This window comes from Amblyomma mixtum, chromosome 2 (assembly GCF_055824585.1).
Source record: "Amblyomma mixtum isolate Tamu chromosome 2, ASM5582458v1, whole genome shotgun sequence".
In the NCBI taxonomy this organism is placed as follows: domain Eukaryota; kingdom Metazoa; phylum Arthropoda; class Arachnida; order Ixodida; family Ixodidae; genus Amblyomma; species Amblyomma mixtum.
Window position 1 is genome coordinate 7,873,933 of NC_143013.1, and position 120,343 is coordinate 7,994,275.

General features: G+C 46.9%; 3 protein-coding genes and 1 pseudogene across 9 annotated transcripts; 2 read left to right on the plus strand and 2 right to left on the minus strand.

Annotated features, from left to right (window-relative positions):
- Positions 1–3,334: 3,334 nt before the first annotated feature.
- Positions 3,335–17,680, minus strand: LOC149358325 (uncharacterized; annotated as a pseudogene).
- A 5,965-nt stretch (positions 17,681–23,645) lies between these two features.
- Positions 23,646–35,526, plus strand: LOC149358326 (uncharacterized). Its single transcript, XM_089568816.1, has 5 exons — positions 23,646–24,700; positions 27,627–27,751; positions 29,435–29,542; positions 32,457–32,564; positions 35,330–35,526. The coding sequence occupies exons 1-5, from the start codon at positions 24,627–24,629 to the stop codon at positions 35,440–35,442; spliced, it is 528 nt and encodes a 175-aa protein (XP_089424942.1). The 5' UTR covers positions 23,646–24,626; the 3' UTR covers positions 35,443–35,526.
- Positions 35,527–53,570: 18,044 nt separating this feature from the next.
- On the minus strand, positions 53,571–98,832 carry LOC149358327 (SEC14-like protein 2). Of its 2 annotated transcripts, XM_089570379.1 has the most exons (13): positions 98,634–98,832; positions 80,375–80,444; positions 75,859–75,902; positions 74,214–74,276; positions 73,241–73,334; positions 70,968–71,062; positions 69,578–69,656; positions 65,250–65,330; positions 64,535–64,621; positions 63,617–63,723; positions 61,598–61,702; positions 55,166–55,367; positions 53,571–54,132 (listed from the first exon to the last, which is right to left on the minus strand). In XM_089570379.1, exons 1-13 carry the CDS (start codon positions 98,700–98,702, stop codon positions 53,987–53,989), a joined length of 1,242 nt encoding a protein of 413 aa, XP_089426505.1. In that variant the 5' UTR covers positions 98,703–98,832; the 3' UTR covers positions 53,571–53,986. The 2 variants fall into 2 exon arrangements, with proteins under 2 accessions (XP_089426505.1, XP_089426507.1); XM_089570381.1 differs by lacking the exon at positions 80,375–80,444 and having other exon boundaries at positions 98,634–98,770.
- On the plus strand, positions 56,443–119,697 carry LOC149358328 (uncharacterized). Of its 6 annotated transcripts, XR_016288660.1 has the most exons (5): positions 56,443–56,493; positions 56,608–56,773; positions 71,377–71,482; positions 116,532–116,671; positions 119,286–119,689. XR_016288660.1 is itself a non-coding variant. In XM_089570382.1 (3 exons), exons 1-2 carry the CDS (start codon positions 105,717–105,719, stop codon positions 116,535–116,537), a joined length of 1,116 nt encoding a protein of 371 aa, XP_089426508.1. In that variant the 5' UTR covers positions 104,972–105,716; the 3' UTR covers positions 116,538–116,671; positions 119,286–119,697. The 6 variants fall into 6 exon arrangements, 1 of the variants encoding a protein (XP_089426508.1); XR_016288659.1 differs by lacking the exon at positions 56,443–56,493 and having other exon boundaries at positions 56,582–56,773; XR_016288658.1 differs by lacking the exons at positions 56,443–56,493; positions 56,608–56,773 and adding an exon at positions 56,823–57,013.
- The last annotated feature ends 646 nt before the right edge of the window (positions 119,698–120,343 follow it).

Sequence of the window (120,343 nt, forward strand, 5' to 3'; positions counted from 1 at the left end):
ACACATTATAGTTTCTACTTTTTAAATAAAATCTTAATAGCTGTGTCAAAACAGTTCGTGTTGTTCACCGCTGCCATCATCGCACACAATGCGTATTCGAGATAGGTTATAATATACAGGGCATACAAGATAACCAGAGCCGAGGGTATAAAAACTTCGTGCAGGATTCGGCAACACCACTAAAGCGTGCGTCACTTATCGAGAAAAGCTCAGGGTACTATGCCAAATATTTTATTTCTAGACAAATCGCCTGATTTCCAGGACAGGCAGTAGGAAGGAGAATGCGCATCGAAGTGCGTTACGAAGCCTACTCAGGCAATGAGGACGAGTGTGCCCCAGATGTTTTTTTTCTGCAATGTGTCATGCATATATGGAAGTGGGCCCGGCAACGCAGCTGATAAAAAACAAAAGGAACTGTTGAATTGTATACAGGCCATTGGAATCGTAGCTATACGTGGACGCTTATCAAGTCACAAAATCTTAATAAAAATTCTTTCGCGAGTCTGTTCTTGTGTATTAGTTCTGTGTACGTATGTCGTACTGTAGCTATGTTTCTTTATTAGGAACGTATGCTAACGCATACTGAGTTTTCCCTTCTTATTGGCTGGAAAGAAAGAAATGTACATAAGATGCTTCGCTTTTTAACCCCCGATGCTGACCCACAACGCTTCTCAGACATTGTTTAACACCTCCTGCCGTAATACCTGATTTCAGCGACTATGGTGTTTTACATAAAAATCTGCGTTACAAGGGCTCTTAACGGAAGCGTGGAAAAGAGCGCAAAATATTTTTATGAGCGCCTAAGCCGATCTCGTGTTCTCCATATTCTTCCTTGAGCACCGTGTACGATTTACTGAAAGGTGCCTTAGTACTTCGAAGCTTTACAAGATCTTGACTGAAACCGGCTGAACTCTGTCCATGAGAATTCATGCCTGAAAACAAGCTCTGTGCAATTCGGCCGGCCACAGCTCCTGCTAAATCTTTCCATTTTTGTCTGTGTGGAGAGCGCAGTTTCAAAGGCGTAATGCGTCAGCGTTGTGCGGTATTGATGATTTGTAAATCCTTTTTTTAATGCATTGGTAATTTTACTGAAGCAGAAAATTATGCGTGCTAATGCTGTGCTGGAACCAGGAACGTTAGTCACGCAGCTTCAAACCGTGCCTTGCAGAAGACATCTAGTTGGCGTCTGACTACTGTAGTTTTTGTATTTACTGGTAAAAGCAGAAGCGAAGGACACCAACGAAGCCAGATCATGCACAAGCAGTTTACCAGGAACTCTTACAAGAAACTACATGAAAAAACTGTCATTACTCAAAACTACGACGCTGATAATTTCAAATCTTCTTGCAGCCCGCACAGTGAGACATTGGTGGCTGAAATTTACCCCGCACGATACACATCTGAGAAGGCATTTATAGAGGTCCGCAGAGAGGGCGATCTACGTAAGTATACTGCTGCTCACACCCTTTTTTCACAGTGCCGTCATAAATGTTACAAGGTATCAGGGAATAGCTACAACAACAGAGATATTGAAAAGAAGCTGGGAGACAAAAGTTGGCTCCTTCAAGCAAACAAGCGATTTGAATCTGTGAATGTACGTGATGCCTACAAGGATCCCATAAATAACTTAAAAGTTGGTATCATGGCGCACCAGCTAGACAGCCAACTGCATTTCGCGCTGCACGGTGGTTCCAAATAGCGTAATTGAAATTATATACCTGACATGTGAGCGTTCCGAGTTTCAAATGTTTAAACAATAAAACTGCTTGTGCATGCCAGCAAAAAATGTTTGCAACATTCCTTTCGAAATTCCCAAGTTCCTGTCCAAGAGAGGTTAACAATGGTAGCATTTTACTCTTTCTTTTATTTTGCACCAAAGTAATCCTGTTAGGTTGAACCCGAGTATATGGAACCCGGATATACCTAATTATTGTTTGTATCGTACAGCCAGAACATTCCAATGAAAATCTCATGCAGAAGTATAGCACTATTGTTCACATTTATCGAAGCCGCGTGCAGCGGAATATTCGATATACAAGACGTTGCACCTAAGACTTTACAGGATAAAAAAAAAAAAAAAATGGCTGAGGCTTAGCTAAGGTTAAGTCTAGGCAGATGCGAAGCCTTCTAGGCGGCATCCCAACACCTGGCCGCCTCGTAAGTGCCCGGAGAGCGAGGCAAGCTCAGCTTTATACCGCTGCTGTAGCGTCACGTGGTCAGCTGCAGCGCCTCTGATGTGGAGCCTCCACCGCCGCGGCCGACCGCGCGAGCCGGCAGCCCATCTCTCCTCTGCTGTGACGTCATGTTGTCACGTGGTGTCACGTGGTCACGTTAAAGGTCAATGGTAGCTCCACCGCCGCGCTCGACGGGCTGTGTGTAGCTCTAGTAATATGCTTCGCATAAAAAAAGGCTTTTTAGTTAGAAGAGCGTTTTTTTGTTCGGCATACCATTGTCAGCGGTGTAGTACATCGGAACACAGTTAAGACATGCTAACAGCGGGCTGGTCAGCTAATATGGAATAGTTAACCTTTTAACTATTACTGTTAGGCCCCTTAATTATTGAGAGGTGTGTAGCCCACCGTAAGTAATATCGATATCAGTTTTTAGAAATTCGAAAACACGGTTACCCTAGCCGCTGTGGCTCGACAAATTTTGGCTATTTCGACGAATTACGTGCGCTTGAGAATTGCTTTGCCTGCAAGCTTCTCGAAAGCGCATGTAGTATTTTGGCGCGATGTCACACAGAATTTGTTGAGCCACAGCGCCGAGGGTAACCGTGCCTTCGAAATTTAAAAAAACTGATATTAATATTAATTACGGTAGGCTATACGACTCAATAATTAAGGGGCTTACCAGTAATAAGTTAAAAGGTTAACTATTTTATATGAGTTGACCAGCCTGCTGTTTGCGCGTCTTAGCTGTATTCCGATATACCACAGACAACCTTGTATAGAATGATGTGCTGAGCCCCTGCAAGTGGCGCTTTTGATCACTTTTAATGCGTGCAGATGGGCCGGCTGCGCAGTCTCGGGCACCCACAAGCAGCGCTTGCGCTGTGAAATCCCGTGCAGGGGTGAAGAACGTGGGGTGTGCTTGAGGGTGGCCTGCGGTCTCTTCTACTCATTTTCCACACCATATCGCTGTTATGCGGAGAACCAAGCCTATAGTGAACTAGATAGTTCACTATAACCCATGCCTAACTGAAAACCTAGCGGCGGCCCTCGCCTGGCATGCTTCGCTGCGGAAAGCGTTTAGGAGAGAATTGTGCCTGAATTTTAATGAGGTAGTGTACCAGCAACATGATTAGAGATTTAATGATAGGCCGTGACTTGTTTCAAAGCACCGTTTCGAGCAGATTCGGTGCGAAGGAGGTTATGCCTAGCACTGCGCTGCCAGCACGCAGGCGGTCGCCGCGTCGCTGCAAGAAGCGCATCACTAGCGCGGGTGAAATTTATCGTTGCTTCTAGGACAGTTTTTATATATAGAATTATCGATATATCGAACTGTTCCGTGATTCCTCCGAGTTCGATACATCTGGGTTCAGCTGTACATCTTTCTGATGAAACTGTGCAAACTACAGTTTCCGAAAATAATGTCGGTGATGTAGGTTCCAAAATATGTCATGTACCTTCGCCATTAGAAAAAAAAAGGTGTAAAACATAACAACCGCTTATTACAGCCTACATCATCGCAGTCATGGCATGGTCATTAACGCAAGTTGAGCTTTGTGCTGCTCGTGTTGCTTGCAGGCTAGCAAGCTTCTCAGAGCAGCCGTGCTGGAAGGGAATGATTCCTGTTTACACCAAGAAGTCTGGGTTATGTTTTACGAAATCACTCTAGGTTCGCGTCTGCGCAATATTTACGAACCGCACAAACTCAAACTGTTGGCCCAAGATTTTTTATTTCCGATTCTCAGTGCTGAGTAGCTCCAGACCCTACGAAAAAAATTCTTGTTTCGCTCGGGAAACTGGTTTCCTTCTGTTTGAACCCCTGTGACCGACGACCAGAATCATCCAGTGCCATTTAAAAGAAAGTAAGGACAGCGAAAGGACGCGGACGAAGAAAAAGACTAACACGAGTTGGTGGTGATGATGGATTCTTACGGCACAAGGGCACCTGTGGCCAAAGAGCGCCATGGCACAAGGTATTTTTTTCTCCTCCTCAAGGCGGGGTCAAAGACCCATTTCCCAAGCATTTCACCCTGAATAAGCCGAGCACCCGACCAGGGGAAAGCTTGTACCCGGCGGCCCTGGGGATCGAACCCCGCACCTCCCGCATTTGAGGTGGATGCTGAAATGACTAGGCCACCGCTGCGGTCGACTAACACGAGTCCTCGTATTTCAAGTGTTTTTAACTTTATTCTGCGCCATTTTATTTCCACAATACCGCTAATTTAAATAATCAACCTTATGCCTTAGTGCTCTTCTACGTGTCAGTTTCCTACTACAATTGAACCTTGTTATAATGAAGTCGGAGAGGCGCCCCCTTTTCTTCGTTATAGGCATTGCTTCGGACGGGTGGCCTGCGTTATCGCTGCTTGTTTCGCTTCGCTCCGCGGCCTCACGGAATGCCGCGTTGGAACAAAAACACACTGACACAAAGCGCAGGGCGGAGCGAGTACGTCACAGGCGCTCACAGACTCTGTGTCACAGTGTGAAGCTGCCTACCAGGGTGACTTTTTCTCGCTTCGTAACGGACGCAAAAAAAAATTTTCATGAAAATTTTTTTTCTTGGCTGGACTGTTTGGAAGACGATCTCCAATTCTGCTAGTACAACATATCTCCTAAAATACAAATTATAAAAGTTAATTAACGTATTCAGTTAATCAGCGAACTAATTAAAGTAGTTTGCCTCTTACCTGGCGTCCGCCGTAGCCCTCAGTATAGCCCCAGAGTTAAAATAAATCTAAAGGAATGTATCTTTCTTTAAAAAATTTGGACCTTCTAAAAAAAAAAAAACACCGGTATAGGCGGATTAATCGTACAGAGGACAAGAAAAGATATCAGCCAAAGTTTAGCCCCATCTGCTATATGCTGAAACCACTACGAGCTGCTTTAAAAGAGGAAGCGGCAGCGATTCCATAACGAGCATAAATTATGGAGTATCAGTTTTGCACTTGCAAGAACGCTGGCAACAGTGGTGCTGGGCACAGTTTTGCGGGAAACTATAAACGCCATCTGTGCAATGTTTGGTCTGCACGATGGTAGGTAAGCCCGGCTCATGCGACAGTTGCGACCAAGGTCACCTACGGGTACTTAAGGTGATATCAGCCGTGAGACGCAAAGCGCAGGGCGGAGCGGACTACGTCAGAGGCGCTCACCGCCGCTGAGTTACGGTGTGAAGACGCCTACCAGGGTGACTTTTTCGCGCCTCGTAACGTGCGTGAAAAATTTTTAATTAAAGTTGTTTTTTTCTCGGTTCGACTGTTTGGAGGACGATCTCCAATTCTGCGAATGCAACATAACCCCTAAAATAAAAATGAGAAAAGTTCATTAACATACTTAGTTAATCAGCGAACTAATTAAAGCAGCTTTCCTCTTGCCTGGCGCCCGCTGTAGCCTCCAGTATAGCCCCAGTGCTAAAATAAATCTAAAGCAATTTACCTTTTTTTGAAAATTTGGGACCTTCTAAAAAAAAACACCCGGTATATGGTGCCTTAGACACGCTCACCGAACGCCCCCGACGCGGCTAAAAATATGCGCGTCAACCACCCGAATACGTGAGCCTCGCCAATGTGCATCCGTTTCTACCACTGACCGCACATGCTTCAGCGCCTAGAAAACAAGTCTTAGGGGAATAATGGCGCAGATGACATAAAGACATGTTCCAAATATTTAGCTCCGTTTTCTTAGCGCTAAAGCCGATACGGGCGCGCTAAAAGCGGCCGCGTGGCGGCAATTTAGCCACGATTACCCGTTTCGACTGTCTTCGGCACATGACGCGCGAGCACGCGGGTCACAAAAGCGCCATTATAAGAAGGTCCAAAATTTTTAAAGAAAGATAAATTTCTTTAGATTTATTTTAACCCTGGGGCTATACTGAGGGCTACGGCGGACGCTAGGTAAGATGCAAACTACTATAGTTAGTTCGCTGATTAACTGAATACGTTAATTAACTTTTATAATTTTTATTTTAGGGGATATGTTGTATTAGCAGAATTGGAGATCGTCTTCCAAACAGTCCAGCCAAGAAAAAAAAATTTTATGAAAAAATTTTTTGCGCGCGTTACGAAGCGAGAAAAAGTCACCCAGGTAGGCAGCTTCACACTGTAACACAGCGTCTGTGAGCGCCTGTGACGTAGCTCGCTCCGCCCTGCGCTTTGTGTTAGTGCATTTTTGTTCCAACGCGGCATTCCGTGAGGCCGCGGAGCGAAGCGAAGCAAGCAGCGATAGCGCAGGCCGCCCGTCCGGGCTTCAGGTGATATCAGCCGTGTGACGCAAAGCGCAGGGCGGAGCGAACTACGTCAGAGGCGCTCACCGCCGCTGAATTACGGTGTGAAGATGCCTACCAGGGTGACTTTTTCGCGCCTCGTAACGTGCGTGAAAAATGTTTAATTAAAATTGTTTTTTCTCGGTTGGACTGTTTAGAGGACGATCTCCAATTCTGCGAATACAACATAACCCCTCAAATAAAAATGAAAAAAGTTCATTAACATGTTTAGTTAATCAGCGAACTAATTAAAGCAGTTTTCCTCTTGCCTGGCGCCCGCCGTAGCCTCCAGTATAGCCCCAGTGCTAAAATAAATCTAAAGCAATTTACCTTTCTTTAAAAATTTTGGACCTTCTAAAAAAAAAAACACCCGGTATACTTGGACTGCAAGACAGCATTGCCGTATGGTTTGAAATGGGAACTCCACACCGAAGGGTATCACTACTTTGATTCTACCGCCGTTTGTCCAGCGGAAATCGCGTTGCGCTTTCGTTCTTCATCGTTGTCACCCAGTTTGACCTTAGGAAACTGCGGTACAACGATCTCACAAAGCACACCGAACGCACTGCCAAAGGCCAAGCCACGTGACCACGCTGGACACGCCGCGAAAACGGAACTGCAGCACACGGCCCTGCGAAGCACGCTCACAGGCGGTCGTACGCCACGAGCAGGTTGAAGAATGCGGTGTCTCGTAAGATCTCGTGAATTCTTTCGGGGTGCAAGCGGGCCACGGGACCAGGGTTTCGGTGAACGGCGCGTCGGCGTCAAAATTGTGTCGCGCCGAAGCCGAGGCCAGTGTATCATGCGGGGAAGCTTTCCACGTGGACCCTGCCTAAAGGTGTACAGACACGGCCGCTAGATACAAAGCGCAAAGCGGCCGTGGTACAGACATCGATTTTAAGCCGCCGCGGTGGCTCAGTGGTTATGGTGCTCGGCTGCTGGCCCGCAAGACGCGGGTTCCATCCCGGCCCCGGCGATCGAATTTCGATGGAAGCGAAATTCTCGAGGCCCGTGCGCTGTGCGATGTCAGTGCATGTTAAAGAACCCCAGGTGGTCGAAATTTCCGGAGCCCTCCGCTACGGCGTCCCTCATAGCCTGAGTCACTTTGGGACGTTATACCCCCATAAACCATAAACATAAGATATTTCTTAGATTTCTCCTTTAGAATGATGCTAATGTATTAATTAATACATTAGTAAACAATGATCGCCATACAGAATTAGCCTACACTCAGTAAATAATTTATATTTCAATTTCTGCTCCCACCCAGTTTCGGCTTCGGTTGTGACGCGACATGCAAGTATCAGTTCGCGTGAGGCACATAAAAGCTACAATATAACAGCTCTTTGTCCAGTCGCTGTCATTCCGGCATATGGGGTAGTTTAGCTTAAGTTGGCGTAAATATAACGACAAAGCATCGATTTTATTTCAGCTTTTGTATGCCTTAGATGATCTAATACTCACTTGTGACATCACAATAATCATTCTGCTAATGAAACCGAAACAGTAGGAGAGAAGAAATTCACTTGTAAATTTTTTGCTGGGCGCAGGTGAATTTCAGGTGGTGACCAATATACACTAATGTCACACTCATCATTTCAAAGCAAGAGCATACTAGGAGAGATTTAGTCTCTTCACACATTTGAGCGGTGCTTAAGAGTGCAGTTGATACGGGGTAGTTTCAGTTTTCTTCACAGAACGGCTATGGAATTGTTGCCACCGTTATACATCCATATGCTCAGTGTGAAACGGGCGGTGGGATATTTTTGAGTTCGTTTTGTTCATTTTTAACGAAATTTTGTTCCGAAAGACCGAGATACGTGATCTTCTATGAGAATTTTCGAAAGGAACAGCTGTTCCTTTGTTATGCCCATTCTTTCTTTTTCAAACCGTTTCTTTGTAACGAAGTTCGAATGTATTGAGATATAAATTTACTCACGATTATCTTTATTATTCTTCAAGACGGAGTGTTGATCCTTGAGACACTATTACTCTGGAGGCCATAGTCATAGTTGCTCATGAGCGAACAGTTTCCGAACAAATATTTTCCCATTAGTTAAAATTTTGACTTTTTACTCTATCTTTTGCATTTTCAGCTTTCGTTTCTTACTCAGTGAAGCACTCGGACGAGCCCGGCGATTGTGTTTTGCTAACTTTCACTGGCGAAGATGGTAAGCTATAGGAGTTGTACTTCATTCGTATTTATTTAGAGGTTCGTGTTTGTTTATCTTCAAGAACTATCGTATTCCGCAAAATTCGGTGCCTGTAGAGAGTGACACTCTGCAGCACAACCGCTAGCGCTGGCATCGCAAAGACGCGACGTGACGGGCACGTGCTAAGCAGAACTTCCAAAGGCACTCGGGCCTTGCCGACGGTTGTCCACTGGCCGCCGCCGCTCATCACGTCTCAGTGCCGTATTCAGAAAATGTGAGAACGCAATTCCCCACATTTTCTTGGTGTGACGGGTCTTCTGATCTTGAGGAGTACATGATTCTTTTCGCACATGTTTTTTGGAGGTGTCTGTGGCCGAATAAAATGACTAGTTGAAAGGGTTAAGGAGTGAGGAAAACATTGACTCATTTATGACTAACATTATGGCCTGTCTATGTGTCGCTCGACCACACATAGGCTAGGCCAGCTGTATGTCGCAGGACCCTGGCTAAAGGTGGGCTTGAGTATGCAATGGTCTGATCGGACACCATTAGGGCCGGCTTACAGTAAGCATTCTCACCTTGCGCTGGCTGTTGCGACTCGGGTAGCATGAAGGGACCAGTGATGGGACGAGGATGATCGGAGAATGGGTTACGAGGAAGGCAAGGAAAACTTTATACGTTACGTTATGTACACGTACATCAACTGAGAGTGCTTCTCAGTCGAAGAGTCTCGATGAGAGGAAGCTATGCGCGTCCAAGTTCACTGTGGCAGATCATCCCGCACTCTCTCCCCAGGGAACACGCCCCCATCATGTTTTGAGCTTGAGAAGAGGGTGCCATCTACGTCGTGCAGACACAGGAGTCTACACGAGTGACGTCCCCACGGTTTGCAGGTGGTCGTACGTGTTTGTCATCAATGCACGGGCAAGGCTACGCAGAAGGGTACGCGGTGTCAGCTTCCCCTTTGGAGTCTATTGCCGATGTCAAAACGTGATGACTGGACCCCGCTGACCCCTGGATCTTCTCCAGATGGTCAGTTACGCTGGCAGAGCTCCGGCGGCTTTCAGGGAAGGCCAACTGGCGCCGTTGTCGAGGATGAGCCGTGCATTGATCACGCAGCGCTTGCCGGTACTCCTTGGTAGCCCGTGGGAGAGTCCGCTGCAGTCGCGTCGAAGTGGCCAGCAGGTGCGATAGAGGAACCCCCCCCCCCCCCCTTTTTTTTTTCCCCTGGGACAAAGGGCATCCAGTCTGCATCCGTCGCGAGGTTGTCGGCTTTGTTTGCAGAGCCATCGCTCAACAATTTATTTGCAGAGCCATCGCTCATATCCAAACGCTCATTCAGTCGCAAGCAAACATTTTGATCATTTTTATTTTTAGAAATTTTTTACATGTAAATCAACTTCGCAAATTGAGCCAGGCGTCACAAGTCGGAACATTGAGGCGATCACTGACCTTGCCTCACACGCGTCTGCATAACGCCGCCAGCTGTTGTCAGTCTCCAAAATAAAAAATGGCAAAAAAAATGAGTTTCGTTATCGCGAGCTTTACTAAACACTGCATGCTTAGTGAATTACAGCAAAAACTGCCCAGAAATAATATTACGCGTGCAACGTACCAAATGCGTTTAGCAACAGAAAAAAGCTTACTTCACCCTGCCCACAGCAGTTATCGAGGCCTGCCGTTTCTCGTTCTCACCCATTTCATACCCAACAATTCCGGATAAAAGCATTTTTGCATAGGAAAGAGTGTATGAACGCATTTTTTTTTGTATACTGGAAGATTTCACTAAGCAATCTCCCATCGATAGGCTTGCATTTTTTTTTTTCGTATTAACGTTTTTCCTGTCGTCAACTGCTCGATACGAGCGATGAAAATTTTTAAAGATTTTGCTACATATAGAAAGGGTGGACCATTACCTTCAATATTTCCATTACTGTAAGTTACAATTTTCCAATATTAAATTTTTTTCCCCCCAAGAATGTAGGGCATCACCAGGAAATCTGTAGAATTCCACGGGCAGTCCTTGGCTGTTGATGTTGAGAGAACTATTGTGACAGCCCCTGACACAAGTTTCTCCACTCTTAAAACGTCGCTGAATTCCAGCCATGACTCACAGCGAGCGGCAACACTACTTTTGTGCGCCCGCGAGCAGGACGGCACGTGCTCACAATGAAAGAGAGAGTGCCAGCGGCGCGAGCAGCACGCGCGTACCAGTCGACAGGCTGCTGGCTCAATGCGCGCTCGGCCGGCGACGTGCCCGGACGGGAACGCCAAAATGACCGGCAGGGGAGAAGTGGCGCTGGTGCAGTGGGAGCAAACTTCAGGTGAGCGGTTCTCGAAATCCGGTCAAAATGGTCCATTGGGTTACGGCTACTGGGCCGCTTAGGGCGGAGCTGTAGCTGTAGCCTGGTTATAGTGATTAATCACCCGGCCACCGCTCCGTTTTCTGAGGCGGGAAAAAGGAAAAAGGAGAACGCCGCGGGAGAAATGAGGCGGCCCCGCACAGGCAACGGTGGTCCACCTAAATTCTCACAGATTAGACATGGTACTTAAACACTGATGTAAATAATTCCCCCGTCCTCCTGAGAGGTTGGTTACGTCGTCAAAGGCAAGACGTAAGGCTCGCATGATAATATTGTCACGTTGTAGTGACGGCAGTACAGCAGTCAGGAAAACAGCAACAAGCCTTGCAAACGAAGCTCTTTATTTGGGCTGACTTGCGCCCGCAAAAGAACTGAATCACTCGGCGGCGGCGTAAGCAACAAACGTGCTCGTCAGTCGTCGAACTACGAATTCCCGCTGCTCGCGGCATCGTTCAATTTAAAGCCGGCAAGGAAACTTCGAGATAACAGGTCGAGATCATCTAGAGTAATCTAGAAACACGTAGATGCAGCTGTTCATGGCTGTGATCAATCGAGATTAGTCCGGTCGCTTCTCGCGTCACGAACAAAAATGATAACACCCCTTTTCTGCGGCCTTGCGCGAACGAACGGACGCTACAATGATACGTGGCATTACCCCCCTCCCAAAGAAGCATCGTCTCGATGCTTTAAAATGAAAATAAACACGGAGAATGCAAACTTAGAGTTATTTAGCGTTCATAATATGGCTTCAGGCGTACATGTACGACTTCCGGGCGTGTACGGCGTCGCTGAGATGCTGTCGTGCCGTCGGGGATGACTTCATAGTCGAGGTCACCGATGCGACGGAGAACCCTGTATGGGCCAAAGTAGCGTCGCAGCAACTTTTCACTCAATCCACGGCGGCGAACTGGCGTCCATATCCAAACACGATCACCTGGCTTGTAATGCGTGTCTCGTCGGCGCAGATTGTAGCGTCGGGCGTCGGTGTGCTGCTGGTCTTGAATGCGAAGCCGCGCAAGTCTTCGGGCTTCTTCGGCGCGATGAAGGTAGGCGGCGACGTCGAGGTTGTCTTCGTCGGAAACGTGCGGGAGCATTGCGTCGAGTGTTGTCGTGGGCTTCCTGCCGTATACCAGCTGGAATGGGGTAAACCTGGTTGTCTCCTGGACGGCAGTATTATAGGCGAAGATCACGTAGGGCAGAATGGAGTCCCACGTCTTGTGTTCGGCGTCGATGTGCATGGAGAGCATGTCTCCGATGGTCTTGTTCACACGCTCTGTGAGTCCGTCGGTTTGTGGCTTGTCTGGCTGTAATTTAAAATGGCTTGCGTCAGCTCCGCTGTAAGTGCCGTTACTCTGTCTGTGATGAGCACTTCGGGGGCGCCGTGTCGCAAGAGAATTTGTTCGACAAAAAAATTTTGCAACTTCTGTTGCGGTACCACTAGGCAACGCTTTTGCTTCGCCGTAGCGGGTCATGTAGTCCGTGGCCACGATGATCCACTTGTTTCCTGATGAGGAAGTCGGAAATGGGCCGAGGAGGTCCATCCCCATTTGCTGAAAGGGCTTAGTTGGCGGTGGTATGGGGTTCAGGAGTCCGGCTGGTTTAGTCGGAGGCGTTTTGCGTCTCTGACACTCACGGCACGTTTTCACGCAATGGGAAACGTCGGTAGCTAGCCGCGGCCAATAGTACTTCTCCTGTATACGGTGCAACGTGCGAGCAATCCCGAGATGCCCTGCAGTCGGCTCATTATGATATGCCTGCATAATTTCTTGCCTGAGATTTTTGGGCACGACAAGAAAATGCACTGTCCTGTTGGGCGCGAAGTTCTTCTTCAGGAGGACATCATTGTGAAAGACGAAGGACGACAGTTGGCGCTTGAACCCTCGGGGAGGCGATACGGTCTTGCCTTTCAGATAATCAACTAGGCTTTGCAACTCAGGATCCGAGCGCTGCTGCTGCGCGAAACTGCTGGCGCTTACCGGTCCTAAGAAAGCGTCGCCGTCTTCCTCTTCCGGTGCTGCGTCGACGGGGGCTCGCGACAAGCAATCTGCGTCGGAATGCTTGCGGCCAGATTTGTAGACCACAGTTATGTCAAATTCTTGAAGGCGCAGGCTCCAACGAGCAAGGCGGCCGGAGGGATCTTTCAAATTGGCTAGCCAGCACAGAGCATGGTGATCGCTCACAACCTTGAATGGTCGTCCGTACAGGTAGGGGCGAAATTTCGACGTGGCCCAAATAATGGCGAGACATTCTTTCTCCGTGCTCGAATAGTTGGCCTCGCCTTTCGACAGTGAACGGCTAGCGTACGCGATAACTTTCTCCTGTCTTCCATTTTTCTGAACGAGGACCGCTCCTAAGCCCACACTGCTTGCGTCGGTATGGATTTCGGTTTCGGCGTTTTCATCAAAGTGCCCGAGCACAGGAGGGGACTGTAAGCGGCGCTTTAGCTCTTTGAAAGCTTCCGCTTGCGGCATTTCCCATTTAAAAGGCACGTCAGCCTTGGTAAGTTGGGTCAAAGGTTCAGCGATGCGCGAAAAGTTCTTCACGAATCGCCGGTAATAAGCGCACAATCCAAGGAATCTGCGTATAGCTTTCTTGTCATTAGGCTGTGGAAACTCTGCGATCGCAGCCGTCTTCTGAGGGTCTCGGCGAACTCCATCCTTGCTTACGACGTGACCAAGGAACAGCAGCTCCTCGTATACGCGAAGTGGCACTTCTCTGGTTTCAGTGTTAGTCCTGAAGACTTGATTGTTTCCAGCACTATCTGAAGCCTTCTGAGATGGTCTTCAAAGCATGAGAAGAAGACAACAACGTCATCTAAGTAGACTAGACAAATTTGCCACTTCAAGCCTGCGAGCACTGTATCCATTACTCGCTGGAACGTCGCTGGGGCAGAGCAGAGGCCGAATGGCACCACCTTGAACTCGAAGAGTCCGTCTGGTGTGATGAACGCAGTCTTCTCGCGATCTCTTTCGTCGACTTCAATTTGCCAGTAGCCGCTCTTCAGGTCCATCGATGAGAAGTACTTAGCGTTGCACAGCCGGTCCAATGTATCGCCGACGGGGGGAGGGGGTAGACATCCTTCTTCGTAATGCTGCATGTTCAGGCGGCGGTAATCGACGCAAAAGCGAAGGGTGCCGTCTTTCTTTTTCACTAGGACGACTGGTGCTGCCCAGGGGCTCCTCGATGGCTGGATGACGTCGTCACGAAACATTTCCTCAACTTGCTTGCGGATAGCTTGGCGTTCTAGCGGCGATACGCGGTAGGGGCTCTGTCGCAGTGGTCGGGCGTGTTCGTCTGTGACAATGCGGTGCTTAGCAAGCCGGGTTCGTCGCACATTCGATGCTGATGAGAGGCAATCGCTGTACTTTTGAAGAAGACTGCGTATTTGGTCTTGTCTGCTCCGTGGTAATGCTCGGTTGGTTCAAACGTTGGTTCATGGCCTTGGTCAGATGGTTCTACGGGTTGGTCGGGTAGGGAAAATATGTCTCTGATGTCTGCCAGCTCGTCGAGGAAAGCGACCGTCGTACCTTTGTTGAGATGCCGGTATTCTTCGGTGAAGTTGGTTAGCAACACCAAGGCTTGGCCATGTCGGATTTCGGCGACTCCCCTTGCGACGCCCAATCCTCGATCCAGGAGTAACTGAGTGTTCCCCTCGATGACGCCTTCGGCATTTTCGATGTCTCCAGTACCTATGGAGGCGAGGACACTTGATCGGGGCGGCACGCTCAATGCTTCGTCGAGGACGTTTAAGGCAACGTGATGAGTCGCGCTCGTCGCAACAGGTATGGCTTTGTCCGTGGATTAAGCTTGCTCGACTTAGATCGATGATCGCTCGATGTTTATTCAGGAAGTCCATTCCCAAAATCACGTCTCGCGAGCACTGCTGTAGGATCAGAAAGGTTGTCGCATAGGTTCTCACGTTTACAGTAACTCTCGCGGTGCAGCGTCCTGACGGCGTAATCAGGTTGCCACCTGCGGTGCGGATCAGCGAGCCATCCCAAGTTGTTACCTTCCTGAGTCGGACAGCGAGTGGCCCACTCATGACGGAGTAGTCAGCTCCGGTGTCCACCAACGCAATAACCGCGTGAACGTCGACCATAACTTCAAGGTCACTTGTTCTCGTTTTCGTATTGCACGTTGTCTTCGGTGTACGATCTCGGCTTCGTCGGGCAGTGAGACTGCGGTGGGCGTATTCCGACGTTACTTCTCTGGGCGGTGGTATAAGGTTCAAGTCTGGCCGCGTCGTTGTCGTCGTCGTCCGTGCTGTCGTCGTAGTTGAGGCATGGTCTTGCGTTTTCGTTGATGGAGGATCTTTGTTCTTGCGCTCAGAAGCAACCTCACCTCCAGAGGCTGCTTTATTCAGTTTAACCTTCGGGGGCTGGGGGAGCGTCCACGCATCGCGTAACCTCGGCTAGGAGATACAAAGCGCAGTGAAGATGGCGACGAGGAACGTGATAGGCGGCTCGGCGATGAGCATCCTTCCCGACGCAAAAACTCCTCGATTTAGGCTGGTCGCTGGCCGGGTCCGGGTCCTGGAACGTCGTAAGAGAACCCTCGGATGCCCAGTCTTCTGTATGGGCAGTGCCGGAGGACGTGACCGGCTTCGCCGCAGTGGAAGCATAGAGGGCGGCGCTGGTCGGGTGTTCTCCACTCGTCGCATTTCCTCGGCTCTGTGCGACGCTCGTAGGACGGTCGGGTTGGAGCGATAGGGCGGCGGTCCAGCGCAGCTGGCTGAGGGCGATAGGGGCTTGGGTCCCGTCGTCGAGGTGCGGGACGGCGCACTGCTGCGGCATAAGTCATAGCTGGAGGCTCCGGAGGCTGCGTGGTGGTCGGTGTCACACCCAAGGCCTGTTCCACCTCGTCCCGGATGACGTCGGTGAGCGAAGTGAGCTGCGGCTGCGTTCCTGTTGGCAGCAATCGTCGAACTCTTCTCGCACAATTTCACGTATAACCTCCCGCAGGTTATCGATGTTAGCGGTGTCCATGCAGCTTGCTGACAAAAAGCGCTGCTGGCGGTCATACTGGCGGGCTCTGGCATCAAGTGTTTTTTCCATGGTGGATGCCTCTTCGACGAATTCCGCGACGGTTTTGGGTGGGTTCCGTAAGAGGCCCGCAAAGATTTGCTCTTTGACTCCTCGCATAAGAAGCTTTACTTTTTCTTCTTCTTTCATGTCTGCGTCGGCACGCCGGAAGAGACGCTTCATCTCCTCAGTGTAGACTACAACGGTCTCGTTTGGGTTTTGTATGCGAGACTGAAGCAGCTGCTGGGCTCTCTCCTTTCGCACGACGTTTGTGAAGGTCTTGAGGAGCTTCTCCTTGAAGGTTTCCCAGTTCGTCAGGCTAGCTTCCTTATTCTCAAACCAGATTCTTGCTGGTCCCTCCAAGGCGAAGAAGACGTACCTAAGTTTAGTGGCATCGTCCCAGTTGTTGAAGATAGCCACATGGTCGAACTCTTCCAGCCATTCTTCCGGGTCAGTACCAGGCGTAGCGTCGAAGGTTGGTGGCACCCTGGGCTGGTGAAAAATGATTGGAGTCGTCGTCTGGGGCAAGCTCATGGTGGACGTTGCTACTGGCTTTCGCTTCCGGGTAGGGTCCGGGAGAGTCCCGAACTCAGGTGCGTCACCTAGCAGACGTCGGCTTGCGCGGTGGACTGGACTCAGGTCCTGCGGTGAATGACTCAGAGGGCTGGCGTCACGACTTTTAGGGGGTGTCCGGAACATGGAAGGTTACTCAGCACCTCCACCAGATGTCACGTTGTAGTGACGGCAGTCCAGCAGTCAGGAAAACAGCAACAAGCCTTGCAAACGAAGCTCTATTTGGGCTGACTTGCGCCCGCAAAAGAACTGAATCACTCGGCGGCGGCGTAAGCAACAAACGTGCTCGTCAGTCGTCGAACTACGAATTCCCGCTGCTCGCGGCATCGTTCAATTTAAAGCCGGCAAGGAAACTTCGAGATAACAGGTCGAGATCATCTAGAGTAATCTAGAAACACGTAGATGCAGCTGTTCATGGCTGTGATCAATCGAGATTAGTCCGGTCGCTTCTCGCGTCACGAACAAAAATGATAACACCCCTTTTCTGCGGCCTTGCGCGAACGAACGGACGCTAAAATGATACGTGGCAATATAGTGTCAGTGGTTGAAGGCGAGTACGAAGTAATGCGTTCATTCCTCCGTTTTGTCGCCCAGCTTTCTTTTTATGTTATATACATTGTTATTATGTGCCTACTGACTTGTAAGGTGCTATTTAAGATTTGTTGTTCCCAACCCTGCACTTTTTTTTTTTCAGAAAAGGTGCAGTGTGAGGTGTACTTGTGGGAAAGGAGCTCTCCGGACGAAACGAAACTAAAACAGTGTGAAGACAAGTACCGCGAGCTTTGCAGCGTAAAAAATGAGGTGGAGCGATGCGAGTGCTAATGGGCTCTGAAAATAAAATAGTGGAGAGCTAGCGCATGCAGAGCAATAGTTAATGATCTTAGTGATGAGTAGCAATCATCACCTCTGACTTATCGATGTTGCGTTCTTTGGGATATGTAGTAAAGATACAGTTGCTACAACTTTTCGCTATCGTTGATCCCTTCGGACATACTTGAGTGCCGGTATTTAGAGTACGTAATAAAGGTAGGGCTGCTGCAAACCTTTTCGTTGTCGTTTCCAGTATGTGCTGTTCTGCCAGAACTTTTTTGGCACAAGTTTGTTCCACTGTCAGCATGTCGGAGCCAGACGCCGATCTCATTGGCCCAGCGCAAGCTTGCCTCGCTGCCTAGGGTCAGGTGGTGGCTTGTCCAAACGTGCTTGCCCGGGCCAGTTCAGTCTGCCGCCGATGACTCACCCTCCCGGCGGAGCGGGTGATGCAACCGTCGTCAACCACTGAGGGTATGAAAGGTGAATCCGGACGTCGAAGAGAGAGCATAAAGCGAGACGCAGCTTTCGGGTCTCCGCCTTTCGAGCGAGACCATCTCGAGAAGCCGTTAAGCTGTCGGCCCTATTGCCGCACCTTTGTGCTGCCATGTAAATAGTGCACATAAAGTCATTTTCGTTTGCTTCGACGTCGACTTTCTACGGTTGGGCTGCCCTTGCGTGTACGCCACGCCGACTGTCAAGGAACTCGGCCGCTCTAGCGTGACGACCACACTCTCATAACAGTACTGAGCTCTCAACTGTGCTAATGCACATGCATAATTTCTAAGTGAGGAATTTTCAGCATCTCAAGTATTAACTTGAACCTACGGGTGGGGCTCCTCTCTTGAGATTTACAGTGTGGGTACAGAGAAACGCTCCATATTATACAAAGATCGAAGTATCCCGGCATTTCCTTTCTCGAAAGAGAACACCAACTAATTATCTTTTCATTAGATGGCAGTGACGCACATAATTTGTTTTGCTTGTCGCATAAGGCTTTATTTTTCCGACATTTGTTTCTGAACTATTCTCACCAAGTGCTCAGTAAAATGAAAGTATCGCGTGTGAAAAATTACTGCTTCGGCCGTTCACAAAGCACCAACTTCGCTTCGCGCCACCCGTACTAGGCGACCTGGCACGCTGTGGCAAACCCGAAAGCGTAAGAACTATCAGACGGTAATATCATTAAAAAAATGGAGAAGGAAACCGGGAAGTGGTACCGAGCACATCATTAACCCTGATTGAACTTCTCTTGAATATAAACAGGGAATCGTCAGTAAATAAGGCATGACAGTCTCTCGAACCTTCTGCGTACTCTCGTTCACAGCCTTCTATTCTCCCAGCGGATAAACTGCCCTCCGGCCGCAATGGGCGAAACCTATGCATAACGACTTCGGTAGACCTATGCATGTTTCGAGGGAAACAAAGAATTGTTACGAAACGTGTACCCTGAAAATCTGCTTCTCTCTCACCTTATTAACAGAAGTACCTTTATGCTGGACTGCGCTCGTTTCACTAAAAAGTGCAATTCGGGTATTCTGTGTACGCAGTAGCTTTCATTTACGATTGTTCTTGACGCATGGTTGATAGCTGCGACGAGCAGGGAATGAAAGGCAATGCATCTGGTGCTGTAGTTGCTAGAAAGCGGAAAGCAGAGGGACAATATCAAGATTAAAGGAAGGAACACAAGAAAAATTTCTTATATACAAGCTTTCTGCAATGCTCCATTCACGTCCATTTTACAGAAGCAGGCAGACCATTCAGTGCCAATGGGATTCTCGACTGTGTAAGGCGCAGCGGCATAAGTTCTGCATGGTGCTGAAAAGAAGACAAAAGCACCTGAAGTAATATGCATAAACAAGATGATAACATGAACAAGATGATTAGCTAAGTATATAGAAACGCTCAGACATTTATTCCTTTTCCTATTCGATGGGGGACATGGAAAAAGAGCACACGATAGAACTGCACGCGTCAGAACAGCACAAAAAATGGCACAGCGACAAAAACAGTACAAGGAAAAACAACATATCTGCAGAACAGCACAGAGATGAAACAGCACGCTGGAAAAAATAGCACAGCGAGAAAACAGTTCACGCAAAGAAGAACTCAAGGAAAAAACAGCACGACGACTTAACAGCTCAGCTCAGTACGGTGCATGCAGCGCTGCGGGAGGAGTGAACTATCCTAGCTCAATCCAATCAGCAGCGAATGTGTTACGTTAGGTTAGGTTAGGTTGCGCTGTGTGGCACAATACTTAAGGAAACACCTTTTCTGTCTCTCATGAACACGCTTTTCTTTAAATGGCCTTTGCTTCTTCGAACGCTTTGTGAGCTGGTTGTCTAAAGAGCGACTGCGCAACCTGACATTTAGGTATGCCTATAGCGGTCGAGTCGTGCGCTCAATTCGCTACCATCAGACTTCACTACAATTTTATGTACTCGATGATAATTAAACGAGAAATAACGCGGTGGTCTCAATAAAAACTCATCAAGTTTTGCCTGACAAGGTGAGCGAGAGGGCGAAAGCAAAAGCGAAAAAAAATTAAAGCAGACGGAAGTCCGGCCAATTTCATTTTTCAGTTGCCCAGAATCTTTTTGTATAATACAGAAAAACTAGGTCATTGAAGCCAAGCAATCAGGGACTGCTTAACCATTAGTTCTGCCTTGCGCACATTTCAAGCAACGCTGCACCGTACTGGGGTGCGCTCTTTTGTTGTCGTGTTATTTTTCCCCCGTGCTGTTCGGTCGTCATGCTGTTTTTCGTTGTGCTGTTTTCTTTCTGTCCTGTTTTTCTCCGGTGTGCTGTTTTTTTTTTTTCCCTGTGCTGTGTTGTCGCCATGCTGTTATTTACCAACGCTGTTTTGTCGTGGGCTGTTATTTCATGGCGCCGATTCGATGATGTAAATGTAACACCTGTACAGCGCCTCTAAATCAGTCCCCACTGAATGCATTCGCTTCCATGCCCGCTTGAACCACAGGGTTACGGGTGGAACCGCAGCTTCTGAGAGCAAAAAAAAAAAAAAAACGATATATCGCGAAGGTAGTTACGATGGCTACGATGACGGAGACCCATAACTATCTGTTGGTAGCCGTCAGGGTTCGACAGGTTTATGCTATTAATGCCTGGGGCCATCTGACCGGTGCTGAGGAGCAGCGCTGACCATGTTCAGAGAATCTGCCGGTCGTAGGTCCTGGCTGACGTTGAATAGCGTTATGGGCTACGGGGCCAGCTCCAGGTTAACACACTGGTCAACTGTCGTCGGAGCCTGTTGTGGTGGTGTTTTCATTGGCCGGTTGGTCCGGTGTTGCGGCAGCGCAAAAGCATCTACCGTAGTCTGGTAATGACCGCTGGCGCTTGATTTAAAAAAGGAAAATCCAGTTCTGCCGAGTTTTACACCACATCTTTTCCGCCTTATCGTGCTCTAAAACTGTCGTGGACTGCGCTAGATTTATTTGCTTAATACTTGCCTGGTCATCGCATGACTCTGCCGCTGCCAGTGGACAAATGAAGAAGAATACGATATAGTAAGCGCGTGCACAGCCGCACATGTAAAGAGGAGGAAGTCAAAACCTCATCTTCCAGCGTTTCGCTTTGGAACCTCTCCATCCCCAGCGGATCACAGTAAGCTCTCGTCTACTTTTTGACAATCGCACGAACTTTGCATGTGCGCGCATGAGGCGAACGTCGTAGCCTCTGGGAATGAGGCGCATCGGTGTTAAACGCAGGAAGCAAAATATGTAAATATAGGAGACAGCCTGCCATTTGAAATGGCTGAGGCAAGCGACATGGTAAACACCTAAGGTTATCTAACTGTAATAGAAGATGCGAAACTCATTCGTGCCCCAACTCAGCGTGATGATTGTGAGAGAGCACAATAATTTTTGAAATTATGGTGCAGCAGCTCAAAGACAAACGCACGCATAAGAGAAAGGACGCAACACATAGGTGTGTTAATTCCTTTTACGAAAGAAAACCGCGCCAACTTCACAGAGCACACACAAAGAGAAAACAAGGCGCTGGCGCTTGAGACACTGGCGCAAGTGTACTCGTCTTTCCTTTCTGTGTCCTTTATGAATTTTGCGTTTCCTCGTGATGATCAACCAACTAGCTCGAGATGAGTGAAACGTCCTTTTTTTTTCGTGTGTGTGCGTATGCCTTTGCACTGTTTTACCATCATGCAAAACCACTTGCCCAACAGGTCGTGCTATCCTTTTGGGAATTTTCGCTTTGTTGTGTTTTGCTGGCAAGTGAGCTGCGATCATATCGCTGCCTGTATATGCTGTCGCTCGCCGGCATTTTCGTATTCTCACGATTGGGTCATGAGGTGTTGCTAGATTCAAAATATTACTGTTCAAAATGGAAAATTCCTTCCGCGTGTGCCTAAAAATAAGCTAACTGCAGCGCTCATCGCGCTATTCACGGCATTAAGGGTCTGAAAAATGCGCCAGATAAACCGAATTTTAGTAGCAGACTGCAGGAAGCCAAGTATGAATGCTTCTCTGAGTTAAACCGCATGTTCGTAGGGGCTGAAGTATCACACATTCAACAAGGGGAAGCTTTGGGCCAGTTGGTCTGACATGTTGGAGGGGAGGAATAACCGCTAGCTTGACAGGACTGAAGAACGAGAAGAGGACAGGACGAGCGGTAACTAGCAACTGAAGTTTATTGAAAAAAGACAAGTAGCAGCAAAGGTTGCATCTGCGCATAGCGTACGAGAACGGAGATAGTGACACGTGGAACACACGAGATAGCTAATGAAATACATCGAAAGGAACAAAAAACGAACAAAAAGCAATGAAATGCCCTTCACAGGTTTAACAGAAACCGGGTCTCTTTATCTAAAAGCGCCACGGAAGGCTCACTCACACACATATCAAGCCCAAGTTTGCGCATGTGTGCCGCTTCTAAAAGCTCTCTTTCAAGCCTCGACCTGCCCCTTCCGATGATGGTGGCTTTGTTGAACTGTGAGTAGCAGCCATCGCATTCCCTGCAGTGTCTCGGCAGATTAGCGCCATTATCAGAGACACTGCAAGGAATGCGATGGCTGCTACCCACAGTTCAACAAAGCCACCATCATCGGAAGGTGCAGGTCGAGGCTTGAAAGAGAGCTTTTAGAAGCGGCACACATGCGCAAACTTGGGCTTGATATATGTGTGAGTGAGCCTTCCGTGGCGCTTTTAGATAAAGAGACCCGGTTTCTGTTAAACCTGTGACGGGCATTTCATTGCTTTTTGTTCGTTTTTTGTTCCTTTAGATGTATTTCATTAACTATCTCGTGTGTTCCACGTGTCACTATCTCCGTTCTCGTACGCTATGCGCAGATGCAACCTTTGCTGCTACATGTCTTTTTTCAATAAACTTCAGTTGCTAGTTACCGCTCGTCCTGTCCTCTTCTCGTTCTTCAGTCCTGTCAAGCTAGCGGTTATATTCCTCCCCTCCACCATGTCACACATTGTTCGTGATTGGCTATATTGTTATACAAAGTAAAGAAATTAACACTCACTGTCATACACGATCCAGGACCAGAAAGAAATTTCAGGGTGAAGCAATGGTGACTATGCCCACCCCTATGCATCTTTTGATATCTGCCGTTCTTGGTTGTGGCCGAAGCGTTCCAATTCGCTGATTATGCCGATGCAGCTTACTGGGCACGCACGGCACAGTCAAAAATGCGCGTACGCTCATCCAAGCTGTAAACAGTGAGAACGTCTATTAAATGTAAACCGTGATGTTGATTGTTATTTTCTAAGGCGCAATGGCAGTATGGCCACAGAGCGCCACAGATACAAGGTATTTGGCTTTACGGAAGGTCGTGTCCCAGATACATTTTCTAAACATTTTCACCCCACAGAAGCCGAACACAAGGGAAAGCTTGTGCCCATTATCTGTGGGTTCTCTTTTTATTAGTCCTCTCAGAAGAAAAAAATACATAAATGAAAGGGAGAGGATAGTGCGTGCAACGCTGGCATCAAGCGAGCGGATTTCACCACCACACCGTATAGTACAGTGTATACTGAAATGATTCAATATCAGAGTGATTGCTATGTAGATGTGGGGCCTCGAAGTGCAATACGGAGCACACGCCTTTGTTCCAACTCTTCTCATGCGTTATGTGGTCTGCAAAGATTGGGAGCCCTGCTATATGTATTTAAGTCGTTGAAATTCACTTCAAGGCGCGAGGAATGCGAATATAATGACGGGTAAAAAGCTTAGCAGATGATCGTAGTTATCTTCCCGTTCATCCTAGTCTCTGATGCGATAGCTCGTCAGTGGAGGAAACACCCTAATATGAGCTAAGTAATGCTTTAGGAAAGCAGAAACGCCGCATCAACAGCGCCCATTAGTGTATCATAAGTGATGTCAGATTCGACGTCCGTATAGAAATCTCAACCATGAAATCCGCAACTTTTTGGAAATCGTTTTTCGGAAGTGGCAGTCGGTCGTTCTCACCTTTTGGTATTGGCGCATATTATAAGCAGAAATAGATATATGGCGAGAGAATAAATTTTTTGCATCCGGGCTGGTTTCTTCATGTCTTGATATTTAATGACTTCACTCAAAGTTTTTAGACAGACACCCTTAATAGCTTCAATGTAATAAATGTTGTTCACAAAAGCTCAGCACAACAATCACAGGCACCTTGCAAAGAGAGGAGCGTGATTACAGGCAAAGCAGCCAATCTCACGCACATTTTCTGGCTAAGACACCGTTTATTTATATCAACCTGAAGTAAACTGGTAATTAAACTGCACTTCTCCTAATCTCACTCTTTGGCTCAGAAGATATGCATTTTCAAGAAGGCACAATGAATCTTTGAAATGGTAGCGCTTTGATGGCCATGTCTCTTCGTACTATTCAGCCATTAAAAGTCATCTAAGATGTGCACTCTCTCCACCTAACGTTGTACTTTAGAGTGCACGCAAGGCTAGTTAGTACACTTGACTGTGGCAATGATTGAGTGTATTGTGTAAAGTTTGACAAAATATTTATCTTCCTCGACTGAGAACTTTGAGATCGGGCCCTTGGCGACAATTAAGAATGGTAACGAGTCCTGTTTCTCCGCATATACAACGTTGTTTATACAAGTTTTTGTCCACTGGGAAATTTTGATCAGTAATTAACGATCGCAGTTAGAGCTAAAGTGACGGTCGAAAGCCATCTCAAACGCTGACTGGTCACCGCTTCAAATGTGTCTCTGTGTTCAGGAGTTAATCTAGTGCGTTTTGTTTTGCAGTTGTCATTTCCTTGGGTAACGAGAAGCGCACGAACATACAGCCATGTTCCGCTTGTTGGTCACGTTAGCAGTTATGCTGCTGTACACGGCACACGTTCGAAGCTCTCCGACCGGAACGTAAGCATAGCAAAACATTCTTTTTCATCCTACTTTTGCTTACGGTAGCATGCGCACCCATTTAAGGTGCACTGAAGAGGAATCTGAACTCGTCTTTTTACCGCGGAAACTCGATCTACACGTTCCGAGCATTCTTAGAAACTCCGAATTACTGTCCTGTGGGGCCGATTTTCCTAATTTAAATCGGAATAAATGCCCCGCTCCCGCCTTTTTTTGAACTCACCACTGACGGTGAGAGGAGTCAACCAACGCGGGGAGTGCCTTTCAGCCAGTCGCGTGACGGCTTCGCCTTCGCTTTTATTTTGTTTTGTTTTTTAGGTTTCTGTTAATAAATAAAATAGATCCAGTGAGAGACTACATAGCTGTCGATTAGGCCCACGGAAATAAAAATACGCGTGGACTCTTTTCTTTCGCCGATCTCTACGTATCACTCTGACGATGGCAGAGCGGCAATCCGCCACGGGACTGGCTGAAAGGTTGGTTAACTGGCTGAAACGGGACTGGCTGAAACGACACCTCAGAGTTGGCATGGCGCGTTGTTGTGACTCCATGCCTGACGTCATGCTTGGCGTCACTTCATGCTGACCATTCATTATGGCACTATGTTACGCCATGCCAGTGATACATAATCTCGGAGCGTGCCCTCAACAGCTGCTGCTGCAAAAACCCCCCATTCTCTGTCCGGCCCCCGCCCAAGCTCTTCAAACGCGCACATGAGAACGCCTGCTACTAACTCCACACTGGGCATGCCCACAATGATCATGTGACATCACACGGGTGCGTTCTAGGGAGTGCCAACTTTCAGTCCCATTTGGATGGCGATTTGATGACATTGCGGGTGACACTCTGGATGACCAGCAGGTGAGCGTTGGAGTTGCGCGTTAAGAGATACTATGACGCCGCAGTTTACCCTTCAGCAAATCTCCTATACACAGTGTAGGATTTCCGTCGCGCACAAAAGAGGACACAACTCGCGGACTGCCTTCAGGAATGTCTTGAAGGGTTCCAGGCTCGCTCATGCCAATCCCCTATGACAGTGACACTTCCTCCCATGAGCACCCCCACCACCATGCATCAAATGCAGGAAATTTAAGAACATAACATTATTATCGAGCCATAAAAGCAAGCCAGAATAAAAGCGAAAATAGTTGGGGCAACTTTCAGACATTGGTATACTGCAAAATGAAAAATCATCAAAGGGAAAGATCATTCTAAATGCTCGTCTTCCTTACGCAATTCACCGCATGAGACCATCTGAGTGTCTGTAAGGTTTTTCTCTCCTTTCTCGCTTCCCATATCGTCACGATAAAGAACAAAATGAACGAGGTGAACGATAAACGAAGGGCAGAGTGGCACCCATACCATACAGAAACATAAATGGACCAGGGCAATAGACTAAAATGTCTGTTTTACTTGTCGTGCCCAAACCGACGGCTCAACGAAAAAAAGAGCGAGAGCAACTACAGACGACGGGACATCGTCCGTTTTTTGCTTGTGAACCATAATGATGGACCAATGAAATCCAGTCCGCTGTGTCGTCCGTTACCAATAATTTGGGACAGCGGTATAGTTAACTTGTTTGGCACCACATGGCGCGCGTGACATGGCACTAACGGTTGCATTTCTTTTTTGCAAAAAAAAAAAAAAAGAATTCACAGACAATCAGTTTGATTTATGCGGTAAGCTATGCGTTAACGCTAGTGTTTCCCCCCAGACGGAGCAACCGCTGCCGCTGACGGGTTCAGACCGTGCGAGCGAGTGGAGTGATCCAGTCCGCCAATCACAACGTGACACGCCGGATCCCCTCTCTACTCATCCCCGCTAGCCGCCTTTTGCCTCACATACTCTCTACCTCATCTCCCTGAAAATGAAGAAAGGGATTTCACTCTTTCCATTTTGCCTTCTGCCGAGCAAGGCTTCACACACCAACGCCAACATGAGACACTTTTTGCGATAATGGACGTTCCAATGCTAACGTCTTGCACGTCGATAGTGAAGGCTCCAACTGAGGACCTCTTTATCTGTGCGGTGTTGCGTTGAACATCGCATACGTGCACTTGGACGCACCGGTTTACAGCCGTGGAACGTGAGGTCGTGTAATCGTGTTATGATAGTGCCAATCTTGGACGATTTTCCTCTTTCCTTCGATTAACACGGTATTGAATAATGGAAAGCCCAGTCTTTACTCTATTTCTAGCCGCTTTAAAAAGCAATCGTAGCTGCAGATTGCTGAAAAGTCGTGCTTATGTCACCCAAAAGGGCTGTTGGCTTTTAGTCGCTTCCTTTGGCCCCCACTCTTTAAACTTTGCGTTGATTTGGAAGAAACGTTAGGGGAGGCGGCTACGCCGCTGCTTTTGACAAGTGTGAGAAATAAGTTACAGGCTCACCTTATTCCGTTATGTTTTGACAATGCTATAGCATTAACAGGTGCTGATGCCTTTGTCAGAAACGGTCACTTCCGGTCTGGTGTAGACACTTCCCTCCAGCCAATGTCGTCACTTCCGTACAGCAAATGGAAGAATTTTGTTACCTTCGAAGCATTTTGGCTCAATAGGGCTATTAAAGCTATCGCTTTCAGAACTTGCGCAACCTGTGAACATTAAAACCTGCGGAAAAACCGACTCCGTTATCCGTGCAATTATTATGCCACAAAACGCGACTTCTCCACTGAGGCGGCATAGGCTGCAAGACTTAGGGGTTCTAGCTATAGCACCCCTACTGTCCCGAATTCCTGATAATGACAACGAAGCCTTCGGTGCGCGAACGGGTTTTGATAACTTTCACCGCATTTCAACGTCCGCACGGCTGTAATGTTCTGCAGAGACGATCGTAACGGCACGATCTACGCATTGGGCTTGTTTATTTGATATGCATGTCCAAACCTAGTCAGCGGCCCTCCCCTGATGCTTTCTTTCAATATTTTCAGCGATTCCGAGCCTTGCGACACAGATGCGTGCAATAAAACCTGTAACAAGCAGTACGACGGGTGGAACGATAATGATGTCATCGGCAGGTGTGACAAGAACAAGTGCCGCTGCTATCATCGCGCACGTGAGTGCTACAAAACAAGTGCGGCTGTGCACTGGCTTTTAATGCTTTTTTTTCTTTTAAGGGGTGGGGGGGGGGGGGGGTATGTATGCAATATGTACTCGGTTAACTGAGCACAGCGATATTTCCGCCAGTCTATACGACATGTCTTCCAATCGGCCCAATATTGGAAACATGTAGGGAAAGGCTGGTGCTACAAAGGACCAGAGTGAGACCATCCATTTCCAATATTGGGCCGATTAGCTCTGCTGCTTGGTCAGGTGGTCTAAATCAATCCGCAGTATCAGGAGCCCTCCAGTCCAGCGTTTGTCATAGCCCATGAGTCAGTTCTCAACGTTAAACCTTGCATACCACCTCTAGATACATGTTTTGCCCCATTTTCGTTTCTAACTAAAAGTCATCACTACCAAGTGCAACATTATCGAAGCACTCAAAGTTAAGGGGAGTGCTTAACAGAGAGTCAGAGCTGCCCTTGTCTTGCACAGCTTGGCTCAGGATGTATTTGCCACGAAATAAGTAGTATAAGTGGAAGCACAAATATACAGATAGAGATTTGGGCTGGTTGGAAATATGTTGTCGTATGAGGTGAGGTGACTGCGAAATACAAGTACACTATGAACAAGCGCTGCCTCGCAACTAGTTCTTTATTGACAAAAGGAGCAATTTAAAAACATGAAAGGAACATTTGTGCAGTGCAAAGTAAAAAAAAAATCAAGAAAAAATATAAAAGATACACAATAATGGTCGTCAACGACTCGGGTGCATAAATTTTCCTGCGAATGTATAATTAACTTAAATGGCTGATTTATGTTAGTTCATGACATGCCTCATTGAAATCTCTTGCCGTTTCACTAGAATGTCGAGACATGACGCATGCTTCATTTCACACTCACTGTTGCTATTGCGACGCTAGCTTTCACACTGTAGATGTTCGCCGTTTTCGATTACAAGCTCTTTTTCCACGGCATGGTAGCCAGTGAGAAAGAAAAAAAAGAATATTTCTTATAATCAAGAACAGCACTACATTCATCACTTAGCCACCCATACCAATAAGAGAGGACTGATTTACGTACCTGAATACCACGGGTAAATGACTTCAGAATTTTCTGTCCTCTATGCTTTTTTATTCTTACATTACACGGATGAACCGTTCTTTTGTAGGCCATGCATTGTTCCTTTCCTCTATGTGCTTGTCCCATCACGCATCTGTCAAAGTCCATGCAGCTTCGGAACGTTTAACCCCACTTACCCTATACCTTTATGGCAGCGATGACGTAGAGGTAGAGCATCTGCCTCGCGTGCAAGAGGACCAGGGTTTGAATCCCGGGTCCGCGCAATTTTCAGTCGGGTCTTAAAAAAAAATTCCGCGTGTCGATGGCATCGCACAACAACCAGGCCTGGGGTGCGGCCTGGTCTCGGTGACCAGAACCGACAGCGCACTCCCTCATCAGAGCAGGATTTGGCCACCGTGGTTTATTACTTGGCCGCAACCTTCTATGAACAAACCGTACCTTTCGTGCTCTGCGGAGGACCTACGAATAGGCATTTCTAGAGACGTAAGCCGTGACACCTTTCTCTAAAGTTCGCCTCTTTTCTTTTTTTTTTCCAACGTAACAGCATTCGCGATAGTCGCTCATAGCAGTCAACAGCGATGAAGCATAACCACGCACTTTATTTTCCTTCCAGTCTGCGACAAAGAAGGATGCGCAAATAAATGTCGTGAGAATCACGGAAAAGAGCTCAACCTGCGATCTCACTGCAAAGACGGCGTTTGCATATGCGGCTGGGACAAAAGTAAGCAATTTCCAGTGTGCTCTACCTTTCGAAGTAATAGCGAAGAAAACCTGGAAGTACTGCCCCTTATATTGCGCGAGGAGAGACGTTTTTGCGATAGAGTCTAAGCTGGCGGCTTACAGCGGGTACATTTTCTTCTATAGAAAAAATTGAGCAAGAGAGGAACGCGGGGCAGCACTATCTTGTGACAACCGCCTCCGTTACGGTCGAGGTTACGCGCATGGCCAGTGTGGGTCACTCAGGCCATTGTGTCTTTATACAGATAGTGGAGAGATAGACAGTGGACCTCATCTTCGAGTGCGTCAATCTCTCCAGATAATCGGAGCGCGAAATGCTGTTGCGGGTGCCCCTGTTATACCGGTCACCCACATCCATGACGCGCCACCCGTGATTGTAAAGGATTTTGCTGCTGCCGTGCGCCGTCTTTCGTGCTCGGCTACGACTTCGCTCGCGCCACATTGCAGATCACGTTTTCTTGGTGCTGAAACTGCGTTAGGTGAAACGGTGGTTTCCATACTTTTCTTCTTAATGCACAGGGTACGCTAAAATGCGGGGAAAAAAAATCGATTGTTGGTTTCCTACCCTGTCTCATATTCCGAAACCTTTTTGATGATTGTTAAATTGAATTCAGCGCAAAAAAAAAAACAGACAAGGGACAAAGAGAGACACACTGAGACAACACGATCAGGTTGAACGATCAGGTTTCGCGACTTTCAGTAGCAGGCTTCCCTGGCCCGGTCATTTCAGCTGTTGCCGAAACCCTCCTGCAGAAGCATAAAGGCGCCCAGAAAAGACATGAAACCCCTCCTTCTAAGCCGGTGGTGGTCCCTTATGTACACCAACTCTCTCACAACCTCAAAAAAGTGGCTGGCAGGCACCACGTGCCCTTGGTATTCTCAGCTCCAAACAAGCTGTCCAAGCTATGCCCTCGCATTACTGGTTGTGCCGGCAGGGGCTGCAACAAAAAACATGGGTTCGCCTACGCCAAATGTGCAATAGGTGTGGTGTACTGCATCCCCCTCTCATGTGGGGCTTCATACGTTGGCCAAACTGGCCGCTGTATTAATGACCGGCTACGGGAGCATGCCAAAAACATAGAAAATAACGACACGAATGTGAATCTTGTGCGGCACCTTGCTTCGTGTAAATGTAGGGCGGGATTAGAGAAGACCACGATTCTTGGCAAGAGCGGTAATGATAAGGCAAGGCTCGTTTTAGAAGCTTATTATATCAGAAAGCTGTCCGAACGTTGTGTCAGTGACACGTCGGTACACATATACTCATCTGAATGTGCTTTTTTAGATTCGTTTTTTGATTAACTCGTTTGCTTGACGGATGTGCATTATCTGTACCTCGCTACGCGCATGCTCTTCATTCCCTTCCTATATATCGCCTGTACTTCAGCATGAATAAACAGTTGGTAGTAAAAAATAGCGCTCGTGTTGTCTCAGTGTGTCTCTCTTTGTCCCTTGTCTGTTTTTTTTGCGCTGAATTCAATTTAACATGCTTCACCAACTAGCCCGGCAGCTTGCTCTCCTGAACTGCATTTTTGATGATTATTCAGTTACTCGAACGCTTTTCCACCTTTTAGTTGCGACGGAACCGTCTGGTTTTGCGATAACAAGAGGAAAGCCGGCATTGCGTTTTTTTTTTTTTTTGCGGCGAAAGTTATTACACCTCTGGTTTAGTCAAACAAGCGTGAATTCTACCGTGATATCTACATAATTTAACTTGATGAATTTTATTTACGTTAAGTTAATTTAATTCATTTCAGTTCAGTTTAATTTCCACCTACCACGATTGGCAGGCGGCAAAATAGAGAGAAATTCTCACCCCCACGTTCAAGGAAAGAGAGGAGGGAAGAGAGAGAGGATGGGGGGCGATTAGTGACCAGATCAGATTGCGTTGATTCGCATGAACACAGCTAGGTTTTCTCTTACGCCTGACGATGTAGATTCCACGGCAAAATGCAGAGTTAAGTGGTCAGACCAACGTAGGCAGCTGCCACGAGGCGGTGTTGCTTGTGTAACTGACCAGGCACTTTCGTACTCCTGTAAACACTGAAAAGTTCGTTATACGTATAACGCTACCGAGTTCACAACCGCAGCCGCAAAAGATATTATATGGAAACGGGAGCGTCGCCTTACTTGAAGCAAGTGTTAAAAAAAGAGGGAAAACCCCAGACCTCTTCGTTGCTTGCGTTCAACAGGGCAATCAATTCGCTGCGACTATTGACGAGGTAGAGACCGAGCCGAAAGCACTGTTCTGTCCGGACTATCGCTGCTAGGTATACGAAGTGACCTGGCTTCCTCGCACCGTTATTGTGGCTAGAGAGCCTTATCCTCTGAATTTAAATTTATTTCTGCGCGCCCGTTACCGAAGTTGGCGCTCGTCGGAACCTGATTGTTATGAACACAAAACGAAGTACCAGAGCGGCTCAATAATCTTCGTTTTGTTTTTAGCATGCTCTTCGGGAACGACGAGACCCTCTTTACAAGTTTTGCAAGAACGAAGATAACAAAGAACTTCCTTTAAGCGAAAAGTAGGCGCAAAATACAAAAGTTCATCTCCACGCCTGTGCAGTACTGTGCACATTGTCTCCAAATACGAGTTTTTTTTCTTCTAGTGTTATTAAAAAAATTGAACTTGGTACCATTCTAATACAGAAAGACAACAGCGAATTTAGGGTGTTTTACTTTTTGTTAAAACATGTAATCATCAGTGCGACAGAAAATAAACTATGTCATTAAAAACGCAAAAACGAACCAGGCAGGTTACTGTTGTAGAAATTTGTTTGATCCGCTGAAAAGCGATTAGTGACTAATTGACTATTCATAGGTTGTACGTTTTCTTTGTCAGTATTGCAATGATAATATAATGCTGCTCTTTATTTCTACGAATCTTCCCCGTTTAGAATGTGCGGAAGAGGAATGCGAAGCAGCTTGCGCCAAGATCTACGCCGGAAAGCCCAACATTGAATTCGAGTGCAAGGACGAATCCTGCTACTGCAAATGGCACGGAGGTAACGGTTCTTTTCATGAAACAAAACTGCTAGTTGGCTATCGCGCTTAATATAAACAAGCTTCATTATGGCTTGAGGTAACGAGTCGGTAGAGGTATACAAGGGCTCCACTTACGGTTGTGAAAAGAGCTGCCTGTGGTGTACCATCTTGACGAGCTTTTGTTGGCGACAACCTCGCCCAGAATTTAATATAGGCGTCCACACACCCGTCTAGTCCACTCGAATGACGCACTCGTTTTTGAATTTATAACAATTCCGGCTCACTGGCGGGCCCGATGCAGTTTTAATGACATGATAAGTTAAGCACGGTCGATGGGAATATACATGCACGATATGGACCGGCTTCGTGCCCTAGGTCACTGGTAAATGACACAATAGTACTCCGCAGTGCGCCGTTCAAGCGCTCTAGACAGGTTTGTGGACAACTGTGCATTTGATCTATAAATTATAGAATGAATAGCCCAATAACTTTCTTCTAATTGTGCTCAGAAAGACTTCTTGGAAACGACGCGCCGTGATGGCTCAGTGCATTTGGTGTTCGGCTGCTGATCCCAATGTCGCTGGTTCGATTCCGGCAGTTGCATTTCTATGGGGCGCACGTTAATGAACCCCAGGCGGTGAAAATTAATACACTACGGCGCCTCCCGCAGCCCATGTGTCGCTTCGTGATGTTAAACCCCACAAGATGCAATTTTTTGTCCTTTAATGACTCCTAAAGTGGGAAGCATAAAATGTAAAGTTCTTCAACAAATCTTTATTGCTGTACGTCATTTATTTGCGGTAGTTTAACGTGGAAGATCTTTTTTTTCTGTGTAACAGGGACAATGCGTAAATTTTGCGATTCCCAGGATCATAGAAGCGATTCCTGGCGCTCGGAGCCTGGCAGAACTTAATGACTGGGCTGTAGCAGTCTCTCTCAGTACACGCGAAGTCAGCATTAATAATTGGCTGCATAGGTCTTTCAGTGCGCAGCTTACTATATAAAAGTAACCCTTTTCGAACATAGCTCATTGCGAGGTCTGCTCCTGCCATTTCAAAGGCAAGTATAATTTTGCACATATTGTAAGATTAAGGGCAAATTCTCTGGAAATAATCGAGTCAATTTAGAAATTGAATCACGTTACCAACTAAGAAACGAGGGAACCTGCTAAAAAACGAAGCAGTAAGCAATGCCATTATTAAGGAACCTGATAGCATGTAAGCTTCATAATTATCTCACGTTTTGATCGAGATAAATAATTGTTTCCCAAAGTGACGCCATCGAATCCTATCAAATGCGCCAGTAAAGATTCGTTCCTTTCTACAAACCTGACCCGCTGAAAACGCAGCTGAACTTTTGCACCAGTGGTGCTCCCGTCAACGTCAATGGCGAAAACTTTTGCGAAGGCAAGATACTTGATCACGGGTCTAAGATTCAATGCCATTCACCTTCTGCCCTGCCAACAGCAGGCGTCTCTTTCAGTTTGGACCAACCCAAACTCTTGCTGTTAGCATATTTTGCACCGTTTAATGCAAATAAGCTGCACGTAGACGTTATTTTCTTCATCATCGAGTTACTATGCCTATAGCAAGATACGTTACTGACGGGCAGACGTCTGGTGCAGAAGTTTATGCTCCTTGCTCAACAATCAGGTCAGCTTACCCAGTAATCAGGAGCCCAATATTCTGGGACCTAATCCGTACCGTCCCGACCGCATTTAGATTGCGGTGAGATTGCCAAAGCATCTATGTGCAGTGGGATATCAGTTTGCGTTAAAGAACCTCAGGTGTTCGAAATAAATCCAAAAACCTCCTCCACTAGGGCGTCTCCTATGGCCAATAAACAGCATCAAGACTTTAAACATCATATACCGGTGCCACATATTTCTTTCTGAAGAAATCTTAGTTACGCTACGGGCCTACGCAGGAACCGAAGCACAATAATAAACAACATTTGTTGGTGAATATCAGTTTACCGATATCCCTCACGAGAAAAGTCTACACCAGCTGTATCTCACCGGTACTCAACTATGGGGCAGGAACGTGGAGGCTAACAAAGAGGGTTCAGCTCAAGTTAAGGACAACGCAGCGAGCTATGGAAAGGAAAATGGTGGTTGTAACGTTAAGAGATCGGAACCGGGCCGAGTGGGTGGGGGAACAAGCGCGGGTTATTGACATCCTAGTTGAAATCAAAAGGAAGAAGGAAAGCAAAGGCAAGATAACAGCTGGTCCTTACTGAGAGTAAAGGAGCGGGTTCTAAGAGAAGGCAAGCGTAGCAGAGGGCGGCAGAAAGTTAGCTAGGTGGGCAGATGATATTAAGAAGTTTGCAGGAATACGGTGGGCGCAGCTGGTAAATGATAGGGTTAATTATAGAGACATAGCCTTTTCCTTGCACTGGGCATAGTCAGGCTGACGATAATGATGGTGATAGATGACAGCGCTCACTTGTCCAGGCCATTCACTACGTGGTACTCTAGCATCATTGTGAAACTGAAACCAGTATTTACGTCGCTTTTCATCGAAATATAAAGTTTGGGTTAGCGGTTTCAACTAGATGTCTTTTCTTGTATCATCTAGTAAGCTTGCAACTGCATGAATAATACAGCCCACCGAGTGCCACCGTTATTCTTGACCTAAGGCCGCTGCGGTGAAAAACAAATGGCTATGCGTGGTGCAAATGTGCACAGGCATTTAGAACACACAGGACAGTTCTTCGGGATAGCGTTGGCAGTGGGAAGTCGAACGCAGTGTTTTTAATACTTGCACCCTCCGCCTCTCGGTTTCAGCGGTGCCCGGTACCGGGTCAGCGCCCAACGCGACTGGCGGGAAGAGCGACGAAAACAAGAAAGATTTCCGCCTCCAAGGCACGGCCACATTTAACCTGTGGAAACCGGCATAAGGAGGCCGCTTTTGAAGAATTTTCCGCAGTGGCATGAGTGCTTGCTTCACTTGCTTTGTAAATGTACAGGGAATAAAAAGACCAGTGAAACGGAGCTGTACTTTATTCAAGATAAACAAAATGAACGTTCTGTGGTATGCAGCTATTTCGAGCGCACCCAAGATGAAGGTACTTGCTATTCCAGGTATTTGTAGGGAAGGGCGGGGGATTTCTTACTAGGCACAATGGTTCATTTCGTGCCTGAAGCAAGAAGACTGAATTGTATTCTGTTTTTTTTTGTTATTATTATTTCTTTTTCATCCACCGTTGAGTTTTAAGTTCTTCAAAAACAACCGATTTCCTAGAATACAGAAGTATAGAGCTAATGCGCTATCGGGCTGTAAAAACTACTGCTTGAATAATGATAATGAATTTTTATAGCAAAAGGGCATCTGTGGCCAAAGAGCGCCATTGCACAACATTTTTTTTTTCTTCTACTGAAGGCGGGGTCTAAGAGCCATTTCCCAAGCATTTCACCCTAAAGAAGCCGAGGTCCAGGCAGCGGAAAGCTTGTACCCATTGTACCACCAGTGGGTACCCGGCGGCACTGGGGATCCAACCCCGCACCTCCCGCACGAAGGGCGGATGCTCAAATGACTAGGCTACCTCTGCGGTCGCTACTTCACGGACTATTCTCACGTGTGACGCTATGGCGTCGTACAATTGATAAAGCACTTTTGCCTCCGGTTTCTATAACCTAACTTTGCTGAAACCTCTGTTATAACGATACTGGATAGATGGGGAGACGATTCTGGGCTAAGGTTTATCAAAAACAAGCTAGTAATGCGTACCAACCTAGTACCAAGCTAGTAATGCAAGCCACCGCGGCAGCCTATTTATTTACTTTGAAAATATACTTGGTAACTCGCAATTCCATCAGACGTCAAAACTATAACAGCTGGGTGATTCCACGAAAAATCAAAATGCTTAAATGCATATATAATTTTCTTCTTTATTTTATATATTATACATCCAAATTTCGATAAGCCAATATCGCGGTCATTTTGTAAGAAAGATAATATTTCATGAGAAAAAATTATGTCATGGCAGAGCCAGTGTTTTGCGCACGGCTCTATTTCGCAACTTTGTAACGACGTAAGAATCGGGACATTCAAGCCATGATGGATATATTCGGCGTGCTAAAAGTACACTTGAGAGAAAATATGTCAGGCTTATATCCGCCACTGTGAGGAAGATGCCGCTTCCTAGAAAAAATTCGAAAACGTCGCAAGTCTCAAACGAGGCTAAATTAAGCAACTGTTTTCTTCGCGACTTTAAAGCACATCTTCTAATTCGCAGGATAAATAAGCATCTAAGTTCTAAAAGCATGTACCGACTTTCATTGTTATGCAAGGTATGGAAACACAAGGAACATTGCCTCAAATCTGGCATTTTTTTAATATGGCACTCTTTTTCGAAAATCTTAGAAAAAAACGCATCCCCAATTTTCTTCAAACTTCTAAAACAAGTTTATAGAAGGAGGCAAAAAAGAATGAGAAAGAACGTGTTGCATTACACTGTTTCCAAAAGCGTTATCCAAGCTCGAACCTGTACATTCTCGAGCATCTTAAATGAACATGCGTAAGCTGCAAATTAGCTCTCCGCGGCTGTAAATTTTCTCCAAATGCCAAACTGAGACATTTTCCGTCTATAGAGAGCACAACTTATCATATTTTTATGGACAAACATCGATCTTTTAAGTAAGCAGGATTCAATAGCATCGCTATCGCCCGGTGCTGGTCTAGCAGCTGGGGGTGCGGCCGCTTGGAATGCGTGTAAGCTAGAGTTTTTATGTGATTTTCTGATTTCACCTCGGCAGCGGGAAATTCGAAGTTTTAAAGTCCGCGACGTGTTTCATGTCAGGGAGCATTAATTGGCCCAGTGCTATTTCTCAGAATTTTCGGAACTTTGTCTTGCGTTTATTACGCCCAGGGCCACCACCGAAGAGAGCATACGCAACAAGAAATTATGACTAAATAAATGCCTCGTTGAGTCAGATTTCCACTGTCCTGGTTAACAAACCTTTGCGCTCTACGGGCTATCGGGCATTGTAAGCAGTCGGGTAGCATCACAGACCGACCTTGTTAGCTCTACAGAGATCTCGCCCATTGAATCTTTGCAGAAGGCACTAAACGGTCACGTGCAGTTTCAGAAGTAAAACTGGCCCAGTTTTATTTCTCATAATTTTCGAAACGCCCAGTGTCGCTGCGAAAGAAGCCATAGGCAGCCCAGAGTGCACCTATGAAGCCCTACACGTGCCAGGCCCTCGCTTTGGTGTTGCGCTGCAGGCAGACCGTGTCTCGACTTCTGTTATAATTCCAGTTTCGTTTAAAAATAAATTTGTGCTTTCTTTGGCTTCTTTGCATTTATTTTGAGTGGTTTAATCATACCTGTGATAGTTATGCTGGTAGAGCAAGCTATCCCTCGACTTTTTGTTTACTATTTTTGATTCGCTTTTGCGTGCAAGAGAGACTCCAAAATGAATAAATGAGATCCTTATTCGTTAACAAAAGGTGATTAAGCCCTGGAATCAAATGCGGATTTATAAAACACCTCTGTCCAACATATATCGGCATGTTTTAAAAATGCATTATCTTTGAAATGACGTTTCACACTTTCACATTATTTTGTAGGATGTAGTCAGCTGTTTTTACGAAATACAACCTCATAGGCGCACTGTGAAGTCAGAAAGTGACTTAAAAACCCTTGTTTACATGCATGCCTACAGGCCGCACTTGCAGCTGTTATCTGCACCTTGTGATAGTGGCGCTATCGAATCCTGCTAACGTCTCTATGTTTGCCCATAAAGATGCGATCAGGTATGCTCGTTCTTAACGGGAAAAGTCTGTCTTAGCATATCGGGCAAATTTAGAGCAGTGGAGGGTGAACTGGCTGCTTCCGTACCTTCATTTAGGCGCTCCTGCCGGTGTTCAGGAAGCTGCAGGTTTGAGCTTGGATAACATTGTTGAAAACAATACAATGAAACTTGTCCTTTAGTTTTCTTTGTCGCCTCTTTCTATAAACTTGTTTCATAAGTTTTACAAAAAATTATGGATGCTTTTTTCTTTTATCTTTGAAAAAAATTGTTGAGTGGTTTAGCTCTGGTTAAACCAGGAGGATTGCGAAAGCAACGAGGAGAGAGAGAGAGGTGATGGAGAGCGCGCGGCAGCGGCGGCGGCCCCGGCACGCTAGCTATGCGTCGCTACTGCGCATGCGCAACTGGCGAGCGCGGCGGCGGCACCTCTGAATCACCCGCGCAGCGACGGCGGCGGCGCGCCAGCTGTGCGCCGTGTGACGTCACTTCTCCTCGCGCATGCGCAGTATGGCCTTTCGTCAGCTCCGCGAAATGGCTCGGCGACTCACGTATAGTGTTGCTTTCGCAACAAAAGACTACCATATTCAAAAATGTCAGAATTAGGGCTATGTTCCTTGCGTTTTCCTATTTTATATAACAATGAAAGTCGGCACACTTTTTTAACACTTAGAAGCTTATCAATTCTGATAATTTTAAGGAAGTATGCCTTATACTCACGGAGAGAAAAATTCTTGAATATAGCCTCATTTGAGACTTGTGGCGTTTTCGCGATTATTTCTCGGAAGCAGGAAATTCGTCACAATAGCGGAATTAATCTTGACGTATTCTTTACAATGTGCACTTTTAGCGCGCCAAATACATTCATCATGACTTGAATATCTGGATTCTTACGTCATTGCAAATTTTTGGTATATCGATGTGCGCGAAAACACTGCCTCTGCCATGACGACGTTCATTATTTTTTCGCCTGAAATATTAGCATTTTTACAAAATAAATTGCATATTTGGCCTACTGAATAATGTGTGCATAATATACCAAATATTCAAGAAAATTTCAGTTGAAGTATTCAGGCAGTTTTATCTCTCTTGGCATTACCCTGCTTGTGACCTTTTTTTAATTTTTAATGCATGAATGCATTTAACAGCTACATCTTCAGCATTCCTTGTTCGCGCACTTTCGTCCGTCCGTTCACACCTCTAGGAAACTCTCGGAAGTAAAATAAACGGGAGAAAATTGTAGTCAGCGGGGTTCGAACACATCCTGGTTGACATTCTGGCGCTTCGAACCACTCAGCTATTTCCACTTTCATTTCTTTCTTAAACTTGGTGTTTATTACAGTGAAATAATGTTCTGTGTACACGAAATATTGACAAAGTCCTTAGAAAGGACTATGAGACCCACTTCAAAACAAGACACGTTAAGGCAACAAAGCTCTAGATGGTTATTCTTTCTTTCTGAACCACTGATAACTCAGCGGGCGTTCAGCGAATGGGGACCTGCCATAATTCAAAAGAACAAAAAAGTAAACGGGGAAGGCGAGAGGCAACGGCAAAACAAGGAACGTAGAAAGTGTTGTGCAAAAGATAAAGGAATTACGCGAGACACTAGAAGACGAAGACGGTTTTAAAGCGCGTGCACTGGTCACTCGGCTGACATTGGGATGGATTTATTTACTTCCCTAATAAAAATACAAAAGCTTGACGCAGGTCGTGCAATAAACACAAAACTGCCCAAAGGAATTACTTAAGGAGGTCATGATTTGTGTCATGAAGCACCGATGTGTTGCATGCTATACGCAACCATGCTTTCCATTTCAGTCAAGACCTTCGTACGATGGATGTTCTCAGGCATGGTGGTGGTGGTAATAATGTTTGAATTACAGTTATCGAGAGGGATTCATGTGGTTGGGTGCCCATTTCGGGAATCCATTAACTGTCGCTGCTGCTCGTGCTCTCTCCGGGAGGTGCTCCTGGTCCCCGAGGATTTAGCTCCATAGGGCCACCTCTCACCCCTCAGCGAGAGGCGGCCCACATTTTATTTTCACATTTGACCACATTTTATTTTCATGTTTTCTCAAAAAATATTTCAGATTATTCTGCAATGAATACCCCCCATTACACCCCATGTTGCGTGTAGGTGATCAAGCACTTATTCGTTTTTCAAGCATTTTCAGGTTTCTTAAAGAAGCCAGTATTTCAAAAAGCTACAGGTGTCCCCTTTAACACATAATCATCATCATCAGCCTGACTAGTTCCACTGTAGGGCTAGGACCTCTTCCATGCATCTCCAATTCACCCTGTCCTTTGCCAGTTGCAGCCACCGTATGCCCGCAAACTTTTTGACACAACACATTTAACTCAAGACATTCTAACTCTGTGTTTGGCGCATCATAGCCTTTGTTGCTTTTGAGACATAAAACCCAATAACACAAAAAAAAAACGGATTTTGCTACGTCATATGATGTAATAGGTCCGCCTTCTCGCCACACATCTGGCGTTCTTTACTGCCAAATTCTGGGTTAATGCATTGCAATCTAGACGGGTGATTAAAGGTCTGCGTTAGTAGTCGCCTGAGGTGAACTTCCTCTTTTTTGGAGTGCCATCATTCTAGTCTAGTATGTAGCAGTATGTCTTCATAAGTAATGAGCATGTTTGAGTATTCTAGCTCATTGGCTGGAAAATGAGAAAGTCGGGGGGGGGGGGGGGGGGGATTCTCAACCTCAACCGCTACACAGACTCGTCTCGCGCTTATGAATCCTGCAGACTAGTGGGCAATAGCCCGCCCACGTACCCGAGCATACTCGGCGTTGTTCCCTATGTTTAAAGAATGGACACTCATACTCAATGTTAGCTCCGCGATTTCCCGGGTGCCTTCACATGGAGGCATCAAAGACTACGAGTGGGCCAACAGCGGCACGAGCAGCAGTATTCAAGATGGCAAACGCGCCGAACGCACGTACTACCTTAGCGGGTACACTCACTCTCCCGAAAGACCCTTCAGCGTTTAATATAATCATCAAGAACTCACGCCACAAAACCCTTCAGCTCCATTGCAGAAAACGAGAGCAAGGCTCTTCGTAGCAATCACTCCTGATTCCATCTATGGAGCTGTTGAGGAGCGCACAAACTTCGGCCTTACAGCACAACTTTTACTCCAAACGACATCGACAAAAGTATGTGCTGCCGCTGCCCACAGGCCTCTTCAGTGATACCTATTGGGGTGCGTATTCGAAAACTCAAGAGGACTGCCTATTGCAATCCGTCGGTCCACGTTCTCCAGCAACACCAGATGCCACATGCGTCGCTGGGGTCTGAGCAGAGCTCGCGGCTTTTCTTACAGAACGCCAGAATAGCATGCTTTATGGCAGTCGATTTAATGCTAAAGGGCAACTGGAGTTGTTTTTTTTTTTTAGAATTCGAGAGAATTTAAATCTATGAAGCTTCTAGGTAAAGCATGCAAAGTGTTCTTGCACTAGCAGTTAAAATGGTGACGCAATCATCGATTAAAACCGCGACGATCTTAGGGCTTCTCTTCACTGCTTTGAAGAATGCGGGAAAACTCGTATTAACGTCATTGGCGCCGAAATTTCGAATATCCGCTGTCTTCGCCTGCATGCTGCTGTGCGTTGTCTGATGTCGCCAAACAATGCTTCGTGAGCTTCACCTGCGATGGCGTTGATTTTCTTCCGTGAAAAAACCATTTATTCTCTAAAAATTTAGCACCGTCGTACGTGACGTCATTATCGGGGCCTCTGCCCGTCGTTGTGGACTGCAGAGAAGCCTGAACGCTGACGCCGCTTTATTCGGCGATTACGAAATCATTTCAAACGCTAGCGCAAAACGATTTCGCAGGCTTTACCAGCGTGTTTCACACATTTGGCCATTTTAAACGCTAAAACCACTTCGGTTGCCCTTTGAGGGGGAACCCGCCAAGGTGATGTATATTTTAAATAAGGGAGCCATTACTCACTCGCATCCACCTAAGCGCAGCCAACGGCTACAAAGGAAAGACCTTGTAGTTGAATAAAAATTCGCCCTGATCCAGGGTTCGAACCTGAGATCACCGCCTGTCTGAGACAGTCGCTCTACTACATGAGCTAACCAGGACGGCTAGCAAACAGATGGTACAAGTGAGCGGGAATTAGTCAGCAACTCTAAGTGGGAACGTTGCTGGTGCAATGTTTAGGCAGTTCAGGGGGACTCCCCAAAGTGGAGTAGGTTTGTAATAAGCAGTCGCTGGCGACCAAATCAACAGCCGCCAAGATAATGGTGGGGCCACACGCCCACACTAATGCTTCGAACAAAGTGCACTTAAAGAGAAGTTTAAAGAACGTATTTCGATCAATCAGTGACAGGTCCGCCATCGCGTCATTCTTGCTTTAAAAATGCACTCGTTGACGTTAATTGCTATTCTATCTTGCACTACGCATGTGGGTTTGTGGAGGCGCGTGAAAATTGAAAATAAATTATCAGCCGTATGCAATAAATTCCATGTCAAAAAGGCACCAGATATATTGTAAAGTAAAAGAGATTACATTATTCTGTGCTCAGTCATCTAAAATGCGCATTTTATCGTGCTTTTTGACAAGCCCCCCGCAACTATAAAGATTTTTTAACGTCATTATCACCGAAAATATCGAGGCTATACTCCGGCAATGACAATTTAGTGCTTCGCAAATTCCGTGAACTGAAGCTTTGCCTCGATTGAATTCCTGCTCGCATTTTATGCAGCGGAACACTGTCAATTTTCAAGCAGACAAATCTGCATTTGTTTATTAATAGACTTCTGTAGCTATGAATACGGACAACATATAGTAATTGCAGTACTTGCAATATAACAGTTGTAATGATATCTGGGCCTTAATTCAAGCTATATGCGTTTGCGACCCACACTCTACCATGATTGGATTGGCTGGATATCCAGTCTAGTTTTTATAGTTAGTTGTTGTTTCCGGTCTTAACATTTCCTGCCTGCTTGTGTCCAACGTCAGAAAACAAAATCGCGGGCTACGAAGCTATTTCGCGAAGCATGATGGTACAGAGGTGTGACCTCTCGGCATTGAAAAGTGCTGCACGAGTTGACAACTTGTGGTTCTCCGGCTTCACATAAGCGAAGGTGTACGGGCTGTCCCCGTATACGCCCCCCTTGGCCCTTCGTCCGTCAAGAGGTAGGCAGATAGATCTTTATTCCAAGCACGAGCACGTACTTGAGGGGGAGGGCAAAAAGCATACATAGCCTGACACGGCCCATCCCCCATAGTGCACTTGACATAGAAAAACAAGGATACACATAGTGTATAGAACACGTACAGTTTCGGACATAAAAACATTACCATTTTAAATTACCGGTACATGCTAAGATGATGAATAAGAAAAAAAGACTTATCCAGCAGCTACAAGGAACAATTTCAACAAAGTTTGTTTGCAACAAAGTTTGCAAGAGGCCCGCCGCGGTGGCTCAGTGGTTACGGCGCTCGGCTGCTGGCCCGAAAGACGCGGGTTCGATCCCGGCCGCGGCGGCTGAATTTCGATGAAGGCGAAATTCTAGAGGCCCGTGTACTGTGCGATGTCAGTGCACGTTAAAGAACCCCAGGTGGTCGAAATTTCCGGAGCCCTTCACTACGGCATCCCTCATAGCCTGAGTTGCTTCGGGACGTTAAACACCAATAAACCGATAAACCAAAGTTTGTTTATCAGGTTTCAAAAACAGCACCTCTAACAATATTTTCTTAAAAATAGCGCTCGCTTGTGTATTTACAGATGGGATTCTTTTTTTTCTGGGTGCTTGAATTTTATAAGAACGATTACCTTGTACAATATGGTCTGTGAACCATAACTGGTTGTTATTCTAGGTGCCCTGTTAAATGAATTTTTTAGCTGGTGTATTTGCTGTTGTTCAGTGTGCAGGATGTGTGGAGATTCCTAGTCTAAGATTCCACCTACATATTTTACATAAGTCCGCAAGACAGCATGGTCGCTACCAGGGAATATGTGTTCAGTGTGCCTTTAGTCCGGACAACTTTGATAATTCATTTGAGCAGGATTTATTCAACAGCGAGGTTCCTCCTGGGCACCTTCAATCGCAAAATCGGCCAGTAGTAAGTGATCAGATCGCCATGTGTGGTCCTTGTGCCACATCCTGGTCATAGGCTCTTTTACCTGGGAATGCTTTCAGCACATAAGTGCATCTTATGGGTTGCGCTTGGTGTCCCTTGTTTTTGCTATGTTTATCACACTTGTACTACCTTGTTAAAATATTTCGCCGCGAAAAAAATGCATTTTAGTTTGATAGCACAGCACGCGAATAAGTTCTGCTCAGCAATGGTTAAAAATGCATCGCATTGCTTTGTCAGTGAGCAAGATTCCTCTAGCTTCACTTGGTATCTCTTCTATTAACTTCAGTACCTCTGGTTCCGCGTTTAAAATCCTCCTCCCATTACTAATTGCATTAAGTTGCTATGCTTTGCTTTGGGAATACACCTCCGTTGCCAAAAGTGAGCATTCCGTAATGAGCTTACAAGAACGCTAGATTCATCTTAAGCCATAAGAAGGGGACGTCAAGGTCTCGAAAAATGACACACCAGAAAATTTACCGATCAGCCGTCCGTTGTCTACGAAGTGGTTACAAGGTAATCGCTAGTAGAGTCAGGACAACCATAGACTTCAATCAGCCAAATGATCACGCAGGCTTTCGTAGAGGCTACTCGACAATAGACCACATTCATACTATCAGTGATGTGATAGAGAAATGCGTAGAACATAACCAACCCCTACATATCGTGCCGTTTATGCCATCTGCTTCGCCACGCCATCGTGCCGTCTATGCTCACGCCAGAAATATCTTCGCACTCGTATGATTGCTTCAGAAGTGCTCAGTGCAAAAGACAGAGCCTTTAATGCAGCGAAGTGAAGGTAGGAAAAACACTAAACGTCCTTTGATGTTTAGTGGTGACATAAAACCAGTGATTTAAAACACCAGCATTTGCATGAACATGCTGATAAATGGAAATGAAACTCTCTTGGCACATGAAAGCGGAGGTCAAATACGTCATATACATACTAATCGAATTGGATAAAAATTCTAAAGAATGTAATGCGTCACCGCGAAGGTGCTTAATTTCATGTGTTTCTAGTTATTTCACTCCTGTGTATTTAGCTGTGTATTAAGGTCAATGTGACGTGTGTTTGGACAGTTTCGAAAGGCGCCTTAGCGTAATGCTATGTCAAAACCACATTTTGTCGGCAGTTAATTTGGATGGCACGGCCTACGGAGCATTAATGACGACAGCTCTACGCTCCATTTTATCATTAAGCCGAAGAAAATGCTAGGCAATAATTTTCAGATGAGCTCTCTATCTAGCATAAATACCCGTGTTGAAGTAGCTCTGAACAATCGTGGGCAATCAATTACTTGAGGCAGCGTGGAAGTGTTGCGATGGGCTCTGCATTCTTGTATTTCGTTGCTTTCAGCCTCTTTTTCATTTTTGCTGAGTAAGTGATATATTTCGGTGAACGAGTGTTTATTTCTGGAATGAAACAGCTCTGAGTTTTCTGATGCAAGTAGATTTTTAACCAAAACAATTTTTGTTGATGCTGTACAGGCAAACAATCAGGTCACATCAATTTTGTTTATTAGTCTTCGCGGTTGGCAAAATAGCACTGGTCTATATACTATAACTGCAAATAAGTCTGCTCCGAGCACCATATTACAAGACGGGCCTGATTTCTACGAGTGAACCAGAGCTGCAGTCGCATTTAGTATTACTTGCAGCACATGAAATGCGTTATGATATTCCTCCAATAAGCAGAGCGTATTTCGTTGTGGTGAAAGAGTACTGTGTTTACCTGATTCGAACTTCCACATTTTATTAATCGAAACTGGTCCTCAAACCAATCGGGAAGGCAAAACGCTTCTTGCAGAGTGCATCACGTCAGGTTCCGTTTCTGTAATGCGTAAGCCTCATTACAGAAGCTATACATTTCATCCCAGGTAATGTTCATATGCAAATCAAATTGTTCCGCTTGTAGCAAAATGTAACAGTTTTGTCGAGCTTTTTGAAGCTCGTTTACTTGTTGCCCACTGCAATGTCTCAGTGACTTGGGAATTTGGCTTCTGAGCCCAAAGCCGCGTGATTAAATATCGGCGGCGAAGGTCACATTTCGATAAAGGCGGAGTTCAAAAGTGCACTTGTGCTATGTGATTTGAACGTTGAAGAATTCCATCTGGACGAGCTTAACCTGGAGCCCTTCACTACCCTTCACCCTTCAAAACCCAAGTAGAGCTCGGCCCATTAAATCCCACGCATTATGCCATACCTCGCTTATTGTTTAAAAGCGTAAAATGCCGCTTGTAAATTTGACCGAAAGGTCAGATGAAGTCAGCAAATCGATAACATTACAAAGTACAGCGCTCTCCCTAGTGCTGCACTATCAAGAGCAGTGCCTCTAGATTTTTTTGTTCTTTGTTTTCAGAAGCGGTCTTCCTCCAGATAGTTGGCCCAGAGGCAATCTTGCCTGCCCCGCCAGGGTAAATGCAGTTTCAGTTCATTATCTTAAATGATTTGCAATGAAACCAGTAAGTCATTAGTTACCTGATGTGTTCGTGTAGACAGCGCATTACGTGTATCAAATACATCTAAGCCTTGTGGCGTCCATCGCGTCATCTAGCGGTTAAAGACGAAGTTAAAGACGGTTAAAGACGAAGCCGTTGTACCGTTGCTCTTGTCGCCTTACGCAAGGCGGGTGGACGACCGGGCCGCACAAGCCAGACAGTGGGCGTTCGGCCTGGACCGCCTTCGGCAGAAAGTTTGTTCAACTTCGCCATAAGCACAGGCGAGCTGGCTTTGCCTGACGGCCGGATTGTAGCTATTGGCTGCTTTCATTGTGTGATACCGGCGCGCACAGCAGCTGTCTCTTCGATAGCATCTTCTTTTTTTATTATTTTTCTGCTGGTATGTGGACGTATGAATACAATACATATTTGGGCGTTGAATTGGGTGACTGAACACAACTTCTTCTGCATGTGATGGGCTGATCCAAATGAGTAGAGTTCAGTTTGGATTGTGGCACCATGTCATCACTGTAGGCTGGCCGGTAGTCGACATAGGAAAAAAGTTTATTGATGGAAGGGAGTGATATAAGTACATTTGGAAATATGTGACGTAAACGTCACGTGTGATCGGTTGGATGGCTATCAGTATGACCAGATCAGAAACTCGATGTGCGAAGAAGAATTGGCCCAATTAAGTCATGGATGTTTCACAGTTTACAAATCACCGGTATGTGCCAACCGATGGGTCTCTTTTCATGGTAATTTCATACGATGTGATGAAAAAAAAGTAAGAGTTTGGCAGAAACTTGCGCTTTTCAAAGCAATCAATATATATATACAGTCAAGCCTCGTTAATATAGAAACTTTGGTTTCCAATTAAAACTATGAATACAGCAATCCGTCTACAATAACGAATCATGTCTAAAAACCCAGAAAAAGATTTCAGAAAACAGTTGTGATTAAAATCTTTTTTTTTTTTCTGCATAGCAGTTTGGCGTGAAGTTGATGTTAGAGAAATGCTTAGCAATATGACGTGCATTTTTTTTTGTCACCTCTGTCGCCAGAGAACTGTAGCAATCTTGAAGTACGTCGGGAGCCATGAAACATGTTGTGTACAGTTAACGCTGATATAAGGCTTAACTATGCAGCTGTACTCACTGTATCGGCGTCTAACCCCATATTTGTTGTTGCGTTTACAACGCTGTTTTCACCGAACTGCTTACCAACTCTGCTTTATTGGTGTCGAGCAGTTGTTCAGCTGCGTTTCCAGGATAAGCAGCAACAACTTGTTTGGGGCATTCTCGGCGCCGTCAATCCAACTGTGCATGTCCATCTGCTACCTTCATTCTCCTGTGACAGTCTGCGAGGAGCATGGTTACTTGCCTGCCGAGTGAAAGGGATGGCGGCCACACGACAACAGTGTATTTGTCAGCTATGTCGATATGTCGAATGCTTTTCAGGGTTCCTTAATCCTCCTTGAATTTGCCCCGGGCCTAAATTTGTTTGCTCGAACATAGAGTCGTATCTGCTCCTTCCACAGGGACCAGCTAGCAAGTACACCGACGTTGCGAAACGGACCTAAGGCCGGAGTTGATGATGATGATGATGTCCTCAGGCTGAATGGCACATCCCATTGCTGCACTGAAACTTCTTTTTTTACTTTTTACGCTAAACATGTTAAGCATCATTAAGACGTGAATTTGGTCCTGTTGGTTGGTTATCCATGAAAACAGCTAGCGCCAGAAAAAACAGCTAGAGCTCATGGTGTGTCCTTCTATCGTCCCGTTTCTTGCACTAGCTGTCATGTTATGCATGCCAATAATTTGCGATCTTCCCATGATGTTTGTTACCACTGGTTCGAAAATGAGATGCTTTTGAGCCAGAGTTATCATATAGAAAACTGAGACGAACTGAGAGGCGTGACCGGAAGTTGCAGTTTCTTGTCCTTGAGAGAACGGAAGTACGGAATGCTGGCTCAAACGGCAATTCCGCCTCAAAACCACTTAAGTACAGGTATATCCTGAATGGTAGCGCACCCTGGTGTCGTAGCAAATAATTTGCATGCTGTTGATCTTCAGCGTACGAAAGAAAAAGGAAGTTGTTGAGTTATTTTATTAGAACTGTTCTCTTATGCGTACTGTCTTATGCGTATTGCAGGGCTGCGCAAAATTACGCAAGTGCGCTCTCTCACATAACAGTGTTGCCCAAAACAAGATGGCCTACCATGCGCTTCCAGCTGAAACAAAGCAAGACGGACTAGTTTCTTGTTTGATTTTTTCCCAAATACGTTTCATACATTGCATCCACACCCTTAGCGCCTCTCCTGTAGCCCACACAGTTCTTTTATAGAGAACACCACCGTCTCGTCTTGGGCAACATTGTTATGTGGGAAAGCGCACTTGTGGAATTTGGCTTATCCCCTGGCTTCTCGCATCACGTATATTCTTTATTGGAATTGTACACTGTGCACTGTCTCTATACTTACTTTTTACTATATGCGAAAAAAAAAATTGTGCATGTTTATTTGTGCTATTGTTCTGCTTTGTTAATATTTGTATGCGCCTCCTGCTTAGGACTTTGGCTTGCAGTATATTGTAGATATGTAAAAATAAAATAAATTACGCACTAACATATACGCATCGTCAGTGCAAGCATGGGCTCGACCTAGGTCTAAAGATTAGCACCTGAAGAAGTTGCCATTATGCAAACGAGTAAACCATTGCCTTCGTTGAGCGCGCTGAATAAATTTTATACGAAGAAATCGGCTGCGCTAGGTCTGATGCGGCGATAAAAGCCCTTAAATTTATTAATATCGTGCTGATGTTAATCTCTGTTAGCCCTTAGCTCAGCCCTGCTTTTACTGATTTTTTCGCTTTCAGTAAGCGGATATGCTTAACAGAGTGTTCAAACCTCTTTAATTAGGTCGTTCATGCGCTGAATAAGTCATGTCATACAAAATATGTGTAGTACTTTACAGTTACTCTTTTGCCCATCCATCAGTGCCGTGGTGACCAATGGGGACGGCCATGCAATAAATGGTGCATATGCCGCCGATGGACTATCGGCTCCGAGTTCACCATGTACTGCATTTTCAACAATGCGAAATTGCCATTTGGATTCGTATAACCTCTACCACGTATCACATCGCCGCCCTAAAAGAATCTCCCCACTACTGACACCGTGTAAAATAAACTAATGTCGTTATAACTACAAAGTAGATTCACTTATTTAGTTGACAGAAGCACCTAATCGTCGAAGTTACGCTGATGGCAAGGTAAGGTCATTTGAGTATTTATAAAACTGCTGGAGGTTTAGCATTGCTAACCACGAAATGTTGACTGAAAGCAGGTTTTTGCAGGCTGACACCAACGCCACGCGTACCTGAAAGCGCGATGAAAGCGCGTGTCCTTTCCTTTCGTGACTTCCGCACAGACGGAAGATGATGAAGACGACGTGCAATTCACAGAACGAGTATTGCAGTTTAGCACGAAGTGTGATCGGCTGCAGCGAAATTATAGCGCTCTCGTGCACTGGCGTCGTCATAACCTGCTCACCGGCGATTGAGCAAACTGCCCACCGTGGCATGGTGCCAGTTAAATTAATGAACGGTCGCTCGGGAATAGCAACGTAGGCCGCATGAGGCCCACCGTTGGGAGCACCTGCCATCGCAGGGCAGTGGCTCATCGCTTAACCGCTGCACCACTGCGCCAGGATGGGTATGAGGACGTGCAGGGATATATGAATGTCGAGAATTACCTTCTGTATGCATGAGAATTAATTACGCTTGTGCACCATAGTCTTAAGGCGGAGATTAAGTATCCCCTCCACTTTGTTTTTCCGCAACGGCAACGTTGCAGTTTTGCCCCGATCCTTCTGAGCGTACTGGACGCCGAACCTATGGGCCCGTATTGGCAGCGGCAAATGCAGCCTCGGCGAAGCCACAGTCGCCGCTTCGACAACCGGACAGCAACTCTGTGTTAGCAGTGTGTGTGACGAGACTCCCAAAAAAGAAAAGGACGACCGCCACGTCTCAATTCTAACATGATGTAAATACTCTGTATGAAGTCCTTTCCTGCCCGTCTCTGACCTGCCCTTTCCTGGTCCGCGGTGGCTCATTGGTTACGGCGCTGGGCTCCTGGCCCGAAAGACACGGGTTCGATCCCGGCCGCGGAGGCTGAATTTCGACGAAGGCGAAATTCTAGAGGCCCGTGTGCTGTGCGATGTCAGTGCACGTCAAAGAACCCCAGGTGGTCGAAATTTCCGGAGCCCTTCACTATGGCGTCTCTCATAGCCTGAGTCGCTTTGGGATGTTAAACCCCAATAAATCAAACCAAACCAAACCTTTCCTGGTCCGACCCCGACCACGCTACCTGTGTGAAAGCCAACAATTCGCTCCTACCCGTCAAATACCTGCGGGCAGCGACCCGACAGCGGCGGTGGTCTCGGATGTACAGTCCTACGCAATTTTTGCCGCTCGTCGTTCCTGCCTGCCAGGCGCCCAACCGGACGCACGACCAATTGCTTTGCTGGCACACAGAGCAGCGGTGTATTTTAATGAAAATAATTTGGGGAAATAATTACTTTTTCTTCTAAATCACTGCCGCAAAGTAATTCATTACATTACTAAATTACAGAATCAGAAAAGTAATTCATTACATTGCAGATTACTGGGAAAATAATTAAATGACATTCATTTCATTATCGTAATTCAATCGCAGCCATGTCTACCCAGAATGCATGGACAATATCGAAGGTACATGTATCTTAGATACTATCTTTCGGTATATATTGTGTATCGGTATTAGGTATCGGTTGGTTTGGTTTATGGGGTTTAACGTCCCAAAGCGACTCAGGCTATGAGGGACGCCGTAGTGAAGGGTTCCGGAAATTTCGATCATCTGTGGTTCTTTAACCTGCGCTGACGTCGCACAGAACGCGGGCCTCTAGAATGTCGCCTCCATCGAAATTCGATCGCCTCGGCCGGGATCGAACCCGCGTCTATCGGGTCAGCAGCCGAGCACCAGATATTAGGTATATTAGGTATCGCTTGCCAATAACGAAAGTATCAGAGTATATATGTGTCGAAAATGCATTTTTAGTGCATCGTGCATTTTAGTGATACTCAATACTTCAAAAAAAAAAAACTACAGAGGGCACTACTTGCGGCTATTATTGCAAAAACACTGTGCATTACTGCTGTTTCCTTTGGTGCCTTTGTGGTTTGCGCACTTACGTAAATTAGACCGTGTTGGTCAGCAAACTTCAAGGGAAGAAGGGTAAGCAACAGCGCCAACAGCAAAAGCACTAGGCTCGCCGTCATGAATTAAGACATGTCAATACATAGGACAATGATATCGAAGGTTTGCTTGCACATGAAGCCCTTTTGCGCGCAATGACAAGGACTTCATAGATTTCCCTGGTGCGTTGCTCGGAGTAGCATTTGAGGATTGCGCATTGTTCAAAAACTGGAACGCAATTTTCGCACGACTTATAGTGGAGCGCTAGGTTGCTTTTGGGAAAAAATATCTTCTTGGGACCATGCATGTGCCCATAGGCGATCATTGATGCATCGTCCCGTCTGACCAACATACGAGGCCCCACAGGAAAAAAGCACCTCGTTAACTATGTGGTTGCGACAAGGGACAAAACGCTTTTCATGCCTCTTGCAGCACACTGCCTCCCTAGGTCCCGAGAAGTTCACTCTTCTGCAAAGACACTGCAGTTTGTACGGTGCGCTAAACAAAACATGTACACCCACTCTGCGCGCGACACGCTTACGCTTATGGGAAACCCGGTGAATGTATGGCACGACCGCAATGTTTTCCCTATTACTTGGTTTGAGTTCTTTGTGACCCATAACGCTCCGGCACCCTGTTAGTAATCCCTCAACAACACTGAACAGAAGTGATTCTCTAAATCCTGATGACCTCAACTGGTCCATCTGAGAGTGGGAACTGTTCTGCACCTGGTGTTTGCGCCACCTGGTGATGGTATTTTTGAGGGCTCCTGAAGCAACTTGTCTTCTGACGACCTTGGAGTTGGCGGAAGTGAACGGCAGAAAACTTTCAAATCCGCCTATACTCCAAGGTCGTCAAAAGACAGCTTGCTTCAGGAGCCCTCAAAAATGAGAGATACTGTCGCGATCAACAGTTTACGGAACGCGAACGTGAGGGAAATTTTTATTTTGTCTCAGTCACGTAATCCAGTGGTTTGAAATATGTCAAGGCGTGAAGGGACGTGGTATTTCTATCCGCTGGTAACAATACCGCGCGACTGGGTAGCTGGGTAGAGCTGTAATAAAAGTTTTTCCGAGAACACGCGTCCCGTACGTTGATCACGATAGTACAGTAAATGTGCTTTGAAAACACTTTATTATGCTGCGTTTTGTGCATTCTTGATTTCATTTGGAGCTCAGCTGGAGGCCTCACACAGACGCTGCCGCGATATCTTCCCAACTGTGGCATGTGGCGGATGGAGAGAGGGAAATCCGCCTGAACCTCACCTGCCGCGGTTGGCAGGTGACGCCTCCACACAGACACCGAAGCCGCCGACGCCGAACAGTTTTAACTTTCATGGCACTCCAAATGCCATCGCGTTAAAAGTAGTCAGTCAGTAGGAAAAGCTCCTACAAAACTGTATCTTGTTGGCCCTCTGCAAAAGTAGTCAAATCGCTTCAACGAGTATTTTATTTTTTCATTTAAAACAACGAGGCACACGCAAATCTTTCCGACCAAGGGAACCGTCGTGAGGTACCCTCGCAATCATTTATTTGAGACACGGAGTCTTCTCTTAGTTTAAATCAAGCTGCTCCAAGCAGCACAATGTTTTTCAGATTTGCGTTCGATGCGCGCGCGCAAGCACATAGTCCGATAAGGTTTCATTCGTTGATGTGACCCACATCGGCTTACACGCCTATCGCAGTGAGGTAGCGAGAGTATGTGCATGCTAGAGTGCACCCGAAATCCCTCGTATCTGGTGCATGGAAATGTTCGTGTGTAGCACGCTAGACAGTTTGTGCGGAATGGCATCCTCCACATCCATTCTTCAACGCGGTGCAATATTCATGCAATGCCAACACACGCGTCCTTCACGGCACCGTTAAGAGATTTCGCTTGTGTCAGCCACCCGCTTCACCAGGCTCAGTCCACAGTCGCGACACTGTTCCTCGTTGGGCCGACTCCGTTGGTCAAGTCCGTTCCTTCGCTCGGCGGAGGCAGCACCTCAACGCTGTAGCTCAGCTCCTTGCGCGTCAGCCAGCTGAAGGAATTGTCGAACACCAGCTCGTCTGGAGAAGAAAAAAACAGGAACGGCACAGAATAATGAGCAGAAAGGACGAAGGGATGAGAACAAGCCCTTGTGTGGACACCATACCTCCAAGGAAAGAAATTCTAACCGTCAAGCTTCGGCAAAGGAAATGGCATTGCGAAGGCTGTCAACCATCTTTTTTTCTTTCCCTGTGACCGCTCGACTTTGTGAGCCTTGAACAGAACAGTCGCTTGAGATGAATCAACATAATTCGGCAAAGCATATTTCCCGAAGCATTCAAACCTTTCCTTCCATTCCTCTTTTTTTTTTAATTTAGCTTTACGACTCAAAAGCAGGCCTTACAGCAACTGTTGTTGCGCATTCTTTCGCACGCGGGCTTCATCTATTATCACTTTCGATCGCTTGACTGCAGGCGTATTGGCATCAGAGGCCGAGAGGTCTGTAGAAGGCTGTAGTGGTAGCTTTTGCGCCTCCTATTGTGCCACCGCTCTTCCACGCTGTGACGCCATACGTAACCTAACCGATGACGTCACCTGACTAGCCGAAGATAACGCCATACACCTGTGCACCGCGAACTAGCTTCTCTGAAGCTTTGCGCCGGGAGTCCTCTCATGATGATGATGATGAATTTTCACGGCGCAAGGGTATCTGTGGCCAAAGAGCGTCATGGCACAAGGTTTCTTCTTCTCCTCAAGGTTGGGTCCAAGACCCATTTCCCAAGCATTTCACCCTAAAGAAGCCGAGCACCAGGAAGGGGAAAGTTTGTACCCATTGTATCACTGGTGGGTACCCGGCGGCACGATCGAACCCCGCACCTTTCGCATACGAGGCAGATGCTCAAACGACTAGGCCATCGCTGCGGTGGAAGACCTCTCATGAACCTCTCATGAGATATGCAGCTGTCGCTGTAATATGCACTGCCATCGTGAACCTTTTCGTTATCTTGATACGCTATCCCATCCCCATTGCAGCAACCCACTATGTAGGTCCTTGACCAATAAGCGATGGTGGTGGTGATGATGATGGCGACGACGATGAACTTTCTTACTTACATGTTCCGGGCTCATTGCAGCACACGCTACCGCTATGGGGCGCATGGTGGGAGAAGGCAACTCTCGAGGGCTCCACCAAGTCTCGCACTACGCCGCCGTTCTTGGCGCTATCGGGCGGCCGGAATCGCACCGAAAACGACAATTCGCCACACGTTGTGCCGAAACGCCACCGCAGTTGGGAACCGGCTTTCGGAACGGACACCTGCGAGATCGACAACAGGACTATATGTAAAACAAGGCACTGCAACGTGACAGCGCTGCTTCTGTCTTCAAAACTAAACACACTTCAATGTTCGACTGGTGCTGTCGCCGAAGCAGTGCCTTCTCCGTGACCGTCCGGAAAATAGACCACATTGGCTGCGCGTGGGCTCCTGGTACTCCGGTACCGGTAATGGTAACACGGTACACGGTATGCTAAATGCGCCTATTAGACACCATTAGCATACCTTGTACCGTGTTATCGTCACCGGTACCCGAGTACCGGGAGCCCACGCGCAGTCAATGCGCAAATCGCCTTGACGGCGCCATATGGCGCCACATACCAGGCAACTGCGCGCGCGCCTGCAGCATCGGGACTAATCAGCTCGTGCTCACCGGCGGTGGGCGTACTCCCGGTACTCCGGTAACGGTAACGATCACACGGTACACGGTATACTAAAGGTGTCTAACATCACTCAAGCGTCGTTTTTATGAACAAGGCACGACAGCAAGCCGGTTGATGGAGCGGCTTATGTTTTTAGCGGTGTTGCAGAATAGAGTACGAAACAGGGCAATAGGAGCCTCTCTTCCCTTGGTCGCACGAAACATTGTTCTGGGTCTGCTCATTTGTTCGTTTCCGAAATCAAAACGCCACAGCTGCATTCCAGTCGGGTGGGAGGAATGAAGGAGCACAGTACACTCGGAACGTCAATACGACTCTGTGAGAGTAAAAAAGGGAGTTAGCTGACCTCTAGTGCACACCCTTTTATAAAATGGAGCTAAAGGACAGCTCACTCTCTTTTCCACTCCTTTCTCTCTGGACTATAGGCGAAGTCATCATTAACAACGCACGTACAAAACCAGTTAAGGGGCACAGGTAGGGGTTTTTTACGTTTGCTACACACGAGCAGCAGCGACGGTGGTGATCGGACGCCCCCTTATCTGCTTTGTTTTCGTCTTACAGATTTCAGCGACGAACCCTGCTGCGCTGGCCTCAAGACAGCTCTAAGTGTGACGTCACAGACTTCTGCGCCACCGCGCTTCTTCGGCCAAGCTGTAAACGGGTCACACGAACATCAGCGACGGTGGTGATCGGACGCCCCCTTATCTGTTTTGTTTTCGTCTTACAGGTGGGTTACCCCTGACTGCCTGCTGCTACAGTGCGCTGCCTTGTTCTGTCCTGAAGGCGGACATTCCAGTATGCCTACCGACGCTCAGCTCCCGTGAATTACTTGCATCTGCAGATTTCAGCGACGAACCCTGCTGCGCTGGCCTCAAGACAGCTCTAAGTGTGACGTCACAGACTTCTGCGCCACCGCGCTTCTTCGGCCAAGCTGTAAACGGGTCACACGAGCAGCAGCGACGGTGGTGATCGGACGCCCCCTTATCTGCTTTGTTTTCGTCTTACAGGTTGGTAAAAAACCTACTTTTCTACTTGCCATTTTTTTTCTTTCACCACCGCTGCTGCTGCCGTGTTGCTCGCTGCCGCCTTGTTTCCTACCGTGCTCTCGGTTGTAGTGTTAGGAGAAAGATTTCTCGATTTTAAACCTGTATGTTGCACAAGCTATACCAAGGCTAACATGCCGGAGACATGTCCTTCTTGTGACAAATGTCTTCCAAGTGACGGACTCGCCCTCAAGTGCGCCGAATGTGAGTACACCTACCATCTCGGCAATTGCTCTGGTGTTTCTGCGTCAACATATAAGGGAAAAGGCGAGAAAGGTCGCAAAGCGTGGCGATGTCCAGACTGTCGTAAAACAAACGCAGGAAGCTCTGACACACCCAGCACGCAACCTGACCTTGCTAGCTGTTTAGCCGGCATATGTCAAAAACTTGATGCTCTTGCTGGCCTGCCTGACCAAGTCGATGAAGTGAAGAAGTCTATTGAACTAATGTCAAAAAAATACGATGATATACTTGAGCAACAGGTAAAACACGAGAAAGAGATCAGTACGTTAAAGAAACGTGTTATGCACTTGAAACCAGAGTCGACGCTGATGATGTTGAGTCGTTGAAAATGACTGTAAACGACCTTGAGTGGCGAAACAGAAAGCTGAACCTTGAGGTGCACGGCATACCGGTGACAAATGATGAGAATCTGATGGAAAAGGTAAATGACGTAGCAAGATCTGTGAATTTGCCAGAGCTCACTTTGAATGATGTTGATGTTGTGCACAGACTTCCTTCAAAGCCAGGAAAGGTGCCCGGGATCATTGTACGGTTTTCAAAGCTTTCAACTCGTGACGTGTGGTTTCAGAAGCGGACAGTTTTAAGAGATGTTCAGTCAGATGTTTCAGTCAGCGAAAACATGACGCGTCAAAGCCGTGAGCTCTTGCGCTATGCAAAGGCTTGGGCAGGTGAAAATGACTACCAGTACGCTTGGCCCCGGAATGGGAGAGTGTTCGTTAGAAGGAAACAACATGATCCCGCGATTGTCATCCATTGTGCAGCAGATTTGCACCAGCTATAAAGCCAGTAATTTGCGGTAACACGCGGCACTCTTTTTTTCGATGTCTCTTTATACTAATCTTGTTGATCTTTCTGACCTCAGTAGTTCCATTAAGCCTGATAATCCTCATTGTTGCTCTTGTATTCATGTTAATCTCAGATCTGGTCGAAATAAGCAAGAAGAACTTGACTGTTTTTTCAGCGAAGTGGAAGCTCGTTTCAATGTTATGTTTTCAGAAACGTGGTTTACTTGTGAAGGTGACGTCTATGTTATTCCGACGTACAAGTGTTTCTATTTGAACCGATCCATAAGAAGGGGAGGTGGTGTTTCAATGTTAGTTTCAAATCTTATGGAATCAGAAATGCTGCCTGAATTTTGTTGTATTACACCCCATTACGAAGTCCTGGCAGTCAAGTCTGGCACAAGGATATTTTGTGTCTGCTATCGTCCACCGGGTAGCAGTTCTGCTGAGCTCTTTTTATTTCTTGATTCATTCCTAGAATTTGTTAACATCAACCAATATCAGTTAATTTTAGGTGGCGATTTTAACATTGACATGCTGGCCAACAATAACACAACAGTCGAGTTCAATACTTTACTTAACGTTCACTCCTGTGAAAACGTCATCATGTCACCTACACGGATTACGACAGAATCAGAAACACTTTTAGATCTGTTCATAACAAACTTCAAAACAGAAAGCTTGAAATCTGGCACCATCGCTTATGCTCTAAGTGATCACATGCCAATATTCATATCTGTCAATCTCACTCTGAATTCTCAACGACAACCAGACCAAACATCTTTTTATCGAGTTATAAATGATCACACGTTATGCGAGTTTAAGGAACGCTTATCTATTGTTAACTGGGAACATGTTCTTGAGGAAAGCGACCCTGATGAAGCTTACGAAAAATTTTTAGAGATATTCACTGACATTTATAATGCTTCCTTTCCACTGAAGAAATTCTACCAATCAAAGAAAAGTAAGAAACCATGGGTCGACAAGGACATGTTGCAGTTGATAAAGAAACGAGATAAACTTTATAGACTGTTTTTGCAAAGTAGGTGCCCTAAACAGCTGAGAACATTAAAAAATTTTAGGAACTTCGTCACAAAGCAACTTCGCGTCGCTAAAAAGCAATATCTTTATAACCGCTTTAATTCAACTGCTGGACAATCTCAAAAAGTTTGGAAGGTTTTAAAATCTATCTCCGCTAATTCTTCCGAACCGACCACAAAAATTATTCATGAAGGGATTGAACTAAAAGGTGCTGATCTAGCAGATGCCTTTAATGACTACTTTCTTTCCTTTGCTGACACATCAAGCGGCGACGTAAATCTGTCCTATATGAGTGCCCGTAATGGTAAAACAATATTTCTAACACCTGTTACAGTAAATGAAGTAATTACAGAATTTTTATCACTTAATAACAGTAAAGCTACAGACGCGTCAGGTTTCCAGATACAGCCCATAAAATTTACCATCGACATTCTTGCACCTTGCCTCGCCCATATCTTCAACCTCTCCTTGGTTCCCGGAGTTTTTCCGCGTCTTGTGCAAAGGGCAAAAGTGACAGTAGTGTATAAAAAAGGAAACAAAAATGAAATGGCAAACTATCGCCCGATATCAATCTTACCTGTATTTTCTAAAGGCCTCGAAAAAGTTATTCTTAAACGACTATCCTGCTTCACTGAAAGATATAACATTATCACTAACGCTCAATATGGCTTTCGTAAAAACAGATCGACTGAGTTAGCTCTCCTTGCTCAGAAAGAATTCATACTAAAACATTTTGAGTCAAAAAACATGGTACTTGGATTATTTTTAGATTTTTCAAAGGCGTTTGACCTTGTTAATCACTCTGTGCTGCTTAAAAAATTAGATCACTACGGTATTAGAGGCATAGCCCATATGCTGATTTCCTCATACTTGCGACATAGGTCTCAGTTTGTCAGTATTGCCGGTGAATGCTCCCATTTGAAAGCGGTAGCTTCTGGCGTTCCGCAAGGGAGCATTTTGGGTCCGTTTCTTTTTGTTCTTTATGTCAATGATATTGTCCGCATTGATAGCACTGCTGAGTATATAATTTACGCAGATGACACTAGTCTGTTTTTTTTCGGGTACTTCAACTGCTGATCTTGCAAATCGAGCTAATAAAACCTTAAAAGCAATAAATACTTGGACGGTTGATAATCACTTAAGAATTAACGTTAGTAAAACGGCAGCAGTCATGTTTCACCCACGTCACAAACACATTGAACTACCTCTAATTGAATTAAACAATACCAGAATAGAGTTTGTGCAGTCTGTGAAAACTCTGGGCGTTTACTTTGCAGCAGATATGTCATGGAATGACCATATTAATTACGTAGTTCAGAAACTTTCCAGAACAGTTGGTATCATGCGCCGCAATTGCTTTAATTTTCCTATGTCAGTCAACATGTTACTTTACCACTCTTTGTTCTCTTCTATAGCCAACTACGGATGTATGGTGTGGGCAACAACAACAGCTGAAAATATTAACAAACTCACAGTGTTACAAAAACGAATTATACGCATTGCATGTAAAGTGCCATATTTCTTCCACACGGCGAGCCTTTTCCATCGACACAACGTCATACCAATGAAGTCCATGTATAACTATAGGCTGTGCTATAAATATTAACTCGCCATAATGAAAAATGATGACTCCTTACTTACACTGGCTGGGCTAGAGCAAAGCAGAACTGTGTATGATACCCGAGCAGCAGAACCTTGGAATGTTAAGAAATGCCGCACAAACTATGGCAAGCAAATGTTGCAGCATACCTTACCGACACTTCTGAACCAGTTGTACTGCCACAAGAATCTTGACCTATCCAATATTTCTCTGAAAGAATTGCCCCAAATGTTCATGTAGTTTTTTTTTCTTCCTATTACCACTTTGAGTGCACCTGTCAATTTTGCTGTCATTTATTTTCTCCTCCCTGTGTTTGCCTTTATAGGCTCTTTGATCTAATGTAGTTCTTTCTTTTATAAGCACAATGTACTACGTATTGAACGTACATGTCTCATTCTCTGTACCGAACATACTTTACTTACATTTTGTTTGATGTCGTACTCCGCCACCGTCAATGCTGCACTGTAAGAGGAAGCCAGGACCTCTCAAGCTGTCTATACAGCTTTTTCCCTGGCTGTCCTCGCAACACCCAGTTGCGGAAATAAACCTTCAACCTTCAACCTATGCGCCGCTGGATAATGTCACGTTCCTGCGCTGTTAGGCGACCTCAACAAGCCACCACCATTACAGCGAATTCGGGACAGCTCCCAGCCAGTGCCGCTAAGCCTAACGGCCTATCACGTTCTATGCTGTAGCCACTCAGTAATTCCCTCTCTTTCTTACGTGACGAATGATGTCAAAGCGCTTTTTTTGAATAATCAAAGCCATGCGCAGCGTGGTGGCGGCGAATTGAACTTTATTTCTATTTATTTCATAATAAAAACGCATGTCCCGAATTCCTGGTAATGGGCATTTGTCCGAGTCGTATATTCCGGTATATGACTCGTTGCTCCGATGCTGCAGCGGTGTGCTTTCGTTAATTACTCTTGAGCAAATTGTACAGCATTCGTTAATGCGTGAACTGCAAATAGTTCAGAGGTTTCGTGCGTGAAGTAGAAAACGTGTTCAACGCGTATTGAAATAAAAGAGCTGAACTTGCAGCAGGAATGGCAAACATGAAAGAAGGGCCGCGACCCATGACAATGACGTGGGCGTCTCTGCGAGGTCATGCCAGACGCTTACCGGCAACGTCCAGCAGGAGCCAGCTGCAACGGTGTATGATTTGGCGCACTCTGAATCTGACCACTTTCGCCGGTACTTGTCCGGAATGGTACCTCCCGGGCAGACCTGCGTGCGAGAGCCGTGGTAGTAGTTGCGTTAGCTTCGTCAGGCAGCTATATAGCCTTGGTGAGCAGCCTCTATATCACTTAATGTGCACAGCCCACGCAATATTGTCAGGGGCCAACCTGGGCAATATGCAACGCTTCGGTGGCAAATCTGAATTGCCTGACCTGCGAGCAGCCGCCTATATACCTATACGTTCACAACCTGCACCGCGCTAGCATCACGGATAAAAACATACATACACTGCTCGAAACACCAGAAATCATCCAAATACATAAGAAGCAAACATGTCTCTTCTCACTAAGCTGGCGAAGATATTCTCTCGGAAGATTAAGAGCACCCTGCTGTATTGAATACCATTTCGCATTCGTTGCCGTATAGAAGAATGCACGTTTCATGCGCATGGGTGAGTTGGATTCTATAACGTCAGATAGTCAGCGTCAGCTGGTTAACTAGCGTTAGCTGTTCACAGCTAGTTCCTCAGTTTCGCGCCGTCGTCGCCGTCCGCAGCACATATTGTAAGGATGACTATGAAGATTAAGCGCCAGCCCCGCTTCTATGTCATCACTGATCACGTGCGAACGAGTGTTCTGCTGGAACTCTCCGCACGCGTTGATGGTTCCTGCCCGGTGTGCTTTAGCTGCTCCGTATAGAGAAAGTGCTCCGTGTGTTCGTCATCTATTCACTATCAGTAAACCCCGTTTAAATAGAATAATTTTTCAAATTCCTTAGCTATTTCTTGGCTCGTTCCTTAGTCCGCGCCGTTGTCGGCGTCTGTGCTGCGGGCGGCGCTGACGCCCGCAGCACAGACCTTGGCATCGCGCCAAGATTCTGCGCGCCGGTCACCGCACGGCGTCTCATGTTATGACGGGAGCGAGAACTTGGCGGCGCGCCGAGACGCTGCTGCGCTAATGTATCTTAAGCTAAGAAAGCCGGCCAGACTGCGAGAGGGGCATATGGTGCACTAAGAGAAGCGTGTTGCAGTACGTGCACTCGAGCATCGGAGAGGAGCTTAAGAGTTTAGACCGGAAAACTAAAATAATTATTTGCTCACACACCACAGTTAACGCTCAAATATTCGTGTTACACTCTCTTAACCATTGAGTGGCCTATTTTTAATTCGCTAAACCGTTTTTTAGTTCCAAGCTTTGTAACGAGAAAACTTCACGCGAATACACTGATAATAACCGAACGAATCATTCGACCTGAAAAAGAGGCAGGAATAAAAGTTTTCTGCATTCCACGACCCTCAAGCAGTAAAATCTGTCTACAGTGAGAGACAAGTCAAGAAACAGTGGTTTTTCCCCATCAATGGCCCCTTATTCAGCCAATGGCGTCGGCCGATTGTCATGGACCTGCTAGCGTGACAATGCAGGGAGTGTTGTGACAATCCGAGAAGGGGACTATAACGGACAACACAGACAGGAGACTATCAGGCATAACTTCACCAGCGAAAGAACGAGACACCAGGAGAAGAACACAGGACAACGCTGTGTTGTCCTGTGTTCTTCTTCTCCTGGTGTCTCGTACTTTCGCTGGTGAAGTTATGTCTGATGTACACCAACTAGCCCACATGGGTACCTTGTTACAGGAGACTGTCCTCGTTTATCTGCGCCACTTCTATTTTCACGCTAGCAGATTCATGAGAATCGGCCGACGCCATTGCCTGGAAGGGGATCCTCTGACAGGGAAAAGCCACTTTTTTCTTGACTTGTATCCGACTGTAGTATACAGAAGGCCCCACTTTTTGCATATGTTCTAAGAGGAAGCCGGACAAGTGCGACAACAAACATATCTGCTATGTCCCTGTTCTGGCGATGAAGGTGAACTGAAAGGGTGGTCCAGAACTAAACTCGCCGCGTGCAAGGATGCCTATTTAGATGCTACTATAAGCAGAAACAGGCAGAACTTGCGAACCATATGCGTGCAGCGGCCGTCGCCGTCGGGTCCCCTCAGGCGGCCGCCCCAGTGCGCAGGAAGCCGTTCCACGTCCCAGCGGGCCGCCAGGAGCTCCCTCCAACCTTCTGCGAAGCCCCACAGATGGCGCGCATGCATTTAGCCAGCGTAAACAAAAGTAAACAAAAAAATAATAAAGAAAGAAAAGCTGAGCATGGTGGCAATTGCCACCACCCCGTTTCAAAGGGGGCGTTCCCATCCATCCAGCGTCGTGGCAGGTCATCTGACCTGTGCTCACCATATCTATAGCCGGAAACCGACTACGCAGGCCACTTAAACATCAGCGTAATTAAAACGACAGTGCAGCCCCTATCAAAAATAACGCATGCAGCCCCTATCAAAAATAAATGAACCACTTCGTCACTTCGCGAATAATTGAAGATGGTGCCTTAAGTACCGCGTCTTCTGTCGATCTCCAGGTGTCCAGATGCATTATAGAGTTCTCTCTGCCAAACTGTCTGTTCCTGGTACTTAAGGGCATTTCGACTAGCGTGGAAAGCACAAGGACAGCGACAAAAGGAACCGACGGGACAGCACGCTAGCCTTCCTTTTGTCGCTGTCCTTGTGCTTTCCACGCTAGTTGCAATGTCGGAGTCACTAACGAATACACACCAACTAGCCCAACTGTCTTCCATGATTAAGGGCATTTACACCAGCTCCACGTCTGGACCATCTCTTTCACCCTGTCTTTCCGGTCAGGCATGGGCTCTTTTACTGATGACGACTCAGTCCTCTGCATCTACTCGTAATTAGATCTGAGGGCAACGTGCAAGCATTTTATTCTGGGCCTGGATATGCCAGAAGCCTGATACTTTGCCGCAGCTAGACTCACTGCGAGCGAGGTGTGCGTTGCGTACGCAATGACGTAGGTCCACTCACCTTTCCCGAAGATGTGTATCTTGCTCGTGGTCCTCTCAGTCAGTAGAGGTTTCACAATGCTCCACAACATGGGAAACAAGCTGGGCGCTATAGGAAATAACGAAAATAGCGTTCAGGAATACACCCAGCAGTCTTCCGCAAAGTTGGCACATCGTATACAGCCGGCCAATACCTTGAGCAATGCGACGACGGACATACAGAACAAGCAGCCGTCATGCAGGAGCTTATGACGATGCGAAGCGGCAAACAGGTGACAATACGCCGGTTTGCGCAAGGTGTATGCCGTTAGCAGCCTGTTTTACTAATCCGCTTTGACGTAGGGTACTGTATATATGTGGCTCGCTTTGGATGTGAATGAAGTGACAGTCATTACGTTATCACATTATATAAAATTAGGAAAACAATTATGTGAGCTTTTTCAAGATCTATAATGTGCCCACTGTGCATGTTGTTGAGCAAGGTTGCGCATGAACTGCAACGTTTTTTTATTTGTTCCATCAAGTGACCAGCACTGGATCTGAGCTCTGCCCTTCTATACGCTACTTTAACCACGTATATCCAAGATGGGCTAATTTCCTGGACGCCGGCCAAGACTTGAGCACTCTGTAATACGTTCCAGTTATATATTGAGTCACCTCCAACTTCACATCCTGACGCGAATAACAACGGCTCGTCACGTTCGTATCAGAGCTGTGAAAGGAAAATTGTTACCCACCGTTAACAAGGTAGGCCTCTTCAAGGACCTCCGGGTAGTTATCCTCGTACATCCGCACCGTTTCGGTGATCGCAGACACCACTGCAGATGTTCACGCCGCGTAAGACATTTGCAGTGGAATCTCGTGGTGTGTATGCACTCAGTGGAGTAGCTCTAGAAGTGGACGAGTGCTAGCTGTTGTACCTGTACTGCACTCCACTTCACAATTAGAGCTAACATCGCCGGTTTTCAGACTGCAGTGTTGAAGTGGTAATACCAGAACAATTTGGTCAATGATCTTCACCATTCCGCGATCTGTGTCGAAAAAGCTGGGTCGAAAAAGCTGGTCGAAAAACGAGCAGTTGTCAGAATGCGGTTTCAAGCCAAAGTTCATTGCGGCTGGCAGATCGTTCGCTACTTTCCCTGAATCCTTAACTGTCGTAGACATTACCATAAAGAAAGTACTGAGCTCAGCAGAAGTAAAAAATTTAGGGGGCACTTTGGCTCTCTGAAGTGCTCCAAGGTGAAAGCCTTTCCTGGCGCACTGTTTGGCATTGACTGCGAGACTGTTTGTGCTGTACTAGTGCTTTATTTGACTACATACTTTGACTACACATTACAACTACGCCGCCGCGGTGGCTCAGCGGCTATGGTGCTCGGCTGCTGACCCAAAAGACGCGGGTTCGATCCCGGCCGCGGCGGCTAGAATTTCTTTGGAGGAGAAATTCTAGAGGCCCGTGTACTGTGCGATGTCAGTGCACGTTAAAGAACCCCAGGTGGTCGAAAATTCCGGAGCCCTTCACTACGGCGTCTCTCATAGCCTTAGTCGCTTTGGGACGTTAAACCCCATAAACCAAACCAAACATTACAACTACACACTTTGACTGCTTCTTTAGCACGACTCTCCCTCTGGAAACTGAGAAAAAACCAGTCACACAAGACGACGGACAAGAAGAGAGTACACACCACAACGACTGGACTAACAACTGACAACTGACTAACAACTCCCTCTGCTTCGATGAGTTCGGTTGTACCCATTTCTCTGTTCGCAGTAATGAGGTATGTAATGTGGTCACCCACGGACGCAACACGCCCCCTGTTGCCCGCTGTCGGAGCGGACAACTATTTTATTATTGTCGTCTGCTCCAAAAGGGGGCGTCAGGCATCCGCGGGTGACCTCATTACTGCGAATCCGCGCACTCTGACGTCATAACCATTTCGACCAACCCAAAAGCGTGGCACCTCTGCTAACAACCTTCTGTCGACAACGATGAGGCATTAAAGTCTTTCGCCTTAATAGTTCCCTTTTCATTTAGACCTATTCATGGAAGCCCAGAATGACTGGTCGCTTTAAAGAAAGAGTGGTTTTTAGTGTTGAACGACACTCTTCAGCTGCAACTTTTACTTTAGTAGAATCATATAAAGAAACAAAACCTGCGCATGCACGGGGAAATCTCAATGGTATTAAAGAAGTTTTTATCAGTAAATGAAAGTTACTAACGTCACATAAAGGGCGCAAAAATTTTATTCGTTTTTTTTTGCAGCTCTTCGATAGCCTTTGCTCACTATTATTTCTGCTGCTACTCGTGTTTCAGCACAGTCAGCTGCGCAAATAACGGTAGGGCAAGGTTTTCAGAAAACAGGCGGTCGGCACACACGGCACCGTATCTGCTGTCCCCTGAGAGGGCGAGTAGGCATTCAACACACAGAAGATAATCAGCGATCGGCGGCTCGCTCAGTTTGCTCATCTGCGTCTCGGCTGAACCTACTTTCAGAATCCATTCCTTTTTTTTTTTCAGATCCGAAAGGAAGGCGAGGAAGAAAATGAGGTAAATGATGAAAAGGTGGACAGTACAGACAGATGCTGCCAGAGCAACGCTCACATGAAGAACGACATTGCGAGAGCGAGACCAGCTGCCTCGGACATCTCAAGGGAGTCGCCTCTACATCTGCTTGCAGTGTCCATAGTAACGCAGGGGCGTATTTCTCCATTTCCTTGCCCACGGAAATAAATTAAACAACAAAAAAAAATAACGACTCGCGTAAAAAGTTCAAAACGCAAAGACATTTTTTGCGTTATTAAACCGGATACATCAATTCCAACTTTAAGCTTTTAGCCTTAAGAACAAAAATTAGAGGCTTTGAGAGCTAAAGATACAACTCTTCTAAGAGGCATGCAATGGTATACGGAGCTCCTCACTAATTTCAACCAGAGTTCTCAGATGTCTATCGAAGTGTTAATATAAAAACGGCAGTTATCGCGTTTCGTCTCCGTAGGTCGTATACGTCGTCACCAGTTACAGGATACACTATAACACGAATGCGCTTATATGGGAGTAAAAACGGGAGTAAACCGTCCTCTAGCGCACTCCCTTGGCTAGAGGACAGCTTACTCCGTTTCACTCCTTTCTGTTTAGAGCGTAGGAGCTTCGAGCACGTGCTCAGTACAAAACAGCGATAAAAGTACGAGTTTCCAAACACCCAATTCGACGCCCTTTCACTGTGTTTATCGCTCTTCGCCCACGACATATTTTGGAAACGCAGCAACGCCAGAACCGCTTCACACTTCGTATATGCGAAGCGCACAATTACATACATCTGAACTGGGCTCCTACGGCCTCAGAATTCAAATCAGTATACGCACTTAATATTTATTTCAATGGCAAAACGCGTGAAGTTCGGGTCGTTGCTGGCTGCTAGCGTGATCTTACGACCGGCTGTTGCTCCGCTGTAGCGGCACTTTAAATAAAAATAAAAGATAAAAATAAACTGCCCTAATTCATGGCACAACTCTGTGCCCTTCGTGTGTCGCGTTTGCGCAGAGAAACGGAAATATTCCTACCCCCCATCGTCACTGTTTATCGCGCAACACTGTATGCCGGCGAAGATATACAAGGAACAGCAAAGAGCCGGGAAGCCTGCTCGAGAGATATCCGGTTCCCTCGCGGGTCAGATAAACGATGTCTTCTTATCGTGTCACGCAGGACGCCTGACCCCTTTTCGGAGAACCGAGGATGCATGGTACGCGGGGTTAGGCCTTTCCTCCGATGCTTCCTCGATAACACAGGCTACAGCAAGGCGCGCCATACTTATCGCTACAGCAAGGCCAACATAGCTGTTTTTTTTTGTTTTTTTTTTGACAGGGAGGAAGCAGCCTACATTCAAAAAGTGGCGTATCACGAATACCAGCAGCTGGAATACGCATGCCCGCCAAAAACACGCTTTTAAAGTGTGGGAACCGTTACTGGCACTGGCAACAAAATTAATAGATGGTACAAAGTACATTTACATCAGTGATAACTCATGCAGCATCAAAACTGGATCGCAGTTGCGGTGTGTAATCTTCCGTGCACCCTCACCGAGCATCTTACAGAACGGACCTACAGCGTCGTAATGCGCGGCAAAGGGAGATATAATTTCATGCAGCACGCACAGCGCGTGTGAGAAGATTCTCACTGGCACCGACAGGTGGCACTTCTATTGCTGAATTCCACACATTACCGTGTTCACGATCGAACAGATCAAGAACCTCCATGAGCGTCCTTAGTTATTCCTGCCAAGCAACTTATATACGGAATTAATGCTGATACCGTCACACCTTGCAGACGACCGAGTTTTATGTCGTCAGTAAACTACTGGTTCCAGCTGACGCCATGTCAGTGATGTCATACTAATCAGCCTTACCTTCATCGGCACCACCAATCAACAAACACATTCCGTCCGTTGCAGAACACACACCTCTATTTTCCAATGATCTCCCATTAGACCTGTCCTGGGTCAGCTACAAAAATTCAATCACAGCGTGTTTACTCTCACAACCATTTTAGTTCATTCTATTACCTACCAGAGCATATATTACCTGATCTTCGAATGGTATGTAGCTGGCAGGTAATGTAGAGATAAAAATAAGACAGGCAGACAATAGTGTACAAGTTAATCAATAAGCGGAAAGTGTAGCAGACGTAATTAAACGAGACACGGCAGATATTGACAAACCACTCTAAAGCACGGAGGAAGCCTATAGTCAGACTATAGCACTTCCTGTAAGTGCTATAGTCAGATACAACTCATGAAGGAAGCGGCTTTTCCCGAAAAAGGAGCCCCCCTCCAATGGCGTGGCCGATCCTCATGACCCTGCTAGCGTGACAAGGCAGGGAGTGGTAGATGAAAGGAGGTGGCAGTCGCCCTGCATTGACACGCTAGCAGGGTCGTGAGAATCGGTCAGCGCCATTGGCTGGAAGGGGATTCTTTGACGGGGAAAAGCCGCTTCGCTCTTGAGTTGTATCCGACTACAGCCAATGAAAGCGTCTAGGCCATATGTTAGGGTAGAGAAAAGACACAATGCTCACCTTCGATGGAAGAGAGCTGCCAGAAGGAGAAGCCCTCCATGTCGGCCACCACGTACATTGTCTGGATACGGACTCCGTGCTGCGCGTACACATGGCGATTTGACACACTTTTATTTCCAACACAACACCTTGGGATAAGGTTGCACGGCAGCGTTTCCTGTACAGCGTCGTACTTCACGAACAAGATTTAGCCTTAAAATTCTGGCTGCCTCTGCTAGCTACGGACCTTTTCATCTCGTAAATGCAGATTTCACAACACCTGCTCTTCGGACTGCAGCGAACTAGTGCCAAAGGCTCGAGCTACCTCGTCCATCGTGCCTCAGCCAGGTTTACAAAACTGTCCAGCGAACGTTTCTTAAAAGAACGTCTTGTTGGACTAGTTAGTAATTGTTCATCTTTGGTTAAAGGCGCGAAACTCACACACAAGACACAAGGCGCTCAGTCTCGTCTACCTTCCTTGAGTCTGCATGTGTTTCGCGCCTTGAACCAAAGGTGTAAAAATATGGAGACGCTTAGCGAGCGCTTGATAGAAAGGTGTGTAGCCTACGTAGCCTTCGATGTGCTTAGGCACAAGTTAATTATTCTTAATCAGCTCTAATCTTACTTTTAGTGGTTCTACCACCGCGTCGTACCTCGTTTCTTCGAGCTGTTGTTAAAACAGAATGAGCGCAGCGCACGGTGAAAAACGAAAAAAAGATATGTATTTGAAAATTTGCCTTCTGGTCGTTTGCGTGGCTTTGCTTTTCAGGTGCCCTCACTGATACGGTGAAATGAACTTCGCGTAGTCGTGGCAATTGCACTTATTCATCCTGACACTTCAGGCTCCTCAGTGAGCGTTCTACAGTATGCATAAAAAAACAGCATCTTTTTTGCACAGTCAACGAACGGAAATGAAGAGGGTGGTTCGGTGACCTCATTAGTGAAAGAGCTTGTAATTCTTTGTGTGAATTATAATAAAGAAGGGATTCAACGAGTAATTGAGTGAGCCCCTATACAGGTACAGATTGAATGATTGAGAGACTAGAGAGTCCGCGAGAAACGCAATTAGCAAGGCTCGACTGGCAGTTGCAGCACACTAAGTCCAGTCCGGTTGTCTTCTTTTCCACGAGTTAAGCGCTCTCCATAGAGACACAAAATCAGCTTGACGTCTTGCATGAACACTGTCACGTGAGATAAACGTATTCGCGGTTCGGGCCCAGTGAAGGTGTTTCGAACGCCTCAAGGACTGCACTGAGGGGAGTGCTCTTCGACATCTCTCGAAACACCTCCTCTCTGGACTGTTGCAAACCGGTTCCGCTGCCACTGCAACCACGCTAGCGACAGGTGGGAACACCAGTCCAGCAAACAATATTGCGACGCCTAGGAAGCACTTATTGGAGAACGCACTGACCTGCAGCGTGATTTTCCTCTTCAGCTCCTCCAGCGTTTCAAGCAGAAATATGCAGTGACGAAGTAGATCTGCTCGGGGTGCCGCTTCAAGAAATCCTGCGCGTCGCGTTAGAGAACGACAAAATTCACCGTTTTCTCTGAACATAAATACGCCAATAATTTGGTGCAGTAAGGTGAGGCAAACAATGCCTGTTCAAGCGACCTGTTAGCACAGGGATATTGAGGAGAAACTGAAGCTGCAAATTGTAAAGTGTGTGTGCGAAGGGGGAGGGGGGGGGGTGCTTGTGGGGAGGGTTAACGTTGCAAAGGGACACATCGGCTACGCGGAAGGCCGTAGAAGAGGGTTCGTAATAATTTATAAAATCTGTTTTCTTTTTTTTTTACATGCGCTGATATCCCATCGCATGCAGGCGTTTGACTTTCGCCTCCATCGCAATGCGGCCGCCGCGGCCGTCATCGAACACGTAATCTTTGGATCAGCAGCCGGACGCCAACGCCACTGAGCCACCGCGGCGGGTAAGCTTAAGTAGGTCTCTATCTATAGGTTATCGCGTTCTGTGGACACAGACGATACTTTCACTAAATACGGAGCGTTAACAAGCTACTAAATGTAAAAAAGAAATACGCGTGTCGCCATCCCTGGCCGTTTTCGCAAGCAGATAACGGTGCTTCGAGACCATGGAGGAAGGTCGAGACAGATTTTTGCGCCGATCGCTGAGGCAAAACTACACTGTCTTCAACAGTGATCACGGAGTCCTTTTTTGTTGTGAACTCACCGACTTTGAATAGGGCAGCAGGAAACATTTGAAGTCCGATTTTCTTGGCAATATATGCATGTTTTGCTGCTGTACAAACGTCAAAATAGCCAGAAAAGCTTCCAGAAACCATTTATACTGAGAGCAAAAGTTGGCTGGGGTGGTCCTTAGCGTCCCTTTAACACAGGGACATATCAGGCCGTCTTTGCAGGTCCCTAATCTGTAGATTTTTGGCCAGGAAGTTACTCCATCACGCCCGGAACAATTAGGGCGCAATCCTTGTCGTTAGGTTCGAAGTGGTTTAATGCATTAGCGGGCTTCTTGCTATTGTTTTAGCAATAGCCAACTATGCTGAGGAGTTGAATAATAACTTTGCTGAAGTATTTACAGATGAACTGACCCTTCTTAATTCACATCAGTTTTCACAACTTTCTATTTCCTGTCCTTTTCCACCCCTCGTAACTGCAATGCGCGAGGTATATATACCTCGCACAATAGAACGGCTCCCGCTTAAAACGAGTCCAGGTCCCGAAGGCACCAGCACCAAACTTCTAAAGCTAACCAGTGAGATATTCGACTTCATTGCTTTCTTTAATATTTCAACAGTATATCGACACAGGGTGCGTACCGGTTGATTGGAAAACTGTGTTTTAATACCTATATTCATATCCGGTGACAGTCCCGTACCAAGCAAATAGACCCATTTCACTAATCTCAAATAGCTTAAAGTTACCAGAACACATATTATATACGAATTTTATAACCTAATTTGCGAAAGATAAAAAATTAATAGATTTTTTCCGATCTTTTCAAGGTATTTCTTTTCAGGCGCTCAAATAAATGCTTGTTACTCGAGACGTCACGCACTGAAAACGAGCTGATGAGCGAGTTGGTTATGCATGGTGGTTACTAAAGCACTGTTGCGTCCCTTCCTCCCTCTCTTCGTTTTTGATTTGTTTCTTTTTTAAATAAAGTTGTTCCTTGCGCTATAGCGCTGTTTCGTAACCATCACTTCATGCATGGCAAGCAAGTCCATTTAAGTTCTACGGTAACTAAATCTAACCATGAACGTTGAGGATCCAGCGCGTGACATCAAAACAAAGTGCTGAAAGTGCGGTTGTGCATGTATCATGGCAACGCCAGAGCCAATCGTATTGTCGACGTTTAGTCATAAAGGTAAACTGAAAATAAAGGGCTTGTTGCAGTCGTAAAATAAATCCCAGAGGCGCGTGGGACGACTTTGATAGTCCGTTTTCGAAGCAACAGAAATCTGAGCGGCATCTGACGACAGGTATTTTTGGAAATATGAACTAGCTAGGGCGCGCCGAACAAAAAAAAATTACTCAGCTTTACCCTTTAAAATTCTCTAACGTACCGTTGGAGGCTGTCGGTTAATATTTTAATTTTAAAAATTGGCTGTGGTTTAGCTCTGTTTAACCACAGCCAAATCTAATCTAAAGTCAAACCTAATGCAACTGGTACCGCACAGCCAGGCTTGCTGCAGCCATGTAAAGCATACCTTTCAAGTCTCCTTGTCCGACAGGCACGATGAGTACGGGTCGACCGTCGGGACTGCACTCGATGGCGCCGCCCGGCCAGAACTTCGTAAAGACCTGCGCCGTAGCCGCAACAGATCGGGTGGTCGTTTGGCGTTAAAAGCGCAGCCAAAGTGACTAGACAACCTTCTCTACACGACGGGCGACTGAAAACCGTCCGCGTGCAGTCACATAACGCAACAGTACGCATTCTGAAAAGAGGTTCGAAATGTTGGCATTCTTTTTGAAAATTCGTTTCATTGTTATCATCTGTCGGGCTGAGTGGCCGATGCCAATTAAAGCAAGGCAGTATAAATATGAGGCTGAGAAATATGAAACTAACATCACAAATTGCGAGAAGCATAAAAAAGTGCATGCGGAGCTTAAGCCCGATGATTAGTTATTATTATATCGAAAAATGTGCCTACTTAGCTAGATCAGCAACCTGCAAATGTGCTGACTACTACTGCTATTATTTATTTAGGTCTGCATTTATTTTTATTTCTATTTCAATAAAATTACAACTGTCAGTCAAGAACAAAATACGCAACCGCGATAAACACATATAGTTAATATTCCTTGATTCACTTTACGAATTTAATGAACGAAGCTCAGCCTGGCCCTCCCTCGGCAGCTTTCACTACGGTAGATCACCTTTTTTATTCTCTTTCTTTTCTTTCTTTTTCATTATTTACTTTACAGTGGTTTAAGCCCGTTGTGTCATAGGGGGTGGATGCACGCAGGGTAATTTTTATTTATATTTGTTCTTGGGCAGCCCACCTAACAAATGCCTTTTTCTTGTTTAAAACAACAGATTCTTACTTCTCTCTTAGAGCTCCTGTCTTTTTTAGATCAGGGACACAGAGTTCGAGAAACTAGCGTCCCTGTCAACGCAGCACACCACTCGCGAAAGCGTCCTTCAGATCTTCGCGACAAGTCACGTTCGCATCTACTTACCTCGGGGGCTCGGTAGTCCTCCAGTATCCTGTCCACTTGGTGCTTTTTCCGCCAGGAGATGTGCTGCGCGAGCAAGTATTCATGAGGCCGCCTCGTCGGCATGCCAACCCGCGATGTAAGCGTACCGCTGATTATGCGCAAGGTCGCAGAATCTACTCCGGTATGAACGAACTCAAGAAAAGCCTCGCAAAAGCAAGCCCTTAGGTGAAAGCCACATTTACGTCCGGAATTGAGCTATACATCTTCATTAGGGTTCCAAACACAGGACGATAAAAAGACACGATGATAACCACGATAGCCAGCTTAAGCATTTATCAACTGTCGTATATCGCTTTTCACTTAATAAGCGCCTATCAGCGGCTTGTCGCGTCTGTGCAGGCTTTACTATAACAATGGTCTATGAGCTTCCTACTGCCTTCCAATATACATTTCGTTTTGTCTATAGATAATCTGTGGACTAATATGCTTTTTGGAAATATGTTCCCTCTGTTCCAGGTGTAAAGAGTCTGTAAGCAATTGTCTACAGCTAAGAGCCTAATATAAATGAGTCCATACAGTGGCATAGTTGAAATTCAACTCAAGCGTAGGGCCATAAATCTATATACTGCTTAACAGTCTATAGGAATTGCCCATAACCAGTCTATGTACCTTATAAGAGAAGTCGAAAGACTGTCTGAAAAAAATTTTCCAAGGGTTGATTTTGTCCTCCGAGTTTTTGTATAAAATTGTGTTGTCATAAAACACGTCCTCTCCATCCGTCTGTCTTCAGCTTTGTAGTTATGAACAGATATTGTGGTGAAAATTACTGCAACCTGATTATTGGCATCGTTTTTGGAATAACAGGACCAGTCAAGCGCGGGGTTTTAGCTCTTACTGCGGAGGAAAGAGCTATATAGAACGTGTATACACCTTACCGCGCACTGAACCGGCCGCGTCAAACTGACTTACTCTTTAGTAGCGCGGCACTCTTACACTCATCGAAAGTCTCACTTTCTATTTCAACTAAAGTCTTAATTCAGTTGCGCGGCGTTGTGGAAGCCAGATCTGGCCATCAGATAGCGAAAACGAACACTCAAAGAGCTGTTCGGACATAATAACGCTTCGCGGTTGGGCAAAGGCAGTAGTGATCTTATGTGTCCCTATGTCGAACGATACAAAAAGCAATGAGCGGCCAGCATCGGGTTAGCAGGTTGTTTATTACGGATCGGGTGGGGATGGGATGATCCCGGCCATTCCGTAACTGCCACCTCAACATCGGCCGGCGAGAAGTAGGAAAGGGGGTAGGGGATGGGGGCTGTACAATAAGCAACAGGTATTCACGAGTCACTTTGCAGCAGTTAACCATGGTACAGCACTCAGTACCCTGATGGTCCCGAAGCTCTGTCAGTTTGAACCACGGCCATTCTGTCGATGCCCCCATCATCTGATGTTGAATCGACTCACTGAAATGTTAGTGTTAAGAACGCTGTGGATTTGACCGGTGGCCAGCTCTCGGCAGATGTGTGAAGTTTATTGGGAAACCACCGAAATACGAGAGATGCCTGAAATTCATTATTTTTGCACCCACTAACTCTGGTGCGCACCACACCCAGCATAGAAGTTCGGTCGTTCTTTTTTCTTTTTGCAGAGGAGGGGCGTCACTCACCGCTTTCAGCATTTTCTTTGCCTCGTCAGTGTCAAACTTCCTCGCTGTAAAAGAAACACCCAATCAGTGTTGACTGTGTGCGGCAATCCTCGTCAGACTCCGAGAGCATTTTCATGCATGGCTTTCTTCGTCGCCGGTTTCGGAATACGCGTGCTTCAGCAGCATATACAGGGTGTTTCACTTAAGACTTTACACGTTTTTTAAAAATTAAAAGTGGGCTTTTTGAGTTAGAAAAGCGCTTTTTTCGGCATAGCATTGTCGGCGATGTAGTACATCAGATTACAGCCAAGACGTGCTAACTAGCAGGCTAGTTAACTTAAACTGAATAGTCAAACTTTTAACTATTACTGTTAGACTCGTTAACTATTGAGAGGCTGTAGCCCACTGCAAGTAATATCCATATCAGTATTTAGAATTTCCAAAACGCGCTTACCCTAGGCGCTGCAGTCTAACAAATTTTGGCTATCTCGACGAGTTGCGTGCACTGGAGAGGTTGCTTAGCCTGCAAGCTTCTCGAAAGCGCATGTATTTTGGTGCGATGTAGTCAAAATTTTGTTGAGCCACAGCGCCGAGGGTAACCATGTTTTCGAAATTCTAAAACTGAAATGGATATTACTTACGGTGGCCTACACGCCTTTCAATAATTAAGGAGCCTAACAATAAGTGAACTATCCATCCAGCCTGCTAGTTAGCACGCCTTAGCTGTATTCCGACGTATTACACCGCTGACAATGCTATGCCGAAAAAAGTGCTCTTCTATCTCAAAAAGACTATTTTTAACAATTGCGTAAAGTCTTAGATGAAACACCGTGTATGTGCGGCCGTAAATAAAAGGGTACTTACCACACTCCCATTAAGATACCTTTTTCAAGAAATTTTCAGCAAAAGGTGTGCTCATGGCAGCCTTCCAAGACAGGTTACTTTGTCTAAACCAGATATATGCTCAAGGCGACCAAGAAAGCGCCACGTTTCTTGAGCTTCACTATACGTCAGATTGTTTCGTAACCTTGATTTTAATACTAACTCTTTTCGCGTGTCTATTTAAACGCGTACACGGCAGATGTTGCCAGCTTCGGGAGGTGCGGACAGCCGTAGCACGAAGCTCAGCGAATAATAACAGAGAAAAACTTTAAGACCTGCGATTGCATTTGCAAAACGTCATCTGCATTCAGGGGAGCACACATACTTGAAACATATTTTTAATTTGTGCTCAAAAATAATTTTGGTCATGTCTACAGCAAATATATGCGTGACGTCGAGCAGGCTTAAATAAAAATTACGGGCAGAAGGAGGGAGGGAGGGAGGGAGGGAGGGAGGGAGGGAGGGAGGGAGGGAGGGAGGGAGGGAGGGAGGGAGGGAGGGAGGGAGGGAGGGAGGGGGTCTCGTAGCTTGCATCTCTGGAGGAGTGTGGGATGAGACTTTGTGTGTTTGCTTTATAAAGAGAAAGCGTCATGCTGTGGGCAAAGCACCAGTGACGTCATTAGAGAATTTTAGCTCAGCGGAGACGTACGTGCGTATGCGCATACCAGATCAGCCCGGTGCCTTGCGCGCATGTGCAGTAATTAGGTCGATCACGTGACACTGCGCATCCGTACCAAGCATCCGGCTAATCGGATATATGTCTATGCTGGTACGTTTCCGCTATGCTAAAACTGTCCATTACTTCTCAAATTTATTACTTCTCCCCCACACTGCATCACCACAAATGTTCGAAGCGAGATTTTTAACTATTTTCGGAACAAGCAGCAGAACGTGCACTTCGCTTTAAAACCTCCTTTGTAAACTTAGGGGCACATTTTGTGACTTTCGCGGGCTGCTATCGAGCCTTTTTCTTCTCCGTTACGAGTTGCGAACGCCAGCGAAAGAGTAACACTTCTTGGTATACGTGCGTGCTTGCTCATGGAAACTTTCCAGCAATGACAGGAGTCAGTCATATAGCGAAGAAACACGAAGATGGGACTCTGTCTGTCTCAGCATTGCTAAAGTTCTCTAATCACGGACCAAATAACTGAAACAAAAAATTTGCCCCGTGCTGCTTCGGAAATCAACCTTTCCGCATTCTCCTGCGTCTCACCGAGCGCAAATAACCCCATCGTGAGGCACAGCACGCCTGTCCAAGATGTGTGCATTCCCGCAGCATACAATAAAAATAAATCCGGCTGTAGAATTTCAGGTCGTTACCTTTTTTTTCTCTTTTCTTTCGCTGTTCGCTGCATTTGCAAAGGAAACCAGTTAAGCGCTGCTGCTGTACGAGACCAAACGAGGCGTTAAATCATCCACCAACTGCATCGCTGAGTCAGCTATAGCGTCCTATGGCAACAGAGACCGCGATGAAATAGTTGTATTTTCATTCTATTCTACTTTGATTCTTTTCTACCTTTCTCGAAGACTCAAGGGACATCCACGTACCAGCTATCGCTGGGATCAGAACGGCAGTGCTAAGATTCAGGCTCCATCGATGGAGCGTCCCCAGTGATTCGAGCACAGATGGAGAGGGGAATAAAATGAGAGAGAGAGAGAAAGCAGCTGGCGGCCTGTATCGTTTTAGAGAAAGGGGAGAAATCAAAGGCCGCTGTCTGCTCAATTTAAGTCACAGAGATTTCAAACAAGTGGTCCCCCCTCTCTGTACTGTTGTGAAAGAGAGAGAGAAAGGAATTTTAATGGGAGGAAAAGGAGGAGAGGTCGGCCGGTGGCAACATGGCCCTGACCTGCTACTCCACACAGGGGAAAGGGAAGGAAAGGGAAAGTGCGAATGAAGGTTGATGATGGCATAATACAATGAGTTTCATGGGTGATGTCCACACACACACACACACTGGCTGGCACTCGCATCGGGGTGAGCAGACGCACGTGAAATTCATGTGTTGAGCACATACACCAACGCATGTCACTAACACATACTGGAGTAGGGGCTCCATGAAAACACAAATGTGCTCTCTTACGCATGTCAGATCGTAAAGCGAGTAAAACATGTAAACTGTGTAAACCGTCTAGGTAGTGCAAAAGCCTAGTTGGTACATGTTGTTGTGAAGGTGTAGGTTGCGCAAACACGGGACGAACCAGACAGAAAAGACACAGAAACACACATAAGCGCTTGTGTGTGTCTCTGTGTCTTTTCTGTCTGGTTCGTCCCGTGTTTGCGCAACCTACACCTTCACAACAGATTTCCTGGGTTTGCTTCGCGTCTTCGCAGAGAGTTTGGAAGCAAGAAACTGTTGCAAAGCTCCTTGGATGCATTTACGATATTTCTAATTCATCTTGTAACATACGTCAGTAACTGCGCCTTAGTCATGGTTATCGTAGAAACAGGTCCGCAGCGCCGGGCAGTTACAAAGCCAAACTTACGTAAACGCGGGAGCCAATTGAATTTTAAGTGAACCCTGACCGGCAGTGTGCAGCCCGTGAAGCAGAAAGCCCTTTCCGGCTTGGTATTCGTTACAGGATGATTACGCTGGCGTCTCGTACACCATGGGCTGCCAGTAGTCGGCTGCTTTGCGTCGGCAATCAAGGGGAAAAAAAACTGCTATCTCCTCGATCACGGAAGCTAGCGCCGTTCCAACCAAACCTAAACATTAGCGGCAGCGATCGCATACTCGGCGTCTTCTTATAATCCTCCAGCAGTCGGATTCTACGAAGTGCATTGCATGGGTGGTTGCAGATTGCGTAGCTGCTATGACCGAAACAAAAGCAAAAGACACGTCCACGAAAAAGCCAACAGGACGAAAAATGATGCAAGAGCGCTGTGAAGACGGACAGCCAGGCATACGACGCAACGCAACGTAGAGCCAGATGTCATTTGAATAGCTTTGTAGTACTGTTTTCTTTGAGGTCTTAAGTTTTAGGTTTTAGTTTTTTAGTCTCCCCTTTTGGACATGTTTGTCTTTTAATTCTACTCACATTTGTTAACCTTATAACGCACTCTTTTGGCTATTTTATCATACTTTTTAGCCATTGAACGCTCCTTTTGGCACTTTTATTGAATCCCGTTTTTATGATGTTGCAAGCGTGGCTGATCGGGCTAGTTGATAATTCATGACAGCTAGAAACAGCTATATATATATATATATATATATATATATATATATATATATATATAGTAAGAACGTAGACCAACGTTTGAAACGCTTCAAACAATTTATTGACGTTTCGACCGTGGAACGGCCTTCGTCAGAATGTGTGACACATTCTGGTGACACATATATATATATATATATATATATATATATATATATATATATATATATATATATATATATATATATATATATAGCCACGGCGGCTGCCTCGCCCTCTTATTTCGAATGCATTAGTGCCGCGTATGTAGCCTAACCTGGATAGTTTCCACCAGTGCCACCCCTGACCATGGCGAAGGACGCGGAACGTCCTGCAGTTATACCGCAACATATCCACGTAGAACGTGGCATGACACGGGGGTTCGAGCGAGTGAATAGTGCAACTGTTCTTGCAGTGCTTAAGCGGCGTGGAATGCACGTACGCCAACCCTCTACGCACCTACCTCGTAGCCATTTGAGCAGATACCAGTCCTCCCGACACGGTGGCGAAAGGTCGGCCGTGGCGGCACGGAACTGCGAAATTTGTTCGGAACAGAGACATTAGCAGCACGCTTTAACTGGTGCCTTTGCGTAATGCGTAGCCGTGCTTCGCAATATCGGTGCGAAAAAAAAAAAGAGAATAAAAAGAAGTTTTTCTAAAGACGCGTTGCTGGACTAGTTGGTCTATATTAGCGAGCTTTAGAATAGTGGAGGGGCCCTATTGGCTAGGAGCATAGAGAACGAAAGGAGCGCCAGTGCGCATGCGCCTAACAATAACCCGCTATTCCTCTATCCCCGTAACCGATCGGTCCCTTTATTTGTTAAAATAGCTCGCAAAAATTAGCGCCGAGAGACGGGGCACAACAAGTACTGCACGCTCGGCGCACTTCCGTGTTGCTGTGTACTGCAAAACACGTGTTAATGTTTCGTTAAAAAAACAATACATTAACTAATTAATTCATTTTTACGCCAAAAAAAATAACAATGTCAGCTCTGATAGACAAAACAGTGAAGGGCTCCGGATTAATATTCACCACCTAGGGTTCTTTACCGTGCACTCACGTGCCTTTCGTCTCCACTCCAGGCGCGACTTTCAAAGACCGCAAACGCTGCTTGAAACCGGAAGACTTGCTAAAGAACAAGAGGTTACGTGGCGTCGTCTACAGACGAGATCGATACGCACCCCATCTCTCCTCGCGCACATTTGTCCAGATCTTTACAACCCAAACTGCAAACACTGTGGCCAACGTACCACCTACGATCACATCCTGTGGGACTGCAAAATAGAGCTAACTCCGGGTGATCTAGTTACCGCTCCTTCTCTCGAGTGGTGGGAGACCGTGCTGGCTAGCTCTGACCCCAGAACGCAAGTTTTGGCGGTGGAGTGGGCTGACAAAGTCGTCGAGGGCTGCGTACTCCCGACCACTTAAAACGACCTCTTATACCAAGCTCTTTCCGGCGAATAAAATGTTTTACAATCAATCAATCACCGAAAGTTAACAGATAAGTGACCACAGCGGCAAGGTGCAAGTTCATGCCGCCTCTGCCCCTTCGATGGGGGTCATGGATGATGGGGGCTCTCCACTGCATCGCTTGTGGTTGCACCGCGGGCGAACGGCAGAAATAGTCTCCATGGGTGGAAAAGAAACTGCGTGAAGTTACCAAGGGCAGCCGCAGACTGCAGAACAAACTGCTGATCACGCTCACGCATATATCAGCAGCGACCTTTAGCATACCGTGTACCATGTTACCGCTACCGTTACTGGAGTACCAGTAGCCCGCCCGCCGCCAGTCCGCACGCTCTGATTGGTAGCGATACCGCAGCTGCCGGGTACCTGGCTCCATCTGGTGCCCTGAAGGAGACCTGCGCATGCGCACTGGCGGCGCACTGGCTCCCGTTACTCCGGGAACGGCAACGGTAACACCATACACGGGATGCTAAAGGTGTGAGATAACGTGAGCGTGTGGCCTTCAGCGCTTTGTGTGCTGTCATTAGTGTACATCCTTCCAATCTTTTAATATGAACGCGCGAGCGTTGAGCGCTCAGTCGATAAGCGCCGTATCACGGAGCGCAGCGGCGAAATGTGCAAGTATCTGCCCGTGCTCCCATTTAACAGCGAGTGCAAGTGACCTCTGTCAGGCTTTTACAGACAACGGACACAATTCCCACTCGCTTTTGTGTCTCTTATATCACCTTTTGTTCTGTTTTCAGCACGCTGCTGAGAAGAGATTAGACAAGACATCCTGTATCAAAGAAAAGTGTCAAGTATTAAGCCAAATGCTGCGATTAGATGTCGTTGCCACCGCGCTACCACGCAGCCTTTTATTTATAACTTGATAGCAGCGTTTAAAAAAAAGAACAAAGAAGACGATAACGTGCTCAAAAGAAACGAGGAATGGATCCGTTTCCCAGAACAGCCTACCAGCGGACACTTGCGAAGCCCTGCTCACTGCGCGAACGCATGTGTTTTAGGGCATTTCGCCGTTGCACTCTAAGAGGTGCAAAAAGGGAGTATCGTTAACATTTATGCTATCTGATGGTTTGGTTGGTTTATGGGGTTTAACGTCCCAAAGCGACTAAGGCTATGAGAGACGCCGTAGTGAAGGGCTCCGGAAATTTCGACCACCTGGGGTTCTTTAACGTGCACTGACATCGCACAGTACACGGGCCTCTAGAATTTCTCCTCCAAAGAAATTCCAGCCGCCGCGGCCGGGATCGAACCCGCGTCTTTTGGGCCAGCAGCCGAGCACCATAGCCACTGAGCCACCGCGGCGGCGTTATGCTATCTGAAGAGGCATGGACTAAAAATTGGGACGGTGTACACATAAGCTTCGAGGGGTCCTGTAAGCATGCGAGCAGCAGTCGCGCTCTAACGTATTTCGTTCAACACCACATATGAGAGAGAAATTGCAAGCGCATTTCTCATAAAACGGCGCACAGTGCTATCGATTATCGCGTGTGATTGACTCTTGTCATTGACTCCTCTTGTGATTGACTCCGCTGCAGTCGCTGCGACTTTTACGTTTGTGAAATGCTTGCTGTGGGTTGTAAGCGGGAACAAAACAGACTACGTTCCGCCTATAACTGTAGTCTGTCGGCTATATGGGGTGTTTCACCTAAGACTTTACACAATCTTTAAAAATAGGCTTTCAGTCAGAAGAGCGTTTTTTTCGGCGTATCATTGTCAGCGTTATGGTACATCAGAATACAGCTAAGATGTTCTAACTAGCCAACTGTTAACTAATAGTGAATAGTTAACTTTTTAACTATTACCGTTACGCTCCTTAATTATTGAGAGGCGTGTAGCCCACCGTCATTAATATCCCTATCAATTTTTAGAATTTCAAAAACGCGGTTAACCTCGGCGCTGTGGCCCAGCAAATTTTGGATATTTCGACGAGTTACTTGCACTGGAGAGGTTGCTTTGCCTGCAAGCTTCTCGAAAGCGCGTGTATTTTTGCGCGAAGTGGCCATAATTTGTTGGGCCACAGCGCCGAGGGTAGCAGCATTTTGCGAAAGCTAAAAACTGATATGGATATTACTTGCGGGGGCCCATGCTCCTATCAAAAATTAAGGAGTCCAACAGTAATAGTTAAAAAGTTAACTATTCGGTATCAGTTAACCAGCCTGCCATTAGCATGTGTTAGCCGTATTTTCTAACTCAAGAAGCCTATTTTAAAAATTGTGTAAAATCTTAAGTGAAACACCCTCTATGCAGTATGGCTGTCCTTGCATCCCGTGCATACTGTCAGCCATACTGCTGACAGTATGGCTGTCAGCAAGGGATGCAAGGACAGCACTGAACACGCATCAGCTGGTCGAACTGTTTTCTCGCCAAAAACCCAGCCTTTCGTGCCGACGCCTCACGCACTGCGTGCATAGTGCTGGGAAACTTTTTTCGCTACTGAAAGTAAATGAGAGGTGATTGTTCATGCACACTCGGATGTTTATCAGCACATCTAAAAGCATATTCGTCATATGCGCTTCAGAAGTTGACGACATGCATGCATGCGCATATTTGCGAAAGCACGTGCTAAAATAAAGAAACAAACACTTTGCAATTTCATAACGCCCACAGCTGCAAAAATAGTCTATTCACACAAGTAGCCTGTTCGCGCACAGCGTAAATGCCGTTGAGAGCTTTCGGTTCTGAACCTATACAGTGTACAGCGGCTACACGCAGCCTGATTGCACGGAATGCGAGGCGAAAGATTAGCACTCGCGTTTGCGGCTAACCTTTCTATCTGTTGTCTCCTTGCGCTGTTTTAATTACGAGACTCTTCGCATTGTCGGATAAATGCTCCCCGAGCTCCCAGTGAGCATCGAAACTCCCCTGGAATGTCCATGGGCCTGCTTTCCTCGTGTTTCGACGGTAACTGGCCATCGAGACGGAGAAATAGCGCTCCTCTAGAAAACTCACGAACACATCGTTCGTCGCCGCAGCACGAATATTATCTTTAAAACGAATGCGCCACGTTTAATTCGCTTTTACGCAATTTTCTGGTTTAAAAAGGCGTTGTTTTGGGTAAAAACGACATATTTGCTATCAGGTGACTGTACCCTATCAGTCTATATAGCCTGCCTTACTATTCCCCTTTAGCGTCACTATTATTCCCCCTTGGTGTCATTTGTATTCCCCCTTAGTGTCACCTGTATTCCCCTTTAGTGTCACTATTATTCCCCATTAGTGTCACTATTATTCCCCTTTAGTGTCACTTGGTTCCCCTTTAGCATCACCATTATTACCCTTAGTGTCCCTATTATTCCCCCTTAGTGTCACTTGTATTCCACTTTAGTGTCACTGTTCCCCTTTAGCTGCCCTTTAGCGCACTCCCTTTACGGGGCAGGGTGTGCTACCCAAGCCCCGGGGTAAAGTTCCTTCACTAAAAATGCGGAATGTCAACGTAAACAAATTCCCTCTTGAAAACCTGCGAAGTTCTAGCGGTCACGAAGATTTTAACCGAGGTTTTAATCTCCTCTATTTGCCAACCTCAGTAACACCGGTTCCGCGTTTAACAGCCTCCTTCCATGGCTAATTGCATCAAATTGCTATGCCTTGCAGTGGGAATACACCGCGGCTACCAAGAGCAAGCACTGTGTATATTTAGTGATCGAAATCTACTCCGCAACTTGGGCAGAATACCGTGCCTCTAAAAGGGAGTGCGCTGAGAAAATTGTGCTCCCTTTTTACCACCATATAGGCTTAATCGTGTTTGGAGCCTATGGACAACGCAGAGTTGGATCGGTAACGAACACGAGCTGATGATAACATATAGCAGAAAACGAGATTAAGTGCTCCTTTTATTTCTCGACGTGACGGTCAGTTGAAGATATCAAGCAACTACTGCGTTTCATGATCGTCATCAGCCTGACTAAGCCCACTACAGGACAACGACCTCTCCCATGTATCTCTTATTAACCTTGACCTGCGCCTGCCGAGGCCATCTGATCCCCGCAAACTTCTTAATTTTATCCGCCCACCTAATTTTCTGCTGTCCCCTGCTACGCTTGCCTTCTCTTGGAATTCACTCCGTTACCCTTAAAGACCATCTGTTCTCTTGCCCTGCCCAAACCCGTTTCTTTTTTTTTTATTTCGACCAGAGGATGTCATTAACTCACGCTTGTTCCCACTCTACTCTCTTTCGATCCATCTCTTAAAGGAGTATAGACACCTAACTTCTGACAGAGTGTTTTCTTGTTTTTATTGACGCGTAAGGCATTAATTATACACGGATTACCATGTGATATTCTCCCACGACCGCTAGGTATTTTATAATATAATTTCTTTCTCGCGCTGTTTCGGTTTCAGTTTCCACAGCCGAACGATGTCTGTGATGTCAACGTTTGCTTATTGGTCACCTGAGGCATGAAAAAAATAGCTATAATTGCTGCTTTGTCTTTTCAATTCACAACAATGCTAATACGCCAGCCTGCCTGGTGAGATAGAGTTACAGCGAATCACAGTGTAAGAATATATATTCTTACAACGGGCAACGAATGCAGAAGCAACGATTATATTGCAGTTTTTTCATGCCTCACGTTGCAGTCATCATTCGGCTGTTCAAACCGAAACAGCATAAGAGAAAAATTCGATTATAAATTATTCAGCGGTTGCAGGCGAATACCACTAAGTGATTCATGCATAAAAGTGTCTTCCGCATCATTGTAGAGAAAACATGCCACCAAAATTGGGCGTCTTTGTTCCTTTAACTTTACACCTATCATTTTCTTTTCCATAGCTTGCCGCGTTGGCCTAAATTTAGGTTGAACGCTTTCCGTTAGCCCCCACGTTTCTTCCCCATAGGTGAGTGCCGGTAGGATACAGATGTTGTATAGTTTCCTCTTGAGGGATATTGGTATACTGCCATTCTTTATCTGAGAGTGCCTTCCAAATGCTCTTCACCCCATTCTTATTCTTCTAGCTATCTTACTCTCGTAGTCCAGGCCTGAGGTCACTACCTGCCCTAAGTGGACGTAATTTCTTTCCACTTCCAGCGCCTCTCTACCAATCGCAAACAGCTGTTCCCGTCCGAGACTGTTTAACGTTAATTTAGTTTTCTGTATATTAATATTCAGACCTACAATTATGCTTTGCCTATCAAAGTCATTGACCATGCTTTGCAACTCGTCCCCTGAGCGACTTAGCAAAGGCAATGTCATCAGCGGATCGCAGAATACTAAGGTATTCTACATTAAATCTTATACCCGACTTTAACCAATTGAGGTCTCAGAATACCTCTTGTAAACTACTGTGTTTACTACTGTTTAAACCCTGTTTCGAGCACTTTCGTCGTCAAATCTCAGGGAGCCATGAACGCTGTATTTTAGTCATTGGTTGTTCAGCGTGGCAGCAGCAACTTTAATTGAGTTATGAGAAAAATTGCGCTGCCTGTTGGGTTGTCCGCCACCAGTCCCATCTTAACGTACATCCGTCAGTCCACATCCGCACAATCTGAAGGATCCAGCGCAGTTTCACGTCATATGACACCTATTCTATTCGACTCTATTCAATTCAATTCCATCTAGACCAAGTGGCTAACCATGTCCACACGAAGCCTGACGGCCCGCTTTAGCCCATGAAAGGCAAAGAAAAGAAAACCGGACTCGACTGGAATTAGAAAAAAAAAAAAAATAGACGGTTTAGCATGACTAAGCGCGGAAGAGCGTGCAGTAGCACTATTTACGGTGGGCACTTAAGGTCCTTAAGTGCTAAAGGTATTTGACCTAAAGGCCTTTACTATAAAATGATTTACCCAAAAGGCATCTACCATGAAGATCTTCACCCTAACGACCTTTATTGTAAGGCCTTTACCCCAAAGGTGTTTACCACAAAGGTATTTGACCTAGAGGTCTTTACCCTGAAGGCATTTGCTTTGAAGGCCTCGACTTGGGTGAAGGCCTGGCAGGTTGCCCGCTTGCCATAAAGGGGCTTCCCGAAAGCGCCTAGTAGTGCTACTGCACTGAAAGAATATTATATTATCCTGGCCGCGATCATTAGACTAAAGCTCTGCGTGCATTAGCGTAATGATCCACCTTGCTTCGCAAAGACTACGGCGCCTGGTAAATGCTCCAGCGAACAGAGCATGTTTTTGGCTGTCCATCGGGGAAAAAAACCGTGCATCACAAAGCTGTCATTTAGGAGGCGAATGACGCCAGCTGTTGTGCCAACGTACGGCTGACGGACATGTCTAGTTAATCAGCGCAGGCTTCGCTACGCAGGAGGAAACCCTGCTTCACCCATGCTCACGTCCGGGCACTGTACAAAAAAATAGAAAAAAAAACAAAAGAAGAAAATAATTATTATGCCCGCTGCATGCCACACTGCACGCTATGCGATGGGTGAACTGCGTCGAGCGCAGAAGCCTGACTGTGCCTCATGGTCACGTGTCTGAAGTCATGCGATGGTTGGAGTCTCTCCCGTGTACTTTGTGACCGAGACATGCCTTGCCGTGGCTTCGTCTTTACACGAATGCGATCGCACGCCTTGCATTTCTCCATTGAACCACGGTTAGCGTGATACGTGACCGTTTGCATGCGACTCATCACGTCTTGCACGAAATTGTAGCCCCTGGAATCGACTCTGGCATTTTGGGTGAGATGCAGAGGACAGACGCGTGAGCCTTCGCACAATCCAACTCTCCTAATGAATGCGACGTTCCGCCCATTCAGCCGCCGCGGTGGCTCAGTTGTTATGGCACTCGGCTGCTGTCCCGAAAGCCGAGGGTTCGATCCAGGCTGCGGCGGTCGAATTTCGATGAAGGCGAAATTCTAGAGGCCCGTGTACTGTGCGATGTCAGTGCGCGTTAAATAACCCCAGGTGGTCGAAATTTTTGCGGAGTCCTTCACTACGGCGTCTCTCATAGCCCGAGCCACTTTGGGACGTTAAACCCCATAAACCAACCAACCAACCAACCAACCGTTCTACCCATTCACACGCTATCCGCTAAATGTTCAATGCGACCCGACAGAAAGCCGGCGCGTTTCGTTATAACGTTGTACTTAGAAAAGCACTTACATATATGCGAGAGCGGCCGCAGCGGTGGCTCAGTGGTTATGGTGCTCGGCTGCTGACCCGAAAGACGCGGGTTCGATCCCGGCCGCGGCGGTCGAATTTCTTTGGAGGAGAAATTCTAGAGGCCCGTGTACTGTGCGATGTCAGTGCACGCTAAAAAACCCCAGGTGGTCGAAATTTCCGGAGCCCTCCACTACGGCGTCTCTCATAGCCTTAGTCGCTTTGGGACGTTAAGCCTCATAAACCAAACCAAACCATATATGCGAGAGTTTAGTGAGCATCGCACTTACATGCAATGGTGATAGTGCCCTATTGGAAGACATATCGCAGAGATGTGCCGGACAGGTTAGACCAAGAAGGGTAAGTAATAATAATTGTAATAATAAGCTATTAAAAAAGGGCAACGCATAATTTAACGCATGCAAACGCAACGATAATGAGAATACGCTCCTCCATACTTTCTTAAACGCACCCTTTAAGCCAACCGATGCGCTGCGTGTTATGCCATACACCCTGTCACCCAATTTTTCCCGTTGGCTCCTCGCCGACTTGACCACGAAGGTTCCAAACATCTCGGGAGACACGCAACAGCTCCGCAGACATTCATGTTTTCGTACGCTCGCTGCATAGGCCGCAGTCTTAAATTGCTGCATTATTTATCAGGCCGGAGCTAGCTACATTAATAACAGCAGTTTTCCTCCAGGGGTGCACTCCTGGCTTCTGTATAGGTTAAGGTAAGTCGACGGAACTGGACAAATGATAAATAGGAAGTTTGCCGAATTCCCCGTCGAGTCGAGAATGCAATGCAAAGAGAAGCATGGGTACGCAAAATTTGATGAAAGGGTTTTCCTTCTACGGCATGGATAGTCGCTCCGTTTTGTTAGTGCTTAGCTCCCAAGAGGCGCAAACGCTCACTGATGCATGCACAACAATTCTGGACAAAAGCATTTTTAAATGGGAAAAAGTTTACGAACGCAGTTTGTTCATATATGGTAAGAATTCGCTATAATAATGAACATATTCGCAGACCTCCCCTCGGCAGGCTCGATTTTTTTTTTTCTATTCACGACGTTTTTGCTATCGTCAAAAACTGTCCCCATTGTTTTTCTATGGCAGTCTTAACAACTCTATGCGAGCGATGGAAAAACTCTAAAAGAAAGGTTTTTGCTACTTATAGGAAGAATTGACATTTACCTTCTATATATCCATAACAGCAGTTTACAATATTCCAGTATTCAAAATTTTTGTCCAAGAAAGTTAGACAACATGAGAGACTGACTGGCTGTTCGTGGGGAAAATATTATTCACTTAGGGTTCTTAACTGTGTTATCTTTCGAAATACCTGTCATACTAGTAGGATACAGCTCAAGAACGATCGGGAAATGCCCTGAAAGGACCCCCCCCCCCCTCCCCCCGCCAGCCAATCACATCGAGCGGTTCTAGTGCCGTCATGGTTAAGCCCCTTGGACTGCATGGGTAGCGTGACACCATAAGGGGCTAGCAAGAGCGAGGGGAATAACGGATTAACCGCGACGTCATGAGAATCATTCGAAACCGAAAGCTGAAAAAGGCATTCATCCTTTGAGGGGCATTTGCCTCTTAAAGGGGCTGCGAAACACTGCTTGGGGGGGATACCGGCTATACTTCAGGTGGGTTCTTTATGTCACACAGATGCTGACTTAAAAAGAATTACATGAATCCATACACAGGAACGGGAGTTATTCAAAGAAGAAATTTCATTATACAAGCAAACAAAACGCCGCCCTCAACTCGATTTTGGCGGGGCTTCCCACTCCTATTTCGCTCTCCCAATGACGGCACCTGGCGCAACCAATCAAAACAGCCTGCCAGAGCACGTCGCGGAAGTTTGTACTCCATGGTTGCCTGCTCTCTGTAAGTCGTTCTTGCTCAGACTGGCAGCGTCGTCTCCATGCCAGAGCGCCACTGGTGGTGTATTTCTATTTTACTTGCTTTGCAGGGCTTTTATCTAAGACAAACAAGTTGTTTTTGTTGATCTAATATAAAACGCAGACAGGTGACAAAATGTGTCTCTATTTATTCACACAATTTGCAGTGTATTCACTGTTTTTCCGATCATCAAGCTCGCGCCAGGTGATGTCATATCCGCTGCTAAAACCCGACACTCTGTGGCGACACCATCAGAGCCATGAATTTGTTTTTGGGAGGACATTAAAATATTAAAAAAAACGGAATATACGCGGTATTACCGACGCTAATAGCACCATTATAGCTCACTGTATGCGATCAACAGGCAAAACAGTCAACTAAGGTTGTGTTTCAGGGCCCCTTTAATTTGTTCTTGAATTTTATCCGACAATAGAAGTTTTGCTGAAGGCTAGCTCGCCTGGCTGCTCCGTAATCATCATCACCAGCCTGACTACGCCCACTGCAGGGCAGAGGCCTCTCCCATGTCTCTCCAATTAACCCTGTCCTTTGCCAGTAGCTCCATAATGCATTATCCTGACCCAACACGAGTTGGGGAGAAAAAAAAAGAAAGTCCATGCATTATTGATTGGTTGGTTGGTAACAACTTTATTCATAGTCCTGCAGAGCTTTCGCCGACGGGGCCTTAGGTCTCCCACGCGGGGACGTCGAGGCGCTGCCTCGCCGTCGCCTCGCGGGCCTGCTGGACGGCCCAGAGTTGGTCCCCGAGGCTGGGGCTGCGCAAGGCAGCGGCCAACCGCGGCGGGAGGGTTCCGGAATTAGCACCGTGAAGGTTTTTGTTACAGTCCCAGAGGATGTGAGTTAAAGTGGCTACATTGGCGTGGCAGACCTTGCATATATTTGTCGGGTATGTACCGGGGTAAAGCCTGTGGTATAGTTCCGGGTTGGGGTACGTGAGCGTCTGCAGTTGTCTGAGGGTCACCGCGTGCGCCCTGTCCAGCTTGTCGCTGGGCGGAGGGAAGGTTCGGCGGGCCAGGCAGAGGGCCTTGGTAATTTCGTTGTAGCTGGTCAAGCAGTCTTTGGCGCTATTCCACGGACGACGGTCGCCGGCGCGGTTCGCGAGCTCGCGCGCCTTGGCGTGTGCCGTCTCGTTGCGGTTGCGATACGTCCTCGATACTTCTCCCATGTGCGCCGGGAACCATTGAATTCTGGTTTGGAATTCTACCTCCCGCTGGACTTGTCGGTTCCTCAGGACTCGGGCCCCTCTCTGTGAGATCCATCCTTTGGCGAAGTTTCTTGCTGAATACGAAAACTTTACGACGAGCGAAGTGTTACCGGACAGAAAAGAAGAAAAAAAGAAGGCTTAAACGCCAGTGGCGTGTGGACAGCTGCGTCGGTGAAACACTGTTTAGCATTTATTTAGCATGAAAGCCCCGTGCACAGTCGTGCATGTGCTCGAGAAAAGGGAAGCTTTTATGCGAATTAGCGCCATTTCTACGCGGTGTTTACGTGGTGTCAAGTGCACCGCCTGTTTACAGCGGTTGTCATTTACATAGATCCAAACTTGGAAATTTAACCAAGGAGGTGCATTAGACCTTTTGAATAAAATACTCAGTTACAATTCTGGACAGAAGTATTTTTGAACGGGAAACCTTTTTATGAACGCAATTTGTTCATATGCTGTAAGATTTCATTATAAAAATCATTATATCAGCAGGTCACCCGACGGCAGTCTTGATGTTCTTTTTTTTTTCAATTAGCGTTTTTGCTGTCGTCAAAAGTGTTCCCCATTGGTTTTCTATGGCCGTCTTGACTGTTCGATGCGATCGATGGAGACGCTTTAAAAGAAAGATTTTACTACATATCAGAAGAATGGACCATTTACTTCAATATTTCCGTGAAAGTATCTTACAATTTTCCAATTTTCAAAATTTTTGTCCGAAATTGTTGGACGTGAATGCGATTGTAGTGCGCAGCGGGCTTTTATTTTGAGGCGCACCACACGTTTTTCAGTCCTTTTTTGTTTGTTTTAATGCTTTCGCTGGTGACGGAACTTCTTGGTGAGTTTAAGACGAACAACTTGAATTCTTATCGTCTCTAGCGAGCGAACATTACTCAATTACGCAATCCAAACAACGGCAGAGTAGATGCCAGCACGAACACCACAAATAAAAAAATAGAGACTCAACGGCGACATCAGGGACGACGAACAGTTGTTGCTCAATTGCAGCCGCTGTTTTCGATTTAGAACATTCTGCGGCACGCCAATCGAGAAAAACGATCGAACTGCCCAGCACTTTTCCGATCAATATATAAACGTCACCAACTGCGCTGTCCCCTTTATTTATGGCTGTATTACCTGCACGGATTCAAGTTCAGAAACCTGCACCAAAGGAAAATAAAAATTAAAAAAAAGTTGTCGCTCGTTAGATTACGAACCAGTTGGAGACAAGGCCAATGAACAAGAAAAGGCCTACTATTTCTACATTTAATTCAAACATGCTGCTGAAAAATTACGTAAGGGCACTTAGGACTACTTACGTGGTTTTAATGCGAAAGTATTGGTTTTCATTTATTTCCTATTTATTTATTTTTAATTTTTTCTCTTCCTTTCTAATGACACCCCTGCTCATTAGAATACAGTCTAAGGCGATACATACACTAGGTTCGCATCTGTTCGCAAAGAAGCAAGGCGGTTTTGTGGCCTTTCGTGGCGTTTCCTAGAAGTTTTGACAAAAGTTCATTCAAATAAAAACATATTTTCACTGTAATGAGCACCCCGTTTAAAAAAAAAAAAGAAGCTGACAATCTGAAAGCCTTAGGTTCAATTACTCGCACGTTCGGAAGAAATTTTATATTTATTCTATGCTACGGTGACGTCGTCCGATATTTTTCGTGACGCGGTCAACGACGAAACCGTCGAGTTTCTTATCTCTTTTCGCATTAAAAATCTAACGCATACTCTGCCGATCAGAACAAATCTTTTTTCTACATGTGCTGCGTTTGTACACGATTTCCGTTCATTATGGAAATTCAGCGCACGCGCAGTCGTGGCCAAGGTAACCTGAAACGACGGAGCGACGACCGAGAGCTACGGTAGCGCCGTGCTGCTGCGATAACCGCGAGAGCAGGGTAAAACCGGCGCCATAATGCATACAAGCGCGCCCTGGATCAGCCTAATCGATGTTAGACGAGCCAAGCGGCGTTCCTTATACCGGCGAGTTGTATCATTTCTGCGATCCGTTCCTGAACGCTCTCTGTACTGCAGTAAATACTTTTATGTTCTGTTTGCGTCGCATACAGTTTCGCAGGTGGGCATTCGCAAGCTTTTTACGATCGCGGGGTCATTCCTCTCGAAATGAAACGGAAGTTATACTCTCTTGCTGGTGTTTTGTCTGGCTAACTGTTCGCACAGCTGCACTGAGGCACGGGTCGTTTTTGTTCGCCGTTCTGTCATTCCTGGATGGTTTATCCATAGGGCCCTTCGTTTTCGGTCAAAACCCGATTTCTTTCCGAAAACGAGCGTATAGACGGTATTTTGCTTTATAGTTCACAAAGCTGAAGACACCGCAAGAAAAAATTAATGATGTCTATAGCGCTTAAAGGGAAACTGCATAGGTTTTAGAAATCAACGAGCTTAAGAGGATCGAATGTGTGAAAGTTGCAGGTAAAGCATGCGAAGACTTTTTGGGCTAGCACTTAAAATAGTGATGTAATCGCTGATTAAAATTGCGGTGCCCTTCAAGCTTCTCCGCAACGCACAATGCCAAGTGGCGGGCGCATGTTGACGTCATCGAAGGTATCGGTACATTTCCAACGCACAAACGCCTTCTTTGAAGGAAAAAAACCAACGCCACCGAAGGCAAACCCTGCCGAGAGTTATTTGGCAGGCTCTAACGAGTCAGGGCAGGGTGTGGCTGACGACAGCAGTAATTTGAAATCATACCTTCCTTGACGTCACACTAAATTTTCCTGCACTCCTCCGGTGCACTGAGGAGAAGTGCAAAATTCAATCGTCGATTACGTCACTATTATAAATCCTAGTGCAAAAACATTTGGCATGCTTTACCTAGAGCCTATATAGATTTGAATCTTGAATATCACGAAATTCTCAAAAAAGTGCTGCAGTTGCCCTTTAATCCAGAAAGGTGCGTTCTGCCAAATGGGAATCATAAGTTTGTGGATGATTTCGAAAGGGTCAATTTAGAAGCGAGAAGGCAAAACACGGCTACTGACCATACGTCTTATCAGAGTCACTGTATTAAGCGCCACCCACGCTAATGACACCCTGGTGCAAGGACCTTGCGCGTTTAAAATTGTTGCTGTGACGTTGAATGTTTTCCCACTGTAAAAATAAAGGCAGGCCAAGACCTTAGACGCATGCGTGCTCCGTGGTGAAGTACGCGAAGAAATATTTGCAAAAGATTATGAAAAAAATTTGTTGGGAAATAATTTTTATTGGAACCCGCCAAAGATCCTCCGTGCGAAGGAAGACGGGCATATGCGACTGCCCGTCTAGGGCAGGCCAACCTGGGCAGCATTTCGCCACCGGCAACGGGGACATTGAACCCGCTGCCTCCCATATACAGGACAGCCTTCCAATGACTAGACATGTATCTGGTTAACTGGTATCTGGTATCTGGAACCCGCGATTTCCATGTTATATATGAAATAATGAGCAAAAAATAGGGCATCTTATGTATAGCAGAAAAATGAACTGTTATAGTGAACTGTCTTGCGCTGCAAGAAATTAACCTAAAAAACCCGAACTACGGAATATTTTTCTCAATAAACCAATTTGTACTCGAAATTAAAGTCGAAAAATATCGCCCGATTTTTTACCCCTCGAATTCCCGAACAAATAAACCCCGCTAAACGAAAGGCCCTACTTATCCATTACTGCAATGCCGCATATACAGTCGAACCTCGTTATAACGAAACAGCTTATAATGAAATAATGGATACAACGAAGGAATGACGATTCAGCATATGCAGCATATGTCCTGTCGTACCTGTGTCTATTTTGTCCTCGTTTTTTCGTGCTGCCACGTTTTCAAGATGGACGATTCCCCTTGGAAGCCCGCTCAAGACGGCCTATAACGAAGCTAAGGATATAGCGAATTAATCACCAGGCCCCTTCAACTTCGTTATAATGAGGTTCAATTGTTTTGAGACCCGAAAATATAATCGTATACCTTTACGCGAAAAGGGCATAAAGCGGAGCAGTTAAGTTCATCGTTGTATTTCTGCCATCTGAAAAAAAACTGGCTGTCGGCAGCTAATCCGTCTGCATGGTCATCATCATCATCAGCCTGACTACGCCCACTGCAGGGCAAAGGCCTCTCCCATGTATCTCGCATTAACTCTGTCCTTTGCCAGCTGCAGCCACCGTATCCCCGCTAACTTCTTAACCTCATCCGCCCACCTAACTTTCTGGCGTCCCCTGCTACGCTTGCCTTCTCTTGTAATTCACTCCGTTACCCTTAGGGACCAGCGGTTATCTTGCCTTCGCGACCCATGCCCTACACATGCCCATTTCTTCCTCTTGATTTCAACTAGGATGTCATTAACCCGCGTTTGTTCCCTCACCCACTCTGCCCGCTTGCGGTCTCTTAACGTTACGCATATCATTTTTCTTTCCATAGCTCGCTGCGTTGTCCATAACGCAGCGAGCTATGGAAAGAGCTATGGTGATGCTACTCTTTATCACCACTCGCTGAGTCGGCGGGTTCGTTGTCAGCTTGTTTACGAGGCGAGTCAAGTATCGTTTTCCCGGCCCTGCGCTTAAACTAACGACATTCTCGGCGCCTCCTGAAATGGGCGAGAGATTACATTCGAGGTTCTCTCCTTCAGCAATGCCGTCTTCTTTCAGTACATTAGTCGCGTGGCGCCTTGAAACGCATCAGCAAGGGAGGAAGTTAAATAAAAGCTTCGCTCAACCCCTCGATCGTCGTCCTCTTGCGTCTTCCTCGTCGCTGACCACGACTCCGATAATCGCCCCATGACCTCGACGAAGCGTGAGCGCTCCTCTCCTCAGCAGCCCGCTTAGTTATACATTATACAGCAAACCAAAAAGCGAAGAAAGCGCTGCAGCGTCACTCGTTCCGAAGCCTCCGCTAAAACGCCTCGCCATCACTGTGCGCCCGAATAAACTAATGTTCAATTTGAGGGCCTTCACCGATGCACCAGTGCTTCCTTCATACCTCTTGCAAGTTCGTGGCTTGAACATTATGTCGGAGCGCACAGAGGGCAAAACGCGTGCCTAGAACACGTGTTTCGGGCTGAACACGCGATGTCTGGCGATAACATTTAGTTAAAAATGGTTTGTGGCGGTTTAACGTCCCGAAGCGGCTCGGGCTATGAGCGCTCCGGAAATTTCGACCACCTGGGGTTCTTTAACGTGCACTGACATCGCACTGTATACGGGCCGCCTCCATCGAAATTCAACCGCCGAGGTCGGGGTCGAACCCGCGTCTTTCAGGTCAGAAGCCGAGCGCCATAACCACTGAGCCACCACGGCGGCATTTAGTTAAAAATGGTCTGGATGTAAGTAAGTGCAATTAAACTCATAGGATTTCAACGTCATTTTTTGCCTTCCTGGTCACAGCGGCTTTGTCGTTCTGGACATGTGTTTGCCCTCTGTACATGGAAGAGCACATGACCAGCTTTCTCGGGAAAATTTTTGAAAATTGGAAAATTGCAAGACGATCTTATGGAAACTGAAGATAATGGTCCGTTATTCCGGTAGCAATATCTTTCTTGTTTCCATCGATCGCATCGAACAGCTAAGAAGACTATCATAGAAAACCAACGGAGGACGCTTTTGACGATAGCAAAAATGTGAATAGAAAAAAATACAAGACTGCCATCGGATTATCTGCGGAATATTGATTGTTATAGTGAAATCTTACATTATATGAAAAAAAGCGTTCATCAACGGTTTCCTGCTAAAAAAATGCTTTAATCCAGAATTGCTGGGCATGTCTCAAACAATGAGGGGGGACGGGGGGGGGGGGGGGGGGGGGCGTGATTTGTGTGGACATAAACAAACAAAAAACGCAATGATACAATCAGGAATGTAAGTGCAGGGGACCGCAGCTGGCGTGTTTTTGGAGCGTTGAGAATGTCCGCAGCAGAAGAATCTGTCATCCGCAAGTGACACGAGCAAACGTTTCGGTCGGATGGTAGCTAAACAACTTGCAATGTTCTCTTTCGCGTAAGACGTGCGCTGAGTTCTTTTCGAAAATTAACCTGTCATTTTCTGAACTATTGGTCGAAATAGTTGAAAAATATGTTCCACATAGGTCAAAAATATGTTCCATTCAAATGAAAGTTTTAAATGCCCTCTTCTTTCAGGGGCAGATCACTTTACGATATAGTCCCAGCCAGCCACCAGCGGCCTAGATGTTATCCCTTCATTCAACGAACAGCGCATACCTCGCTGCATCGAACTACTGCGATTCCCCAAGGTGAATTGGTATCTCAAGGGTATACATTCACTTCGTGCCCGCCAAAAAGGTCACCGGTGCAGGTTCTCCGTTGATGTTGTCAACAACGGCTATCTATTTTCTACGAAAGCGTCCACAGAACATGCATGGACTATATGGTGTACCCGTGGGCGCAGAGAATCGCCTCCGGCTACGACTAAATTCGAAAGTGATGCGCTCCTGCCAAAGAGGACACTCGAAACTTTCACTTGAATACTGCACGTCGGCACTCACATCTCATTCATCACACTTAAAATCTGACCTCAACATACAAGCATAGTCATCTTTGCGGCTTCAGAGAGCTGCATACTTACGAACGCCATAGTAACAGTAACTTGCTCTTCAAGTTTTCAGCGAACAGCCAACAATTACTTATAAATTATAATCCACATTGAACTTAGCTACATAGTTTTTTTTTTCTTCCTTTATAACTACCATACCTTTCTGTGATACCCCTGAATAGGTTGCTTGAAAGAAATAAAAAATGAAACGAATGCAACATGCTCGCGCTTAAATTCGGTAACCATATAAAAAAAGCGAAGAACATATTATTGAACTCCAACGTTGTTGTTTAATATCAGCCCTTGAGATTACTCTTTACCTAAGCCGTGCATGCAGCATTCAACAACGAAAGTCTGAGCGAGAGCACCGGCTCCTTTCCAACTTGGCTACCACGCACACCACCTCAGATAAGCATCGGAGACTGTACCACCCGTATCGTTCGAGCAGCCATGCAAGGAGACACAAACGTGATAGTGCAAGAAAGCGGCGCTAGTGTTTACGTCTCGCGGCTCGTTCGAGCGCGCACGCGGCCTCACCTGGACGAGAGCGGCGCGCTCCCTGGCGCTCAGCTGCTCGGCAGCGGCGTCGTCCACCGAGCTGCTCATGGCGACGACTCCGAGCCGACTACTACGGTGCCAAGGCCGCTGGCTTACTCGCGGCCGATATCGTCGTCGCCGCCGGCGCAGCTGGCTGCAGTAGCGCCGCTCTCGGTCGCCGGCAAAAGGCCGACGGGGAAAGTGAGAGGTCGAGGTAAACAACCGAGAGCGCGTCCTTCGTTTGCTTTCCAAAGATTGCCTCGCTTCGCCGTGCGGTGGCGCACAATTTAATGCAGGACGTCGCAGCATTCATCCATTTGTGAATGCCATTTTCAGAAAAGCGCAGACCCATGGAGGAAGGAAACAATCTCCTACTAGTTGGCCAGTCCCCGCCGCGGTGGCTCAGTGGTTACGACGCTCGGCTGCTGACCCGAAAGACGCGGGTTCGATCCCGGCCGCGGCGGCTGAATTTCGATGAAGGCGAAATTCTAGAGGCCCGTGTGCTGTGCGATGTCAGTGCACGTTAAAGAACCCCAGGTGATCGAAATTTCCGGAGCCTTCACTACGGCGTCCCTCATAGCCTGAGTCGCTTTGGGACGTTAAACCCCAATAAACCAAACCAAACCTAGTTGGCCAGTCTCAACATGTTTTGGCATGCGCAGCAGACAATGAAGCAGACGACGCCGCTGCGCTTGATACTATTGGCTGCGCCATTAGGCCAAAGACTCCCACTAACCCTTGCGGAAATACGTGACTTCCGGCGCATTTTCAGTTATGCAGCTCGGATATCAAGGGCTTCTCATGAGATTTCCTTCCTCCATGCGCAGGCCCTATGATGTTCCGCGACAAAGGTAAAGTGAGTCAATACGCGGTAGACCTGAGTTGGAAACGGTTGCAGAATTGGTGGCTTAAATGCTGGGAAGTGATCTAGAGATCTGATTGTAGGAGTCAAGTGAGGTATAGCTGATGTGTTACAGAAATCTGTAATTAAAGGAAGGATGAATTGCAAGGTAGTAAGTTGTTGACGATATGAAATGTTTAAAATAGGAATAGTTACTGAGTATAATAACCCCCCGCTGGCCAATTTCAAAATGGACTCTCTTACACACACACATTCATATATTCATCCCTTATTCCAAACCACACCAAACCTTATTCAATAAATGCTAAAAACGCAGCGCAAATCACAAGGACGAAAATACAGAGGAGACACACAGGACGGTGACATTCAACTATGTTTAATTATGGAAATTTCGCACGTCTTTGCTCTAATCAAATGATAGAATCCTTCGCCTCATAATATGAAAACTGTGTCACCTGTGCCTTGTTTTAAAACTAACCTTCCTCGTCCATTTTTTACTCTCGATTTATTATGATACTGTTTTAAGCCACATAATACATTTTTGGTTTTTGCTCTGTCTTTAGGATATTCTATAATTCTGTATTGACTGTTTGAATGTAACTCTACTGAACATTTTTTTAAATATTATCGCTGGCTACATTTTTTGTTTTATCGCTGGCTACAGCATCGCTTTACTGTCTTTTGGGTTTGATTATAAGAAATGCCGCTAAAATGCTGAACTTAGAGACCTCTCTGTATCCTTTTGTGGGCGCATAACCTTTGTCTATAATTTAGAATACACTTTGAACTTTTATATATACATGACAGGATGCGCGACGGGTATAAAATGGGTACAATGCGCAAACAACAAAGAAAAAAATGTTGTTAATCGCCTTCCAAAGGCTGTGCCATGTACTTGAGCTTCATTTTCGATTACGCAAGGGGACGGATGTCGAAGCATGTAGGTATCCGAGTGCAATGATCTTTCGGGAGTCAATAATTTTCTTCGTGGTACGGTTTTTGCTTCTTCTGTATGTTATGTACTTCTAAAACAATGGTTCGCACTTTTCTCTGCGTTTTTGCGTGCATTCAGAGCAATGAAGCGCTAGGTTTCGGTGTTTGGAATCGGGTATGTCATTTTTATGTTCCCTAATCTATCATTGACTTTTGCCACCAGATAATGGTAATTCATAAACCAGTCCTTAAGTGCATTCTATAAATCCGTTCTGACATTTTGTTTCGCATACATCTGAGGATTCTGTCATTGCACTGTTAATTAATACCACTATGATGAGAAAGCTTGAACGAAGCGGAGAAAACGACTTGAATTTTTGGAGGATGCGCGATCTTTTCTGGGTTCTCTGATGACTTATGCATGTAGTGAATTATTGCTGTCTTTTGCTGCTTCTTTGAGTGTACGATGTCATGGTCACATTTGTGTTTCTGTTCCTAATTCAACAAACACTCAGTAACAGATACCTGCATATGCTATTTGGGTATGCAGTATCCGAAAGTCTTGACGACTGAGGAGCAAAGCTGTGCTCAGGTAGGTGCTCCCAGGAATTCCTTAAGGCGTTGTGGAAACATGTGTTAAAAATGGCTCTCTAAACTAGCTTGGAATGCGACGAATAAAAAGTTAGTAGTGGCTTATCAGAGCGATGTTGATACGCCCAACGCAAGCGGTTTCAATGAAATAACGATCTTAAATATCAAAATCGACCGGAGGTTCGAGCGTCAGGGTTAGCGGATTAAGGCTCACGAAAAATGCTGTGTGCTTTAAAAACACCATGCACCATAACCACTTAGCCATCGCGGCGGCCCCAGAAAAGACGTTAGAACAGAAAAAGTTCAAAGCAACAAAAACACTACTCAGATAAAAAAAAAACAGCAGACCTCGAACAATATTTGAACAAATAATCTCGCAATAAAAGAAGTAACTGCTACCAGCAAATATTGGACCACCGAGAAAAGCGCAAATATATGAACAGGACATTGAAGTCGCTCATCAGCAGCTTCCACGAGTCAAAGCTCAATCCAGCATGCTAAATTTGCCTTCCCGTTCCAGGTAGTATTTCATCACCATAGCGAAGGCACAGATGCTCAAAGTATAGCATTTAAGGTTATATCGCAAACCAAACAATGATGTGTGCGTCCTTGAAACTTCCTAGGATTTTAGGAATCAAGCAGCAGTTGTCCTGCTGGAACGCTCAACCAAAACATTGGACACGGTTAATAAAGAATGATAATGGAAAATGTTTGAGTGGCATCCGTCTGTTTACTGTTTTCATCATATTCGATGAAGATTTCATCTTGCGGTCACTAAAAATATTCTTGGGGGCCCCGAACCGACAGAAAAGCTCGAGAAGCGCTTCTGCAACTTTACTGTATTCATAGTTTTTAGCACCACGACTTCCGAGTGTACGACCATAGATAAATAGATAAATGCATTTGATTCGAAGGGGCGAGAGGTCGGTCAGAAAGATCTCTAGCCTGCTATTCTGCACTGGGGAAGGGGAAGAGGCGAAGAAAGAGGGTTGTGATCGGGGCCGATGTGTGTGAGAAGACAGATGAAATTGTGGCACATTTGTTGGCATCACAACTGCGCGTCGAGGCCTGTGTCGTTCAAAGAGCTTGAAAACGCGCCCATTGCCTGGAGAACTTTCCTATGCTCTCCAGCCAAGCGCCTAGCACTGAGTCCTTCAAAAGTGGCCTGCTGTCGAAACGCTTCAAGAAAGCGGCCAACGTTAGTCTTTAGTGCGCATATACCGGACACACAACTAGTACATGCTCCACAGTATCAGTTATACCACAGGTGAAACAGTTCAGGAAGTTCAATTAAATGCAAGTACTTGCATGTGAAAGTAATATCTGCGAAGTCTGTACAGCAAGCTTTCATAAGGACGCGGGATTCCATCTGGAAGTTTAATATCCGGATAAGTCGATAGTCTGGCACGGCTCAGTATTTGTTTGTTTGTTTGTTTGTTTGTTTGTTTGTTTGTTTGCAGTTCTCTCAATCAACGAAGCAGTGCAGAGGGAGCGGAAAAGATAAAAAATATATTACAGACAAATCAAATGAATATGAATATGCGGCAACATTTTCTAGAACAGCGAAAATTTGCTACAAGACTTGCTAGAAGACTAGCAAGTTGTTGACACACAACTTCTAAAAGCAGTATTAAAATCAAAGTGTAACAATATTGAGTTAATAACATAAACCTTTAGTCCACGATAAACACACAATAATGAAAAAATGCGTAAAACGATAAGTAATAGAACAGCAAGTTATAGTGGGATATTTAACAAGCAATAGATGGTGTGGCACAGCCATGGAAAGAAAAAAACACAAGACCAGGTAATATAACACTCATATTTATTACGATACAACAAAAGCAGTGGAGTCCAGAAAATAACACAGCGCTCATAGAAGGATTGCGCTCCAGTATTCATCGCGTTGTAAGGGTGCCTCCTCATATTAAGGGGGCATCCAAGTGCCATGTAGGGGATTTCGCCCCCACTATTTACATCATTGGCAATAAACTTTTTCACCACCACCACCACCACCAGCTCATGAAATCCGAAAAAAGACAAATGGTGTCCGGTCTAGAGAGAGGCATACGGAGGCCAATTCTGGGGCCGCTATTTGCTGCAGCATCGGCCCTCTCATTTCCATCGAGCCCACGGTGTCCAGGGATCCAGCGAAACACTATACGGTGGCCTTTTTTTTTTTTTTTCAAGCAGAAGACGGGAGCCCAGTGATGCCTAGTGGCATAGACTGGTAGGAGGTGTGGGGTAGGAAATATCCCAAAACTTGTACAGCAGGTTTTGAGTCTGAGAATGTAGTACACCACTCAAGGTGGTTCCCCACAGATGTGACCAATCGCTTCTCAAAAGGTGACAAGCTCATAGGCGGTTAATGTTGAAATATGCCCTAAAAAGAATTTGGCAAGTCGTCTGCTGAGCGAGTATGACAACAGCTGCTGTCGATGCCTTTGGTGACTCAGATTCATAAATGTATGCGTGAACATGTGTAGTTCTGATACTCTGACCAGATACACGCCAAAGCAAGTGTCTTCCGTCCGCTAACTAGTGCCATGGATTTATTTAGTATACGCCGGGAACATGAAGGCATACCGAAGGCTGAGCCCTCACCCATGCTGGCTTGACGGGATGATAAGAAGGGCATAGCGTTATGGTACTTGAGATTGATTGCAGAGGCTGGCTCTTGAAGAACTGTTGTCCGGCCGCTTATCCAGAATCATCGTCAATGGGTGACAACGGTGTCGTGTAGATAAGCGTAAACAGCGTGTCACATGAAGAGGTCCGTGTGACAAATATATCGATAACGGGGAAGCACGAGCGTCCTCAATCGTGCCTTTTTTAGAGGAGCACCACGGGAATTCAAGGCATATATATACCAGGTGTCCCAGCTAAATGTAACCAAGCTTTTAAAAAACACGGGATGCCCTAGCCGTCTGAAACCAACTGACGGTTCTTCAGAGTCGCGTGACCTAGTCTGCAGTATTTTTTCGTTCTTCAAGGTTAAGTAATTAGTTAAGCTTAATTAACTAACTTTTTAATTACTGCCTTGATGAACAAATTGTCAATGGAAAAGTTGTAGATAGCTTTGGAAAACGGCTGACTGAAACATTTGCACTGTGTGATTGCGGAGCCTGACCACACCTTAGCTAGGGAGCATTTGGGCTGCTTACGTGGAATTTAACGCCAAAGATTTCTGGCGTCGCTGTCAGTAACATTTAAAAGTGGTAATAGGATCAGTCATTTGCGCGGTGAACAGCATTCGAGAATGACGCTGCCAATGGTACTTGATCATGCCACTTTCCATAGCACAGCATTTCATATGTAAAAGGGTCTAGGGTTTCCTCACTGCAATGCGAAATAGCAGCTATAACCTGGGCCCCCTCGATTTGGTTGCAAGCGTGTCCAAATAAATGAAATGAAATAATTCGGCTGGCCAGCAGCACTTGATGGTGCTGCTGGTGATAAGCATTTGATAGTGCAGTTGGTGGTAAACATTAGATAGCGTCGAATTATCGCTCACCGGGGAAGCCGACGTACATGCTCTGTCGGCTGGTCCAGGGGTTGTCTGTGGCGCGGATGGCGAACCCAAGTGCTGCTCCGCCTACCAGGCCAGCAGCCATGAGCAGAGGAAGCAGCCGGCTGGACACGCCCTCCACCACCTGCTGTGGGCGTTCCTCTTCCACCTCCACCGGCAACGGACCGCTGCCGCCCGATTGGACACCACTCGACGACGACGGGCCTTTCTGCTGCTGCTGCTGTAGCTGTTGCTGCTGCAGCTGTTGCTGGCGCTGCTGCACGAGCGAGGTGCCCGAATTCTGGACTACGGAGTTCCACGGAGAATTTTCGGCGCTGGGGCCACCGCCGTCCGCTCCGCCGTACCCGCGTTTCTGTGGGTTGGAAACCCGCGGAAAGGCAATGGACAAAACGGAACGTTTTAAAAAAATTGAAGGGACACGCTTAAAGTCCGCCTTAAAGGGAGACTGAAGCACTTTTTCTGAAAATCGGGCTGGCAGCGGCATCCTATAGTTTTCCATACTGTATGCTGGAATATCGCATCCAAATAAGGCAAAAACAAGCGCGAATTGCCTTTTTTAGCCGAAATATGCGGCCTGTGCCGCGGGGCACGCCGCGCGGCGCGCCGCCGCCCGTGATTGGTCAAGAGAGGTCGTGACGTCACTTTGAGGACTGGAGAAGCTGCCGATGCGGATCTGGCGCTGCGTTGGGGGCAGATCGCAGCTTTCCGTGTCGTTGTAACAGCGAATACGGCGACTATTTTTTTTTACTGACCACCGAAGAAAAGGATACTACAGTTTGCTCATTCCACGTATCGCCTGAAACCAAAAAAGACACAAGCAAAAAATTCTATGCCTAGCACAAGCATACGCCAGCGTCAAAGAAGCGATACAGCACAACATCGGCTCGTATTCTCGGAAAGGAGGGAGGGCGCCACCAGCGCCACCGTGATCGGCTGTGCGCACACCGAGCTCCAGCAAAATCACGTCTACGTCCAGGTTCCTGACCTCGGATCGCCACCAACCGGTCTATAGGAGTGCTACTTCATCGCCTGTACGCCTGGTAATCAAAATTCCAAGCGTTCTGCGCCGTTTTCTGGCACATCAGCATCTGGCTGGCCGCCCACGCCGGGCGCGCTAAGCCAAGCCTACATCTGCACCGCCGGGGCAACGCCCCCCGCGCTCGCCAGCATGCTCGCAGCCGGAACGGCGGGGAGCTCGCCTAGCCAGTCAGCAGCCCAGGCGCTGAATCACAAGCACTGTGCTCCCGCGGCGCCCCGGCAAGCCACCGCAGCCACGATCGTCATGAAATTTGCGAACCACCTCAACCTCGGCAACACTTTATTCCCTGTGCTCTGTCGGTCCGTCATGGATTCCGCCCGCCTAACCAAGACTGAACGTGACAATACCTACATCAAACTCCGCACCTCGCAAAACATCCTGGCCATCGATACCCACCGCCCAGCCGCTGCTGACAAGCTGCTCCAACTCAAGCAAGTTTCACTGAACAACACCCAGTACGAAGTCACCTCGTACGTAGCTAACGACCCCCTTAACGCCCGTGGTGTTATACACGGCATCACCATGGACTTTACCGAAGACGACTTTGCCGCTAACCTTCGTGTTGACGGCACCCGACTACTAAGCGCCCGCCGTCTCGGTCGTACCAACAAACTTCTGCTCACCGTCGAAGGGCCCCGTCTACCACGCTATGCCGTCTTCTACAGCGGAGTGTACCGCGTCTACCCGCAAAAGCCCCACAGCAAACAATGCACGCATTGTCACGCCATAGGGCACCGTGCCGACGTCTGTCCTAACAAGCCTAGCCTTGTTCGGTGCTCGATTTGCAGCCAACCGTTTCCTCCTGACCAAGACCCAACGACTACCCCACATGAATGTGAACCACACTGCTGGAACTGCAAGGGAGACCACACACCGTCTCATCCTGAGTGCCCCGCAAGGAAAGACGCCGACGCTGCAGTCCTAAAGTGGCACCGCGCCCAACGACGCCATCGCGCCCGCGCCGCCCCTCCACCCCCTAAAGCCGACGCGACCATCTGGCCGCCCCTGCCTACCTCGAACCGCTACGAGGCCCTTCAGCTCTCCTGCAGCAGCAACAGCAGCAGCAACAGCAGCAGCAACAGCCCGGGGCACGAGACCGCGCAAAGAAGTCAATCTCGAACCAAGCCCTCTGCCAAGCGGCCACCGTCCACCACTTCTGGTGCGGCAACCAGCACCTCCACCTCCTCTACTAAACCGCAAGCTTCCGTGATGCAGTCACAGACTCCACCAAGTCACCAGGTGAGCGGTCCATCTCCCACATCCATCGCACCCCCTCCCCCGTCCTTCCAACACCGGTTTTACTCACGTCCCTCCACACCTACTCCACTTTCACCCCTCGCTACCGACAACGCTATTGCTCTCATACAGCAATCCCTTGCTCCCGTCCTATTGGCCTTACAACAACTGACGGCTCGCGTCGAGCAACTAGAGCACCATCTCCTCTCCCTCGCGTCCTCTGCCCCATGCTCTCCCGACACAGACTCCAATGCTCCCCCTCGAAAGCGCGCAAGCGCCCCTCCTGTGCCTAACCTCGACACCATGGAGGAAGACCCGCATGATGAGTGATATCATGCGACACACATCTCCACCCCAAAACCCTCTAATTATTTGGCAGTGGAACTGCCGCGGTTTTCGTCGCAAGAAAAATGCCCTCTTGCAACACATGCGGATTACTGGCGTTAACCCAGACGTCATCGCACTGCAAGAAACGCACGGTGCCTTTTCTCTTCCATGTTACGACCATTTTACTCAGCCAAGTATAGTCATGAAGAGAAAAGGACATCAAACGCCCCCTCCTCCGCCGATTTTGACGGTTACATACATACGGCGCACGATACCCACCATTCAGGAAGATACATCCCACCTCAACTCCGGGACGAAAGAGCATGTCCTGACACACTCCACTTATCAGGGTCACCGTATCACGATTTTAAACTGCTACTGGACTCCCTCCGACTCTAAAACCAGCATCCCACCTTTGCATACGGCCCTCCCTGCCTCTAATGTCCCTACTACTTTCGTCCTTCTTGGTGACTTCAACTGCCCACACCCTGCATGGGGATACGACCGTACTTCAGCCTCCGGACGAAAACTCGACCGCTTCGCCAGTATTCATCACCTCACCCTCCTGAATGACACGTTCATGCCTACACGTCTAGGATGTGGAGCACAATCCGACACAAACCCCGACCTTGCATGGATTCGCAGCGATCTCCGCGCTTCTTGGAGTAATACGGGTGACACGATGGGGAGTGATCACTGTATTCTTCAGATAACGCTCACGTCCCAGCGACCCTCCAGACCACCCGGAACACATCTACCTCCCACTATGCTCGTAGACTGGCCAAAGGCTCGGCCGGCCCTCGACTCCTTATCAGTCTCACTCGAGGACCCCGAAAAATGGTGTAGCGCCATTATGGAGACCGTCTCCCAACACACCAAACATATCCACCGATCTCCCGACTATCCATACATTGACACACACCTACTTGGGCTATGGAAACAACGTCGCCGGGCCATAAAAGCTTGGCGCAACTGCAGATCTAGCCACGCACTGAAAAGAAAAGTTGCTGAACTAACGCAAGCAGCCCAAGAATACGCTGACCAACTAGCCACGAACAACTGGCTTCAGCTCTGCGATGACATGGTCGAGAGACTCCACACTCCAAAAGTCTGGCACATTATGCGCACTCTACTTGGACAGGGTAAACCTCGTAACACACTTCAAAAGCTACAGTTGGCCCTCTCCGTCTCACAAGAAGAGCTGGCTGAGCAAATCCGAAATCAATTTTACCCATCCTCTACTTCTCCTGCCAGCTCCCCGTCATACCCTTACACCGAAGAAGAAGCAGACGAGCAAGGAATGAATTCTGACTTCACATTCGCCGAACTTCAGGCTGCTCTACGCTCCCTTAAGCGAAACACAGCACCCGGCCCAGATAAAATTACCTATGGTATACTCCGTAACCTCCCCGATTCAAAACTAGACGAACTTATTCAGATCATTAATACTGTTTGGCGCTCCGGGAAAATTCCCGCTGCGTGGAAAGAGGCACACGTAATTATGATTCCGAAACCAGGAAAATCCTCTGCGCTCATCACTAACCTCCGACCTATATCCATGACTTCTTGCCTAGGGAAGCTGATGGAGAAGATGGCCCTTACCCGCCTCGAATGGCACCTGCATACCAATCGCTGTCTTGCTCCCACTATGGTCGGATTCCGCGCCCACGTATGCACACAAGACATTGGACGGCAAATCTTTGAGGATTTGTACGCCTTCCCAAGCAGCGCACAGCTTCGAGTTTTGACCGGCGTGGATATCAAAAAGGCTTTTGATAATGTCGCCCACTCCGCAATTCTCACCAACCTGGCAGACACTCGGCCTGGGGTCCGCATGTTCAACTACATCAAAGACTTTCTTACAGACAGGACCCTCCGAATCATTGGCCCCGACGGCACACCTTCCGCCCCCTTTCCCCTCACCGCAGGTACACCACAGGGATCCATTCTTTCACCTATGCTTTTCAACTTGGCAATGAAAGAACTGCCCCGAAAACTCACTCGCTGAAATTCCTGCCTACGCCACGCTATATATGCGGATGATATCTCTCTCTAGTCTACCACAGGAAACGCCGGGGAACTAGAATCCACTTTGCAGCAAGGCCTCGACGTCGTTCAGGAGCATGCACGCCGCATAGGTATGAGTTGTTCCGCCGAAAAGTCGGAATACATCGTGGTTTCTAACGCTCCTCAAAAAACCGCTTCTTCCTACCGCGAACTCATTCAACTCTCTCTCGCGTAAACCCCTATTCCCCGACGGAGCCACATCAAGATCCTTGGCTTCACTTTTCAACAAGATGGCAAGTGCAACGTGTGGCTTAGCCAACTCCTGCAACAACTGAACCAAATTCGCCACATGCTGTCCCGTATATCTCGTCAAAAGCATGGACTCGGAGAACACGAATTCCGTCGAGTTGTAGAAGCACTCGTTTATTCGAGGGTCATGTACGCCTACCCCTATCAACGCCTCACATCCTCTCAAGTAAGCAAACTGGAAGCGTCTCTGCGTCGCTTCACTCGATTAGCCATGGGAGTTCCCATCTACGCCGCAAATGCTCTCATCGCAGACGCCGTCATTTTCAACTCCCTCGAAGAACGCGCAGCAGCACACCACCGAGCCCAGATACACCGTCGCTCTACCTCCGAGCAAGGCAGAGACCTCCTCAGCCTTTTCGGACACACCATTTCCCAACTACCCTCGCTTCAACCATCTGCTCCCCCGTGGAAAAGCCTCCCGCGTCTTACTGTAAAACCCATTCCACGCCACATGTCTCCAACGATAAATCCCGGGCGGCGTGAAGCACTGGCGAACCATTTACCCGCACTGGGCCACGACACTTACTATACCGATGCCCATATCCTCGAGCACCAAGTAGTTACTGCAGTAGTCGGCCCTCGAAGCACCTCCACGCATCTCCACACAGGAGTGCCCTCCTCAACCGACGCAGAAACGCTGGCCATAGCAGAGGCGATTACGCTTCACGACCACCTTTCCTCCACCATCACCATACGTGCAGACTCTCAGGCTGCCATACGCTCATTCGAATCTCAAAAACTCCCTCCCCATATCCTAGACACTTTGCTGCAATACCTAACAGCCCACCCTACGCTCCATGTCCGCCTTGACTGGATTCCTGGTCATCAAGGTATACCGGAGAATGAGCTTGCTCATGCTCTGGCCCGTGAAAAAATACCACCGGGCCCTCCGACTGCCTGGCCAGCCCATTATAATCCCAAGGCAGACCGCGTTACACACCGACAGGACCGCCGCGAACACCTTCGCAATTTGCGCCACATGCGACGAACCCTTCCGTCACCCTCCCATTTCCTTTGCCGTGCTGACGCCACTCTAATTCGACAGGCACAGACTAACTCCCTTCCCTGCGAACTGTATTCCCACTACATCCTTCATAAACCGGGCAAACCCGCCTGTCTCGTGTGCGGAGAGCACCCCTCAAACATTCATACATATTGGTTATGCCCCCGCGCCACTAACTCTACCACCATACCTTCCTCGCATACCTTGCCTCCCCCCTTTCACCTCACGTGGGCCCGATGGACCGCTCCACCAACCTCTCTGCAGCCCACCCTCTGGCCGCTCCTCGCCGCCCACATCCGACGCATCCAAGGGACACGTGGCCCCACTCCGCCACCGCCGATAAATAACGCCCACCAAACGGGCAGATAAGAAGGCTCGGACTTGAGCTGAAAAATAAAAGTTATCTCTCTCTCTCTCTCTCGGAAAGGAAGGGGTGCGAACAATACTCAAGTCAATTACCACCACCGGACGCCTCCTGGCTCGCCCGGAAGAGCGTCATCCTAAAGAAAAGGCCCAAAGCACTGTGTAAATCCTGTTCTCAGTACCCGGCGTTGCAGGTTGGGGCAAGAAAGTATTTCAAGTGAACGATGAAGGAGCACAAAGTTGGTGTCAAAATTAGCGAAGCGCAGTGGCCAAGCACTGCGAGGCATGCGACCACAAGCTAGTGACGCAATCATGGTGCGCTGGAAACCAAGCCAAATACGCGCACAAATACGCTTCACTCCTGGCGCGTTCAGCAGATGCCAGAAAATATTAATCGCTGCCTCGGAAACGTTCGCCCTTCCTAGATTTGCAGTTTAGGTTCAGTGAAGTAGTTGCCAACTATATGTGTGTTTAAAAGCCAAGCTAGCTGCAACTCGACCGCTGCCACAACTTGATGAAGAAACCGAGTAAGGTTGCGGTGCTTTTTTGCAAAAACTCGGTTGGCATTCATTTCTCTCATAAATTTGCATCCGAAATCAACGTCGAACGCTTTAATTTTAATTGCTTAGCTAGGATTAAACGAGATGCCGCATATGAAGAGCTTCGATGCTTGCTTGCTTTGCTTTATTATTATTTGCTCTGCTTGCTTGCTTGCTTGCTTGCTTGCTTGCTTGCTTGCTTGCTTGCTTGCTTGCTTGCTTGCTTGCTTGCTTGCTTGCTTGGACACGTCGAACCGAGTATAAAATCACTAACCGAGCCTTGCTGAGCACGTCTCAGGTGGTCTGGCCGCACCTAAGCTGAGGAGAGCGACACATGCTTAAGCCTCTATAAGGTTTCTTCAGGGGCTAAGTGAGCATGTTTCTACTTTTAAAAGAGGCGCTTCTTCAGAATGGTGACACGCCTCTTATGCGCGAGGAAATCGATGGAACTGTGTCATGGTTCAGCCGCTCCTTTGCGACAGAAATCTCCAGAGATCACACTAGGACAAGCTCTGCCTGTAGCCGCTCTTACGAAAGTGTTTCGAGCAGAGTAAGCTTGCTTTAGTCGGCTTGAACTCTTCGTCACAGCAGCGAGCGGTTGCGCTGCGAGCTTGTGGTCTTGCGGAAAACAGTGGAAGACGACACAGTCGCGGTCGTAGTTGTTCGTGGACACGAACGCAGAGTAGCACCTGTTGAATCTGATTCTCAAGGTCGGCTGACACGCTTTGTACGTCGCAACGCACGTAGTACGAGGAACAACGCATGCAGCACGAGAAACAACGCGCGCTGAAAGCGCGCTCGGGTGCGCCGAAGCATCCCCGGCTCCTCAACATGACGTCACGCAGGCCGACATGGACGAGGTTTCCCTCTCCGCTGTTCCCCTCTCCTGCGCTCGCGCGGGGCGCGGGAAATTTAAACATCGCGTTTTAATTGGTGATTGCGCCACTGTTTTAGCCAAAATCGAAAAAATAATTTCACAGACGTGATCAGCAATGACACTACTTCAAAACCCTAGAAGGTTAGCCGATTCGAAAACCGCCTCAGTAACCCTTTAAGGGTATGATGCGACAGCGTTAATGAGTGAATGCCCGTATATGCGGAATTGGTCACTCTGGATTTTCACCACTCCTGGTGCAGTGGTGCAACGGTTAAGCGATGCGCCACACTCTAAAAAAAAAAGGTAGTTGAGGTTACTACATTTTGGGCTAGCAACAACAGTCACATATATGACTACCTATGTAGTAACTGTGCGTAGTAACTGGAAGGTAGTAACATTTACTACCTCTGGAGAGGTAGCAACAGTAACTACCTGCAGTAACATTTGCTAGATTGTTAGATTTGCTGCCATTCAGGAAACCCTTTTCATTATATAAAAACATGGGGCACTGAGTAGCAATGTCACCAGGAATGTTAGTGTACATACGTGTGCATATTCCTATCATCTATTTCCAGATCAACGTAGTAATGGATACTACCAGGGTTATAATGAGGTAGTACAAGTGTAATGACTGCCAAAAAACGTAGTAACAGCAGAAGTCTCTACCTTGTTACTACTTAATTTTCTTTTGAGGTAGGAACAAGGTCGTAGGAACATAGTACACAGGTAGTAAGGGTTAAAAAAAAAGGCTGCAACAGCAGCCGTTACTACGTTTCCACTACCTTTTATTTCACTGCCCTGCCATGGCAGGTGCTGCCACCGGTGGGTCTTGTGCGACCCAGGTTTCTCTTCCCGAGCAACCTCTCGCAAACTATCATTAATTTAACTGCCACCTGCCACTGTGGTCCGCCTGCTCATAATCCGGTGGGCAGATTGGGATGACGACACACGGTCACGTGACCTAGTCGGCCCACCTAGGCTGCTTCTCTTGGGATTCTTCGCTCATAACGCCGACGACGACGGCGAATTATCTGGGGAACGGGAGCCTTAAAGCTATCGCGTTAAAATTAGGGACCCACTACGGGACACGTGGGATGCTCTGAAGCGATACTGGGGAATTCGTTTGACGCTCTAGGGTAGCTGCTGTGTATGGTATTCCGCAGGGAGCTTCTCTGAGGGACCACTTTTGGAGCCGCTGCGGAACCACTCGTTTTGGTTTGGTTTGGTTTATGGCGTTTAACGTCCCAAAGCGACTCAGGCTATTAGGGACGCCGTAGTGAAGGGCTCCGGTAATTTCGACCACCTGCGGTAATGTCAGTGCACGTTAAAGAACCCCACTCGTTTTGGGATAGCTAATCGAATGTAAGGTTAGACTCCTGAGAAAAGAAAATGCGTGGGAACTTCCGCAATAAGATCGCACAGCGACTGGTTGTAGCTAAGCGCCGCTGTAAGGGGTCTGGTATTTCGATGGTTGCAGATGTCGAGAAGTCAGCCCCGCTCGTTCGGTGGAGTTCGCGGAGATCTCTGGGGTTCACGTTTGGGAAAGGGGTCGAAACGTGTCTCTTCTTTTGTCCTGTTTAATCACGGCAGCTATGCGAGGGGCTAAAAAGCACGTTAATTTTTCACGCTCACCAAGTTACGGTCCTGCATCTTCGACCCCTTCCAGATTGTGGACTGAACACCAAGGAGGACAGACCGTGAAGACGAAAGCTCGCGCTTGCCGCATCCGTGATCGTTTTCGCTGCAGTGGAATAAGTTTTCTGTCGCGACATAATGCCTCGACCAAATGCGGCCCCAATGATGTTTGCGCAGAGGGAAAAAAATCCTACTGTCGTAAATTAAAGAGGTGGTTAGAGCCAAACGAAGATTGCTGTTTTTTTGTAGATTGGCCCCCTACTTCTGCATTAAGAAGAGGAAGACGAGAAGCCATGCTCGCGGCTGCGCTCATTTTTTTTCTGTGCCTTGGCCACTCCCCCGTAGTGGGTATGTGCCATTTTGTTTGAGGCCGTCCAACCAACTCATGGTTCCATGCCGCACGAGCCAGCAGTCCACGTCGCCATCTACAAGACTGGTCGCTTTCCCTAGCAGCCATCTTTCTCGGATCTGGACTAACTGGGCGTTGCTTCAAGTGTACAGCATCACCACCATCATCATCATCAGCCTGACTACGCCCACTGCAGGGCAAAAGCCTCTCCCATGTCTCTCCAATAACCCTGTCCTGCGCTAGCCGCGGCCACCATATTCCCGCAAACTTTTTTATCTCACCGACCCACCTAACTTTCTGCCGCCCCCTGCTACGTTTGCCTTCTCTTGGAATCCACTCCGTTACCCTTAAGGACCAGCGGTTGTCTTCCCTTCGCATTACATGCCCTGCCCAAGCCCACTTCTTGCTCTTGTTTTCAACCTCTTGCCATATTTGCATTCGGGCTGGAAGCACTGTACGTCACGGGGATATAACTCAGGTCGATCTGCACTGAGCGGCCGTAATTGACCTAAATCTGGAGCTGGACTACGAAGTGCGCACGCATTCAAACCGCTTTCAACTCTCGGTCCCGCCTTGGGGAAACCGTCCGTGACGGGTAATGTGCAGCTGGGTTTATCAACGTTGATGAAATCTTGCGCAAGGACCGCCGTTCATATGAGATGCGGTGCGATAAACCACAGGTGCAGTGAATAGGAAACGTCACAGCGGAAGTACCATATGGTCCTTTTTTTTTCCTTTCTATTCCTGGCTTGTCTCGTTGTATATCACAGTGAATTGACCAACTTGCCCAGCTTTATAACCTTTCTAATCGGGGTGCAGGATGGACGCTGGTGGTTAGGCTAGCGATCTTCAGGACGGCGGTTTGTTATAGCTCTTCCGTAAATGCACGGGTAATTGCCATTGGCCGGTGCTCCAGAGAGAAGTTTATAGGCTGCTGAATAGTGCACACCCATAGGCAGGATAGTTCTTACCCATAGGCAGGCCCATGAAAATCCCACTTTTGTAGGGGAGAATTTCTGGGCAGAATTAACGGCCTAGTTCCATCCCCAAACGTTGGTTGAAAGTATACATTATAAAGCTCATCATCCAAAGGCTCAACTTCGAAGAAACCTTACCGGCATTCCTCAGCTCTAAATAGATGGCGAGAGCGTTGTGCACGTAGGCGATGGCCACAGTACTTCGACCATTTCTTTCCTATTGTAGCCTGCTGAGAAATAAATTCCAACGTTTAAGTTGATTAAGAATGGAGGTATACCCTTAGATCACGGTACTCGGTTGACAACTCTACATTAAAACGGTAACGCATGGACACCACAGCCCGTGGTGTCCATGCGAGGTGGGCGCATGGACACCACGGGCACTTACTACAGTCCATGTACTTGGGGTTTACGTGCCCTTCTGTGCGCTCCTTCCTCTTATAAAGAGACCTGCCTTATAGAGACCTGCATTTTCGGTTTGCGAAATTTAGTGCGTGCGAAATAATCTAACGGCGAAATCATTAGCAAGACTTTGAGGTATAGAATAATAAGTTTGCAGTATTCGCCGCAAAAGTAATGTGGGTGGTCCGTTACGGTGAAGTGATAGCACTCGACACCCCGCACTTCCGTTTATATACTCGCAGTCAGATGTTGTCACGAAGGCAAAAAATGCACAGGAACACCTAATTACATTGACTTTTAATTCGATAGCATTAGAAGCTGTTGAGGGCCGCCGCGGTGGCTCAGCGGTTATGGTGTTCGGCTGCTGACCCAAGACGCTTGTTCGATTCCGGCCGCGGGGATTGAATTTCGATGGAGGCTAAATACCAGAGGCCCGTGTGCTGTGCGATGTCAGTGCACGTTAAAGAACCCCAGGTGGTCGAAATTTCCGGAGCCCTTCACTACGGCCTCCCTCATAGCCTGAGTAGCTTTGGGACGTTAAGCCCCAATAAACCAAACCAAGCTGCTGATATATTTAGGGATGTGACGTCACTTCCGGTCTAGTGATGTCCCTGCCCTCCAGCCAATGGGAATTATCAGGTGTGGTGACGTCACCTTCCTTCAGCCAATGACCCGGTCTGGTGAGGTCTCTTACCACCAGCTAACGAGAATGACCAGGTCTGGTGACGTCATTTCCCCCAGCCAAGGGGAATTATTCGCTCTGGTGACGTCGTTTTCCTGCGGCCAGCGGTATAATTTTATGACCGATGGCACAATTTTTTTTTCCCCGATGACACTTTTATTGCCATCGCAATAACACTCCAGGCTTACTCGTGGGGAGCCGGGTAAAATTATCCTTCATGGTGCCGTGAATGACGCAGGCGTGATCGGTGCCCTGGTGGCCACCGCGGTGGACCTGCTGGTGTTCTCGGCGAGCCCGCCCACCCTGCAGGTGTAGATTGAGATCCTCATGACGGTGCCCATCCTCTGGCTTCCTACATACATCGTCACCCGCGGACTGGTAAGCTCCATGTTCTCGATGCGCTGTTAGAGCCCCGCGGGAGTAGGTCAAGAGCAAATTCAAGCACTCCTTAGAGCTGTCAGATCTTGATACTCGTTGGTGAACACCGGGCAGGGCCGGATTAAGAAAAGTGGGGGCCCTGGGCTAATGCGCATCTAGGCCCCCTCTCCCTTTTCCTCCACTGATCCCCGTGCCCCCTGCTGCACTACTCGAGCCGCCGCGGTGGCTCAGTGGTTATGGCGCTCGGCTGCTGCCCCGAAAGACGCCGGTTCGATCCCGGCCGCGGCGGTTGAATTTCTTTGTGGGAGAAATTCTAGAGACTCGTGTACTGTGCGATGTCAGTGCACGTTAAAGAACCCCGGTGGTCGAAATTTCCGGAGCCCTTCACTACGGCGTCTCTCATAGCCTGAGTCGCTTTGGGACGTTAAATCCCCATAAACCAAACCACTACTGGAATGTATCCCATGTTTCATTGTAATTCCACCTAATTAAAATGAACGAAGTGCGATCAATGGGATTCGTGTAACAGTAACGCAGTAGCATTAGTTTTGCGCACAAAACACTACGGGACTCTTGGAACGCGCGACACGTGTCCGTCGGTGCCCGAGCGCCGAACGCCACGGAAGAGCCGCGTGAGCCGACCGACATCATGCGAGGCTGCATTGCAGCTAAATTGCAGCGCGCTGCGTGCGCCGCCTACTCTCCTTTTTCACTGACACCGTGCACAAGCCGACAGACAGGTTTTTGTTCGCAGCACTGTTTTAATGCTCACGCATTAAATAAAAGCAGGCTGAGCTAGCTTCCTACAGTCGAGCTGGGTGCTTCGGCAGCGACTACGAAATAGAAACACTCGTTAATTAGTGCCCCGAGAGGGTAATATTAAAAGTTGTTAAAATTAATTTGACTACACGATGAACGTTTACTACTGCCCTCACGAGGCGCATTTGAATAGCAGAATTAAAGTCCTGGATGAGTGGTGAGCGTGCTCGGCGCTGAGCCGAGTATCCGGGTTCAAATCCAGCCGCACGGCGGCCGCGTTTTGATGGAGGCGAAATGCAAAAATGCGCCCATATGCTGTGCGATTTCAGAGCACGTTAAAGATCCCCAGGTGGTCGAAATTATTTCCGAGAGCTCCAAAACGGCACCTCTTTTTTTTTGCTGCCGCGGTGAATCAGTGGTCATGGCGCTCAGCTGCTGACCCGAAAGATGCGGATTCGATCCCGGCCACGGCGGTCGAATTTCGATGGAGGCGAAATTCTAGAGGCCCATGTACTGTGCGATGTCAGTGCACGTTAAAGAACCCCAGGTGGTCGAAATTTATTGGCAGTCTGCTATCATTTTCTTGTACTAATGAATTATTTTTTGGGGCAAAACGTAATGCTCTTGCTTCACTGTCGGGCGACGTCCTTTGCAAATTTGTAGCTTGACACAGTAGAAAGGAAGACTGTGCATCCATCAAGGCGTTACAAATGCAAACTGTGGGCTTTGCACCAGATCTTCTTATTTGTTATTGAAAGAAAAGTCGTGGGAAAGTACATAATACTTGCCAATTAATGCACCAAAGCTAGACACAGGACATTGAAGGATGCCCTGCTGCGGGGTCCAGGTTACTTTTGACCACCGGCAGTTTTGTAATGTGTACTGGCATTCATGCATTTTAACAAAATATTGTTAAAATGCATAAATGCTGCTGTCAGTGTAGTCGGCATTAAGAGAAAAAATTCCGGTGGCCCTCCTGTCACTAAGTCACGTGACCTTGTGACGTTATCACAACCTGGATCTCAGAAACCCCACCAGTGGCTGTGTTTGAAACAGCCGCTGTTCCAAACATAGCCACCTTCTGTGGCAGTGGCACATCACTTAACCGCTCCTCCACTGTGCCAGGATCGGTAGGAGGACTTCCTCCGTTCAATAAATGTAAAGTAGGGAATGGCTAATATTGCATACTTGGGCATGTAGGTAGAACCTAGGCGACAGAGAAGGACTACTTGTGCGAGAGGTATCAGTAATACTATTGCACTGTATCCTTAAGTGTGGGTTAAGCGTTACGTGATGGCGAAGTAATTCTTAAGTTCAGGTTAAGCGTTACATGATGGCGTAGGAATTCTTAAGTGTAGGTTAAGCTTTACATGATGGCGAAGGAACGAATAGTTTCCATGGCTGTGAAGTGATATGCCAAGAAAACCCTAGGCCACTGATGGGACCATTTACGCTATCACATCATACCCTGAAGGCGGGGCTTAAATGCTCCATCAGGTTTTTGTGCCTAGCTAAATGCATATGAGCATTGAAACCGTGGTGTGGTGCTCGTCAGCTAAGTGCCTAAGCCACTGAGTTTTTGTGTAAACATTGGATTAGGGCGCTTAGCTTGTACTAGCTAAGTATAATAAGCCTCTTAGTAATCAACTTGCCTAACTTTGTTTTCTGGTGGCAAGATGTATTAGGCTGTTTCATTTCGACCAAGTTGTCTATCCACTGGAGAGAGAACTTAGAGCAGTCAGAATAATGAACACAACAGGAAGGGCACTTCTCACTGTACTTCCAGTGGTTGACACTCTTGTCTGTCCTGGCTTCACTTGTTGCATCAAGTTGCTGATTGTACGGTTCTACACAGGGCGCGTGGCTATTGAATACTTGGATCCAAACCCCGAAGTGCAGAAGAAGTACGCCTTCAAGTGTCACCGTGCCAAAGACAGCAATGGCATCGAGCTCATCTACCCTGTGAACGCAACTGTGAACGCATTCCACAACTTGTACAACACATTTGCGGCGGGAGACAGTGACGGCCACGTGAACATCTGGGACGGCTTCAACAAGAAGCGTCTCTGTCAGTTCCACAAGTACCCATCGAGCATTGCATCCCTGGCCTTTAGCCATGATGGCTCGCTGTTGGTTATTCATTCCTCTGCGAACAGGGCGAGATTCATAAAAAACCGCACGACGCCATCTTTGTGCGTCGTGTCACTGATCAGGAGACAAAGCCGAAACAACTCCATTATCACTGACTTGTTTTTTTTTATTTCTTTATTTTATTCAATAAACATGAATGTTTAACTCTGAACACCTGTACTGTCTCCACTTCAGCACCCCTTTTGAAGTGACCTTGTGAATTGTTCTTTTTCCGTTTTCATTTTGCTGGATGACTTTTGAGCTTATAAGCTTTTAAGCAACAGGCATTAGCTGCATATGGAAAGTGTACAGCTTGGTTGATTTCAAGAAGCAAAATTGGTTGTTAGTAAGTGGAGCTCAATGCTCACAGTACTTTCATCCAATATTTTCCTTGTTTGCATTAGCTGAACTCAAATTAGAATATCGAAAATTCGAACTCGCCAGAATCGAGCTTTTGGTTCATTCGAACTGACGAATTGGCCGCGTCTGAATTACGTGTATCTCAGTAAGAAAAAATGCCCACTAATTTGAATGCACGAGCGAGTGCCACTGTTAATTCGCTCAGTCTGAGCTGAGATTTGCCATCGGGCATCCGCAGGCCAGAAGTTGAGTGGTCGCACGGCGAACGAGTAACCACGGCGAACCACGGCGAACGATTGCATAAGCTGCCACGCGCAGTCTGCTGCGCTGAAATTGGCCATGGTTTCTTTGCGGCAACCGAAAGCTCCTCGCGAACATAAACGTAAGCCCAGCTGTGCTGCTGAGAAACGTAGCAAAACATTT

Coding starts and splice junctions, on each gene's coding strand:
- LOC149358326 (XM_089568816.1), top strand. CDS start 24,627: ATGTTCCGCTTGTTGGTCACGTTAGCAGTTATGCTGCTGTACACGGCA. Junction 29,543..32,456: donor CATATGCGGCTGGGACAAAA/GTAAGCAATTTC, acceptor TTCCCCGTTTAG/AATGTGCGGAAGAGGAATGC. Junction 32,565..35,329: donor CTACTGCAAATGGCACGGAG/GTAACGGTTCTT, acceptor TCTCGGTTTCAG/CGGTGCCCGGTACCGGGTCA.
- LOC149358328 (XM_089570382.1), top strand. CDS start 105,717: ATGCTCGCAGCCGGAACGGCGGGGAGCTCGCCTAGCCAGTCAGCAGCC.
- LOC149358327 (XM_089570379.1), bottom strand. CDS start 98,702: ATGAGCAGCTCGGTGGACGACGCCGCTGCCGAGCAGCTGAGCGCCAGG. Junction 63,724..64,534: donor GATACACATCTTCGGGAAAG/GTGAGTGGACCT, acceptor GGGGCTTCGCAG/AAGGTTGGAGGGAGCTCCTG. Junction 55,368..61,597: donor GCTCCTGCTGGACGTTGCCG/GTAAGCGTCTGG, acceptor TCGATCTCGCAG/GTGTCCGTTCCGAAAGCCGG.